This window comes from Aristolochia californica, unplaced genomic scaffold (assembly GCF_029961685.1).
Source record: "Aristolochia californica isolate CCGP_79_NKW_82.1479 unplaced genomic scaffold, dmAriCali1.0.hap1 SCAF_7, whole genome shotgun sequence".
NCBI classification, from domain to species: Eukaryota; Viridiplantae; Streptophyta; class Magnoliopsida; order Piperales; family Aristolochiaceae; genus Aristolochia; species Aristolochia californica.
Genome location: NW_027182268.1, coordinates 34,621,425 through 34,765,603, shown reverse-complemented (window position 1 = coordinate 34,765,603; position 144,179 = coordinate 34,621,425). Strand labels below are relative to the sequence as shown.

Sequence of the window (144,179 nt, the reverse complement as noted above, 5' to 3'; positions counted from 1 at the left end):
CATCATGGAAATGTCTCATCTTGCATCAAAACTCAAGTCACTTAAGTTAGAGCTGTCTGAGGACTTGCTAGTGCACTTGGTTCTGATTTCTCTTCTTGCACACTTTGGCCAATTCAAAGTGAGTTATAACACTCAGAAGGACAAATGGTCCCTAAATGAGCTTATATCTCACTGTGTGCAAGAGGAAGAGAGGCAGCAACGGGATAAGACTGAAAGTGCTCACTTGGCCTCCACCTTTCAGTACAAGAAGAAGAAGAGAGGTAAGGATATTGCGGTAGGTTCTTCTCAGACTAAGAAACCGAAGAAGAAGGCTGAGGAGTTTACCTGCTTCTTCTGCAAGAAGTCGGAACATATGAAGAAGGATTGTCCCAAGTACGCCTCCTGGCGTGTAAAGAAGGATATGCCTCTAACTTTAGTTTGTTCTAAAGTTAATTTAGCTTCTGTACCTAAAGGCACTTGGTGGGTGGATTCTGGTGCTACCACTCACATTAGTATGTCTTTGCAGGGTTGCCTGTGGAGCCGATCGCCAAGTGATGCTGAAAAATTCATCTTTGTGGGCGACGACAATAAAGTTGCAGTAGAAGATATAGGAACTTTCAGATTACAATTAAACACTGGATTTTATTTGGATTTATTTGAGACATTTGTTGCACCGTCTTTTAGGCGGAATTTAATTTCTATGTCCATTTGGACAAATCAGGTTTTTCTTGTTCTTTTGGAAATAATAAAGTTAGTCTCTACCAAAATTCAAATTTTGTTGGTTCCGGTCCCTTAATTGATAATCTATATATGCTTGATGTTGTTAGTTCCTATAGAGAAATATTGCAAATTAGTTCACGTGGTACAAAGCGAAAATTAAGTGAGAATTCTGCCACATTATGGCACAAACGTTTAGGACATATCTCTAAACAGAGAATTCAAAGGCTTGTGTCGGATGGAATTCTTGAACCCCTAGATACTACAAACTTCCAAGTTTGTGTTGAGTGCATCAAGGGGAAACAAACAAATGTTAGAAAATTAGGTGCCGAAAGATCTAAAGATGTCTTAGAACTTATACATACAGATATCTGTGGTCCATTCCCTACAGCTTCATGGAATGGCCAACAATACTTCATTACGTTCATAGACGATTACTCCAGATTCGGTTACCTATATTTAATACATGACAAGTCACAATCCCTGGACGTCTTTAAGTCTTTCAAAGCTGAAGTTGAACTTCAACTTGGAAAGAAAATCAAGGCTGTCAAATCCGACCGTGGTGGTGAATACTACGGATGGTATGATGGATCAGGAGAACAACGTCCAGGACCCTTCACGGTTTTCCTCAAAGAGTGTGGAATTGTTCTACAATACACCATGTCGGGCAAACCCAGCATGAACGGTGTTGCAGAGCGACGAAATCGAACTCTTAAGGATATGGTAAGGAGTATGATCAGTCATTCTTCTTTGCTAGAGTCACTTTGGGGAGAAGCTCTCAAGACCGCAGTATACATCCTTAACAGGGTACCGCACAAAGCAGTTGCCAAAACCCCCTATGAACTTTGGACAGGCAAGAAGCCTAGCATTAGGCACTTTCACATTTGGGGTTGTCCAGCTGAGGCCCGGCCTTATAGGCCACATGAAAGAAAACTGGACTCAAGGACGGTTCGTTGTTATTTCGTTGGTTATGCTGAACGCTCTCAGGGTTATAAGTTTTACGATCCCACATCATGATCCTTCTTTGAAACGGGAAATCTGAGATTCCTTGAGGATATTGAGTTTGGAGGGGAAGAAAACATAAGGAATATTGTCTTAGAAGAAGAATCTGTTATTGATAGTGTCTTCATACCTATTGCTGTTCAAGACAGTGTTCAGGCACTAGAGGACAATGTTCAGCCTCTTATTCCTGACATTGTTCCAGATCAAGACAACAATGAGATTCTTCCTCATGCACCACCTTTAGTACAAACTCAACAACCTCAAGAGGTGCCATTAAGGAGATCCACTAGAGAGAGAAGAAATGCGATTCCAGATGATTATATCATATTTCTCCAAGAACATGAGGATGGCGTCGGATTGACAGAAGATGACCCGATTAACTTATGTCAAGCCTTGCGCAGTTCTAACTCTCAAAAGTGGATTGCTGCCATGAAGGATGAGATAAAGTCTATGAAAGACAATGACGTTTGGGATCTCATCGAGTTGCCTAAAGGTGTGAAGCCCATTGGTTGTAAATGGATATTTAAAACCAAGAGGGATTCAAAAGGCAATGTCGAGAGATATAAGGCCCGTCTAGTCGCTAAAGGCTTTACTCAAAGGGAAGGCATAGACTATAAAGAGATTTTCTCTCCGGTATCTTCGAAAGACTCTTTTAGAACAATAATGACACTAGTGGCTCATTTAGATCTAGAGCTACATCAGATGGATGTCAAAACTGCGTTTCTCAATGGAGACATTGATGAGACAATTTATATAGTACAACTAGAAAACTTTGTATCTGGTGATCCAAAGTCTATGGTTTGTAAATTGAAGAAATCCATCTAAAGTCTCAAACAGGCTTCCCATCAATGGTATCACAAGTTCCATCAAGTCATAACCTCGTATGGTTTTGAGGCGAATGTTGTTGATGATCGTGTATATCATAAGTTCAGTGGGAGTAAATACATCTTCCTGATATTATATGTCGATGATATTCTACTCGCTAGTAACGATATAGGCTTACTGCACGAAACCAAGAAATTTTTGACGAAGACATTCGAGATGAAAGATCTTGGTGATGCCTCTTTTGTATTTGTATACAGATACTTAGAGATCGTTCTCAAGGTATCCTTAGGTTGTCACAAAAGAGCAATATTGATAAGGTGTTGAGTAGATTCGGCATGAAAGATAGTAAACCAGGAGACACACCCGTCGCTAAAGGAGACAAATTTAGTCTCAAACAGTGCCCTAAAAATGATCTTGAAAGAACAGAGATACAGAAAATTCCATATGCATCAGTACTAGGGAGTTTAATGTACGCTCAAGTTTGTACTCGTCCCGACATAACATTTATAGTAGGAATTTTGGGCAGGTATTTGAGTAATCCGGGTATGCAACATTGGAAGGCAGCCAAACACGTGATGCGTTATTTGAGGAGAACAAAAGACTACATGCTTACTTATTGGAGATCAGACAGTTTAGAGATCATTGGGTTCTCTGACTCCGACTTTGCCGGATGCCAAGATAGCAGACACTCCACATCAGGCTACATCTTTATGTTGGGTGAAGGAGCTATCTCATGGAAGTCTGCTAAGTAGACTCTTATAGCTTTTTCAACCATGGCTGCGGAGTTCATTGCTTGTTTTGAGGCATCCAACCACGGAATATGGTTGCAAAACTTTGTCACTGGGCGGCGAGTGGTAGATAGCATTGACAGGCCATTAAAGATTTACTGTGACAATAACTCGGCAGTACTTTATTCCAACAACAACAGGAGCTCGACGAAGTCAATGTTTATTGACATCAAGTTTCTAGTTGTTAAGGAGAGAGTTCAGAATAAGCAGATTTTTATAGAACATATAGGGACGGACTCTATGCTAGCAGACCCATTAACCAAGGGTTTACCGCCTAAGGTCTTTCATGAGCACACTGCTCATATGGGCATTATTTCTGAGGATACCTTGGTTTAGTGGGAGTCATTTTTGTACTATATGTTTGCTTTAAACATTGAGTTATTTGATTTTTTAATAAAATTGATTGCTTATTATTTTATTTATGAACTTGCTTGTGTTTTTCTATGTGCAATGTTCACATTGCATTAAGGACTATGGAAAGATCTCACTAAAGACTAAAGAAGGACCAGTTGGAAATAGGCATGTTTGAGATCACATTGCATGTAATTTCCATGCTACTCATCCATATTTGATCTATGTCATTGAGTGTATGAGTATGGTGATCATCGTGGTTTAGTCACAAATGTAATGTGATGAAAGTCGCGGTGGTTCCATTATTAATATATACGATGGTTCCATTATTAATAGTATACAGATGCGCGCCTCAAGAATTGTGATATAATTGTTTCAGGAATGATATGTAACCTAAGTGGGAGATTGTTAGGAAATTCATATTTCCTATTCTAATTTGGGTAATATATTTATTATGCAATTATATTTTCTATTATTAATGGAAGGGCTGAAATTAAGTGATCTAATTTTGTTAAGCCCATTAAGGAATGGGCCATGGATATGGGTCATGAATATGGGCCACTTGAGTAGATACCATAAGAAATTATGGGAACCCTATATAAAGAGACACAACATGGTTATGGTCCCCAATATACTAAATCACACACAGTTTCCCTTCTCCCCATCCGGAAGAGCGACGAAAGTTCCATTGAGGAATAAGGCGATTTAGTTGAGGAAGACCATATCCGTTCTTATCGTTCGTTATAGAAATTCTGCATCAGAAGGCGAAATTTACGGAATGGATCAAGGTATGTCTGTTTTTTAATCCTAATATACTAGCATGTTGTAAATTCTAGATTAGAATTTACTATTACGGATCTTATAGTTTGACTGTAAAAGAGGTGATATTTTATAGGGTAAGACACAAAGGTTTCACTCTTAACAATTTTGTTAATAAATGAATCGAGCTTTATCGACTTGGGCTCAATCAGTTAAAGTTGACGAGCTTAGAAAAAACCAAGCCGAGATGGTCTCAGCTTGGTGTCACCTTTACTACCATCGACGTATATAATATCTCTTTGTTATCCTTAATATTTTAGTTATTCTACCTTGCTTCAAATTGGATAATTGAGCTCTCGTTATCCTTAATTGCACAAATCTCTTAGAAATTTTCCTTTTTTTGATTGATTTACCTTAAATTTTTTATTACTTTTGTCATCTTTCACATACCTTCATTAGCATCTATGGTATACAAGCATACAAAAAATTCACAAATTATTTTAAATATACCTAATCGGCACCTTTCATTGAAATCAAAATGCTTTAAATCGTAGGACTCAACACTGGATCCTTTCCCACAGTGTCGTGTTACAATATCCATGACTCGGGACCATAACAACTTGGTATCAGATCAGGGTAACATGGGGGATTCATCCAGCAGTGACGAGCTGAGAACCATTTGTCAGAGATATGCAGGAAGACAATGAGTGCAAATGGCAGCATGGGAGACCAAACTTGAACAATAGATGGAACAAATCATGAGCAGGGTTTCAGAGATAGTGGTTGGAATAAATCGGCCCCCTGATCAAACACGCGGAGAATCAGAAAATGAGGTGCGAATCAGAAAGATGCATGCAGTGAATGATGTGTGAATGGCAACATGGGAGACCAGATTTAGCCAGCAGTTGGAACAAATCATAAGCATGGTTTCAGAGATATTGGCTGGAAGAAATCCAGCCCCAGATCAAAGGGGCACAGTAGAAAGGGAGAGCAGTACATTGAAATGTCTAAGAGATTGGCTGAAATCGAGACACATTTTGATAAGGATTCAGAGAGGAAGATCGTCATTCTGGAAGAAGACAGTGCAACCTCTGTCTCTACGAATATTGTAACCCCATGTGTATGAAACAAATGCAGGAAGTTGTGTTGCTTTTCTTGCCAATATTGGTACCGAGTTTGATGCTCCTATTAGTTTCAATGGTCACTCATATCGTTTACCTGCTTGGTCTATCAGCATCCTACCTGCTTGCAAGAATGTGAAACTTCAGTTGTTTGCCCTCATCGCCAAACAACCAACCTTCCATCAGCTTAGTTCAATTGAGCAACTTGGGTACATTACAGGGCTTATGCATAGGAATGATTATGGGATTCGTGGACTTCAGTTTATTATCCAATTTACTATGAAGGACCCAGCCCAACTTGTTTTGAGAATAAGTTTTATGAAATGAGCAGTTCCGAATTCAAGAGCAATGTGAATGCATTGATTGAGATGAAGCTTGAGAAGCACAAGACCTTATGGGTGGAATCCTCATTCTTCTGTCGAGAATTCTATGATGGCACTCTCAAATGTGACTGAAGAGACTCTGAGGTTGCTGCCTGGAGGGATCTTACTCTGCAGGAGTTGATTGTCTTTTTCAATGACTACAGTAAGGTGGAATCACCACACACACAATCTCTTCACATTCATGTGCAACATATTGCCAACCGGGAGACCCAGTGAAGGGTTTCGGATACGGCTAACTCTCCATCTGTGGTGCTACATTGGTGCGCTTACACCGCTTGTGTCGTCCAATGGCCTGACCCCGATGCTGCGGATGCTACTTGGGAAGATGTGGAAACGTTTCAGCAAACATACCCTACCTTTGAGCTTGCGGACAAGTTTTTTCTCCAAAGGGGGAGTAATGTTGTAGACTCAATAGTAGGTTGAGTCATTCAAAGGCGTGACTGAGTCATTGATTTATTTCAATTTACTTTTCAATTTAAGTGCGGCATATTTGTGATTTCATTCTCTTGAACCATTGTAATCGTGAACCCTACTTAGAGGTGAAGGGAATGGGAAAGGACAAGTCTTGATTTACCTAAACCAGGGATTGGAGTTCTCCTCAACGAACTCAAAGGTCCAGTTCTCTCTCCTTCTCTATCGTAGGACTCAAAACTTGATCCTTTCCCACGATGTCGTGTTACAAGATCCATGACTAGGGACCATAACAGTGTCATTGTGTGATGGGTTTGTGGAGCTCGATTTGGGTATGTTAAGGAGTTGGATTTGTCCCAATCATCTCTACCCTAGAATACCTGCCTCTCAATTAATTTTTTATTAAAAATTGAGTAAAATAATAAACTCTCTTGGATTGATTTTCTCGCATTTGTACCTTTTTATATATTTTTCATCATTTCCTATTGGAGCAATAGAAAATACATTTTCTATCCCTTATTAACTTTTTGTAGGATAAGATGAGTTGGAAGATTAAATTTTTTTTATCTCTAAAGCAAACAAAAACACCAAAAAAATTTAGTCACGCCATTTTTTTATTTACACTTTTTTCCTACGTTTTTATACCACACAAACACTTTTATGGTATAAATATGATTAATGGATTGATTTACTTAATCATAAATGGAAGTTGATGCCTTTGGTTATTTTTACCCCTTGAAATGAAAAAATGGCAACAAGCATTGAACTAGGCAGCTTTTAATAGTTCATACATAAAATCGAACGAATTATTAAATGATAGTACACAAGGATTTACATGGTTCGTAATGAATTCCCTATTCAATGGTATTTGATCCATGAGATGACAAACTCTTCAGTCTATTCAATAGCATTGATGATAATTATAAGTTGTATTTATTTTACTATTAGGGCATTGTTAGAGTTATAAGTTTTTATTTTGCTATGAGAGAATTGATTATAGCCTTAAACATGCTCCTTATTGGTGGGATCATGGACTACACATACATAGGATTGAGCTTCACCTATAACTCTCTCATGAGGTTGCTACTAAAGGAAACCGTGTAGACTAAATGCCTTGGAGAAAATGCCAGCCATGAGTTTGCTTTCATTGGTCACGCGTCTTGGTGAAAATGTAAATCATTTGATCCTTTGTGGAAACTATTGAAAAAAAGGATGTAATAAACTTAGTTCTTTGTTTATGTCCTTAATTATGTTAGTAGCCTCAAGGGCATGTATGTAATTGTTTAAAACTCTTAATATAAATATGAAAGAGGGAGGAGGTCACCTTACTTTAACCTTAAGGGAGAGCTCCCCCACAAGTTCTTCTAGGCATCTCTTCCTTCTTCTTCTTCTTTTTCTTCTTTTTTTTCTTCTCTCTCTCTCTCTCTCTCTCTCTCTCTCTCACACACACACACACACACACATTCTCGCACACTTGTAAGCCCAAGTCTTCCTTCTTCTCTTAATTTTTCTATTTTCTTCTCTCAATTAAGTACACTATGGATTAAACCCTAAAATCTAAAATGGTATTGGAATATGTTTCATCTATATTTTATTCATTTTTCAACAAAAAAAGACATTACTTATCAAACCTCATGCATATGCACACATCAATAGATTGGTGTAGTAGAAAGAAAAAATAGGCATTTGTTGGAAATTGCTCATGCTTTGCTCCTCTCTGTGAACGTTCTACATTTTTACTTGTCTTATCTTATTTTTTTGCATGCTATCTTCTTAGTCGCATGCTCACTGGTGTCCTTTTCTATAAATCACCATTCTCATCCTTTCTTTCCACTCAAAAACTTTTTCTACTTTTAGCTAAAGTATTTGGATGAGTGTATTTTGTTCATACTCTTTTATCGGACATAAATAAACTTAATCCAAAGTCTTTAAATGCATCTTTATTGTCTATTCAAGAAAAAAAAAAAGGGTATGTGTATTATAGTCCATCTTTGCATAAGACCTTTTGTTTTCATGTATTTTACCTTGTTTGAGGAGTAACCCTTTTATTCAAAGACACCTTCCCCTCCAAGCTTGAAACTTCTACATGTATGCCCAGACCACCTAAGACATTGCACAAGCCCATTATATAGTCTCCAAATCAGCCATTATAAGCTCCCTCTTAACCATTGGCCTACAATTACTTGCTCAGTCAACTAATTCTGAGGTTAGTAATTATGATTCTCCATTTTCTCCTATTACTTTTGGATATCTTTTTGGCATTTACCTAATAGCTATTTGTAAAGAACCTTGTTCATGTGTTAAACAAAAGGCTTCTACTTCCTATTATATTTGTAATGTTATTTCCACCCACAGACTCTTCCTAGAGTATTAATCTTTTATCGTTGTTACATCTTCTACATCTATTCCTAAGGATTATGTTGAGGCTATGAAATACCCACGTTTGAGAGCAGGCATTGAGAAAGAGATGATTGTTATGTATACTAATAGGACATGGGATTTGACTTCTCTATCACTTGGAAAGAAACATGTGGGTCGTAGATGGGTGTTTATAGTAAAACACAGTCCAAATAGATTTGTTGCCCGACTGAAAGCAAGCTGGTAGCTAAAGTGTATGCCCAAACCTATGGCATTGATTATGAAGACACTTTTCACTAGTTGTTGAACTCAATTCTTTAAGACTATTGATTTATTTTGCTATAAATTCTATTTGGTTTCTTCATCAAATTTAAGTTAAAAATTCATTTATTCAATGGTGACGTTCAAGAAGAAGAAGTTTGTATGCTTCAATTTCTTGGGTTTGTGGTTGAAGGGGAGAAGGTATATAAACTTAAAAAGTTAATTTATGGCCTTAAGCAATCCCTCCGAGCATGATTTGACAAATTCAACAAGGTTGTATGTGGTTTTGGTTTTAAGGGGTGTGAGATGGATCATTATGTATTTGTCAAGTATACTTAAATTGTGTTATTCTTTTGGTTGTTTATGTGGATGATATCATTCTCATTAGGAGTGATCTAAGTGGAATTCACAAGGTAAAGGAAGGGTTGTGTAACGCTTTCAAACTAAGATTATTTTTTTAAAATACTTTCTTGAGTTGCAAATGTTTCAATCTCAACATGGTATTGTTTTATCTTAAAGGTAATTTGTATTTGATTTACTTTAAGAAATTGGAATGCTTGGGTATGGGTCACTTGGTACTCCTATGGGCCCTAATGTGAAATTATATGCATATCAAGAAATGATGTGAATGTTGGTAAGTTTCAAAGGCAAGTTAATAAGTTAATTTACTTGACAGTTTCAAGACCAGATATGTCATCTGTTGTAAGTGCTATAGTTAGTTTGTGCAAAAACCATAGCTTTCCCATTAACAAGAAAAGATACTCAGGTATTAAAAAACAATCCAAGACAATGCCTGCTATAAAAAAATTATGGACACTTTAACATTGAAGGATTTGGAAATGAAGATTGGGTAGGCTCTCAAGAAGTCCACATCAGGTTCTTTGTACAACTATTGGGGAAACTTAGTGACTGGTGTAGTAAGAAAAAAAAGTGAGGTAACAAGATCTAATGTAGAAGTGAAATATAGGGATATGACACAAGCAATTAATGAGATGTTGTGGTAACCAAGCAATTATTATTTAAAAAAATTTATCTTCCAATAAAGGTTCCTATTGTGATAACCAAACAATCATTCACATGACTAAAATAAAGTGTTTTATTAGAAGAGAAATTACATTGAGATTGACTACCATTTTATTTGAGAAAAACTGAGAGTTGGAGTTATTAGTATGCCCTACATTCCCTCAAAGAATCAAATTACATATATCTTGACCAAAGCAATTGCAACAAACACTCTTCAACAATCATGTTCCAAACTTGATATTTGATGTCTTTACACCATCGGCTAGAGGGGGATTGCGGAAAAATATGATATAATAGCCTTAGTTAGTTCTTTGTTTGTGTCAATAATTATATTTGAGTAACCTCAAGGGCATGCATCTAATTTTTTAAACTCTTAATATAAATATCAAAGAGGGAGGAGATCACCCTAATTGAACCCTAAGAGAGGGCTCTACCACAAGTTCTTCTAGATGCCCTCTTCCTTCTTCTCCTTCTTCCTCTTATCACTATCTCTCTCTCTCATCTGTTAGCCTAAGTCGTCCTCTCTTCTCTCTTTTTCTCTCACTTAAACACACCTTGATGGATTAAACCCTAGAATCTAATAGAAATAAATATCAGCTTTAGCTCTTTATTCTAAATCTATTCTCTGATAAAGTACCAATCGATTTCAATATGTCTTGACATCCGACTAATGTAGAGATAACTTAGTAAAAAAGGGTGTAAGAGGGTTGTGGGTCATCACAATTAAACTATGGGGGAAGTAGTCATTCTAGGCACGCCAAGGGGAAGTTTCAACTCAGCCAAGGTCATGCACGCGGAAGAGAAACTGTAGTTTGTTCAGAGAGTTTAGTTTTAGAAGGTAGTTGCTAAAGGTCTTTTAATTGGAGTAAGTAGTTTATTTAGGAGGAGTCTAATTTTGGAAAGTTTCGAGTAGGAAAGTCTTTGTTTGATTATGATTGATTTGTAAGTAGGAAAGTTCTTGTTTGATTATACTTGATTTGTTAAATTACTATTTTATAATTGGAGAAATTTTTGGAGAGGATTAAACATTGAACTCTCTCCTCCCTTGCTCTATTCTCCATTTCTCCTTGTTCTTTAACTTTTTTCTCCTTCTTATCTTCTATCCTCTCTTCTTTATTCTCATCCCCTATTTTCTTTCTTTTGTCTCTACCTTTCATCCTTTTTCTACCCAAGTGATATGGGAAGCATTTCTTTCCTTATAACACAAATCGGGTTCAAAATGTGTGTTTGGCACGCTTGTGAAAAAAATAGATTTATAGCTATAGCCCACACACTTTTATTATCACTGTAAAATTGTTAGATATCTCCTTTATTTAATAGTCATTGAACCACTTTTCTAATACTCATAATATTCCCTTTGATAATTTTGATGATAATAAATACTTAAATTACTAATGATGTATTCACTCTGCCTTACAACTTAAAAAGTCCAAAAGGAAATTTCTAGCAGCACATCAAACTAAACTCATCAGTTTGATTGACCATAGTCCATTTGAATGGCCCATACAAAAAGGGGAACCAAGTACCTAATGCCAGGAAGCACATTGTTCAAATGGCATGCGCACCATCTGACCGAAAAAGAGAGTTATGCTCAAGGAACAAGGTTAGAAAAGTAGAGATGTCTAACCAGGCAACCCCCATTGGATCAGATAAAAGAAAGAAAAACTTTGTTGAAGACCGTTCACCTAATCGATAGAACAACCAACCCGAAAAGAGACAATAAGAGTAAAAATGGCAAAAAGAGTCAACCACATAGCAAGGACGACGCCACTTCAATAGAAGAACTGAAGTCTTGAAGTGCCAAAGCCCAAAGACTCAATCACAACTTACAAAAAGTCAAAGGATTCAACAGCTTTCAAAAGGAGTCGATTGCATTTAAATGTAAAAAACAAAGGAGTCAAGTATAAGAAAAAACAAAAGATTAGAGTCAATCACATGCATGTAAAGCGTTGTCGAGAAAGGAAAAAGGGAGTCGACCACCGTGAAAGGAGTCAATTACATTTACGCTACAAAAGTTGGCAAACAATAAAAACTGTAGACCACTATGTAGTTGACCACATTCTACATAAATTCAAAGATGCTAACCTTCCAAGCCCAAATCCAAGAATTTTAGGGCTCAAAAAATTGTAAATGGCACATCGTTGTATTCAATAGTAAAAATAGGATTTAATGCATATTTTTTAATAATTTGTGGATATTTTCCCCTAGTTTTACTAAATGATAAAAAGTCATTTTCTAGCTATAACTACTACATTTTTGAATGTTTGGGGAACATTCTATTTAACTGAACTTGCCCCAAATGTTAAGTCCTCTTTGTCGTAGTATTTTCCTAGGCCATTAAGCCCTCATTGAGAATTTTTATTTTCTCCAAGGCTCGAAAGAAAGTCAAATTTGAAAGTTTTCTTCAATGAGCTATGTATCTTTCAAATTTTACTTTAGATATTTATGTACCTAAATCTCCTATGCTAAAATCTTTGTAGTCATACTTTGAAATCATATCATATGTGCTAGCAATTAAATTTGAAGGGGGTTTTGTACATAGTATTGATTATTCAGGGAAGAGTTTCAAAAATCCAAGTATTTGCATGCATATAATTTGAAATCAATTATTTATTATTCGTCAAGTATATCAGAACCATAGCTCTTTAAATATGAAATCAAGTTAATGTGTTTAGACAATTACTTGTGGGCCTAATAAAAACCCAAGTGCATTGTCACTTTAAAGTTAATCAAATTCACTTGGTCAAGTTAGTTTAAACTACAAATCTTATACTTTGAGATAATAAAGTTGTTTAGAACTATAATTATGAGCTTAGATTTGACATACCGGAGTGCACAACATTATAATTGGCCTAAGAAGTAATTTGTTGTAAGTGCTATTTAGCAACTCAAATATAGTGAATTAACTCTAAGGTGCAAAACCTTGAAAAAGGATTCCCAATCCAATACAATGTCATGCTATAAACTACTATAAATTGTTGTATATTCATTGCGTGAATATTTGTACGTGAATAGGACTTTACTTTGAAATCATTTTAACACATTGAATTTGACAAATATGAACACAATTAAGAGCTAAAATAAGAGAAACTAAAAACGAATCAAGTTTAATAACAAAGTTGGGACAAATCTATTCATCCCCCCTCCCCCATCTCTAGGTTTGTTCCTCACTGGAGCTAAAAAATACTAACAGAGTAAAGGTACTTTAATAGCCTAGTTCTAGGTTGAATATCAAAGACCCTAACTTAGGAATTAAATTAGCAAAACCACCACTACCTAGGAGAGTGAGGATATGATAGCCTATAAGAGCATCACATTTTTTTATGGGCCTTGACCCTTTTGCTTCTCATATACAATGGACCATATCTCCCACCACAAAAGGAAAATGGCAGACTCATTCCCAAATTATGAATGATTGGGATGACAATGAAATTGCCAAAGGGAATGACAATATTTTAGCTATGGGTCTTCTATTTAATGCAGTAAGTAATAAAGTAGTTGATTTAGTTTCATTCTAAACCATCTAAATTAGGATAAACTAAAATTAGAATACTAATATGAGCATCAATGCTTGATTTTTAACACTATCTTAGATAAAGTGACGAGATTGGGAGTGAGAGTGATGAAGAACCTAACTTAGAGGAATTATTATCCTTGCTAGAAGAGTCAAGGGTTGCACTAGAAAAGAAAACTGGAGAAAGCAAATAATGTAGTGTACAACTCACTAAGTTTGAAGCAAAAATTATTTCCTTAAAAATATGAGATTTCTTAAAAATATAAGTGTTACAGAGAGAAAATAACAAGCTTAATGGAAAATACGTAGAGTTACATAACTATAGAAAATTAAGGAGATCAACAAGCCTACTAGGGTGATATTAAATTATCTTATGTCGTGTACGCCATTCCCACACAAATTGAACTGATCATTAGAGGAATAAGCTTTTATATTATAAATTTTGAAAACCTCCCCCACCAAGGTCCATGGTTCTTCCTTACTTTGGTTGATTTATATTAGCAAATCATAGGGCCATGAAATTTTGAAGAAGAAGAATCGCAATAAAAGTCAGATTTTTCAAAGTACCTTATGATTGCAATTTGGTTGATAGTCTTACATGACTAAAGTTCTTATGATTTTCAAGTCTTTAAGCTTGCACTTCATGCAAGTTTTTATTCACAACAACAATATGCAATGAGTTATTTCTTAAGGTCTTGCTTGGCAATTTGATTGATTATCCTTTGTGCTAAGAGGCATGTGTCTACGATACACTAATAACACCTTTAGTAGTACAATTTTAAGCTACCTATTTTGTTATCATAAAAATAATAAAGTCCAACATACTTTTACCAACAGTGTAACATTCATTTACAAAATCTTCCTTTTGTAATAAAAAAAATCAGCTTTTCAATAAAATCCTTCAAACTCTTGGATTTTTCTTGGAATCCTTAGTTTTTCCAAAGCTCCTAATACATTTTCATTTATGCCTAAAGTGTGGAAGATTGAAGACAGTTTGGAAGTGGCTATCTCTCAGATGAATGTGTAAGTTTTTCTTTTTCACTTTATTCAAAGAGGTTTTCTAGAACCTTAAGTGTAGAAGAGACTTGCTTGCTAAAGCTAGAATCTAGTTCTATGGGATATCTTTGGGAGAGATTGAGTTAGTATAATTGGGTATTACACTCGAGCTAAAGATAACCTAAATTCTCTTTTATAATTTCAGCTAATAGAGTTTATTAGTTAAAAAAATTCGAGTAAGAGTTATTGGGTAATAATTATCATTAGAGAAACATCAAAAATATAAAAATCTTGGCCCCGTGATGTGTGAATTTTTCTTATATTTATCATTTTTTCACAGTTAATACCTCAATTTTAATTTTAATTTTAATTTTTAGCTTACCCCCTTTTGAGAAGTTACATGGGCCAACAATTGGTATCAAAACAACGGCTGAAAGAATTTAAGTAAAATCTTTTATATTCTAACTCAAATTATTCTATGGCATTTGAAGATAAAAGTACTCTCATCTGAATGCAGTTTGTCGATAGGCCACCTATATCTCACAACACTAATTATGCCTATTGGAAAGTTAAAATAAAGTCTTCATTCAATCCATAGATTGAGGCATATGGAATGTTACAAAAAATGGACCTTTTGATCCTCATGATGTGATTGACGGTGAAAATATCCCAAAATCTTTTGGTGAACTTACTAAGAAGACAAGGAGCAATTGAGAACCAAATCTAAGGCAATTAACCTATTGTTTTGCACCTTAGCTCCTAAGGAATTCAGCTCATTCTCCACATGAAAACCAACCCAAAAAATTTGGAACAAATTGAAGGTTACCCATGAGGGAACAATTCAGGTGAAAATTGTAGGACTAGTCTATTGTTAGCCCAATTTGATAAATTCAAAATAAGACCGAGTGAATCAATAGTTGAAATGAATTCTAAATTTATTCCCCTTATTAATGAGTTGAACATCTTAAGAGAGTAGATACCCCTCTATAAAAGATATGATAAACTCTTGAAAGTTCTTGCAAAGTCATGGGATATGAAGAAGATGACAATTAGAGAAAAATGTTGACTTTATGATCATGAGTTTTCAACTCATATATGACATGGAATCAAAAGAAAAAGAAGATGAACAACCAAGGAGACAAAACATCACACATAAAGAAAGAAGAATGGGAAAAAAAACTTCATCAAAACAAGGGAAACAAAGAAAATATTTTAAAAAGACTACTATTTAGTTTGAATGTGAGAAGCCAAAGCATAGAAGAAGCAAATGTTCATCTCTGGAGGAAAAATCTCCATTCACAAGCAAGGATCCAAAGAAGAAGAAGAAGAAGATCTTGATCTTTGTTTGGGATTCAAATGAATGTGAATCCATCCACTTTGTAAAGGAGGACCACGACATTTATCTTATGGCTTTAGAGGCAGATGACTCTATTACATCAAAAAAGATAAGTGATTAAGATTATAAGCATGAATGTGAGGAATTTCTTGAAATTTTTGTTAAGGGCATGAAGAAAAATATAAAGAAATATGTGAAACCTAAAAGCAAGAAAGAGCCAAACTAAAGAGTGAATGAGGTACTTTAAAGGAAGCAAGCGGTGACCATGTGGCCAATGCTTTAAGACAATAAGAATTAACTACAGATTGTCTCGTGTTAGATTAAAATTTGAATAAAAATGTACTAATTTAGAGAAAAAAGTAAAATATGTTTCTATTCACAATATTGCACCTATGAGACCACATAGGATGAACAAGAACAAGCATCTTCGCAAATTTACTCATTTGCATATTGTTAGATGTTATTATTGTACTGAATTAGGTCATTATGTAACTTAAAAGACTTGTGAAGTACCAAATCAAATGAAAATGTTGTGGTAACCCAAAGATCCAAGAGCAAGCTAGTTAAGGTGCCCAAAGAGAATATTGTATATAATGGTTTTCCAGACATATCCAAGTTAAATAGGATCACTAAGGGATGATTGTTATTCTCTTTTGTAGGTTTTTCTTCAAGCTAAAACACCAAAGAACATTTGGATTTTGGATAGGGGGTACTCGAGGTACTTGAATTATGATAAGAATAAATTTTTAGAACTATACCCAAATGATAAAATATTAGTAAGAGGATATTTGTCATTCTTTAGAAGAAAAAAAAGTGAGTAATAATTTCTAAAGGTTAGAAAGTAATTATTTAATTTTGAGAAAGGTGACATATTTTTCACATTTTTTTGGGAGGGAAAGGAGATGAGATTTAATTTTATCCAACTTTTGTTCCACCCAATATTTTCTTATTTAAAAAAAATTATTTTCAAAAACATAATTTACTTCCTAATATTTATAACAATACTCTTTTTTCATTTTATTAATAAAATTCATAATAATAAGAAATATCTCAAATAAACATACAAATGTATGGTTAAAACAAAAGATAAAAAATCAACGATAATTAAGTTAATAATTATAATGCTCTCTCTTGCTCTCAACTTTTGTCCCTAGTCAATTTTGGGCTGAAGTTGACAGTCGTTAGGGATGGCATATAGCCGAGCCAAGCCTGAACCTACCTATGTTCGAGCCAAGTTTGATTTCAATATTTTGAACTCGAACTCGAGCTCGAGCCAAGCCTAGCTTCGAGCCTAAAATTGTAATCAAGCTCGAGCCCAATAATTTCAACCAAGTTTGAGTTCCAACATACATTTAAAATTTTTCAAAAAATACATATCAAATAAATTATATATAAAATTATTGTAACGCAGAAGAAGATGCAAAGCAACAAAAAAACACAATTAGGAATAGTTCAATACACATCACCCCAAATAACCAATGCACCATTGACATGCATGGAATCGAACAAACAGTTAAAAACCACCCCCAAAAAAAATAAAAAATTCATTTTTCTATTACAACTAAAACAAAAATGAGAAAAGAGCAGATCAGTTCAACACCAAGTTATATCTCTTTTGTCATAAAAAAAAAACAACCATCATATTTAGATAGGAAATAAATACTGTGGCAGATAGAAATTAAGCAATCTCTGTATTTGAATAAATGAATTGCACAAACAAAAAGAAAAATTCACAGGAACACACATGTTAAAAGCATCCTTGACATTTCACATCCTAAAATCCAAAAACAAGAACAAAAATTACCATGAGAAAAGAGTTCGAACTATACACAACTTATGCCTCCTTTTCTCGAGCTCAACAGGAGAATTAAACAGATCAATGTCTTTTGGAAGCACCTAAACATAATAACAACTCGAAAATAAGCGTCATATAATCAAAATCCCGAGTTACAAGTACTCCAACAAAACCAATCTAGTTATCATAAAACAATAAAAACAAAATCAAGGCTGGCAAATAAATAAACCGAAAAAAAGAACTGGTATACAGAGCAAACTCCCCCCCGCAAACAAACCAAAAAAAAAAAATCAGCGCACTAAATCTACTCACTTTTAATCTAGTTATCATAAAACAATAAAAACAAAATCAAGGCTGGCAAATAAATAAACCGAAAAAAAGAACTGGTATACAGAGCAAACTCCTCCCGCAAACAAACCAAAAAAAAAAAATCAGCGCACTAAATCTACTCACTTTTTTTGCTGAAAGTCTCTAACACAAAAAACCCTAGCAGCAGTACTTCGGATGAAACCCTAGCACAGAAAAATCAAGTGTTAGGTAGGCGACGAATAAAAAACTAGAAGATTAAGATAAAACAACTTACCTCTTTTCGTCAATTCCATCGACAAGGAAGAACTTCAGATGAAGAAATAGGAGAGGAAGAAGATGAGAGAAGAAGAAATCGCAGATGAAGATATCAAAGAGGAAAAAATCTGCGATTGAGACAGAGACTGAGGAATAAGAAACCAAAACCCCCCATTTTTGCTGAATCGTTGTCTGACGAACGCTGTTTTTGATCTCTAATCACTAATTCATGAGAGAACGAAAGAGTGCTGCTAGAGACGAAATGGAAGAGAGAATAAAATGCTCTCGCGGCACTCTTCTCCCGAGTTCCGACTCCCCCGAATCCCGAGTAGCTTGTTAAGTTAACGAGCCGGTACGTGAGTTTTTGAACCGAACCATGGTTCGTTCGGGCTCAGCTCGTTAACTTAAACGAGCCTTGTCTGGTAATTCGAATCAAACAGAGCCAAAATCGAACCGTTTGCGAACTGGCTCGATTCAATGCCAACCCTAACTATCATCTATTTTATTAACTAAATACCTTCCTTTGTCATCTCTGGTGTGTCTCCTTTTGAGAGAAGATTTTCTACCCCACTAGACTATTCTAAGCTTCGAGGGTTTGGAAGTACTGGAACGGGATAAGTTCTCTCCTTGACCTGCCGTCTGTGTTTTTCTAGGCTATGGTGAGAATCAATACTTTTTTTTCCTTTGTTAGTAGGTGAGGTAATTAATTTTACAAAAGATAGTAAACTCTTGAATCCACATAATGGGATGACTACTCATTGGGTCAACTTGAGACTCAAGCTAAGGAGTATGCAAGTTGGTTCCGTGGGTAATTAAGAATCACCTTGAGTATACATCAAACTCTAGATTATAAGAATTGGGTGGGTGAGGTAAGGACTTGGGATGATTTTAGGGTGGGATTTGAGTCCTAATCCACCTCATAAGAAAACCCTACCTCCAAATTTTTCCAACTGTTTCTCCTAATCTTATCAACCTCTTTTTCCATTTTCGACCTCTCTCCATTGTTCTTTTGACCAGATCCTATAATCTTCGATTAAATCCAATATCATCTTCTTGGATTTGTGTCCTTGGACACCTCATCAGTTCTTCACTAAGAAAAAATAGATCCAATTATTGAATGACCCTCTCACTTATTTGGACTTTACCTTTTCCCTTAGTTCAAGAGGCCTTGCTTCTATACAAACTTATGTTTTAAATATTATTTTTTAAACCCTCAAAGCAGCAGCATCTATGCTTTTCAATTCTTTAATAAGGTATTTATTTTATATTTTTTTAATTTTATAATAGGCAGTATGGACTGTCCAGGTCGGGTCGGGTCTGGAATTGACGACCCGACCTGGAACTTTTGGAACCTGAGTCCGTTCCCAAGTTCTAGTCTGGAGACCATGAACCGGAATAGAGATTCGTCCCTCTCACTGATCCATGCCGCGAAATCTAGACCGTCATATAAAAATCTAATCTCGACCGTTCTATATCTCTTTTTAATTCTTCTTCACCACCTCTAGGGTTTTTGTCTCTTCGGTGCCTGCAGAAGCGAAGAGGGTTCAAGGTGAGCTCCAAACCCCCGCAGTGCTTGTTAGTATCGTTTTTTCTTCACATACATCGGACGACTGTACTTGAGTTGATCGACTACCATTCCATCGTGCTTGAGTTTCGTATCTTCTATGTTTGCCTGACATTGTTGTGTTTGTTTCGCTTTTGCTGTACGTTCGTGTTTCGCTTCCCCGGTGATGTGGTCTATAGAATTTTTTGTTTGGCCCGTCTGATTTATTTGTTATTATGCCTGATATTTAACATAAGTAGTGGTTGAAAGGTGGTTTTATAAATCGTAACTCTAAATGAAGACGTTGAACTCTTGCAAAGAAAGCTAATATGTAGTTTCTTTAGGATTTGAATTTATTCATCTCATGTCTTGAGCTTTATATGTTTGGTGGATCGTTAGCAAGAAAGAATAAAAGAGAAAAAATTGGTTAAATAGAAAATTGGTTTGTCAGCATTTATCATTTCTTTTTGGAGTTATATGTGTCACGTTCCTTTTTTTGTTTATTTTGTTCTTAATCTTCTGTTCGTTTTTAGAATTACAGAATTTTAGCAAAAGGAATGTCTGCTGTTTATAGAGACCCATGTTACCAGTTGTTAAATTCCATATTTAATAGGCTGCTTATCTTAAATGATGCTTTGAAAAAGCGCTGTTGGTAATTCCTTTAGTGCCTGTGGTATGTTGTTACTTACTCTGTATTTTTTACATATAAATGACATTGGAACTGATTGTAGCTTTATATGGTTCTTTGATGAAAACGAGTTTTTTTTCATGTTGTATTGGTATGCATTGGGAACTTGAGAACAGAGAGTTCGTTGCGGTTTTAGTTTATTTGGATCTTTACAAGGGTCATGATTTACTGTGGCAATAGTACATGGGTATGTATGAATTGTTGTGTTTTTTTATTTTTATTTTTACTTTTATTTTTAAATCTAGGAATAGATCTGCTTTTGTCATTTGCAGTCTTTTTATAGTTAGAATTCATTTCATGTGGGTGCAGTTTCAACTTAGCTTTAGTATGTCAGTTGGCCAAAATTTAGATGTAAGAGGTGTAAAGTTTTTGTATGCCCCTTATTGTTTATTATTGCGAGATGTCACTGGATGGAACTTTTTTTGGTACTTGTCTTAGGGTCGTTTAATTTGGGATTTCATTGCATTCTAATTTCATCTTTTGATTATTATTTATTCAGAACTAGAGATAGGAAAATGGGTGAAATTGTGATTCCTGAATTGGTTCTCAAGAAGAGGAAGAGGGCAGAAGAGTGGGCTGCTGCGAAGAAGCAGGAGCTAGTGGCTCAAAAGAAAAAATCAGCAGAGAAAAGGAAACTGATTGTTACCCGGGCCAAGACATATGCGAAGGAGTATGTAGAGCAGGTGACAATTCTTTAACTTGTATCTTTATGGTAGGGTATGTGCTTCCTCCTTGCTTTCCAATGTTTTAATATGTAACATTTTGGAATCCCAGGAAAAGGAGCTTATCCGCTTGAAAAGAGAGGCAAAATTGAAGGGGGGTTTCTATGTCAATCCTGAGGCAAAATTGCTATTCATAATTAGGATAAGAGGGTATGAACACTGTATGTCTGTTTTAAGAGTTTTCTTTCAGTATAGCCTGTCTTGATTTCATGGAAGAATATTTTTTGCCCATAGATTGGGTTGGAAGTAACCATCTGTGGGTAAATTATCTATCTTTTCCTGTGTCCAATATAACGATTTTCCTGACATTTTTTTTTTAAAGTATCAATGCTATGCATCCAAAGACCCGAAAGATTTTGCAGCTGCTGAGACTTCGCCAGGTAGTTTAATGAGCTTGTTGTTGTTGTTAGTTCTTGGATTTCTGTTATATCTGTTTCCCTGGTAATCATTGTGTTATTCTGTCACAGATCTTTAATGGCGTATTCGTGAAGGTGAATAAGGCAACCATGAATATGCTTCAAAGAGTCGAGCCATATGTGACCTATGGGTAAGTGAAAAGGATTGAATTGGATTTGATCTGTTGTTGTGATGCAGTTGCTAGTCATCAGGAGAGTGTTCTCATTCTGTTAATACTTGATTATTACCAGTTACCCAAATCTGAAGAGTGTCCGAGAATTGATTTACAAGAGGGGCTATGGGAAGCTTAACAAACAAAGAATTGCCTTGACAGACAATTCTATTATTGAACAAGTAAGATAATCTAAATTATGCGGGAAATGTATTATCTTGCTATATATAATGCACCCTGTTTGTGGATTACTTGCTGAGCTGTTCTACTTGTTGTAGGGACTGGGGAAGCATGGGATTATCTGTATTGAGGATCTTGTGCATGAGATACTGTCTGTTGGGCCACATTTCAGAGAAGCTAACAACTACCTGTGGCCCTTCCAGCTTAAGGCTCCACTTGGAGGATTGAAGAAAAAGAGGAACCATTATGTTGAAGGTGGAGATGCAGGAAACAGAGAGGACTACATAAATGAACTGATCCGAAGGATGAACTAGGTTTTTGGCTGAATTCAAGTTGCATGTCCTTTGTGGCTTTGCTCTTTTTCGTTAGGCTTAGCAGACGAAGCTTTTTGCAGTTAGACGTTTTGTGCTGTTTTTTAAAACCTAAATCTTACCTGACATTCTGGTTATTAAAGTGAAACAACGCGTTATCTTGTACTAAGGAACTCTATTTCGTTTCATGAATAATTATCATGCTTTCTTTGACTGGTGTTCCGACGTTTAAGGTTCAAGTGTTTGCCATCCGGACTGATTGCTTGTTATCAGTAATAGTCAAGTTAATGCAACTTGAGGGTGTCTGCTTCGGAAAATTCCCCTTTGATGATAGTAGTAAGCGTCAGGCTGATGGCCAAGTTTCTGGTTTCGTAAGTGCTCCGACCTTTTGGTATATTATAGATGTGGGCATTCGAGTACTGTCAACTATATGGTCGGCAATAGATGTGGCCTGTGGGGCTTTACGGTTGGCAATAGATGTGGGGTGATGTGATGAGAGAAGCCACACTGCGTCCGACGCTGTCAAATTTGCCAGGAAATCGTTGGCGTCCCCCCAATTGTTCCACTCCTTGCAAACAGTACTAAGGGGGGTTAGTCAACACTATCTCAACATGAACTTTAATTTTAAATTCATTTGAATTATTTTAAATGAACTTTAATTTTAAATTTGGTGTTAGTGGAAATGAGTTAATGTGCATCGGAAAACTGTTTCCGGTATTAGTGCCCCAAAATGAGAAAAATATAAAAAATAATATAATAATATATTTAATTAAAACATAATTTTTAAACCCGAAATTAGGTAAAACATATATGATTATTATATTAATAAGTAATTTAATGTATAATTAAAATATATTAATTAATTAATTAATTAAATTATATATTATATTATTTAATGATTGTAGTTTATTATACTTTAACTTATAATAATATACTTAATTAAAACATGATACCTAAACCCTAAATTAGATAAAACAAACATGATTATTACATTAATAAGTAATTTAAAGAAGAATTAAAATATATTAATATACTAATTAATTAAATTATATATTATATTTTTTAATGACTGAGAGGGCTACGGCGGCAGAGGTGACCTTGCGATAGAGACGACGCTATGCTGGAGACGCTCCGACCAGGAAAGGGGGCGTTATGAGGGCTGCGATGGAAGCGCTGATGCAATGGAGACGACGCTACGTCAAAGGCGCTGCGACTAGGGGTGGCATCAAACCGAGCCAAGCCCGAACCTGCCTATGTTTGAGCCAAACTTGATTTAAATATTTCGAACTCGAACTCGAACCAAGCCCAGTCTCGAGCCTAAAATTGTTATCGAGCTCAAGCCCAAAAAATTTAACCAAGTTCGAGCCAAGCTTGAGCTTCAACATACGTTTAAAATTTTTAAAAAATATATATCAAATAAATTGTATATAAAATTATACATACATTTTACATAAATTTGGGCATGACCTCTACATAAAATTGGGCATGACCTCTACTTAAAATTGGGCATAATTTGTATATAATACCTATATAAAATTGGGCATGACCTCTACTTAAAATTGGGCATAATTTATATTCTAGGAAAAACTAAAAATATTTTTCCTATGATACATATTTCCAAAGTCCTTTAAATAAAATCATATTACTATTAGTGACTTACTAAAAAATTACAAGAAATATTTTAAAATTTTCTTAGGAAAGTTAAATGGATATCTTATTTCCTATTCAAGGAAAATAAATAAAAATTAATAATTAATATAATATATTACTATACTTATTGATAAATTTTTAATCAAATAAAATGTCAAACACAAAATTGCTATGAAAATTGCCTCATGCTAAAAGTATGACAGCATCAACTGTCAAATACTTATTAAAAAATTTTCCATACGGTTTTTTAGCCCATCTTGGCAAGAAAATCTTACTTAAAAAATTATAAAAAAATTAATAAGAATTTTCAATTAGAAAAATATTTCCAAAACATGAGGCACTAATAGTCCCTAGAAACATATTTCTACTAAAAATGTCTTTTCAACATATTTTAAAAAAAACCACTAATAGTCCCTAGAAATATATTTCTACTAAAATATTTTTTCAATTTCTTCAAGAGTCACGAGAAGGGACAACCAAAGTTTAAGAAAGAGTCTTTTTTTTTGTAACTTAGGTGTCTTTTTTTTTAACTTAGGTCTCGTTTTTGGTTTTCTCCGCTGAGACGACGCCGAGGGAAGGGGTTAGGAGCGTAGGACCTGTCATCGGGGATGACGAAAGCGGTGGTGAAGGAAACAGAGGCGAAAGCAGACGAGGGGAAGAAGAAATTGAAGGAAGAAAATGGAACTAGGCGGAGAAGGTGGCCGGCGAGCAGCTATCGACCACGATAGCAAACGGACGGAGGGGCTTGGCGGTGACGAGGGGAGGAAGAATCCCCCCCCCCCCCTCGCTCTCGCTCTCCCGCTCCTGCTCCCGAGTCACCGACTCCGAGCCCGAATCCCGTGCTACTCGTTAAATTAACGAGCCTTCGAGCCGAACCTTGATTCAGTCGAGCTCGACTCATTAATTTCAATGAGCCGATTCCGGATCTTGAGCTCGGTTCGAGCTCGAGCTCGTGAGATATCGAATCGAACCGGGCCGAACTCGAGCCGACTCGGTACGAAGCCACCCCTAGCTGTGATTGAGTGGCTATGCGATAGGAGCTACTCTGGAGTTGTGAGATGATGTTCAGCGTCGGGAGGGAGAAGGGAGAGGGAGGCCAAGAGGGAGAAGGGAGAAAGAGGCCGAGAGGGAGAGAAAAATGTGAGAGGAAGAAGAGACTGAGAGAGGAAGAAGGAGACTGGGAGAGAAGAGAGCGGGAGAGAAAGAAAAAAAAATTGGCCTCCCGTGACAATGCGTCCCAACGCTTCATCCGGATGATTTTAAAAAGACTATGGAATCCTAAATCCGAAAATTAAACGTTGGTCATCGTCTTCGGATTCATCTAATTCATCAACATGAATCGCGTGCTGGTACACTGACGATGTCAAGAGATGAACTAAGGGGGGGTTAGTGCCGCAAAGTGGATTCTTGAAGATCAAGTCATGTCCAACATGAAGATCATGTCATGTCATGTACATGAAGATCAGGTAAGAATTTGTGTTAGTATTGACGACTTCATGTGCACTGGAAAACAGTTTCTAGTGTTAGTGCCCCAACATGAGAAAAACATAAAAAACAAGAGAATTTCTAAACCTTTACAGTGCACTTAATTACAACATAATCCTTAAACCCCAAATTAGGTAAAACAACCATTATTACTACACGAATAAGTTATTGAATGTATAATTAAATATACTAATATATTTATTAATTAAATTAGATATTTTATTGTACATTAATATGGTAATTACATGAGCCAATGAAATACGTATATGATTAATTACAAATAATAAATAAATAACATTATAAATAAAAAAACGAAAGTAATACATTAAGTTATTAATTTATTAATAACAAATGATATATTTTAACCTAAAAATAAATAATTTAAGAGAAAAAATTGATCTAATCATAACTTTAACACACTCTATATTTGTACATAATATATTTTATGTATTATTAATTAATAATATATTATCACAAAATTTAAAACCATTGGTTTAATTAACTATAACAATCGGATAATTATGCCAAAATAATTTATCAAATATTTATTTTAACAATATTTTAATTATAACTATTAAATCACTATTTTAATATAGTAATTTTAAAATAAAAATAATTATTTATAAATAAAAACAATTATTTTATAAATAAAAATTATAAATTAATAATTTTTATGAAGATAGTTTAATTTTTCCTAACTTAGGAAAAATTAAACATCTTCGTCTTCCTCAGCAGCGAGCCAGCGGGGCGATGGCGACGAGGACGGGCTAGGCAAAGGCAACGACCGGCGGGCAATGCGGACAGAGGCGGCACTCCGACGGTACGCTGAGAGGGAGAAGAGAGGGAGGCCGAGAAGCTCTGCAAATGCTCGACCTCCCGTGCTTTGCAGGAATGAGAGAGGGCTGCGGAAATGAGGGAGGGCTGCGGGAACGGAGATGAGAGAGGGCTGCTGGAACGGAGACGAGAGAGGGCTGCGGGAATGAGAGAGGGTTGCGGGAAAGGAGATGAGAGAGGGAGCAGAGAAAGAGAGAGGGTTGCGGGAATGCAATGGCAGAGAGGGTGTGCGGCAGAGAGAGCCTCGAGAGACAACCCCACGCGAGAGTCATGTAGATGATTTTCAAAATCGGGCGGAAAGCACTTTTCGCCCGTTACTCTTGAGACATGAACTCTTGATTCATGTATATTCATGTACATGACATGAATTTGGGCGCTCCCTAACGACATCAGGACATGACCTGCGTAATACGCATGAAGATCATGTCCTGAGTCATGTGCTCTAATCCCCCCTAAGTAATGCGGCTAAAGTTCATCTCCTGATTCAAGTTGACCAAACCCCCTCCCCTAAGTGGTTGAGACATCTCCTATCTGAGTTTAAATGTGTCAATTTTTGTGCAACACGAGATTGTTTATACCTTTTCATTGATCTATCAACACTTTACAACTTTTGGCTAATGGGTAAGAAACGATTAGTTTGGTTAAGAAACTTATAAATAGACCCCTAGTTATGCTTATATTTTTCAGAGTGGTTTCGTCCACTCTTGTGGGCAATAACTTTCCGCAGCTAACAGACCAGCCTCTTGGGTGTATTGGCTAGCGGCTGTCATGGTATCAGAGCTGGGCACGCCACATCCCGCGTTCGAATCCCATGAGAGGCGGTCAAGAATGGGAGGGGTGGGTGTCAGAGTGGTTCCGTTCACTCTAGTAGGCGGTAGCTTTCCGCACCTAACAGATCAGTCTTTTGGGTGTATTGGCTAGCCTCTGTCATGTTATCAGAACTGAGCACGCCACGTCCTGCCTTCTAATCCTGTGAGAAGCGGTCAAGAATGGGCGGGGTGGGTGTCAGAGTAGTTTAATCCACTCTTGTAGGCGGTAGCTTTCCCCACCTAACAGATTGGTCTTTTGCGTGTATTGGCTAGTCGCTGTCATGGTATCAGACCTGGGCAGGCCATGTCCCGTGTTCGAATCCCGTGAGAGGCAGTCAAGAATGGGCGGGGTGGATGTCAAAGTGGTTCCGTCTACTCTTGTAGGCAATAGTTTTCCGCACGTAATAGATTGGTCGCTTGGGTGTATTGACTAGCCGCTGTCAATATTAACATACTAAACCGTTGAAAAATTATTTAGAACTTAAAATTCTTAGTTTACCTTTTTTGAGAGAAAAAATGGTATATATTCTCAAATTTTTCATCTACTTTCAAATTTCTTTACATTCAATAGTTCCATCAAGCTTCAAAAAACTTGTCTCATGTGTTTAAAGTTTTGGAAGACTTGGATCTCAATTGGAGAAGGGTTATGTCTCCATATGAAAGATTGTGAGCTCCACTTTCTTTTGTATTTTTATATTTTCTTTTTGTAGAGGTTCTCTAGTACCTTATAGCTAGAACAATTGGTATTCTAGAGCCTGGAATCTAGAAAGAAAGTGTCCATTATTGCCAAATTTAGTTATATGACTGAGAATCTCTTGCGGAGAGATCAATTGTGTAATTAGGGATTACACTTGGTTTAAATAGAGCAAAAATCTCTTTGTAATTTCAGCTAATAGAGTAATTAGTGAATTTTTCCAAGCAAAGATTCTTAGACAATGACTATCAAAAGTGAAACTATGATAACAAAAAATCATTGTTTTAAATGGTCGTGTGAATTTTGCTTTAACTTATCATTTATTTTGATTGCACCTTATATGAACATTAGATTTTTAATTTTTAATCTCAATTCATCCCCTATTGAAAAGCCACAATAGTGTAGATAAGATACAAAGAGCAAAGAGCAAACTCACATTTTGTTAAAATTCATCCTTAAATTCTCAAGTTCTTCAAAAATTCAGGTCATGGGATCCTAACAAAGTTCTCAACTTCTTGGTTCCCATGAAGACTCTGCCACTCATAACAGTAGCCATTGTAACCACATGGACTTGCCATCGAGCATTAGAACTTAGTAGCTGGGAAACTACTTCTAAGTTCATGACTACTTATTTTGTTGAATCATCAGTCACCCATGGATGCAATACTATTTTTTTGGTAGTCAACGAATAAACTTTCTCAACTAATCTAAATAGAGTGCTCAAATAAAATCGAGTAATTGAACTCCAATGAGTTCTTGAAACGTGCAAATTTCTTATTAAGATTTGAAGGTAATTAGTCTCTTAGAGATCTAATAATCTGAATGGAGTGCTCAAATAAAATTGAGTAATTGAACTCCAATGAGTTAATGAAACGTGCAAGTTTCTTATTAAGATTTGAAGTTGATTAGTCCCTTCGAGATCTAAAACTAGTAGTCAAATCCAATTGGTTCTCTTTAGACAACTAATCGGTTGCAACTTATGAGAGTGGTTAACTATGAATGAATATGATCAACTCGCTACTTCTCGAGCAATGGGTCTTCAATAAGGATCAACTGCAAGTAGGTTGGACATCAAATTTTTTGATTGAAGTAGATATGATCTTCCATGTTTATTTTTAAAATAGGTAAATAGCATGTTTTTGTAATTAAATTATGGAACCACCCATCAACTCCTCTTAAAAATAAGAAGAAAAAGGAAAGAACAAGAAAAAGTTGTGGGATATTCTAGTTGTCCCTATTTGATTTTGCATGAAAATGTGAGTACCTAAACCAATTCCACGAGATAAGTTAACAAGGTGAATTAAAAGAAGTCTAAAAGATATGATTCTAATAGTGCAAGTGAGGGCAAGGATGTTAGAGGTGGTTTGACTATAATTAATTGGTTGATGGTTTTAAATTGGAAACAATAGGTGTATATTTTTGTGTAGATGGTTCTAATAAGAAACATGATTGATTATATTTACAAAGTTGATGGTTAAAAACCATAGATATTAATAAATATCACTGACAATTGACAAAAAGTCGTCGATTAAGAGTATATTTCCATTAATAATTTATAAAATTAATTTTTATTACGTTGTATTTTTAAATATTTATTACTAAAATTTATTTTTATTAAAATCATACAATAAATTTTTATACTCTTTATTTAAATAATTTAAACTAGATAAAGTTATTAAGTTAAGAATTCTAATAAAAATAATTATTTAAATAATATTGAATAATTCCTATATGAAAATTAGAAAGGACATTTCATCTTATACTTTTTAGTTTTTAAATTATCAAAAATAATTTTTACCACATTATATTTTTAAATATTCATAATTAAAAGTAATTATTATATAAAAATCATTCATAGCATTTTACATATATCTTTAAATAGCATAAAATTATTAACTTAAAAATTCCATCAAAACATTATTAAAATAATGTAAAATTGTTGTTATAATAGGTAAATAAAAGGAAATATTGCCAAATGTTTTTACCCATCGACTTTGTAAACTCAAAGCCAACTGTTACTGACCCCACCAGATGTTTAATATTAATGTCAATGGTTTTTATAAAACTATCGGCTATTGTGTCTAACTTCGACGGTTTATTGAAGATTGTCCTTCAAGCCATCGACATTTTGAACTTTTCTACTCATGTGCAAGCATGTGAAGTGTTTCATGTAATTTATAGGGTTTTCTCCTCTTTTAATTAGGTGTCACCCTCTTACAAGGACATATATCGGCTATATATCACCTTTTTTGCTTAGACATCGCTCTCCTGCAATATCACATGTCCACATTAACACATCCCTTTTGCTTGGGTGACACTTTCTTACAATGCCATGGGTTATATGAGGTTATATGTTATCTCTTCAATCCAATACGTTTACGTTCACTTCACATAAATTACCAACCTACACTGGGGCATGAACGCCTTGCTCTATGTTCTTCATGCCGGCCTCCACTTTATCTTCTTCATAAGATATAACACCGTGATTGAACGGCGAACCAGAGAAGTGGGTCTTCACTAGATGCAAAAGGGACTTCACAGTTCGCCAGAGTTTATACTTCATACAGCCCATTTACTAGGCTTCAGAGAAACTCCCAATTCCCCAACGAGATTGCCTCTAAAGTCTGAACTCCTACGTGATCACAAGTGGCCAGGAAAAGCAAGCTTAAAAATTTTACGGAGGTGAGAAGCTTAATCTAAGATGATTCGTCTACTGTAAAGAAAGAATTAGATGCAAACGATGACGGTGTTCTTGCAAAAGCGAGCCTTTGATTCGAATCTCATGTCAGCTATCTCCATCCTGTTTGTTGGTTGGAAAAGCTCATCACCCACTCACCAACACGACATGATATGTTGGCGCGGGTTTGTCTCGGAAATTATCCGTCAAGAATTTTAAAAAAGTGAACAGGAAATCATTGATTCCCCTTTGTCTCTTTGAGTTTGGTGGTAGTTTTTAAGCCCCATCGACTGTTAACTCCAAGACCGGATTCAGAATTTTTATTTATTATCTCGCCGCCCAGAAAACTGGGAAGGGAGTTTGATGTTGGTCTGTTTTCTCCCACAAAGACTGGACTCTGCAAAATGAAATTCGTGGTTCTTGACCTCGAATATGTTTTACAAGCCGAGTCTAAGAAGCAGATATCTAATTTTATTAGTTTCAAATCGTTACAGAAGTTTCCGGGAACTCCAAGACGTATCCTTCTCAATCTCAATCGTCAACAGCCTCACGTGTACATCGGGGCGGCCCTGAAATTTTCTGAACTAAAAAAGTGAAGAAGCGGCGTCGGAAGCAAGAAACCAATGCAAATGGCGAAAACATCTCCGCTTAAAGTATAGCGGCCTACGTGAGGCCGTTCGCTGTGTGTCTGCTGAGCAAACCGACGGCGGTTTTGGTATTTTGGGCGGTCTCAAAAACTAGGGGCGTCCCGTACAACGCCTGTCGTCTACCTCCAGACGCTCTGTTCATTACGGCAGAGCTTGCAGGTTACAAAAATACCAAATTGAATCCCGGAACAATGACAAGGAAGTAATACGGGATCAAATCCCACATCACCTCACCCTTTACCCCTTTTTCTCTAAACAGAGAATAGGAAAAGGGTGTGTTCTCAAAACTTTTGACAGGAAAAAAGGAAACGCCATCAAGGTTCATATTCTATCATCATGCGCGATGGCCTATTGAGGAGCACCATAGTCTCTGTCGGATGATTAAGAAATGGAAATGATAAGGGAAAATGGTTGCGGGGATTCTAATCCCAACCCTGGATTCCTAACTTTGTAACGGAAGTTTTCCAATTGATTCATAGAAAAAAAACTCTACAACCGAAGACGATAACCAGCTTCGGGACCAGATTCAACAAAGGGATCATCACCCTTAAAGCACCTGATCATTCATAATAGGCTGGGCATCTGGAAAGTTTTCTGGGTTCTTCGTTTCCAAACGAGCAATGGAGTTTATACACGCCTATCCATACCATTAACAGCACTTGCAATCAAACGAATAATATAACACAATACAACAACCAACTGATCATCTACTACAATTACATAAAAAAGCGTTGCTCATTTTCTCAGGGATTAACAACGAGCTTCCGGGAACACACGGTACAGATAAACTTCCTTTTGGTCTTGAAGCAGAGAGGCAAGAAGCAAAACCTCCACTGGCTCTCCACATCCATGGCCTGCACAATTCCTCCGCAGTAAGGGCAGCTCCCCGGTGCTTGCTGCGTCCCCAACACCCTCTCCTCCTCGTCGCACAGAAACACTATACACATCTCAATCACCCTCTTCTCTGCCCCTCTGAAGAAATTGAAGAATCGACGAAGTAAAAGCGGAACAGAATACTTCGAACCAAATTGTTCCTCCACCTGAAGTGGAAATTTATAGCCGGTTATAAAGCAGGGTTCTTAGACAATGGTTTTGCACGTGCGGAGAAGATATAATGCGCCGTGGTGGTGTATTCGCACCCCTGCCACTGCCAGATCTTCAATCCGGGTGCAAGCCGGTCCCACCGAAACTTCGAGTTCGAGGGACGATTTCGTCTTCCTCGTATTAATCTGAAACTGAAAGGTACAGCCACCCTCTTCCATTCTCTTTTACCAAATCTTCCGTTTTCTAAATTATCTACGCAGTCCTCTGTATCTACTATCTTCTACGTTTCTTAATGAGTTGTTCGTAACGTATTATCCGATTTTCTATGTTTCTCTTTTTCTGGGTCGAGAGACCTGGTTTCTGAACTCCGAAGTTACGGGAATTGCTGGTTTTCTTCCAATCGCATCAGACGAGTCGTCGTAAAATGTGCCAGGTGCCAGAATGATGACGAAATGCGAAGCCAGTTCCAACCGGTAAAGAAGAAAGGTAACCCATGTGTGTTCCAGCGCAGGAAAAGTCTCTGAAACATCGGGCGGGGACGAAGGTTGAATTCCGCTCGTTGAAAGAGTTGTGCGATTACTGCATTTATAAAGAAGGGCGGCTTCCCAGGCTTGATGATCTCATTCATAGTCAAGCCCGCCCTATACGAATGATGGATATGAACACTTGATGAGATTAGGAAATCGCATTCTTGGGTTGATGAAACTAGTTGTGAAGACTGAACAATGCCTATTAATGGGATAAGCTTAATTATGTCCAATTTTTTATTTAATCATCAAACTTTAAGTGAATAACTTGGAATTTTGATTTCTTCTTGCAACTAAGATTGGGTAAATTTGAGTCCAACCTCTTTTCCCTCTAATCAAACATGATCTATACACCTGTGAATGTCTCCTATTTGTGAAACAATTGATGGGAAAGGTGGTCCATACACCTCTCTCTTTCCACCCTCCTTCCAATTTCTTGTACCATAAAAAATTTCTACAAGAGAAGTACTTTTTGGATTATAATACAAAGATAAAGAACTCCCCCTCTTTACCAATAAAACAATGGAGCCTTCTTTGAAATTTCTATAAAGAGGACAATTTTAATTATTTTATGTGGGTGAGTATAGGTTGGATTCGAGGCAAGTTTTTGAAAACTCGAACCTACCCCGAAAAACCCATCGAGGAAGAGCCAAAAAGCTGAATAATGATTTGGTTGATAGTTGCATTGAAAAATAGCCTATATGAATCAAGTAATTGTTGTTTTAGAGAACAAGGAAGTTGAGATTTCTCAACAAACAATTTCCAAAAAAAGTATTTCAAAAAATTAAGAGTATGCTTATCTCAGATCCTAACACTTCTCCAACTATTATTACTACTACTGGTATATCTTTTTCATTTCATCTTCCAACACTTCTGCTTGGATTATTAACTCAAGTACCTCTGAACATATTATTTGGAAATATGGTCATTTATCTTCTTTGTCTACGTGTCGCAATGATCACTTTATATCCATTGCTGACGGCTCTAAAACCAAAGTTCAATGAATAAGCTCCACATCACCTTCTTCATCTTTACCTATGTTTAATATTTCATTATGCCACAATTTTTCTTGAGTCTTAAGTTTGTTAATCAAATTGCCAAAAATATTAATTATTTTATCCATCCTATTATGTTTTTCGGGACAACCAGACCAAGCGGGTGATTGGTGGAGGCCATGAAAGGGAAGTCTTTATCTACAATTTTAGCAATGACTACATCACAAGAGGCTCCAGAAAAACACAGTCAATCGGGGCACCCCTCTTTACAAGTTTTGTACTCTTTAATTCCATCTTTAAAAAGTATGTTTCTAGTTTATAGTGTGGATTTTGTATGCTAAACAAACATCATAGGAGTTTTTTTCACTCTAAACTTGAAAATGTTAGTTCTAGTCCTTTTTCATTAGTCCATTCAAATATATGGGACCCTATACAAGTTTTCAGGATTTCTTAGTCCTAGTAGTTTTATATATTTGTAAATGATTGTACTCAAGTAATTTTGTTATATTTAATAAAAGAAATGTATGAACTCTTTTCTATCTTTGAATCATTTTATAATATGGTTCAAACCCAGTTTCCAAAAAAGATTCAAAAGTTTCATTCTGATAATACCAAAGAATATGTCTCCACTCACTTTCAATTTTTTTTAATATACATGACATTATTCATCAAACTTCATGTGCTTATACACCTCAACAAAATTGTGTTCTAGAATGAAAAAACAAACATAAAATGGAAGTTGCTCGTGCTCTCCTTCTCTCCTTACTATTTTATTAATCATATCCCCTTAAGTGTTCTCAATAACAAAATACCTTTCTCGTGTAATTTTCCTACTCATAAGTCTTATCACCTTTTTTGCTAGAATTTTTTATTGTGTGTGCTTTTTTTTCATAATATTTTTCTAGGTAAAACTAAATTGGATCTAAAATCCTTTAAGTGAATCTTCCATGATTACTTCAAAAATAAAAAAAGGTTGTGTGTTATAGTCCTTCCTTGCATAACTTTAAGGATTAGCCTTTCTATTCCAAAGGCTCTTCCCTCATGGTTTTGACTCTATAAAAGGTTTGTCTATGCGAGTTGAGCTATTGGACCAACCACTTACATTGCCTCAAAATAAAAATTACAAGATCCTTTCTCGACACTAGTTGACCAGTCCCCTACTTCATTTGTTGATTTTGAGGTTAATAACTCCAATTCTCCTATTGTTTTGGACCTTCCTTTGATACTCGTCCCATTGTAATGTGTAAAGAACGTTGTTCATATGTTCAAAATAAAGCCTCTAGTTCTCATCCTATTTCCCACTTTGTTTCCACACAAACTTTTCTTGGATTGTTGTTCTTTCCTCATTGCTTTGTCTTTCGTGTCCCGTGAATTATGTTAAGGCTTCAAATCATTCAGGATGGTGGACTGCCATGGAGGAGGAAATAACAACCGGGTATTCAAATAGGACATGGCATTTGACGGCCTTGCCAATCAGAAAAAAAGAAACTCGTGAGTTGTTATCGTGTTGTTATGGTAAAACATAATCCAGATGGTACTATTGCTCGATTGAATGCAAGATTAGTTGCTAAAAACTCGAATAATAGCATTGATTATGAAGAAGTCTTCTCTCTAGATACAAAACTCAACTCTTTAAGGCTTCTTATCTTTATTATTGCAAATTCCAAGTGGTCCCTTTACCACACAGCCTTAATGTTGTTGTATAAGAAAAATCTAGGACAAGGGTTGGTGTATAAGAACTATTCTTTCCTTAATGTTGAAGGATTTATAGATGCAAATTAGGCAGGTTAACCTGATGATAGAAAATTCATTTCTAGTTTTTGTACCATGGTTGGTGGAAATTTAGTGACCTAGTGTAGTAAGAAATAGAGTGTGGTAGCAAGGTCTAGTGTTGAAGCAGAAAATAGTGTTATGGCACAAGCAGTTTGTTAAATATTGTGGTTGCAGTCACTTCTCACTGAGTTCGGCTTTCCAACATAATCTTTATGCAACTTCACTATGACAATCAAACAGTCATTCATATTGCTACAAATCCAATGTTTCATGAGAAAATGAAACATATTGAGATTATTTGTCATTTTATCAAAAAAAAAAAATCTCAAGGTTGAGATTATTAGTATGTATTATATTCACTCAAATAATCAATTCGTAGACATTCTCACAAAAGTTACAGTAAGTCAACTTCAGCATTTGTGCCTCAAGCTCGGTGTTTTCCATGTTTTTGTACCACTAACTAACTTGAGAGCAAATGTTAAAGAGAATGATGTAATATGTCTTTACTTCGTACTTATTAGGTAGATTTAATTATTCAAGATACTCAAATTATAAATAATAAAAAGAAGAGAGCTCAGTCCCCTCCTCTTCTTCTCTCTTTCTCTCTCTTTACTCATTGATCAAGTATTCTTCTCCTTTCTCTCTCTCTTTTCACCTTTTAATATTTCATAATGTAAGGAACCTTTTAATGTACTACTTCACAGCAACTTCCGGTAGAAAACTAAGAACTAGAACTTAACAGTCATTTCTAATTTTATATTCTAGAGCATCATCAGAATAGAGCAATTCCAAGGAATCTATTCAAGTACTCAGTGCATACATATGCAGGTCAGAGTTCTCAATTTTTTACTCTCTATCGCTTTTAAGATACAAAATAGGACTTACATATTTCGTCTGTTATGCTTGTTTCACATTATACAGCAGCTATATCTCTTCCAGAAAATAAGAAAATCCAAGAAAAATGAGCCAAGACTAAAGGCTAAAAACTTAATACCTTCAAATGTCAATTCTTTTACGATATTGGTTAAGAAATTGTTATTTCAAATTATTCCCTTCTCAATTCTCACAAACAAGATTGCTCCAAGCCACCAAAGATCTAGAACTAATTCTCTTACCAATAAATGTGATGCCCTGTCTAGAGACAGTAAGGCATTGGTCCTAGAAGGCACCATATATCTACCCAAAGCTTACATAATCTTTTCTTTTTTTCTTTTTTATCATTACATACAATCGTGCTCCCTTATCCAAATACAAATGCTTCTTAGAGACTAGAAAAAAAATACCTTACATCCAAAACAATTGACAAAAGTACAATGGAGTAACACGTATTTACCAAGAGAAAATGTGGATCACTTTGGGTTGTGTGCCTCGATATCAACATGTCGAATCCCTGGAACTAGTTTCTGGATTTCCTTTTCCAACCTATCGACTTCACTTCCCAAAGCTGTGACCAACTCTTCCCCTGCCAGTCCAGGTAAAGAAACTCTCATTCAAATATACAAACTTTCTCTAGAGAAATCCAAACTATAAAGCTCCCTACATACCGTAAGCTGACATTGCCTTAAGAAGTGCAGCATCATCTTCACACTTAACAGCTTCACGGAACTGCAAGAATCACCTTCCATTTAGTCGTCATCTTGGAAGCTCTCTCGGTGGTACATCTTTTGGGAGATCAATAAGTTTATCTCTCCACAAGAAATACGGGGAACCGATAAAACAAAATCTTCCTTATAATTATATGTTTCCAAAGATATCCCAGAGGTCAATATCTCGTGAGGAAGGCTTTTTTTTTCTCAATTTCATTCCATCAAGCAATATCTTTCTTTTCTTGTTTGCCATTCAAAGACTTCGGAAACATTTCATTAAACAGAAAAGAAGATATAGAGAGCCACTTAAAATAGACAGTGATCTTGGCAAAGAATATAAGAAAAAAAAATGCATTTAAGTAAAACATATCCAGCTGAGAAAACTAAACAGAATAAAGATCCATTGACAAATTCATGTCATGAAAATGTGCTCTTTAATAGCAGAACTTGATAGGTGATTGGCACCTCTCAGTATATGGCCAAAGAGGCACTGATATCATAAAAAATCAAATCACCAAAAACACTAGAGAGCACGACTCAAAAATTATGCAAGTTTTAGAGTTTTTAAAGGGAAAACCTGCTTATTAACCAAAGGTTTTGACAAGCAGCTATAGTACTTTTGTTGTTATATAAAATACGATCCTCCCATAGTGCCATATTGCTTTTCTACATAACATTCAATGTCACTTTGAAAAAAATTGAAACCCTAATCTATTTTGAAAAAAAAAAGCCCCAACTTTTGTCATCTTTTGAATTAATTTGAGACATGAAGGTCAGTGTTGGAAAATTCACTAAAATGAAATACATGTTCAACCAAATGATGATTATGCTTTCACTGCAGATGATAAATATCAAGGAAATACCTGTTTGGCCCATTCTCCACGCCCAGTTCTTTCCAAATAATTTTGCACTACCACAACTCCGTTGAAATCTGTTGGATAGAGTTCATTGGACAGAAATAAATTTAAAATTCAAGATAGATGAAACTAAGCAGGTATAATTAGATCAATCAATATCTGAGTCAAGCTATGTTGTATAACATGCTTCATGAACAAAATCATAAAGCCAATCAATAAGGGATCAGGGTAAATTAAGAAAGAATAAGAGAATCAACTTGTTGAATTGGTTTAACAACCAGCCAACCTCCTTTTATAACCATTTTTATTTTGGTTTTTTGTAACTTCCAATTTCCATTCACAACACACCAAACATATACAAAATGGTTGCTAAAACACTCTGATGTAGAAACATAAGTAGAACTCCTAAAACTAATGTAGTTAAACTCTCTACAAAAAAGACAACTTGGAAACTGATTTAGAATAGGAAAAAACACTAAAAATTAACTTCTGTGTACTACATAACTTGGGTACAAGAAAATTTAGTTTGCCTTGAATAAATTCACTCAATCTCTCTCTCTCTCTCTCTCTCTCTCTCTCTCTCTCTCTCTATCTCTCTAAGAAAAAAAAAAGAAACTTGAGTACTAGAAAACAGTAAAAATAAAACAAAGACTTCTGGTTGAACTATAATTCTTGGAACACCACAATTCTTCTTTGACTCCAATACTCCCTCCTCAAGCTGAAAAATATATAACATGAGACAGCTTCAGAGGAAATAGGTATGAGAGACCATGAAGATGGAGGAGATCGGTATGGCAGAACAGAAACATCTGAAGATAACTATAACAAATGGAGATAAGCAATCCTTCATTCAAATTCCTGCTAATATTGGGTCGTCAATCAGTTTGCAGCCATCACAATGGATGACATTGTTCATGTTCGTAGTAAGGAAGTCTGGATGGTGCAATCTCAGTTCGTCATTTCAACCTTTCAATACAAAAAGCGACCAGTCTGTAAGATTACTCATTTCAGAGAATCTCATGTTCTTGCTAGGATCTACATTCTACAATATACTGATGATGGATTTGGTTGGACTGTGTTTTATGAAGCTTTAAGAGATTTTTATCCAAATGTTACCCAACAGCAAAGATGCAGGGATGAGATCGCTGATATTGGAGACTCAAATCATAACGTTGATCTACTAAGCTGTTGGAAGTGGTGCCAAGACACTGATTCCACTTATGCTACCATTTCTTTATTACCCCAAATCCTTGTAGACAGGAGGAAATTGTTACGAAATTAGTTACTGGCAACTGTGCCATAGAAACTGAAGAAAGATCATGACTTAAGGGTTGGATTGGGAGTAACTAGTCTTTAACTTATCTCCCAAATCTATCTTTCTTAGGGGGTAATAGGTGGCTGATGAATTTAACAAGTCATGAACACTATGCAAATCTTTAATTCATGGAATTCGGACTCTGCAATTCCATGTGATACAATCTCTAAATGGCAAGATAAAACCCAAACAGGACCCTTTAAGGTTTGGGTAAGGATCACAGGTTTACCCATCAAGCTCTAGGCAGAAGATACTTCCCACAATATTTTTAAAAGATTTGGTGTTTTTCATCAAATGGATGAAAATGCCCAGAAAGCCAGACGCATGGACTTTGCTAGAGTACAGATTTATCCACGGAAACATAAGTTGAATGATCTGATGCTGAACATCAAGCTAGGAGATGAGATATTTGCTATATCAATCCACTTGGAAGAAGGGAGTTGCTCTGCGATTGCCAGATGAGGAAAACGAAACCGAGGTAACTTAGTGATTCAGTCGAGAACTATTCAACTCAGTAAGAATCAGGATGAGTCATCCCTTCCCTCTTTGGCTCTGCTTGTGGCAAACAATACTTTGGCATGTGTTCAAAATTCAAAACCTGTTAACGCTGATCCTGCCAGAAATCTCGTAGAGAATCTAAACCCACTTTAAGTCGCCAGCCTGGTTTAGTTGACCAACAAACCACCATAAATGTTTCCACTAATATCTCACCAAACCCAACCACTCTCCTTCCATAACTGCCAAAATCTTTAATCACGCCAAATCTGGAACCAAATCTCAAGACCAATCATTTACTCCTCACACCTAACCTCATTTCTGACCCTGAACCTGAAATTGGAGAAAATTACACCCATACCTGCAGTGTCATTAGAACTCCAGACCAATCCTTTATAATGATGAAACTTGGATGAGATGCTGGAGTTTGCTCCACAATTTCACTCTGTTATGAACAATCAAGAAAAAAATTTGGGAGTTAACATGAAAACATGAGGTAGGAAATGATTATTGTGTCTTGGAATATCCATGGAGTTTGAAATCATAAGAAGTGAGCCTCAGTCCCTGACACTTTAGGAATCCGGAAAGCTCAGGTTATTGTTTTACAAGAAAGCAAGATTCAATCTATGTGTGATCCATCAGTAAACGACCTCGTGCCTATCTCTCAACCTGGTTGGATTGCATGTGATGCTATTGGATCGGGGGTAGTATATTAGTTGCTTGGGACAAAACCCTTTTGAATTTACAAAACAGAAAAATCGAGGAATTCTCATTTATCTACCAAATTTCTGGATAAAGAAGCTGGAGCAAATTGAAATTTTGGAGGTGTTTATGGACCTTGCTCTCATGGGCGTCATGCAGAATTTTGGGATGAGTTGACTTGGGAACGAGGGCGACGAAGGATACTCCCATAGCCCAAAAAGTGATCCCTTTGTGGTAGAAGCTTCGGACCATGGAGGTGATGTCGTCCTAGAGAGTTGGCTAGCATCTACTATAAAATTCTCCATTGTATCCATCTGGGTCAGGGGCACTATCAGTTGACATTCCCAAGACAGCATCTTCGATCTCTTTTATGGAGAAGAGGAGCTGCATGAGAGAGGCAACACATGGGGAGATTTGGATAATTGAAATCATTAAACAATGGGTCGGATGGGGCGCTCTTCAATATGTAATCCTAAATATCCGAGGTTACTTCATTATTGATGCATAATGAAGTAACTCAGTTAGTCCTTCAGGCCGAGGCAACATGGAAGAATTTGGTGTTTTCGTCTATTTCAGCCAATCATAAAAAACAAGCTCGTTGCTTCCACCGAATGTGCTCACAATGGGAGAGAGTTTGGAAGTTATAGAGAAGAGAGGTACGAAGAGTGACTTCAATGGGGGAGAGGGCTTGTTGCTCTTCCGTCTCATCAAGTTGGGAGATCTAGGATTGAAGTGAAGATCTTTCCACTATGGCAGCAATGTGATGGTCAGAGGACTAGGCCTTGAGTTTTAATTTTATAGCGTTGAGTTTTTGGGGAAGCTTCCACCCACCAGCACCAATGGTGCAGTTGGGCCACCAATCGGTGAGGAGGCAATCGAAGTTTTTATCAAGAAGCCAAAAATTCTCAAATCGGAATGGTTTGGCTCCCCATCTACCAGCCTTCGTGTCCAGCTGAATAGGCCAGTGGTAAGAGCCAGCACAGTTGAAAACATAGCCGGTGGCGTTCTCATATAATCTCAACCAATCACCATGTGCAAGGAAGTGGTCGAATTTGGAGAGAATGGGTTGTGAGAGTCCATTGGGCCAAGGAAGGTTTTGCCAGAAATGCTTATCTCGTCAAGCTCGTAGCTTCCAATAAAGTCGGTGAAACCACGCATAGAGGAGGAAATGTGTGGGGCAAGAGGGGATCTCTCACTGCAATAGCGGATGGCATTGAAATCGCTTGCAAACAACCATAGTTGAGTCCACATTTGTGTGAGGGATGAGAATTCATCCCAAAAGGCTTGTCTTTCACGATGTCTTGTAGAGTAGTAGACACCCACAAGGCACCAGACAACCCCAGAGCAGTGATCACGAAAGATAGGTCGATGGAGAATGTACTATGCTTAGTATCAAGTACATCGACCAGGTTTGAGTCGCAAAGAATTAGGATACCCCCCACTACATCCAACGCAATCCAATTGAGGGAGGTGCAGGTCCAAAGATCTTGGGCAATCAAGTCACTCATGGACTGAGCCTTAGTTTCTTGAAGGATGACAATGGTAGATCTACAAGAAGATTTTTGATAATGGCTCTCTTCTGTTAAAACCAACTCCACGTACGTTCCATGAAGAAATGATCATTTCTTTTTTGTTTTGGTTTTGGTGACTCCTTTATCATCGGCATCTCCAGGTAACTTGCCTTAGTAGACAACCCCCATGATCTCGGCCAACTCCATCATTTGACGCTAGCTATCATCGCCATATTTATGCTTTTTAGAATGAAGCTCAACCACGAATCTTCCAAATCTCTTGTCCGGCGGTGGGAAAATCACTTAGCCAAATTAGGCATCAGGGTATTGATTGGAGTAGTTGGATTCCCCATGGAGGAATTGACGCTGGATACCTTTCCCTTTCCTCTGATAGGTCGCAAAAAGGTGAAGGGAGGCAGTTTTTGGGTAGTCCAAGTGGGCAGTTGTTGCTGTTGTGGATGAGTTAAGAGCTTGAGTTCTGGTGGAAATGGTGGATTCAGGATCCGAGTGCAGATCAGGGGGGTGTAAATCAGAAAGTTGGCTCGGGCACAGCGATGAAGGCAGGAGATCTTCCATGCCATAACCGGTAAGGTGAGGGGGACGGTGGCAGGGAGCTCGGACATTGTCTAAGTTAAAAAGGGAAAAGGTTGGGGAAGTGAGAGTGTTTGCAAGATTACGATGAACTCCACGTGTCCAAAAAAATATCTAATGGGTTGAAGTGGGGCTCAAAGCATTGATGGGTGGGAGACGGCCCATGGGACTCTCGATCAGAGTACAGCCAAAAGGCTTGTCTTTCACGATGTCTTGGTCAGACAGGCAGCAGTTCTTGTCTGGTTGACCGTCTGGGGAGATAGGGTTGCCATTAATCTCTGACAAACCATTGAGTTGAGGGTTGGAAAGGTCAATGATAGCAGTGGATAGTGGGTGAGAGGCTTGCAGGATACATGGTAGTTTATTAGAAGTTGGATTGGGGGCTCAATGTTGCTTGGCCAGATGGGTGGTTGTCAACATGGTTAGAAGGGTAGGTGGTGACAGGGGAACGATTGGGGGACGTTGGTCTGAATTTGAATTTGTGTGGGAAGCAAGGAGGGGGGTGGAAGAGTCGTTGATTTCTAACTCAGAGTCATGTGGATCAAGGTGAACTCAGTGGTTGGTTGGCTGGGTTGAGCTGCTCAGTCAGGCTCAAGGTCGTTGTTCCAAAAGGTCAAGATAATCAGGAGAATTAGTTGGCCGTCACGAAATTAATTCTGATCTAGAAGAAGAGTTGCCCACGATGATTTTGAGAAGTTGGTTTCCAATCCAGTGCTGGTTAAGCATAATAAAGATTTTGGCATAGTCCATTCTTGCCATGCTAGAAGTATTCTTGTCTTGCATGGTAACCTTTTCAAAGACATTGGCAATGGCAGCCAATGTTTGTCCATGCCATAGTTCAGCTGAGAGTCCTATGATGCAGATCCATTGTCCGAAGGATGCAGAGCATGGAGTCCAATTTCTTATGCTTTTGATGTTGGATTTGAGGCTTGGTGTAAGGGTTGTGGCTGTTGAAGAATCAACAATTGATGAGAACTAGAGCAACTAGTCATGATGCTGCCAGTAGGAATGAAATGGATAGTTTTGGACTTCTAATCGGTTGGCAAACCATCTAGCAGTGGAAGGGCCATCAACTGATTCACAAGAAATGACAATCAGGGAGGATGAAAGTTGTTCCCGACCTTTAGCTAAAATTTAGGAAGGTAAGGTGATGGTGAGGTAGCTATCAGGTGTATTGGCGGTTTGAGGTCATTGGCATTGGGAATGGTGGGGTACCACAGAAGGGGTGTGGTTTGATGAGTTGGTGGTTGGATTCTAGGTATCAAAGTAGAGAAAGTAGGCATGGTGTCTTTTTTTTTTTTTTTTTTTTTTTGAAAAGGATGTATATATTAACAAAGAAACGGGGAGCAAATCCCTAACAACAACAGATTGAAAGGACGCTCTTGACTTGGCAAGCACATTTGCCACCAAGTTAGCAGATCTCGGAATGTGAGACCAAATACAAGAAAATTGAGAAGCAATTTCAAGGATTTCCCGAAGAGAATCCCAAAGCCGCCACGGGGGGAAGGACGCCTTTTTCGCACCAACCAAGTAGGCATGGTGTTATGCACACAATAACATTATTATTTTAGTTGTTTTCTTTAATTTACTTTATTTTATTTCAGTTGTAGGTCACAGGGGTATTTTTGGAATTATTTATTCATATAGATATTTTTGGAATATTTTATTCATAGGGATATTTTTGTAATATTTTATTAAACCCTAATAGGGGTGAACCCTATTTAAGGGGTAAGAGTAATGAGAAGGACAAGCATTGAGAATTAGGTTAAATCTAGCTTAAACAGGCTTGAGATCACCTTCTTGATCTCGAGGTTAGGGTTTTCCTCAAAAACCCACATATTCTCTCATCTTCCATTGATCTTCGTCTTCCCCATGTCTTCCTACTATCCCTACAGTAATGCATGGCAGATCCAAGATCCTCCCAACGAATCATTGTGTCAGATCCAAGACCGTAACAACTGGTATCAGAGCGGGAATACAATGGGTTATTCTATATCCCAAGAAAGATGGATTGTTATGGTTAAGGAATTGGAAGAAATACGAGCACGGTTAGATGCTTCCATTGAACGTTATGCAAGGGAGGAACACGTTGCTGCAACAAAACAGGTCACACGACCTCAAATCTCCGACCACATATGCGCACAAGAGGTAGCAAAAGCTATCTCGGACAGGGCAACAGGCCAAGGGCCAGAAAAATCAAAATTTTTGTCCCGTTTACCGGCCGAAGCACCTGCGGAAGGTTTGGGGGTGACCTCAAATCCGACACCGGAAACCATGGAAATCGCTGAGAAGGACACAAATCCAATTTCGAAATCAGACCTTCTGCAATCAGATAGCGGCAATTTTAGGAAATCGGAGGGGTATTTCCCAAACCCCTTATCACGGGAAACCAGAATTCCACAGGCGACGCCAATGAAATCGCCCAGCGGAGAAGCCCCTAAGGGGTGCTGTTCACCATCGGAAAAAGCTCAGCGGGCACCCAACCGCAACGCCTTTCCTCCGGGATCCGTCGCTTTGGTAGCCGGCATGGCGCGGAGCAAACGGGAGAAAGGGCGATGGGGAAAATGGGCACCAGACCATATCTCGAACTATGAAATGGCAACTCCTCCAGCGGGGACACCTCGACGTCCTCCTGTTCGCCACCGGAGGAAAAAGAGGCACCATCGGAACCAACCCCGGTGGGATGTGACTTCCGGCCACCACACCACCTCCCACTCGCAATCTACTTCTCGGCAGACCAGAGTAAACTCAAATTCCAATTTGGGGGGGGCGGGCAAGTGTCCCTGCTGGAATGCGTTGGAGAGCTTTGAATGAGATTGATCTTAGGATCAAAGAAGTTTTCACTATTCTGTTAGTGGATACGTTTCATTTCAGTGGGAGTGCAGCATCTTTTCCGTTGCTGAATTTTTTTTGTGAGGGGCTATATTTGCTGTTGATGAGCACAGTCACTGTGCGTGGGGTCATTACGCAATTGACACGGTGAGGCTGTTTAATTTTCCTCTTAATGAGTTCACCCACAGTGTGAATGTCCTGTATATATTTGTGCTTCATGGCATGCTCCTGCATGATACGACGTTCCTTTTGAGAAAACAGCAGCAGCTGCTCTAACTGTTGAAGGGCTAAATTTTTTGGGTCTTGTCATGCGAAACAGAGTTGGGAAATTCCAATGTTTTGGACGTGTTAACTTTGAGAATGCAGAAGTATGCAGTAGTGCTGTCTACAATGGTAAGAATGCATGCTTGTTAAATGATTATGCTATTCGAGCTCCATCTACTGTTGGGTATGCGGAGAAAGACAAATCAGTGCTGCATGTTTCTGCTATTAGAAGTGCCTCAGTTGAGACTGCAGAAATGAGGTGCAGCTCAACCATCTATCTTAGGAATTTCAGTGGACTTCAAGCAGCCACAAGTGTGAACTGTGAATCAGAGATGTCCTTCTTGGGAAAGGAGAGCAGTGCTGCACTTCAACATTCCATTGTTCTTATATTTCAACCTGCTGAGGCACAAGGAACAGGAGCTTGGAACATGCTCCAAGAAGAGGTGTTGGACAATGTAGAGGCTATGTTGGGAATTCACTTGGGGTTTCACTATCCCAGAGGAGTAGTGGCTTTAAAAGCTGGAGACTTCTTGGCGGGCTGTGGACACTCCAAAATAAAGATTAGTGGGAAAGGAGGCCCTGCAGCTATTCCATAGTCTTCAATTGACCCTGTTTTGGCAGCATCATCTTCTGTAATCAGCTTACAAAACTTTGCCTCAAGGGAGGCAGATCCTCTAGATTCACAGATGGTTTCAATGTCCCACATCAAGGGAGGCAGTGCTTACACTTTCATTCCTGATTCAGTAACAGTTGGCGGCACTTTCAGGGCATTTTGTAAAAAGAGCTTCTATGCATTAAAACAAAGAATTCAAGAGGTAATCACTGGGCAGGCAGCTGTGCACCAATGCAGGGCCGCATTAGACTAGTTGGCGGCTCTTTCGGGCTTTTCTGATCTTATTTACATTTGCTTGGGAATTCATCTCCCTAAGTTGGGGAAAATTATGATGCAAACATGTGCTCTCTTCATTCCTTGGTTGATTTGGAATGAAAGAAACTCTAGACATTTTCAGCAGGATTCCTCTTCTTGGAGTTGTTTGACAAATAAAGCTTTCTCTCAAATCATTTTCAGGTTGAAATCATTGGAGATCTTTTCGTATATTTCGAGTGATTTGGTTAGAAGTAATTGGGATCAAATTGCTCTACTTGCGCTATGCAGAATCCTAAATTGATGGAATGGCAGCCTCCTAGTTCATCTATCATAAGACTCAACTTTGATGGATCGTCTTTGGGCAATCCAGGACCTTCAGGTATTGGTGGTGTTTCTAGAGATGCTTCTAACTCTAATTTAGCCTCCTATTCGGAACTAGTTGGTTTTTCTAATTCTACTACTACGGAACTTTTTTGCACTAAGACGATTTTTACATCTTTCAAGAAATATTTCATTCAAGGCAGGATGTCAAAGGCAACTCCAAGAGTGTGATTTCGTGGTGTGAATGCATAAAGGACCCTCAATGGCAGCATTGGAGTTGTTGTTTGTTTTAAATTTAAGACCTAGCTAGTCATTTTGTTTCTTTCTAGAATCATGTTCCTAGATCAGCTAATAGTTTAGTTGATTCACTTGCTAATGAGGAAATCTCGCTCCAATCTCTCATTGTTTTTTTTTTTTTTAAATGATGCTGAATTTTATTATGAGAGCTCAAACGAGCAGATTACAAGAGGGGAAGCCTTCCCAAACAATGAGAGATTGCTGGGATGTTCCGAATTTTGCCCAATCTCTCATTGTTAGAAATCCCTCTTCTTGATGTAGCTCTTTGTCTTTGGGCTTTATATGTTGCACACATTTTAACAAAAAAAAATCTATTATTTTCCGTTATATTGTTACCTTTGGCGTTTCTTCAATATGATATGCCATTGTACCTAGCCGACAAACTAAGAAACTCTCCCATCCACTCCAATAGACTGAAAAACATTGCCTACCATTACTCGCCTATTGAACAAGTATAGAAGATTAGAACAACATCCAACAAAATGACAACTAGTAAAAGGGTGTCCATCTCTATCGAGGGTTTCCCTTCGGGAAAATTGGAATTTGATCGCTCATATGTCTGGCCCCAATAAAGCTCCAAGTATGGCTATCTGGGATCCTCTCCCTTGCGACTACATAAAACTAAATTTTGATGGTAGTGCTACTGGATGTCCTGGACCAGCAGGAGCAGGTGGTGTGATCAGAGGTCACTATGGAGACCCTATTCTTTCTTATGTTGGTCCGGTGGATATTGTCGATTCTAATACTACTGAAGTTAGTGCTCTACTATTCGGCCTCCAAATCTTCAGGAATCATCTCCATGGCAAGTTAATCATTGAAGGCAACTCAAAGATGGTTATTAGTTGGTGTTCCAAAGACAGCCTCCCCCCTTGGCCACTGGCCCATCACTGATAGTATTGTTGACATTGTATCTTCTACACATTGTAATTGGAATCTCATTCCGAGATCAGCCAACTCTTTGGCTGATAAATTTGCAAAATTCGGAACTTCCCAGCAATATCTCATTGTTTGGGAAAGCTTCCCTCCTTTGTAATATGCTTTCTTGAGCTTTAACCTTAATAAAAATCAGCATCATTTAAAAAAAAGGGAGTCCATCTCGATCCATAGATAGCACAACCTCTCTGCCAAGTTCAAAGAAAATAAATATAATAGAGAGCTAAATTAAAAAAAAAAAGTGACGCATCACCTATTTCAGCTTTGAATCTAAAGAATCCAGGCCCAATCACCTCACTTTTGCAATCATATAGTGCATCCACAACCTGTAACATAGCCAGTTTTATTTAAATGAATTTTATACCAACCAACCATGAAAATTACATCAAGAATTATTGTGCAGGAAATCATCTTCACCGGATCAGATTTCAAGAAATCCAATACTCTCTGCATATCATAATCATCAATAGCTCTACCAATCAAAGCATGGCGATTTCTTTGAATGAGAAAAATAGCAACCTGCAACATGAAATTGGGAATTCAGTTATGTTGAACTGACTAATTGAAGAACAATTTGATGGGCCCCATACCTCATGCATCTAAAGTCAAACAGAACTAATGGGAATAGAAGTACCATTCCAAGTAAGTTCCCAACAATAATGGAACCAATAGGATCATATATAGGATTCCCAGTCAACCTGACAGCCACTAGTGATGCCGCTGCAATAGCCAGACCAGTAACTGCAGCACCATCCTGAAAAACAAAGATCAATTATAAGAACATAAGACTTATCCCGAGATTGATAAGCAAATGAAACAAAAACATCATGACCACATGAACCACAATAATCAATTTCCTCAGAGGATTAATGCAACTAAGACAGCCTCCATTGTTCATCCTCAAAGGCACGCTTCAAAAAGAAAATCTTAAAGTTTAAACACTTTTGAGTACAAACCATCTGTTCAATTAAATAAAATATTTAAAATGAAGTAAAATAAAATGAAAACTAAACAAAAAGAAAACAAGGGGAGTAAAGCTATTTCTTTGTAAATATACAGACTTATTTTGAAATAAAAAAATACTGAGAAGAAGAAAGTTGAGAATGAGAGGAGATGAGGAGAAGAAGACAGGAGGGTTTTGGAGAAGAGCATAAACTCTGGATTAGGGGAAAGCTCAAGCCCCTAATCCCTCCTATTCACTTAAGGGAGTTGAGAGGGAAAAGACCTCTCTACTCCTCATACAGATACACCTTATATCTCCATATATACAAGTCCAAAAATCATGAATATTGGACCATAGACACTTATACACTTCCTGAAACTATTTTTTTTTAAATGACTTCCTGAAACTATTAGTACTCTCCTTAATACAATCACACTATGTGAAATAACCAAACTACCCTTCTTCAATGTATACAACAAAAATAAAGACTAGTAATGCCAACATTCAAAAAACAGTAACAAAGCAACTTACTCTCATTTCTTATAGTTGAAGAGACTCCTGAAAATCCTTGAAACAAGAACTAATTATATACTAGAAGATGTGTTTGTTCCTCCAAAATGACTAGCAGAAATTAGATCTTTTCCAAACTAATACGCTCAAGATCATCAAGATGTATAACTTGTATGGGATGATCCACCCACTAACAGCCTCTCTCACTCCCAAACAACTAGCCAGAGTCGTGAAATACAAGTACAGGCCATAGAATTAAGGAAATTCTATCCACCCACACCCTCTCTCACATCTAGGCCTAAAGAAACAAATATGTTAGCACGGTAATAGAAACAGGGCTGGGTTTGGATTCACTCTGCAGCCATGTTGAAGAAACATTTCTTAACATTAAGCCTAATTCACAATTAGATGATAAAATGACTTTCTATTTTTCACTTCCATAGGATTTCATGCCCAGCCTACATGATGCCATGTATATTAAACCACCATAATTTCAACATTTCTGAATGTTGACTAGACACATACATTACACCCCATACCCCTAGAGAGACTTGAACCTAGGATTTCATGCCCAGCCTAATGATGCCATGTATATTAAACCACCATAATTTCAACATTTCTGAATGTTGACTAGACACATACATTACACCCCATACCTCCTAGAGAGACTTGAACCCATGACTTCACACTAGAAGCCTCCTTGTGTGGCTCTTCAGCCAATTGCCAAATGTCCCACGAGGCTAACCTTTCAACTTTTAAGTGATTGATTTGTCAAAAACTGATTGTAAACTGTAACTAAATAAAACAAGTATAGGTGAATTAGTGCAGACTGACAATAAGAGCTCAGGACGTTTACTGGGCCAAAACAAGCCATGACCCCAAGCTTTTGACTCTACATAATTCGGCTTGCACAAAGCTAGCATGAGATAGTTGCAGGTACAATATAGTTGTAGGTTGAGCAGTAAAGGATTATCTTCTTTATTATGCAGCAACCATGGGTCCCAAGGAAGCTAGCAAAGGCTTTTCAGCTAATACAATTGAGGCTTGCAGCTTGGGGTGGCCCAAGTCATTCTATGATCATAGTAAGATGACAGAAACCCCAACATAATTGGCCTAGCATCAGTTACCACAAATAGTGTTTGTCCCATACTACTGCCAGAGGCTTCTACAATGTTTAATTATATCATTTGCAGCAGCTGGCAGAGCAATATGCCTGTGAAAAAATACAATTTATTTATTAACAAAAGATATGGTATTCTATTCCATGTAAGTCTATGAAGAAGCAGATCCTTCAAACAAAGACCAGATTACCCAAATCCTTAGATCACTCAGATGGAAGGGTTAACATCAAACCAAGAATCTGTGAAATTTCCCTCATCCAAGCTTCTTGAGAACTACAGTAGAAATGAAGATACAATTTTGTATACAAAATAAGACTGCTTAGCATTCCTTTCTCACATGAAAATTTAAATCTATTAGATCACATAAGGATTAAAAATAACAGTTAATGACTGCAGAACTACGCAGCAAAGCCCGTTCAATAGCTCCCAGCTTCAGCAGTTGGTAAATTTTTCATATATACCAAATCAAGATAAAAACAAATATCTTACTTAGAACTATCCTGGAAAGGCTTAGAAGTGAAATAAATTTGTTAAATAAATAATAATCTGGCAATAAAAACGAACCTCTGTCATGACTGCAACAGATGTTGGATCATGACCACGCCATACATAATCACTTAGTTTCATGCCTTCTGCAGCTGCCCCCTTTTTTACAGCACTTATAGCTACCAAAAGTGAGGCACCTAAAACAGCAACATAAGGGAAAACACATATAGTTAGCAGTGAATTCAAGATGAGAAAAAAAACAATTCCATGCATAATTTCATACCTTCAAAGACAAATGAACAACCAATGACTAAAGCTGCATACTCTATATTTGCTGGAGGCTATTCTCACAAGGCAAACCATTAAGTAAATATATAATATACACACAGATAATAAGACACCTCAAAAAGATGGCTAATTGCGTAAAGCAACAAAAAAATGATGTAAAAATGCATTAAGACACTTACATGAGTTACAAACAAGTTCTGAACTCCATGAACAATTGTAGCACCCGAACCAAGGCAAAATATTCCAACAGCTGATATCAGGGACCAAACAAATCTCTCCTTCGAATACCCATAACTACAGAAGTGGGACAACAATCAACCCTCTACATGGGAAGAGAGAGTGAAAGAAAGAGTGGGGCAACTTTTTTTTGCTTGACCTTGCCAAATAGACAATTGGGCTGATTGAAGGTACTTGCTGGAATGCCCAAGCAAAACAGTTTGCCTGGTTGTTGGGTTCGAAAGAAAAGATTGAATCATAAAACACAATTAAAGATAAGAACACTCACGGATGTAAGGCATCAGGAGCACGTCTTGAGCTATTCAAGCCATAAGCAAGCAGCGCCTACAATTATAATTAACATAGGTAAGAGGTTTCCCTTGAATAGAGAAGCAAGGTATCATTAGCACATTTCTTTTTGCATCATTTCTTTTCTTTGCATGGCAAGTATTTATATTTTCTTTTTTTTCTCAGACATTTATAAGAAGTAAAACTTAATATTGTCGAACTCCGAGTCCAGTCACTAGTAATTACCTGGTTGGCAAAATCTGCAGCAGAATGTACGACTTCAGCTAACATAACATGGCTAGAAGTCACCAGCCATACACCAAATTTAAGAGAAAACACCAGAAAGTTGCAGACGAGAGCAGTATGAACTGCACGTTGGCTAAGGCAGGGATTAAAAATAGTCAGACGAGAAATGGTATGACACTTACAATCAAACTCTCAAATAGAGCCAAGAATTGGATGTCACAGCAATGAACGCAATAACAACTTCGAAATCAAAGGAAATCTACAAAGGCTTGATCAGTCACCTTGGATCATCTATTTCTTTTTTTTTAACAAAATCAATGGTAGAGCAGTAATCTACATGTCAAACAAAACGATTTAAAAGAATAAAGTTAGTGAACTAAAATCACTACATAAAACTAATAAAAAAAATTAACAAAAAGGGGGAGGCTCACCACGCCGAGAACCAGCATTAGAAGAATCCACCGCATCAATTCCTCTTGTGACGAAACCAACGTATCTTCTCGGAAAAACAATGAACTCCGAACCTGTCAAATAGCATCGATAACCAGAGGATTGCAATAATGGCTCTTTCGGTCTCAAATGACGAAGAAATGGAGAAACCTTGGAGCATGTAAAGTTCGAAATGAGGGTTTCTGTTCGTGGAACGGATTCTCGGAGGAGTGAAAGAAGTCGCACGGTACGCATTAAATGAGAGCTAGGATTACCAATATTCTGCATTGTAATGCGTGTCCATGAAGGTCATTGACGACTCTGGTTCATAAAAATTAGGGTTTCAATGGTGAGAAAAAATTGAGATGGATTACAATGGCTGAGAAGCTCTGAGAAGCTTGAGATACTGAGCTCGAGCAAGCATATTCATTATTCTGTGCTGCGCCTATCCTTTGTCCCTTCTCTCTAATCGCGTAGGAACACAGTACGTCATGTCCTCGCAAATTTGCGTGGCGCGAGTGAGAATTTTGTTGCTTTTCTTCTGTACCCGGTTAGTGCGCACAAAGAATTTACTTTCCTCGGGAATTGACAGAAGAAATTCATCTTATCTATTTTTATATAATCTCCTCACAGTTGAGAGACAAAGGAAGATTCACTTTCCCATAAATTGGCTTAATCTCAAAAAATAAAAATAAAAGTTTTTCTTTTTCAGATTTTTGGATAAAGAATAGAAGATTTAATTCTCATTTCTCCTTTATCGTGACTCTAGTCAATTGGGAAAGTAGTCTATTGAATCTAAAAATAGGTTGAGTTTGTAACTCTAGCTTTTTTTCTTCCATTTTTAAGAAACATCAATTTTGAATCACTTCCTTTTAACCTTCAATAAAATTAAAAAAATAGATCACTTCTTGAACTAAGTCTCATTTAATTTTGCACTAATTGAAATGTCAAATTAATTTTGTATCACTAAAAACACCAAAATATTTAAAAATATAGCTACTAGACAATTATTGTATTTCTATTGCCTTCTTCTTGTTATTCAATTCAGCCAAGTGCCAATTTTGGCCCTCTCACAATGACTTCATTAATCGTCTTATGCTAAAATCGTGGAATCGTGATTCAGCCCAAAATTGCAAATCATCCACTTGAAGCCATCATTCGAGACGCATCGAAATTTTTTTTTCTGTCTTGCGCTCTCTTCTCCCTCGATTTTTTTTCTTCTCCCGCTCTCTTCTTCCTCTCATCTTCCCACTCCCTATCCCTTCTCCCTCTCTTGTCTCCCTTTCTCTTCTCCCTCTCGGCTTCCATCTCTTTTCCATATCGACATCTGTCGCAGAGCCGCCATTGCCGAGCATCCATCGCAGTTGCCTGTTGTCGCTCCATTGTAGAGCATCCAATCGAAGCGTCTCTATTATAAGGGCCTCCAGCGTACCGTCGAAGCGTCGCCTCTGTCACCATTGCTTTTTGGCCCGCCGTTGTTTCCCTGCCATTATTGGGGCAGTGAGGAAGAGGACATTGTTGATTTAATTTTTCCTATGTTAGGAAAAATTAAAGCAGTGTTATTTATTCATTAAATTTATTTTTTAATTACTGGATTATATTAATGATTTAATAGTGGTAATTAAAATATTATTAAATCAAACATTTAATCAATTATTTTGGTTTAATTAACCTAATTTTATTTTGGTTTAATAAAACCTATTTTCCTGTCATTAACCTCCCCTAAGTTGTTGATTTTAATATTAAAGGCATGAACTCGTTGTTATATTCCAAGGCAAAAACGTTTGCTTTTATGCTGTAAATTGTGGACTATTACGAGTAACTCGGTTCATTTTCAAGCATGTTTTTTAATTTTTAATTATATATATATATATATATATATATATTATTAATAATCTATCCTAGGTTATTAATAAAATAATATATTTATTTATTTATTATATTCATTAATTTTATTACTATATTAAATTAGAAATTTAAGACTGGTAATTAAAATATTGTTAAAGAAAGCATTTGATCAATTATTTTGGTTTAATTATCCCATTTTATAATTAATTAACTAATCATTCTTATTTTTTAAATATATATAATTAATTAATATTACATAAAAATCCATCTTCTATTATTTTTTACTTTTTTATTATTTTTATAATTTATTATAGTCACACGTAACTATTATATTATTTTATAATAAATTGTAATCATTAATTAGTATATTAATATATTTTAATACTACATTAAATCACTTATTATTGTAGTAACCATGCTTATTTTGGTTAATTATTTGTTTAGGTATATATTCTATTTAAGTATATTATAAAAAATTACTCATTTTCTTGTTTACATCATATTTTTCATTTTGGGGCACTAACACTCGAATCTATTTTCCAATGCACTTGAACTTTGTTTTCATTTTGGGGCATTAACACCCAAGTTGAAGTTGAAGTTGAATTAAATCATTACCTTGAATTTGAAGTCTACTTTCAACTTCAATGTTGACTAACCCCCCCTTAAGTGTAAAAACTATATCTGATTTTTCAACCATGGGGCAAGCTATCAACTCTACAGAGAGGAAAACCAATTGGTCGATCTAAACTGACGAGGAAATCATGATGTTTGGGGCTACATGTTTTGTGACAAACAAGGATAGAGATTCCTACTATCTACTGTGTTCTCAATAAATTTCTGTTGTCCTAACGAACATTAATAACAAAGATAAGAACAAATTTGAGTAAGATCAAATTGCTCGTACAAAAAATAGTACAGAACAATGCACAAAGATAATGTTGAGAGCATAGTTGTGGGTATCATACCGAAACTGTGAGCTCCTTTTCTTACAACTATTGGTGATCCTTCACTAGAAGGTCTCCCATTTGGGTCCGGCCAAGACTTCTAAGTGTTAGACGGTTCCATAACCGATTGCCTAACTAACCCATTCATTGGGTGGTTTCCCTGAGTGGATAGTGGTTGTCGGTTGTAACTGGTACCAGTTACTACCTCTCCTCCTTGATCGCCTAACAAAATTCTAGAGAGATATCGTATGAATAATTGCTCATCTGGTGTTTCACCTATTGTGCTAGGTGACAAATTGAGTTTGGAACAAGGTCCACAAAATAATTTAGAGAGGGAACAAATTAAAAATATTCCATATGCTTCCGCAGTTGGGAGTTTAATGTATGCTCAAGTTTGCATAAAACCTGATATAGCATATGCAGTGGGAATGTTGGGCAAATATCAAAGTAATCTCGTACTTGTTCACTAATCTAGCTTTCTTTGACCACCACGGCTCTTGCTGCAGTTCATCGTACATGAGCGATTCTTATTTTTGAGACATAAAGTCCACACTCGGTTTCGCCCCTCTTATACGTAGTTGCACATCTCACTAAAAGGTCGATCTTTTAGTGCAAATGGTTTCAATATGGTATCAGAGCGGGTTTGTTCTAGGTTCGAATCCCCACGTTGTCATCTGGGCGTTCCTGTGTTTATGTCAGGGTTCCCGATGTTCATTCGGTGCTCTATGCCTCCCGTGAGGGGGAGTGTTGAGACATAAAGTCCACGTTTGGTTTCGCCCCTCTTATACGTAGTTGCGCCTCTCACTAAAAGGTCATCTTTTAGTGCAAATGGTTTCAATACTTGCTCCAAATAACCCAAATCATGGCGGCATAAAAAACAACACAACAAGTCCCAACAACCACTCGACGCAAAGATATCTTCTTCTCCTGTTCCTTTGTTTCCCTTTGACGGTCTTTTGATGAAGTTTACCCTCTCCGCAGCTGTTGCCATGATCGATGAGGATGGAAACAGAGATTTGCAGAACAACGTTTTATAAAAGAGAAGGGGTAATGTGAAACAGAGAGAACCAAAAAACAATAACAGAGATTCAAAGAATAATTTTTCGACGATGTATTCTTCTCCGTTTAGGAGACAATTTATAATACATTACATACTGATTTTAGGATCAATTTAGATCCTAAAATCAAGGAATAGATTACAAGATCAAGGAAACAATCCGTTTCCTACAATCACGTTAATTAATTTACAACCAGCTCATTACAGGCTTGCAAACACTCCCCCTCAAGTTGGTGCATAGACATCGGTCATGCCCAACTTGTCAATTATACCATGAAATGCCTTCCCTGATACTGCCTTTCGTGAGCATATCAGCCAGCTGACTCTCAGATTGAATGAAGGGGAAGAGTATGACTTTTGCATCGAGGTTTTCCTTGATGAAATGACGATCAACTTCAACATGTTTAGTGTAATCATGTTGAGCCGGATTCTATGCAATGGCGATGGCTGCCTTGGTATCACAGTGGAGATTCATCGGTTTGGAGTATTCAATCCCTAAATCCCTCAGTATATTCTTTATCCATAATAACTCGCATACACCATGAGCCATGCCTCGAAATTCAGCTTCAGCACTTGATCGTGATACTACATTCTGTTTTTTGCTTTTCCAAGTGACCAGATTCCCTTCCACAAAAGTAAAGTAACCCGACGTGGATCTTCTGGTTGTCTGATCACCTGCCCAATCAGAATCTGTATATCCTTCAATACTAGAGATACCATATTTTGAAAATAACAAACCTTTTCTTGGAGCACTCTTTAAGTATCTCAAGATCCAATAGACTGCTTCCATATGTTCTTCCCTTGGTGCATGCATGAACTGACTCACAACACTTACCGCATATGCTACATTGGGTTTTGTCTGTGATAGGTAGATTAATCTTCCAACTAATCGCTAATAACGCCCTTTGTCTGCTGGGATTTGATCTGGAAGAATTTCGAGTTTATGATGCATTTCCATGGGCGTCTCTATTGGTTTACAGTCAAGCATTCCGGTTTCGGCTAGAAGATCCAACACATATTTTCGCTGTAAAAGGAAGACTCCATGTTTTGATCTTGCAACTTCAATTCCCAAAAAATATTTAAGTTGTCCGAGATCTTTCATTTCGAATTTAGTGGCTAAATACTCCTGTAAAACTTGTATTTCACCTGGGTTATCTCCTGTCACGACCATATTATCAACATATACAATTAAAGTTGTTACCTTTCCTTCTTTGTGTTTTATAAACAAAGTATGATCTGAGTTACTTTGTTTATAACCAAACTCCTTCATTGTAGTCGATAATCTCCTAAACCATGCTCTAGGTGATTGTTTCAGCCCATACAATGACTTCTTCAATTTATAGACTTCACCTTGAGACAAATAACCACTTTTTACGCCGGGTGGTAGTTCCATGTAGACTTCTTCTTCTAAGTCTCCGTTGAGGAAGACATTTTTAACGTCAAATTGTTGCAGAGGCCAGTATCGATTTGCTATTATAGATATAAGAATACAAATTGTATTGATCTTAGCTACTGGTGCAAAAATATCCTGATAGTCTATCCCACACCTTTGTGTATATCTCTTTGCAACTAGCTGAGCTTTATATCTGTCAATACTTCCATCCGGTTTGAGTTTCAATGTGAACACCCATTGACATCCAATTGTTTTTACTCCTTTAGGTTGGGGAACAAGTTCCCAAGTGACATTTTTTTGTAGAGCCTCCATCTCTTCGTTCATCGCTTTTTTCCATTTTGGATCAGCTAATGCATCCTGTACATTACTAGGAATAGAAACCTTGGATAATTGATCAATAGTAAATGCATACGATTTAGTCAACCTATGGGAGGACACAGTTATTGATTGAGTGTTTAGTCTTGGCTTCATGATCAGGTTCATACTATTTTTTGGAACTCCCCTATTCAATCTTTGTGGATATCTAGGGGCTATGCTTTCTGTAGGAAGACATGTTTCATTAGACTCATCAAACACAAGATTCGTATTTACCTGAGGAGGAACATTCCGAGTTGATTCTTCAGTTGTTGGTGCAGACGGGAGCAACTTTGGGGGTTCTTCAGGTGAAATTACTGGATCACAGTCTTGTTGCACATCATGACACTTGAAAAATTCATTCACCGCTTCTAACTCAATAAACTCAGCACCTCCGTTAGTTTCATGTGGAACATTCTCTTCATTTGAACTCTCCCCCTGAAGAGATGTCCAAGAAACTCCCCCTGAATAATAAAGTACTAATTCATGGAATGAGACATCTAGAGTCACATGGAGCTTGTTGGTGTGTGGATCATAACACCGATATCCTTTTTGAAATTCAGAGTAGCCAACAAATACACATTGCTTGGCACATGGATCAAGTTTATTTCGCAAGATCTTTGGGATATGAACATAAGCGGTACACCCAAAAATTCGGGGTTCAAGATTCGGAAGATGGGGAATTGAAATCAGGGATTGCAGTTTGTGTAGAGGAGTTTGAAAATCAAGTACTCTAGAAGGTGTTCGATTGATGAGGTAGGCAACAAATGTGATAGCTTCGCCCCAATAAAATCGAGCCATGTTCATGTCAAAGAGAGAGTCACACACTACTTCCAAAAGTTGTCTATTCTTTCTTTCTTCCAATCCATTCTGTTGGGGAGTATAAGTGCAAGAAGTTTGATGACGAATTCCATGAGTGGTCAGAAAATTTTACTAGAGAAGCATTAACAAACTCAGTACTATTGTCAGATTGCAAAACACGAATCTGCTTTTGGTATTGAGTATGTATCATTGTATGGAATTTTTGAAATGTTTGACACACATCACTCTTTTGTATAAGCAGAGATACCCAAGTCATTCTAGTGCATTCATCAATAAATATCACAAAGTAACAAGCTCTAGAAATAGAGAGAACCTTGGCTGGACCCCAAACATTAGAATGAATAACCTCAAAAGGTTCAAAACTTGTATTCAAACTCGGTAAATAAGCAATACGGTGGCTTTTAGCCAATTCACATGTGTCACAATGAAAATGCACATCAGTCAAACCTGAAAAAATTTGAGGTCGTAATTTCTTAAGATAACCAAAGGAAAGGTAGCCTAATCGTCGGTGCCATAACCATATAGTTGTTTGAGCATTATCTTCACTGTTAGCTTGATTTGTCTGACTGATTTTCGATCCCCCGTTATCTGTCAACTCCAAATAGTAGAGCTTGCCCCGTCTAACACCATAACCAAGAATCTTTCGGGTTAGAATGTCCTGAAAGACACAAAATGAGGGCCAAAAAGTTACAGTACAAGCAAAAGTGGAAGTAATTTGGCTAACAGACAAAAGGTTATATTCAAGAGAGGGAACCATAAGGGCAATATCTAATGTCAGATTATTGGATAATATAACAGATCCTTCCCCAGTAATAGGAGAGGTACTACCATTGGCTGTTGAAATAACAAATTGTGGAGAAGGTAGGATAGATTGTAACTGACTGGGATCCCTTGTCATGTGATCGGATGCACCTGTATCAATAATCCAAGGTCTATTCTTAGAATGTACAGAAAATACTAATGCATTATCGAGAATACCTGGATGGACAACATTTGCAACAGGTAGCTCCTGATTATCTTCCATGGATTTCACCATAGCTTTCCCAGTAATCTTTTTACGGGTTTTTTTCGAGAAATCCCACCACTCCAGATAGCCAATAATCTCATAACACTGGTGTTGTGAATGTCCTTTTCTCCGCAGTGAATACACACACGATTGTTACCTTTGCCAGAGGATTGAGGGTTTCGAATGCTTGATGATCTATTTCGGTTTTGGTTGACCAACATCTCCGAGTTCTCTGAGACTGGACGATAGCTCCCCGTTGTCTCTCTCTGTTGATATTCGTGTCTGACATATGCATATGTACTCTCCAAATCAAGTTTGGGGTCTTTTCGTAAAATTTCTCCATGAACTTGATCAAATTCGGAGTCAAGCCCACTGAGAAAAATATGAACCCGAAGCCGAGCCATTGCAAAGTGCAACTGGATTAGCCCTTCGATTGTTCCTTCTTGAGATATAGTTCCATGATCAATCTCCTGGAAAATAGCAACCAGTTAATTGTAGTACGTGGATAACGGTCTACCATTTTGTTTGGTAGAAAAAAGTTTTTGGTTTAACTCAAATATAAAAGTTTTATTTGATCCATCATAGAACGTTTTTTATACTACTTCCCATATCTCCTTGGCAGTGGAGAGGTGAATAAATTGCTGCATGAGCAATGGATTCATGAAGTCAATAAACCAACTTTTGACTCTTTGATTTTCAGTAATCCATGCTCCAAGATTGGCATCGCTAGATGCTGGTTTTTTTGTTTTGCCGGTGAGGTATCTGGCTTTGTTGCGTGCGCCAATTCGCATCTCCATGAGTTGAGACCATAATGAATAATTGATCTCATCGAGGATAATTCCAGTTGGAAATGCAGAATTGTCTTGGTGGACTATAATCTGTGGTGATGGGATAAGTTCGATGGATGCCCCTGTAGTGGTGGCCATCGATCTAAATTTTTTTTTTTTGGTCCGGACTTGTCTAATCCGATCCGGTTCGGTACGATCTGATCTGGTTCAATTTTGGTCCGGTCCAGTGCTGATCCGGTTCGGTTATATTTCGATGCTGGTCCAGTCCGGTTCGGGTTTAGTCATGTTCGGTTCGATTCTATTGACCCGTCAGTTGGTGTCAGTTCGGTTGGTAGAAAAATAAAGGAACAGTAGTTCCTAAGTTTCAAAAAATACCTGTCTTCTTCGGCAGCGGCAACGGAGCTTCGGCTTCCTTTGACAACGACGGTGGTTGGCAGTGACAACGGGGTGGGGGTGCCATCGTCGGCGCTCGTCGACACTCATCGGCGATGTGATTTTGGCTACAGGACCGTCGTCACAGAACTCTATTCTCTTTCGGCAATTGGCTTCCCTCGGCGACAATAACGGGCAAGTGGAACGGTCGTCGGCGATCGTCTTCGGTCTTCAGCAATCGTCATCGGTCATCGGCGAGGTTCCTTTGGCTTCGGGACAGCTGAAATACGGAGTTGCAGAAAAAAAAACTGAGTTCTGCAACTCCGACAGTTTTTTTTTTTTTCGGCTTCCTCCTTCGGCGATTACGGGAGAACTTAGCTTCGACTTTCGGTGACAGAAAAGATAGGATAATTCTCCTGCTCTGATACCATGTGAAACAGAGAGAGCCGAAAAACAATAACAGAGATTCAAAGAATGATTTTTCGACGATGTATTCTTTTTCGTTTAGGAGGCAATTTATAATACATTACATACTGATTTTAGGATCAATTTAGATCCTAAAATCAAGGAATAGATTACAAGATCAAGGAAACAATCCGTTTCCTACTTTCACGTTAATCAATTTACAACCAGCTCATTACAGGCTTGTAACACAAGTAATCTTAATCTGCACGATTCGAAGTTGTGAGGTAGAAGAAGATATTTTATTCTTTGTCCATGGCCTATATCTCGATTGATGTATGGAAGGTATCAACAAAACTTTCCAAGAAAGTAGTGGCGACGATAGAGTGATTGCAACCTCGCTGGCTTTCATCGTCATTGTCACGCGGTTCCAACTTGAAGTCTCCATACTAAATTGCGGATGTCATCGGAAGGGAGAGGAGATTGTTAGGAAAATCTATTATGACGATCGAGGGAGTAAATTTGCTAGAGTTGGTTCAATTCAGGAGGGAGATTTGAAATGACCGGGAAATAGCTTTTCCATGGACGAGGACATGGAGTGTTATCATCAGTGTTATAGCGACACTCCAAAAGACAAAAGGAGAGAAGCCAAAGAAAGGAAGAGAAGGAGAGGTATATATACCTACAAATTGTCCATTGTATTGACACAACAAAGGGAAGGAAATAACATTCCCTTGCACGTCAGAAATTACAAAAAAGTTAATATTTTCTGGCTAAAAATAAAATAATGATATTTTAAATTTTGAAAAGTAAAAGCCCATCTAGTGCATGTCATGTCACGGGCTTTTTACCCGGCTCACTAGGAGAGAAGTAAATACGCCTCCGGCCTAAAGTCGGTAATGACCCGTGGGCTTTGTGGGCAATGTTGAGGAATATTCCAATCACGTTAGCAAGCCCATGCCTGACGCGGTCCCAACACTTCAAGCGTGTACAAGATTCAGGAATCAAAACTCAGGGAGGCGAAAGCTGGCAGCCTGGCACGGTACGTCTCCCTTTACGATCCAATCGCCGACGATCGACCGAACAAGAGACAATGCAAACAAAAGACGTATCAGTCTTAAAGACCGTCATTGTTGTTTCGGCGGTTCAAATAAATTTAGTGCACGAAGGAGAAATCAATAGCTGACTACTGCATCGCTGAATTCCGTACTTTTGCAGACTGCACCGGGGATTTAATTATACGCCTCCAAGAAGAAATCCTGTCATGTTTACTTTTCAGCTGTGATTAAACAATATGTGGTTCCCCTTTTGGCGATCCAGAAATCGGTTCTCCTTGGATCAACTACGGTGCGTTTTACTTTGTTTTAATCTGATTTTCTTTGATAGAAAAAATAAAATTGCCCCTTTTGATGAGGCCGAGCGCCTGTCTTTGTGATGGTTCAAATTCATCTCCCCAAATCATTATACTTGCGTATGTTTGCCTTTCCAGGGTTCTTATATCATCCGTATTTAATTTCCCACCGGAGTGCTTTAAATTATTATTTTTTGGACTTAGCTGAGGACGACGAATAACAAGGATGACATGTATACTTGGAAGTATTCCTAGTGATTCAGGGGCTCGTTTTGTATCAGAAAACCACTCTCAGTGCAAATATCGTGCTTAAGGAATTGTGTCACTTGGCTGTTGCCGTTTGCAGCTATTATAATGTATGTCATACTTTCGTTGCTACTCGGTGGTGCTAACAACTTACGAAGGTCTTGAAGGCAAAAGCTCGTTCTGGTCTCAAAAGACTCATGTGAAGGAAGGTACTGTGAACCTTTATGTGGAAGTCACCTGTTTAAAAAATAAGGGAGATGGCAGCACTAAGCAGGCTTCCTTGTTATAATCCCATGTATGTACTGGATTTGAATATGGGATGCACCTGTTAATTGACTTACAACACTTTCCAGGACTCTATAGTGAGAGAGCGAGCCTTTGTTTCTGCTCCTCAGATGTTGCGTGGGTACAGTTAGCTCATCATTGATTGTCTACTAAGCCGTGCAGGAGATTTTGGAGATAGTTAAACCTCAATATGTTTGCTGTCCGTATATGAGGTTCTTCTCAGTTCCTTGTGTATTAGTAGCTACTTAGAACGATTACTTAGGCCAAGGGGATTCTTTTATGTCCAAGGATGACTAGCTCTTGTTGTGTACTGCATCCTTCTTCAAGTTTGTATTGGTCTGCTCAGCTTCTTTTTTCTAAATCAAACGGTTGTTTTACTGCCTTGATAGAGAAGGTTTAAGTTATTTGTGACCCGTGGCAGAGACTGAAGTTTTCCAGTAGTTGATGTCACTGCACTCATATTGTTGGCAAATCAACTACATTGTTCCAGATTGAGTGAGAGTGACAGTCAGAGTCATGCTCCTTTTGTCTACTGAAACTTCATTAGGCACTCAATGTAAATTTGATACATTGCGGAGATTATGGGGAGGTTACAACACTAGATACTTATGATGACAATAAAAATAAAAATTGTTTACTGACTAGTACTGGTGATTCTTTTCATTATTTAATATTTCTTACAAATTCATGTTGGTAGAATTTGGATGAACCTTAAATTTTCATGCAGTACACTGAGCAAATGTGGTGAGTTGAAAGCTTAGTTGATAACCTCCGGTGCACTCCCAAAAGAAGAAATTCTTGGCTACCGAAGCCCTACCTACCTGAGTTCTTTTTTTTGAAAAGACATAATGTCATGTGGACAAATCCTTATATTGGGTGCTCCCTTCTAATGAGTTGCTGTGCATATCCTTGACTTTGTATTAAGAAAGAACGAACTCGAGTTGTTGGGCCTTGAGAAACCAACTGTTTCTTATTTTGGGAGCACATTTGCTTCTTGAGAAAAGACAGGGCTGCGCCTAGTATGGGAAGAAAGCTAAAATTTTGCACCTAGTCATTAGGGAGAGATAGAGGCTGCATATAGACCTTTGGAAGACAAGAACAGCCTGTTTCTTATCGTTGCAAAAGGACAAGTTAGATAATAATTGAAAGATTTAAGTTGTCTCTGAACCTATATAAAGGGAACAATGGTGAGGAAAAAGACAAAATACTTTTCTTGAGAAGAGAAAAGAGAAAGAAGAAAGATCTCCTTTTAGATAGCCTCTCTTGTTGAAAGAAGTAGGTGAAGGTGTAGGGAGCATTCCATCTACTAATAACCTCTCTGTTTTGTTTTGGTTTCTGCTAATAAAATTACACTTTATTAAAAAAAAAAAACCTCTCTTACAGAGGAGTGAAGGGGGTGAAGGAAGGACCCCTAGCAAAAAACCCCTTGGAGAAAAAGGAAGACAGAAGGAAAAGCTCTTCCAAAGTCTTTGGCGCTCATCTCTTGGCTGCATGGACACCCATTCTTTTGGTATTGAAGTTCATTTGCCCTGGTTGGAGCATTTTCTGGTATCTCCAGCATAGAGGCTACACCTGTTTGGCGGGTTCTACTGCTATTCTTCTCTTCATGTTGATATCCTTTAGTCCATGCATTATCGTCAGAGACAACCTTGTGGACCTGCTATTACTGGAAGATTTTGGGTAGCATATCTAGTGGTTTTCTTCCTCGCTAGGGAGGTTTTACGTATAAAAATCTTTTGCATGGATACTGTTTATTGAGATACAGTATTGTGGTCCTAAGCTATAGTTACTGTGACACAAGGTTATCTGCCAACATAGTATTAGGTCAAGGCCAGATTTGAAAGGGCCAATATATTAATAAGTTATTGGACGATGTAGAACTTGGTTACTCTTCAAGATGGTTTATAGTGTGCCAATGAATATAATTTATGGGCCAAACTTGGTTCTTTGTCAATGGCACATAGTTAGCATGCTGATGAATACTAAGTTAATCCTGATTCTATTTATTTAAGTCTATCCTTGTTTTCCATATTGAGGCGAAAAGGTGTTTGGTTGTTTTTTTGTCATCTCTAAACTTATTTTGGTTGTTTTCTTGAACTTGGTTTTCTTAAATCCTTAGTCAGCTGCCTCTATTTTAACATCCCACAACATCTCATATTTTTTTTTGGAGAACAATGAGAAATGGGACTTTGTTAAGGAAGCTCCAAGAATGGAGAAATTACATCAAAAGAAGATATTGCAAGAAAAGAAATAAATATATAAAGAAGACAAATCAAAATCAAATGGGAAAGGTATTTACAACAACAAGATGTTACCTAGATGCACGCTCCCTAGCTAAAGAATCCACCAAATTACCACAAAGGCAACCCTGAGCCAGCGGGGATTGGGGACTCTTCAGGAATCATGAGGGGGTTATTCTCCTTTCCTTCGCAGGTCCTCTGGGAACCTGTCTCAACAACTGCAGAAGTCCAAGCGGTTCTCCAGGGCCTAGAAATCTATAGCAACTCATTTTTGGAGACTCTTAAAGTGGAGGGTGACTCTTTGTTGGTGATAAGTTGGTGCAAGAAGTTGCGGAAAGCTCCTTGGAGGCATTGGACTGTGTTGGAAGAAATCCTCAGCCTCTCTTCTTAGTTGTAATTGTTTTTGGCTCCATGTATACAGAATTGCCAACTGTCAGGCAGATGAGCTTGCTAATGAGGGGGTTGGCCTGCAATCTCTTGTTATGGACAGGCCTCCTTCCTGATGTGCTTTGTTAGCTTTGGCCTCTGGCCTTAATTAAGTTGTTGCCTTTTCCAACAAAAAAAAATGTTATATGAGATATATTCTTGATTTTGGTAGATTTATTAGCTTGTGGGATTATTATATGCAAAAGTTTATGACCTTAGAGTCAAGTTTCTCACAATATGGTTCTTCACATGTTCTGCCTCTAATATTATAAAAATACAAATATGCAACCTTTGATGGTTTCTTTGTCTGATTACTTTATGGTAGTTTTCTTTTTGGTAGTCAAGGGAATAGATTTGTTGTCTTGGTTGTTGCTTCTTATTCATCTGAACCTTTCTATGCAGATATCTAACTGATTTGCTGCAGCAAGTTACTGTGGTTAATGATGTCAACAAGGTAATGGACTTTCTGTTTTGGACAGTGTCACAAAATGATACAAAATTTTGTCTTCATGTAATATCTAATCTATCTTTTCTCTGAAGGATTCTGTTATCGAGGCTTTGAGATCGATTGCCGAGTTAGTAACATATGGTGACCAGCATGATCCTGCTTTTTTTGAGTAAGATGCCATTCTTAATTATCCAGTAATCCTTTGTTATGTTTGGTCACCTTTGAATACATTCATGGACTTGTGTTTCTGATAGGTTCTTTATGGAGAAGCAGATCCTGGGAGATTTTGTACGTATACTGAAAGTAAGTCGAACTGTGACTGTTGCACTTCAGCTTCTGCAGACAATGAGTATTATGATTCAGAATTTAAGAAGTGATCATGCCATCTGTAAGTCAATTTAAACTAAGCACAGGAGTATTGGTATGAGCTGCTGCTACTTTCTATTGGTTAAAAGTTTCTAGGTTGATTTTGATGATCTGTCCTTTGTTATATCATGCAGATTATATTTTCAGTAATGAGCATATTAATTACCTTATTACATATTCCTTTGACTTCAGAAATGAAGAGCTCCTCTCATACTACATATCTTTTTTAAGGTAATTAAATTTACCAGTACCAAATTTTCTTGGTTATTGTCTTCAACGTAGTGATTTAAAACCTAATAGTTTTTGTTTTCCTTGTTTTCTTATACTCATGTAGACACTTTATTAAGTTGATGTTAAACTTATCAGTCATTATATTGTCAGTTGTTTCATAGAGTTATGTTTTTTGTGTTATCTGAAGGGCTATAAGTGGGAAACTAAACAAGAATACAATCTCTCTGCTGGTGAAGACTCAAAATGTGAGTATTGTTCAGGCCTCCTTGTTTATTTCCTTCTTAGATATAGCATTTAGTTGATTCACCTTCTGCAGAGAAAGGAAAGCAGTTCATATGACTTTTTGAACAATGCATTTAGATTCATTGGTTTGGGAAAGGATTCCCGGATATGTTCCTATCAATATTTAAAATTTTGGCGCCGTTAGCTATTTTGTAGTATCATCTTGAATATTGTGATTTATAATACCAATATTTTAAAATCCTTAGGTTGTTGGGAGCAACATTCTTTGAGTCTGGTGATTGGATATTTTAATGCCTTCATATATATATATTTGAAATGAAGAATAATTCATTAAACAGGGAAAGGGGAGAGAAAAACTCAAACCCCAAAGCCCCCAATTACAAGACAAGATACATGAAAACCAGCCTTGGCCAATTGAACAACATGGTCCCACCTTACATCAAACCCCTAACAGAGATGAAGGATTTCGTAAAAAATAGCAAAGCCGCCATGAAGAGGGGGGGTGGGGGGGGGGGGGGGGGTGGGTGGGTGAGCTGGAGCACCAAAAGGTAGAGGAATTTCTCTCTCTAAAGCATCTGCACGATCAATTGGACCGGAGCAGGCAAATACAACTGCACCACAATGACCTCACAGAACACCACCTATTCCTGCTAAACTGAGGTTACCCAGAGAACTCCCACCAAAATTCATTTTGAAAAAAATTAACTGGAGGAGCATTCTAAGGAACCGACTTAGGAGGAGGGACAGCACAAAAATGAACAAAATCACGCCAATTCCACTGCACAACAACTGCTGTGTGATGGGAAGAGATTATGAGTCCAAGACATAATGGAGTGAACTACCTTCTCTATGAAACCACCAATGAGCTTGCAACACTCCTAAAAGTTCTGCTATTTCTTTCCTTCCATAAATGCCATAGAATTGCTGCTTCTTGGAAAAAGGAACCGAAAGTTGCTAAATAATAATGTCCAGCAATGAAGAAGGGAAGCAGGAAGCAATATCAAACTTTCTGTAAATAGCTCCAGACATGCCTACTAAAAGAGCAATGAAGAAGAACATGAGCTGAAGATTTCAGCCACTCTGCATAATTTGCACAGGGTATCAGGAACCACTGTGCTCGCCGAACCAGCTCATCACAAGTCATTATCTATTTATGACTAGCTGCCCAAATAAAGAACCTCACCTTCGGAATGGTTTTCAACTTCCAGACCATAGAGATACTTGAACCAAAGCAGGTCATAATAGAAGCTGACAAAAAATTATTGAAAGATGCAGAGGAAAAGGTTCCTGAAGAGCCTAGAGTCCAGATTTGAAGATCTGAACCAAAGCCATCAATAAAAACACTCTCTCCTATTCTGCCCCCCTTGGAGCTTTTGATTCGACTTCAGTTGAGCTCCATCCTCTTCTGCATTGATTTAGTAGCAAGCTCCATATTGAATGCAACTCCAAAGTTGTTATGGGCGGGTGTTCTTCAGCTTTAGACACTCCGTGGCATCATTGCAGAATTTTTCATGAAGTCATTGATATTATAAATTCCTTTGATTGTATTTGGACTCATGTCCCAAAATCAGCTAATTCTCTAGTTGATTCTTTGCCCAAGTTAGGAGTCTCCCTTTGATCCCTTGTTACATATGTGTCACACCTCTAGATTGAGCGAGAAATCACTCCTAGGACCTCAGCGTGTGGCTAACTTACTTTGAACGAAAGTAGGCTAGTCAGGTTCTAAAATCAAGAAGAAAGAACTTAGAAAGGAAGAGAAATGAGCTTTGAAAGTAAATGGGACTTCTTTGCAAGAAAATGAAGATGGTTTAACTTGTTTACAATGTCTATTTATTAGCAATTTAAAGATAAACATCCCTTATCCCTTATCTTACATGGACCAATACGGTCTTGCCACCTAAGCAAGAGGATTGCCCCTTTATTCAAAATTTAAACTAGGCATTATCTCACATGCCATAAGATAATATCCAATTCAAATCCATTTGGATCCAGCCAAGTTCAAATTAAAATTTTTGTACGAGTTAGCTAGCCAGCCAGCTGGCACTAGCTGCTCACCTTGCTGCCTATGTGTGCATGCGTGCCTGTGCTGCCCATGTACCTATCCATGCTTGCTGCTTCACTGTGTGCCTCACTCATGGGTCTTGTACGCAAGCCGTGAAGATCATTTGTTCGTGTTTCAAGCATATTTTCCTTACCTGCTTAAATGCAAATGGTTAATAAATTTTCTATTATCATAATATGCATCCTTCATTGGGCAAAATTCAGATCCAGAGTTTCTTGTTCTATCTGGGATAAGAACTACATAGGCATCTCCCACTTTTATTGTGTCTTGTTGACAGCTCGGAACCTGCTTCTGTAAAGCCTATTCAACTAATAGTATTGACTTAATGTGAAAATTGGTTTAAGGTTGAAGATTTGAGCATGTTTATCTGTTTTATTTAGTTTTATTTTTTCACATCTGCAATTCTGCTTCTGCTTGCAGGATGAAATAGTTTCCTTTCCATTGTATGCTGAAGCTATACGATTTGCTTTCCATGATGAGAACATGGTCCGCATTGCTGTGCGTGCTTTGACTCTCAATGTTTACCATGGTATGTGCATTCTCTTTCTTTTGATTATTCTGACCTTTTCCTAATATCTTTTTACATCTATCTGAATTTTATTTTTCAGTTGGAGACGAGTGTGTCAACAGATATGTTACAAGCACACCTTTGGCAGATTACTTTTCAAATTTGGTTGTATATTTCAGGAAGCAGTGCCTTAACTTGGATGGATTGGTCACTAAAGCGAGAAAGTAAGAAAATGGTGTTAGAGTGGGAGTGCTGGGTGAAATTGTTAATATATGTGCTATAACACAGCTTAAACGGTTTTTTTTTTGAAAATGTTTGTAGATATGCTTTGTTGACCTTCTCATGGTCATTTGCCATTGAAACAGGAACACAAGCCCTGTTGACCCAGCTACAATTTATTCTGCTGTAGATGAGATTGAAGATGCTCTGTACTATTTCAGTGATATTATCTCTTCTGGAGTTCCCAATCTTGGAAGGCTGATAACAGATAACTTATTGCAACTTTTAATATTCCCTTTGCTTGTGCCTGCTTTGAAGACAGATTCAAGTGATGTAATGAGTTACCTTTTCTTGAACTTTCACATTTTCAACAATTTGTCTTTTATATGAATGTGAGATAAAGAACATTTTTTGTACCTAACAATTTGAGTTTGCTATTGCAGGAGACACAAATTTTCCCCACTACTTCACTATATTTACTTTGTTGTATATTGCGAATTGTTAAAATAAAGGATTTGGCTAGTTGCATTGCTGCTGCTCTTTTCTGTCCACTAGAGGTCTTCATACTGACTGCAAACTCCAAGCCTAATGGTTTCATATCTGGTAATGGTCTCCCTCATGACAACCAATGGGACCATCATGATACTGCTATGCAAGCAAATAGAGCAAGTTTAAGTATCACCATTCCAAATTCCTCAACATCTCAGATTCACCGGGAAGGTTTCTTTTCAAAACATGATCAATTTGCTGATCATTTTACCTTGAGGTAACTTTTGTAAATACTTCACAGAACAATGGGAGAAATTGTTGAGCATATAGATGTTTTTGTTGACTGATTTGGTTTGTATAACAGCATTTCTTCAGATATTTACAAAGTTTTCCTTCTTGGTATGGTTCTTCAATAAGTTTGATTCTCGACCGGGATTAATCCTTGCTTGCCTCTAATTTTACCATTTAAGTTTGGAGTTTCCTTATGCTAGGATTTATTCCTGCATCCGTCGTGCTATGATGTAATTAGGCTCTCTAGATTTGTATGCTGATAGTTTGATTTTGTCCTTTGGAAGAAACAGTAATATGAGATACTGTCCTGCTTTTTCCCCTGGGAGTTATTTTATTAATGAACCCTGTCTTTTCAATTGTCTTAGAAAAATGAAACTGTCCTGCTTTTTCCATCTGCAAGGAAAACCAGGGAGGCCACATGATTCACCTAAATGATGTCAAAATGACCCAAAGATCTTTAAATTTCACGAGTTCATTTTATAGATATGTAGATCTCGATCAATAATCTCATCAAGTCAACTGGAGGCTCTAATGAAGACTCTTGGTAGGCTGTGTTTGTTGTGTCAAATAACTCATAAAAGGTTGTAGCGTAGGGGACTTTTAAAGTGACATTAGAAAAGTTACTTCTGAATTTGGGCTTCCATAGACACTGGTTTATCAATCCATGACTTTCTGAAGCTAATTGTTTGATTCGTAGAGAAAAGAAGAAAGCATTTGTCAAGAGGCAAAAAAATTTCATCCTCGTTTATGAAGTAAAAAGAAAATGAGATTCCTGTCTCCTTGTGGGAAATGGGCTATCACACTTTCTAATAGATTGTGGCCATCATGGAAGAATGCATATGCAAATTCTTTTGCTTACGCCAAACTCATTTAAGGACTTTCCTCTTGCAAACAAAAGATGCTCCTTACTGTCTCTTCTAGCTTGTAATTTTTTTTTCTTGTTTCCTCTACCCACCTCTACACACCAACTGAAAGTGAAAAGTTGGTGATAGACCCTCGGTAACTCAAGTCTTCAACAAGAGGGGTAAAATAGGAAAATAAGTTGGAGAGAGTATGAAAGGGGCTCAAGAGCCTATTGAGGAAGCTCCTCCTTGCAACACCAGTACTATCCTTTAAGAGACAGTTAGTTACGGGTAGAGAACAGAGGGAATAAGAGATGTAGGGGTTGGAGAGGATGAGGGGAGGACATCTGGGAGGCTCTAGACCCTCGAAATCTAGTGAGGCACTAAAGATTGGAAGATTGTGGGAAGAAGGAGGTCCACTTGAGTTCTGGGTGCTACTAACCAATTGAAATTTTGTTTGGGGTTCCAACATTGTGGTATCAGAGCAGTTCGAGCTTGGGCTTGGTGAAGACAAAAATGGAAAGAAGAGTTGAATCAATGGAGAAGGAGGTTTCGGGTTTGAAGAATGGAGTGGAGTTGAAATTAGATATGTTAGCTATTCGAGAGTTGTTAATAGATGTCAGAGAAGGGAAAATCCCCGATAGGGGAGACTTGGCGAACCATGCAGGAAGAAGCATTGGGGAAGGACATGTGGTCGAAAAATGCAGAAAAAGGGTGAAGGTTAGACTTGCTAATATTCTCAGGAGAGGACCTGTACAGGTGGCTGTATTGCGTCAACCGATATTTCACCTTGAATGGAGTTGAGGAAGACGAAAAGATCCCGACAACGGTGATTTGCTTGGAGGGCAAGGTGTTGAATATGTTCTAGACGATAGAACGATGCACACCAATGGAGAACTGGTTGCAGTTGAGATATACGATTCACCACCTCTTAAAACCGTCATAGATGGGGAGTTTATACGAGGTCCTTGTCGCTCTTTGACAAGAAGGTTCCATGACGGAGTACTGAGAGAAGTTCAAGTTGCTGTTGGCCCCTTTAGTGGAAGCGATTAGCGAGTTATTGATGGGAGCTTTTTTAAATGGGTTGAAGGAAGATGCCCAAGCTGAGTTACACGTGAACCAGCCTAACTAGCTCCTTGGACTCATGGAAACGGCCCACCGAAATGACAAGTGCCACTCAGTGTTGGATCAAGCAATGGAGAGTAAGTGGCATGGGCCCAGGCCCATGTTGCAGGGAGGATCACAGGGATGATCGAAACATCATCGTCCTGGATCACCCCCATCGTGGAATCCAACAGGGTTCCACCCTCTCCAATCTTGACTATGGCGCTGTGGTAGAGAGCAATGCCGGATCCTCCTTCAGTGACGGCGAGGAAACGAGAATATGCTTTTCAAGATGGAAGCTCAAGAAAAGAGGGAACGAGGTCTTTGTTTTCACTGAGACGAGAAATACTCTCCTTTCCATCAATGGCGGCTTCGACAGACGAATGTGATGATCGTCTTGGAAGAAGAAGAGCATGAGCTGCAAGAGACGAACAATGCGGGAACAAAAGAGGAGTAGAATCTCACTCAGCATCTTGTCATGATGTTGATGAATGCCTTGCGCGGAGGAGTAACCACGGGCAACACCCTTAAGCTTCGGGGTTTACTTGGCAAGCTCCGGAGGTGGTGGTCCTAATTGACAATGATGCCTCCCATAACTTTGTCAACTCATCACTAGTCCAAGAGTTGGACCTCTCGGTGGGGCGTAGCAGACCCTTCGGAGTCACCATGGCTGATGGGTATTGTATCCAAGGAGGACTGTGCCTCGACCTTGAGATTGAAATTCAGGGACCAAGAATCTAGCAACATTTTTTTTCTTTTTGCCATGAAGAATGCTAAAGTAATCTTGGGGGTGGCATGGCTTCAACTTCTAGGTGATGTTCGTCTTAATTGGAGGAATCTCTCAATGACATTCGAAGTCAATGGGAGAAGGGTAAAGTTTCAAGGAGGGCCTACTCTAGCTAAGGTAGAGTTATCTCTGAAAGTGGTGACCATAATTCTTGAGTATGAGGGACAAGTTTGCCTATGAGAATATAATGGGATTACGGAGGTGGACGAGGTACTCATAGAGGAGGTTTCCCTAGAGATGGCTGGACTGATCACTAAGTGCACACAAGTGTTTGAAACCCCAAAAGGGCTACCACCAACATGTTCATCTGATCATTCCATACCCTCAAAGGCAGGCAAACAACCTCCAAGTATTTGACCCTATAGATACCATTCTATCAAAATACTGAAATAGAGCAGATTATGAGGGAGATGTTGTCGGCTGGAATTATAAGACCCGATAGTAGCACCTTTTCTAGTCCAGTGCTATTGGTTAAAAGAAAGACAAGGGATGACTTTTTTTGTGTTGATTATAGGGCCCTCAAACAAGATTACAATACCTGACAAATTCCCTATCCCAACCATCGAAGAGCTCTTGGATGAATTGGGGGGTGCCGAGGTGTTTACCAAGTTGGACTTGACATCAATGTATCACCAAATCAGGTGAAGGAAGAGGACACATATAAGACATCTTTCCGAACTCATGATGGGCATTATGAGTTCTTGGTGATACCATTTGACTTCACTAATGCCCCCTCAATGTTTCAAACCTTGATGAATCGGTTTTTCAGCCACACTTGTGTAAGTTCATACTAGTTTTGATGACATTTTGATTTATAGTTTTGATTTTGTCACCCACTTAGTCCATTTGATGTTAGCCCTCCAAATACTAGGAGACAATCACCTAGTTGTTGACCACAAGAAGTGCTCTTTTTGCAAGCAATAGTTAGAATACCTGGGACATTTAATTTCAGACAAGGGTGTCTGGGTTGACCCTTCCAATGTCAAGGGAATGCTTAGGTGGGGAGCTCCCTAGGCTGTGAAAGGCTCCGAGGATTCCTTGGGCTTACTAGTTATTATTGTTGGTTTGTGGAAGGTTATGGTAAGATGTGGAACCCTTCACAAGATTACTCAAGAAAGAAGCCTTCCGATGGGATGAGGAGGCTCAGACAACATTTGACAAATTAAAAAAGGCCATGGCCATACTGCCTGTTTTAGCCATGCCGGATTTCTCTAAACTATTCAAGTTAGAGATCGATGCATTTGGGAAGGGAATTGGTGCAGTATTCATGCAAGAAGGGAGACTTTTAGCTTATTTAAGCCAAGCATTATTAGAGAGAGCTCGATTAAAATCAGTCTATGAAATGGAGCTAATGGCCATCGTCTCCAAAAATGGAGGCACTATCTTACGGGGAGGTGCTTCATTGTCAAAACTAATCAAGAAGTTCACGTTTCCTAATGGACCATTGATGTGTGAAGAGCAGCAAAAGTGGGTGACCAAGCTAATGGGATTCGACTTCGAATACAGTACAAGCCATCCCTAGACATTTCTACTATTCTCTTTTGTGTGTTTCATGGGGTTAAAGGAATTAGAATAAGAGATACAACAAGACGACGACCTTAGAAAGATACAACAGGAGTTGTTGGCAGACAGCTCCAACCATCAGCACAGTAAAGGCTGTTTAATGTTCAAGAACCGCCTAGTGCTGCCCCCTTCTGCAGCATGCATTCCAAAACTACTCAAGGAGTTCTATTCAACCCCTTTGGAGGCCATTTGGGATGCTTTTGCACCTATAAGAAGATTGCCAGTGTGGTACATTGGACCAATCTTAAAGAGACGTGCGAAGATTTGAAGTTTGCCAAATAAACAAATACAATGCCCTAATACCGACAAGGTTGCTCCGACCACTTCCTGTCCTTATCTAGGATTGGGAAGACATATCATTCGATTTCTTAGGTGGGCTCCCCTAGGCTCATGGCTTTGAAATAATTCTTTTGGTTGTCGTTGACAGATTAACTAAGTACTGCCATTTCCTATTCCTCAGCCATCTATACATTGCAAAATAAGTAGCTGACTTGTTTGTCAAGGAAATCATATGGTTACATGGGGTGGGTTCCACAGTCGATTGTGTTCGTTAGGGACTGGGTGTTTATTAGCTATTTCTGGGAAGATTCAAGCACTAGGGCACCAACTCTGGATGAGCTCCACCTATCATCCTCAAACAGACGGACAAACTGAGCAGTGAACCGATGTTTGGCAACCTATCTATGTTGTTTTGAGGGAAAATATCCTAAGACCTGGCCCAAATGGACCCCTTGGGCTGAGTTTTGGTGCAATACGACTTATCACTGAGCAGTGGGGATGACACTATTCAGGGCTCTATACGGAAGGGACCCACCTTCCCTTTTAAGATATTCTGATTCCACATCTCTGGTGGATGAAGTCAATCAGCAGCTACAGGAACAAGATAAAATTCTGCTGGAACTTAATACCAATTTAGACAAAGCCCAGTCAAGAATGAAGACCTATGCTGATGGCAAGTGCTGAGAGGTTCAATTTCAGGACGGTAACTTAGTCTATCTGAAACTGCTGCCCTATCTTCTGAAGTCTTTGGCTTGCAAACTGAGTGAAAAACTCAGTCCTAGATTCTATGGACCCTATAAAATGTTGGAAAAGATTGGAGAAGTAGCCTACCGACTAGACCTACCAGCATACACTAGAATCCACTCAGTCTGCCACGTGAGCCAGCTAAAAAAATCAGTAGGTGACCCACTTTCCTGCTAGCCATTGCCAGCCAGCACGTTTAACAGATGACTCTCTGTTCAACCACTCAAATCGTCAATACTCAACAACTTACTGATAGGGACTTCGAGGTATTGGTCCACTGGAAGGACTTCCGGATTTTGAAGCAACATGGGCAACTTATGATACTATCTAATCCCAATTTCCTTCCTTCCACCTTGAGGATAAGGTGGCACTGAAAGGAGAGAAGGAGAGAGAGCCGGGGGGGGGGGGGGGGGGGGGGGGGGGGGGGGTTAATGATAGACCTGCCGTAACTCAAGTCTACAGCAGGAGGGGTAAAAGACGAAAGAAGTTGGAGAAAGTGTGAAAGGGGTTCAGGAGCCCATTGAGGAAGCTCCACCTGGCAAAACCAGTCCTGTCCTTAAGAGACAGTTAGTTACATGCTGACAACAGAGGGAATAAGAGACGTAAGGGATGGAGAGGATGAGATAATGACATTTGGAAGGCTCTAGACCCTCGAAGTCTAGTGAGGCACTGAAGATTGGAAGATTGGGAAGGAGGAGGTCCAATGGAGTTCTGGGTGTTAGCAGCCGACTGAAATTTTGTTTGGGGTCCCAACAGTTGGGTTGTTTATTTAGATTATATTTAGCTCTGGGTTCCCGATGGTATGCCCCTCATGCTGTGTGAATTGATAATAGGCTGTTTCATACGAGGCATCTTACTATAGTACTTACCCACATCCTATATATGTTATTTTCATAACTTTCTCTGGTTTCTTCTTATTAATCAGAAAGGATGCGTTTATTTATTCTTCTCATTAATCAGACAGGATGCATTTAGTTATTCTTCTCATTAATCAGAAAGGATGTGTTTAGTTAACTTTGGTATGAACTTCTACTTGTGCTCTGCAATCATTTAGTTGCTAAGTGTTAAATGAGCATATTTTACTTGTTTTTATGATTTTTAACTTTCATTATGTTCCATTCCTGGGGGTAAGTACTTGATCACTGCAATTGTGTCTCATGTTTCTGTACTTGAATTCTCTTTCTTCAGTTGGGTATTAGTCCTTTTGTTCCATAGTAATACTATCCTGGAACAAATTTTATGGTTCTAACAGCATGATATTTTTGTAGGGATGTTTTGCTATCATATATTGTTAGTGGAGATTGCATACAAGTTTCAGGTTCTTTGAGTATGCTGGCCACATTGTTGCAAACCAAAGGTCAATAATTTACCAAAATATTGCATTTTGTTAGTGGAATTCTCTTGCCGCTTGTTGTCTTTATTTATGAGTGCTTTGGAACTTGTAGAACTGGATGAATCAATGCTGGATGCACTTGGAATTCTTCCCCAAAGAAAACAACATAAAAAGCTCTTGCTGGTTGGTGTCACTAGCTGTTTTAAATGCAATTTTAGCTGATCTGTATGTATGTATATTTTAGATTCTTGGTAGTTTAGAGCAGCTGAAGTGTTTATTTCTTGTTTGTTGCTGAACTTGGGAGTGTAGAGGATTGTGGATTGATCACTTGCCTCAGTTGCCCACATTGTGTGGTTACTTAATGTGAGATCTTCACTCCTTTTTCTTTTTTGTGACGAGAAAAGAGGATTCATTTGAAACGAGGCTCCTGGCACCCGCAGGAGCCTCATCTCCAGTGGGAGAGGAGTGCCAATAACCGAGATCTTCACTTCAAAGCTAACTGGTGGGCATCTTGGGTGATGTGTGTTTGGCCAATATTGAAGAAGAAAATTCTGTTAAGAAACGATCATAGATATTAGTATATCATGAATTATCTTATCCTTGAATCTTTGAGATTCATCATCTGCATTATTAAACTGAGAGATGTTCTTCTCTTTTTGTGTGTACAGCAAGCTTTGGTGGGAGAGGGCTCAGGTGAAGAACAGCTCTTTTCATCGGAAAACAGTTTGATGAAGGATGGTATCAGTGGTGAACTTGATGGATACCTGCAAAAGCTCAAAGTAATCTCCATTTACTCTTTATCTGTCTCTCTCTCTCTCTCAGCATGTGTCTATGGTTGAGCTAAGGTGCTGCTACTGATTTTAGCTATTGAATTAATATTGCGGCTTGATGATTCAGTTGTACACTTTACACTGGAAATTTATTACACATGGAAAATATTTCCTTCTTCTTTGAGTAGCTGCTTCAGTCAGCTTCCATGGAGGACCTCAAACCATCTTAAGCACATATAATGTATCCAATTTCCAAATGATCCATGGACGTACTGTGGTTTATGTATTTTGTTATGGGATTCATTATCTGGAAGATAAGGTTACTGGTCTAACCATCTTATTTCGTATTTCCATTTTCAGGATCAGTATGGGTTATCAAAATTGTGTGAGGAACTTGGAATAAGTCCTCAAGTTCATAGATATCAGGTCTCTTTTTTCCTGACATATTGTTGAATCTTGTTTTAGTAATTGGAAGATGTAAGCTGTAATATGGTTGTGGAATCTTCCATTGTAGGTGCTTGATGCATTGGTCAGTCTCTTTCGTAGGTCTGACATAGCTGCAGAGACATTACTGGATGGCGCTTGGCTGTTACGCCAACTTCTTCCGTACAGTGAAGGAGAATTCAACAATCGTCATCTTAAATTACTCAAAGTAAGTATAGCTATGAGCTGATATGTTTGTATGAATGGTGAATTTCTTTCACCTTGTTTGATTCATAAGCAGTATTTTTGGGGAGAAACATGACGGTGCTAAGCGTCTTGATGACAGGATTCATATGTAAAATGCTCATCTGCACTCTTGAGAGAAACCAGAGGAATCTGGTGTGATTTCTTAATCACAGGCCTTACTGATGAATGGAAGAAGTGCAAAAAAGGTATTTCTCTGGAACTTGCCTACTTTTTTGCCAAAGTTTGATTTGACAGTTTTTCTGGTGTAAATCGCCTTAATGTGTTATATGTAGCATTTGAGGCATCTTCACCTAAAAATGATTCAAAGAGCATACTGTTGCAGTCAGGAGCTAGTCAAGTGGCAGGTAAGGACAGTACTTTGTATGCACTCTGATTCTTTGCGAAACCTTCAATGAACTAGACTTTGACATGCTTGGTCATTAAGATTACTTTTCAAACTTTTCCAGGTGAATCATCATTTGCTGCTGGGGAAAGAATGTACGAGATTGTGAAGGTTAACATCAGCTAGGCTCTCAAAAAAAAAAAAAAATCAGCTACTGGTGTTTATTCTTTGTTAACTACTTGGAAATAGATTGCTTGGTCTTACTTTGACTTGATCAAACTAAAATAACCCCTTAGCTAGCTAGAAATGCTTTAAGAAAATAAACTTTGCCATTCTCCAAAGAAATCCTAGTATTTTACTCAGATCAAATATTTCTTCATTGTATTTAAATGATAAACATTCGAGAGAAAAATTACTATGCTACATAGTTGCTTGTCAATTTTGGTTGATTCTTAGTAGTTCTTTTTTCTTGCTTGTTATTGATGAACATGCTTTCATTCCAAAATCTGCAAATTCGGCAGCTGATGTGCATGCCAGGACTGGAGCAAACCTACAATCTCTTGTTGTTAGGAATTTGCTCTTATAACTTTTGTATTTTTCTTGTTTTTATATAAATATTCACCTTTATAAAAAAAAAATTGATGAACATGCTTTAATTTAGAGTGAGAAAAAATTAGAGTATGCCATCTGAACTTAGTAGTTCATATTGTTGAATTTATGGAAAAGATAAAAACTTCATTGACTTATTGTAATCAGAGTACATGAGCCCCTATTCATAATAAAGGAAAGTAACAGAGTCCAATTACAATTAAACTACCCTTGTCCCAATTATACCCAAACTCTAACACTTAAAGATAAGTCCTAGCATAGTTAAATAACACAACATAAATAGAAGACTAACATAACAAAAACTCCTTTAAACTGAAACTCTTCTGCGAGACCTCTTTCCATAATAATTGTGGCTCTGTAAGACTTCTTATTGTGAGGGTCATATGAGACTCTTCCATCTTTGCTCTTCAACACATACTTTGCAACACTTTTCACAGATCTTCTTGGGAGTGCAAAGAGATATAGAATGTTTTGTGGGAAATCAATTGCTGTCATATGGTTCCTTTTTTGACAAATCGAATAAAGACGATTTTAGGCTAAGCTACAATGTGTGGGGTGAGGTGCTTAAATGTTACCAGTGGTATCTTTATGATTGTTAAAAAGGTGGTATATGAGATACATATTGCAACATTTTAGGAGGTGAGAAAAGTTGAGATGTATGTAATTTGTATGAATTTGAAACTTTTATGCATGTTAAATAGGTTAAATTTGTGTATTGAAGCTTGGGATGCACGTGATTGGTGTGCATGTATTGCAAAGTCTATAGAGTTTGTATCATGATTTGCAATTGTCCTGTACAAAAAAGCTCTGCAGTAGAAAGAAGTCCGCACTGTCATATTCTTACTGTTGTCCATGTTCAGGTGTTTGTACTCTGTCATCAACTTCAGGTGTTTGCTAGTGGAGAAACTTTGCCTGACCAGCCACCTATAACTCCTTCAACAGATTGCCCCGTGACTTCTCGAGCAAAACGTGCTGGTTTAGAAGGTTCAGTTCCTAAACCTGGCACAGAAGTAATTATAGGTATCCTTGTCTGAGGAAATGAGTTTGCTTTTATGTTTTTCTAAAGACTTAGCGATAGTTATTTTTACTTAGATGAATGTAACGTGTTGCTTATGCTTGCAGCTGATGCAATACGTTGTAGAATTGCATTTGAAAGAGGAAAGGAGCGTCATTTTTGCTTTTTGGCAACTTCATGGGGAACTTCTGGTTGGGTCTTTCTGGTTGAAGAGTTACCCCTGAAGCAGTTACATGGGGTGGTTCGTGTTGCTGCACCACTGGCTGGGTCAAATGTATGTACCTCACATGTTTGGTTTTGTTAGCTCTAGAGGTCTATTAGTTACAGGGGCACATAGCTCCTCTAAAATTTCTCTACCTTATCTTTTGATTATGGTCATGCTGTTTGCATTGCTGATAACGTTGTTCAGGAGGACAGGAAGTCTCAATGAGTTCTTTCTCATATCTGTCTATTAAAGGCAAGAGTTTGCAGCAAACTTATCTTAATTGTTAACTTATTTCTTCTCTTATTCAAAGTCAATAGCTCAATTCCTTAGTTTCCTGGTACAAAGTGGGTCCTGTTTTTATTTGACCAGCTGTTATAATCTTGGACTCTAAGATATGGTGATTCGAAATTTGTTGGTGACATTTGTGTTTTATTTAAATGATAGTCCCAGTAAAGTATGATTATTTTGGAGGATCATTTAAATCGGTTAACTGTTTATGTTATTTTTTTTTTTTTTCCATCTTTGATTTAGAACTGTGGTGGCAAATGGCTCACCAGCTCAAGCAACTTGTCAAAAATTTTACAGACCAAATGAATTGTAAGCTCTGATAAATTCTCCTTAAAAAGACGCCTATTAAATCAATGAAAGTAAGAGAGATGCATTTGTTTTCAAATTTCAGAATCTAGTAATTTGCTACATTTTGTGTTGTTTCTAGGTAAATGTTTTACAGCTGGCAGCTTATTACAGTTCTAACTTGCTGGATGTGCTTTTTGACAGCCTAGAGTAGATGATAAGCATTCAAAGTGGTTACATTTACGTATACGCCCATCGTCTCTACCCTTCTTGGAACCCACAAAGTCAGACTCCAGAAAGTTGAAGACAAAGAGTCTGATTGATGGGAGGTGGACCCTTGCTTTCAAAGATAAGCAATCATGCAAAGAAGCTGAATCTATGGTTCTTGAAGAACTACAACTACAAAGCATGGAGGTGGAGAGGAGACTCAAGCACTTGCTTGACCTTGATGGACCTGATCCCCATCAGCGACACGAAGCAATGGACGAGTGAAGTGAAAACCAGGCCATTGCCATGGAATTAGACTCCTGTTGTCGTCGAGAATAATGTTCCATGCTTCTCAAAGAGCTTCTGGATCATCCATGTTGATGATGCTGTCAGAATCATACACACAAGCTTAAACTACCAGGAAAGCCATAGAATGTGGTTGCACCAGGGATGCTGGTAGAAATTTGGAAAGTATGCAACTCCCATTTGTATATAATATGTTCCATAGAAAAGCCCTGCCGAGATTTCAGTTTACAACCCAAAAAATGTATAGAGGCCATTCTTTGTATACTAGAGTAGAAAGCACTGGTTTTACCATCCTAGTTTTGTTAGCTTGATCTTTTCATTCTTTTAACAAAGCCCTATCATGAGGGATCCCTTCTAACCTCATCTTGGATCTCATCTGGCTTGCCTGGTTCCTTTTCTCCTTTCTTTTTTTCCTGGGAGTTTGAAGTTGAGTTATCATATATGTGAAGAGGTGAATAATATTGCTTCAGAAACCATTTGTAACTCTGTGATTAATTCAATGTAGAGCAAAAGGTTTTGATTGTATTCAGCAGTTGTCTGTTACTTTTGGTCAAACAGATGGAAGAGACCTACCTCTTTATGTGCCTTTCTCTAATCCCTATACCCACCATTCTCTACACAAAAGTAGATGATATTGGTTGCTGCCTCTGCCATTCAGTAAAGGAAAAATCATCCTGATGCAATCAAAGTGCAACATTCCTCATGATTGCTTTGCTTTATACATTTCAAAACTGTCCCACCCACTAGGAAACCAGACATTAATAAGAAAACATTTTATCTTCTTCTGCAATATTCTGCTACTGAATGGTGGGTTTTATTATTTCGATTGGTGAAAAGTGCAAAACCAACCACCCATACTAGCCCTCTAGTCTTTTGATTTAAATTATCTAGGCTTGGGGTTATAGCCTTAAAGCTATCATCCACTTGAATGAAATGGTGCTAAATTAATTCTGGTTTTTATCATTTCTTAAGCTGAAGTCCATTCAATAAAGACGAAGACAATTTCGGTAAAGTAGGTCGTAATTAGCATGATTATTTTCTGTAGTTTACGAAAATGAGTATATTGAACATGTTAAACTGTTCTTCACACTACTCGTAGTGTTGCTTCAAAATCTTTAGAGAAGCCCACAATTGTCACTTGCTTCATAACCATGAACACCGTTAGACAGTTTCTATAATTGACCTATCATCGGGTGGTTTCCCTGGATAGTGGTGATAGTCGTAAGTCCTCTTTTGATGGAAAATAGAAGTTTAAGCAGAAGGCCTGGACGTTTCCATCAAGCCTCTGAAATAGACAAACCATTCCGATAATCTTTGAAACAGACACCTCTTAATCATCAGTCATAATCAGCAAGAGCACATAAGCTATAATTTTCTCATGAATGCTTCAAAACTAAACACAGATAAGGAGAGGAGACCCACATCACCCGTTGGAGGCAATGATTTCACATGTTATGTTTGGTTTTTATTGGGTTTTCAAGTCAAAGCAATGATGCCGAGCATCAAAGAGAGTAAAAAGAGGATTGGATCGTAGTGGAAGGCTTTGTGTGCTTGGACTTTGGACGGGTTACAGCCACGATGGCTACTCCTTTCTTTGCTATAATTAAAACATCGATTTCCATTGATTGCTCGAAAAATAATTGCAGAGGAGCTTAAAAATATATATATAATCCTGCAGAAGCCTCTCGTGAGTGAGTTCCACGTCCTTCGTCGTCTACGCCTCTGTTTCCCGTATGTGGGTCAAGTAGCTTTCTCTCGTTATCTTCTCCTTTGGTCCCCAATTTGCTTTTTTAACAGATTACAGAGATACGTTTCAATACAGAAGGACGATTCCATGCAATCGATTACGGAGAAAGTGAAAGTATTAAAGACCCAGTAAGCTCAAATTTGAATGAGGACGAGCTATGGACCAAACTGCAGAGACGGGAACGTCCTGTCACTGCTTGGAGCCTCTTTTAAGGGAAGCTTTTCTAGCGTGCATGTAAAGCATATAGAAACAAAGATTGCCCCGTTTATGAAAAGATTTTCGAACTAGGGAGAAAGAGAAACTGCTGAGATAACAGCCAGTTTATCTCATGTTCCTCATGTTCCTTTAAGAAGTATTTGGGGTTCTGGAATATGGATTGCTCCTTCAAATTGCTGGAATATTATATAACTCACATCGCATTATAAAGAGAGAGAAAGAGAAAGAAAAAGGGCTGTTTCATATAACAAATATCCAATCCCCCACCCCCCACCCTTTACAGTTTACAGTTTACAGTTTTACAGAGGACCAGAGCCCAGGAAAGCACTCTGACATTGGGTATGAAGATAGACGTTAAGGGCATCATGGTCCTTCCCCTCACCTAATTTACATTACCACTTGGATTCCGTTAGGGAGACTCGACCCCAATAATCCAAACCCAGAAACGTTCTCTTCTTTCCCTCCAAAACAGAGCCTGAGTATACCCCTCTTCCCGCCATTTTTGACCGACAGACAGCTCGTTTGAAAAACTTCTTTCAGCCACTTCTCAAAAAAGCTGTCTAGAAAGTACGCTGATGCGTTCACCAGCTCCTCCAGAACCCACTCATCGATTGCAAACTCATTGCCGCAAGCTTCTGCTGCAGCTGCTTCGATTTTGGCCCGGAAGATGTCCCGAATTTGGTCCATCTGAGTCCGATTTCGGTTCAGAAGGAAACGGTTTTTGATCGATTCCGCAAACTCGTGTGAGGCCGTGTGAGTTGCAGGAGCTTCCTGGGTCAGATCGCTGTCGGATTCGTCGCCTTCTGCTGACACATTCAGGTCGAGCGTGTTGAAGCTCGATTGCCTGGAGACTGAAAGGTCTCGCTCGTCGCCTGTTTTTGGGTACTTGGACTTGTTCGTCGACGAATCCCAATCCGCTTTTCGCTTGCTGGGCGTACCCACGTCGTTTCTTGTTTCTTTTAAAAACAACTTCATTTGAATTACCGAACCGGGACTGTCGTCTTTCTCACCTGGCTTCGACGAACTTCTCGCACTGATAATTACTATCGTCTGGCACAAACTAAGTTGTCTGCCTGATGGGTCCTCGAGATTTCCTTCTTCGTAGCCACGGGCGAGTAGCTGTATGAAATCGGTCTCTGCGTAATCCAGCTCTTCTATGAGAATGACACAGTTCAAGTCCTTTGTCAAAGCATCCATGAGAGTTCTCTCACATGACTGGCCTGTTGATCTCTTGGAGTTGATCTGTACAAGCCTATCCTTGGATCCTAAAAAAGACTCGGCAATTGTCAATGCCAATCTTCTCTTTCCGATCCAGTCGTCACCCTGGATCAGCAACCAACTCCCCCTTCCAGTATTTACTTTCTGATCGAACAAAGCTTGTATGATCGAAGGAATGGAATCTGATTGCCAAGGGAGGTTTGCCAGCAATGCGTGGCCCAATTCTTCTTGAACCATTTTCCCTCGCATCTGATCCACCGAAGTTCTTGAGTCCGAAAAGTGAGAATTACCGAGTGCCAGCGTTATCTTGACCTCTTTGTTTTCACTTCTTTTCAGAGAATCCAAACTTAGATATGACTGATGATTAGTGCTTGTCAACTGAGACAAAGAGTTGTATTTCACGCTTGGTTTTGATACGGATTCGACAAGCGAGGGAGAGTTCGAGTTGAACTGCGAGGTGGAAGACCACCAAGGGTAGGATTGTGCATAAGAGCACTGATTCAAACTGCTACCATTTTGTCGCGTATGATGGTGAAGGTTTTGGCACAGCCTGTTCCATTTTCGCCTTAGATCAAGCAAAACATCCTGTAATAAGCAGCTTTAATATGTAAGATTTCTCCTCTGGAAATAATTAATCTACAAAGATCAAATTTACTTGAAGAAATTAACGTGATACAAATACTCACGTCGTGGTGGTTGTCTGGTCCAAGCTGCTGCATCCAGTAAGGCAAACTGTTTGAACCTCTCTGGATCTCTTTCTCATCACCAGAGGTGATCAAAGAAGAAGATCGCTGTACTTGAGGCGATTTAAAAATCCCTGAGGCTTCCTTCTCATAATTTGAAATGCATTCGCCGCAGCAAATAAGCTTCTCTTGTTCTTCCTTTTCACCTTCCAACAGTTGCGAAATGTTCTGAGAGAGTGTCATTCGTGAATCCAAACCACTGCAGCATGAAGGAGACGAAGAAAAACTGAGCGCTTCTGAGTCTGGAATAGTACAAAGAAATTACACGACTGCACTGCATCTCTCCAATTTAAGAAATTATAACAAGAAAAAAGAAGAATGGTCCGTGAGAGAGATACAGTCACCAACATGGAAATTTTACTTTAAAAAAAAAAAATCTGTGAAACAGGAAGGGAATAAAAAGAAGAAACGACCCAGATTTCAAAGTCATCTCTATTTTTTAAGCTCCATGTTTTTTCGATATGGAATATGGATAAAAGGTGGCTCTAATATCCAGAAGTCATGAGCTAAAGAAAGAAGAAGAAAATGATAGTGAGTTGTTCTACATCCTTGACTTTATAGAGTGGTCCTGGCTACGGCTAGATGAAAACCTCAAAACACAAAACAGACAGAAAATTCAAAGAAGAAAATCAAGATATGGTAAAGTTAAATCTTGTATCATAACAGGTTTGAAAATTAAATGAGAAAGTGAAGATTTACCTTGAAGCATGGAGGCTTAAACCAAGGCCTCCTGAAGGAACAGCAACTGGTTGAAGAGCCCACTGCAATTCCAACGATGGTGTCTTCATCTGACATCTCATGTACGTCTGGTAGTTTGCGATTCCGATTAACCACACCTTACTGCTGAAGTTGCTAAAATCAAAAATTAATCTCCCAATCTCTGCAATCATGTGATCAGCTGGGTTGTAGTTTTCGCAATGGACATCTTCAACAACCCATTTAAGATCTCCAGCGCAGATGATAGCTCCTCCCAGTGAGACAACTGTTCCCACCTTTCTTCTCAAATCCGCCACCTTCATCTCTACATCATCTCTCTTCATGAACCTCATGGAAAGAGAAGAGATGTTGAATTTAATGAAATGAGCGGATTTCAGCTCTTCAGGAACGTCTCCCCTCTCCACCTTCTCCATCAGCTGCGAGACCAAACTTCCTGTGGTAGATAAGCAGTCACCAACGATAACGGTATTTCTTTTCTTCTTTCTCAACAAAACCTCTAACACCAACTTCAAGTCCTCTTTGGTCTCACCAGTTGAATCTATGAAATGGGTGGTTGAGTTTTGGTTTTTTTGCGTCGGGAAAAAAAGTGGGTATTGCCAGAAAGTGCTTGGAGTGATGAGTTCTCTGTGAGTTTCAACACAGGAGGAAGACAAAACCCCGGTTGAGGGGTAAAAGAGAGAAGAAGCTGAAGAATCTTCAAGGTTGTTTTTGACACAGGTACTGGAGAATCCAGCTTCTCTCATCACTCGACTAACGCTGGGATCATCTAAAATGGAAATTATAAGCTGTTCTAGCTCTACCTTGATGGCCAGAAGAGGCTGTTGTTGCTGCTGTTCGATGCAGCCTCTTCTTTGATGAGCTTGGGCTCTCTTCAAAGCGGCAATGAGAGCATTAGAGAGAGAAGGCTGGCTGTGAAGGAGAGGACCCGGTGTAGTGGGAAGCCTGTTGAGGGCTACGTTGAAGCAAAGCTCCAAAGCTCTGCATTGAAGAGGATGAGAAGTCGAGTGTGGGTGGGATTTGAGACAGGCCCTTCTCAAGAGACTAACCCTAGAACTCAGCAAGGTGGCAGCCACATGAAGGGGAGTGACTTGTGCATGGCCCCTCCTCCTCGCAAGGCCCAGAGAGTGCTTCAGGACTGAAGCAGCCTCCGATGTGAGGGTCTGCTGCACTGTAAAGGCTCCTGCACGCATAACTTGGCCCAAGCACCACCCCCACCACCCCTTTGAAGTTCTCCTTCTGCACTATTAGCTGATCTTCCTCCTCCTTTTTGCCTTATATAGCAGTTATTGCACTTGTATTTTCTGGGGAAACCTCTTACAGCTACTTCTTCTGTCTCTTATGTATTCGAAGGGGGGAGAACTGCAAGAGGGGAGAAACTGAGAGCTTAAGGAGTGTTTTAAAGACCCAGTGCGCGTTCTTTCTCCGCTTCTCTTTTTATTTTTTTAGCCATTGCTGCTGCTAGTTTGCCTTTTATTTCCACTTCATGGGGACAAGATTTTCTAAATTATTATAATCCTACCTCCATTATTTCCTGCACTTCAGGCTTTAGTAGCTTTTCTGGAAGTATAGTAGGTTTCAGCCTGCAGTAATTATAAAAATGCACAGAGCATTAATTTCTGGACGTAAATTATCCTAAGAACGTAAAGCTGCCAAGTACTTTTTCAAACACTACTTTCAGCCGATGCCTTTTACTTGCAAACCATCCTCTGTTAAAGTATGAGTATAATCCTAAGCTCGGTAGCTTCCTCCACCACAACAACTGTTGATCCGAGCCGCCAGATTTGTGGGACACAGCTTCAATCCCCCTTATTGATCATCTCATATCCACCACTTCCACTAAATTTAGCATTATGAGAAGTAATTATGTGACCTGCTTCATTCAATCACAGCTTCAATCCACCAGTTCTGCCTACTCCTGTGAACAGATTTCCCCATAAAGGATCCATCGTCTGGCTCCCTTTTGAAATTTCAATCAAATCCCTGAGGCCTCCTTTTCCTACCAGTTCTGAACAGAGTAAATGCCAGCAGAAGAATTTCGAGGGGGAAAGAAAACAAAAACAAAAACAAAAGGGAGAGATGAGAGAGGAGATAAATGACAAAAAATGTGGGAAGGTGAACCAAGGACATTATCGCTACTTATGTTTGCATGTTATACTTGTCTTTTTCCTTTTGTTGTTCTTGAAGAGAAGAAGCCTCGGTGCCAATCCGCGTAGAGAGACAATATTTTATTCTTCCAAGTACCCAAAAAGCAATCTCCTGTCTGCTATATCCTACTTAGCTTTATCTTCCCTTGCATTATGAGATCTAATCCTATAAATTCCAATATACCTCATCTGGCTTCCAGCCATGTCTGCCGATCTGTTGTCATTTGAACACTGGAAGGTGGAAAGGTGGAAAGGTGGAACACTCATTATTTTTTGTTCTTCTGGGATTTCTGGTCCTCCGTGATGCATCATGCATGCAAGAGATATTTCCAACAATCCCTCAAAGTGAATAAAATGGAACTTTTTATCTATTAAAACCTCAACTTGGACGTCTACTAATGACAAAAAGGCGTATATTTGTATCAATGTGTTGTGTCCTATCAACTCCTGTGCCTTCTAGGGATCACAAGTGGCCTCTCCCAGAAAAAAAAAAAAAAACAAGAAGAAGAAGAAGAAGAAGAAAGAAAGGAGATTGGGATCACGGAAAAAGAAATAAAAAAAGTACCAAGAATAACAGGATGATAAACATTTAAGACGCTAATGTAGGTTTGGTGGGTTCTCCTTCATTCATTCATTCCAAAACCATCAAACAAGTCATCCATTGAGCAGTAAAAGTTGTCTTTTAGGTTTTCTTAATCCTTCTGGTGTTAATTACGAGTCATGAGCAACATGACGTCCATATAATTGAGGCCAACGGTTCCATGATTCCTTTCTGAGCTTCTATTTGAAGGACGGAGTCTTTGCTTTCTTCCTAGGGTCCTTTTATTCTCCGACCCTTTAAAAGACTTGCAATAGGGAAATGCAAATTCCTGCTATGATCGATAAAGTTCTGGACGGAAAAGATGGTGATTGCATCACATAAAGAACTGGATGGCTCTAGGGTTTTAGGTTTTATCGTCTCTTATAGGCATTGACCCTATTTCAAGTTAAGACAACCGAATGAAATCTGTCATTGTTAGTGCAGCTATACCATCTTTCAATTCTGACGTGATGAATATACATTTATAAATGTTTCAAAAGGACCATTCAAGGGAGCGTTTCAGCATAAAAGATGAACCGTTTCAGGCTTCAGTATTCCCTTGTTTCTTTTAATGCTGTCCGAGGGAATGACATAAATCAGATGAAATGATGTCAAGTAAACTGAGTTAGCCTATTTACTTAGAAATATGGGATTCGAAATTGGATTTTCTGCTGCAGTCCGGGAACTGTAAGAGTTGGGTATGGAAAATTCGATTCTACTTGCCAGCCAGGGTAAAGCCATTACCGAAAGCGAAAGAGGGGATTTATAGTCTTAACAAAGCACATTCAACACTAGAGGCCTGAGCTCATTTGCAACTAAAAGAGATTGAACTGGGCATAAATCCATCAACATCTCCTTTTAGCAAAATAAATCTCAATCTATCTGCTGTAGCATCTACTGATCAGACATAATATTTTAATGTTTGATCTCTGTGTGTTTGGAATGCTTTAAAACTTTCTACCTACTCTTCCTTTGAATCTAACATTATGCCTTTTTGTCATTAACATCTATCTCCCTGTAATTACAAGCTTTAGATGAGTAGAATATGATGCCTATGCTAAAGGTTAAAAGTTTAAAAAAATGGTGCTCGATTGCACCATTTTGATCTTTTCATCTCAAAGGCAGGAAGACGAAGCGAGTTGCCCCAACTCACAAGAAAGGTATAGCTTTGGTCTTTGTCGATATATGCAATGGATTAGTGTGGAATGAATGTACCCTTTAGGGTTACAACTTTTTGGCAAGTTCTTCGAGTTTGAAATACTGTCCCCCTCTCTTTCAAACAAAGACGATGAGATGATGACAGAGGTTTGAGTGAAACATCTCCAAAGACAAAAGGAGTCACTGGCTTCTCTGTCTTCTTCTTCTTCTTTGTTATTTAATTCAAATTGATAACTGTTCCGCTGAGAGGCTTTTGAAGCAATATTCGAATTATCTGTAACTTGTTAAAGCAGATTGGAGTTATCTCGTAATGGAGTTTTAGCTTCTACGTATTTACAGCATGTAACTCTCCATCACTGTTTGATGATATTACGTAAACCAGATAATCTCTACAGTAGTTGCATGGGAGAAGAGGGAAGCCCGGAAGCTACGTAAGTTTTACATGAAAAGTTTCCAGTTCTTCTTGACAGGAAAACGTATATCTCCATGGCAAACCAAGATCTTCTATGAATTATGCATTGTGAGCAAATTTTAGCGATTCATGAAACTTGACGAATGATCAGAAAAGTGCTCCGCAATCATCAAACTTCAAGCATCTGTAGAAAAGCATGAGATCGCATCTAAAGAGAAGAAAAAGGAAGAAGATTGCAGAAAGTTATCTTCTGGGTCTTCGACAAGAGGCCATAACCAGCGGCTCCGGTCGCCAATGGACGACGACAAGGGATTTCGTTCAGATCCAGACGCGTGTATTTGTGGGGTCACGGGAGTAGAATTCAAACCTCCAGAGGCTTTTAGTTGCAGAGATTGTTTGGGCTCCCATCCACCATGATCGGCTTCCTTTTCGGTTTCGGATGAAGTCTTATGGATAAGTCGAGACGGCTGTTTCTGGTTTTTGGCAGCGGTGAAAATGGAGAAGCGGAGACCCCAATAAATTCCAAATTGATTAATAACGATACGTAGAGACAAACCTATGGCGACAAAATTTTTCAAAAGCTTACTTTTCTCTCCCTTCTGCGATTGCCAAACTTCGCGTTCATACCCACCCCTGTCTCTTTCTCTTTCATTCATTAACCAGTCCGGTCGGCTCTGCTCGCCGGAACCGGACATCCGAAATTCCCATCCATTTGTAGTTTTTTGTTCTTAGCCTGACATGAGAGAATTTCGATTCGTTTATGCTTTTCAATTTCATTAGACTGATTGACTCGACTCGACTTCACGAGCCAATGAAGACAAATATATATATATATATATGTAAAAAGGGAATAACAAAAGATAGAAGATTTCTCAAAAATCAGAGTAGCTCTGCCACATCTGGTTTCTTTACATTATTATCTCTCACCATACACAGCACCTTTTTCTGCTTATTTGGCTGGTTTGAAATTCCATTAAAGATATCTAAAATTTGTCATGAAATTGGTTTCTCATAAAGGTATGAGGCAGAGCTGATGAACTGAAGAGAGGACTATGGTTTCTCCCAGAATAGTGAAAGCAAGACGGCCCCATGACCACCAGGTACGTTCATACAAGAAACACAGAAACAGAATAGAAGCGAATGGGAAAAGAACTCGGGTGCGAGGGAGTGAGTGGGGGGCCCGAGTATGACAGGAAAAAATCTTGGCAAACCACGCGAACGATTTGGGCATTCGCTTTTTTTAAGCCTCCTAAAAACGCCTTTAACTTTTCTCTAAGTTTCCGTGATTTTCAACTTTATCTTTTTTTTACAGAGGAGAGAAGGAGCTTTTTGTCGCTGAATTCTAAGGACATGGTAGGCTGACCAGAGAAGGGCCCCAAGATGAGAGCAGAAGGGAAGAAAAGAGAAAAGCAGAATGGAAAAATTAGGAGGAGAAAAAGAAAAGAAAAGAAAAGCTAAAGAAAGAAAATGAAAAAAGGAGTCGTCTTTCTTTCTCTGCATGCAAAACGATGACTCTGGTCATCATTGCCGTCACTCGTTTTTCTCTGATCCCTAAAAAAAAAACCTTTTGTACTTTGAAGAATATTTCACCTCCAACGTACCCAAGATCTGACACATTTCTATTACTCCCCCCTATTATTATATTTCATAATTACAGCATAATCTTTCCCTCTGTTCTCAAAACTTCACACCTCTTGTCGTTTCAGGCTTTCTGCTTTCATTTTAAGAGCATCTAAGTCACTCCTTTATTCTGATAAAAGAACTGTTGTGAAACTTTTTCTTCAGCAATAAGACTGATCGCCACATCATGAATGAGCAGAAAAAGAAAAAAAAAGTGTTGGTGATGAATGGTTTTTAAGATTGTTTGTCGATACAAGATTGTATGGGAGTGTTTTTTGTTTCATGAAATAGGGTAAATTTTTTGTTAGCCTGAAGAGGATTTATTCTTCGTTCCGATTCCTTCCTTGTGACAGTTAAAAAGCAAAGGCTAAGGAAAGATTCTTCTGCTTGTGTGTGAACAATGACTAAAGTGAACTGATAATGGAGGAAGCAAGGGGGGTTCAAAGGACCTGAATATTTTGCAGAGGGGTAGCAGAGCTGCCTTTTTAGAGGGTTGCCATCTGAGAAAAGGGCAGGGAGACCCTTGTCCTAGGTTGGCTATGGAATAGACTCACTCAGAATAAAAACCAAACACATTGTGTGCTAAACAAAAGCAAAAACCACCCCCTTCTCTCACCAAATCAAGAGGGCTGCGCAGGTAATAATACTGCAATCACTATTGCAGTATTGCTCCTCCTTCAGGACTTTGAAATGAAAAAGAACTTACTAGCCTCTGAAGTTGAGAGAATATGATATCTTCTGGTCTGAGTTTCAAATCGTCAGATATCTTACCAGACAGGGATTCAAGAGTCAAGACTCGGGTAAATTTGGCAAATGCTTAGCCATTAAAATGAGTTTATGCAGTTCTGCCGGTTGCTGAAGACCAACCCCGGCACTTTTCCTTTTTTTTTTTTTTTTTTTTTCAAATCGAGATAGTAGTGAAAATAGTGAAGCAATGGCATTAGAATATAATATCTGATAGATCAACCAAGATATCCTCCTGAGCTTAACTTTTCAGATAGAATATAGGGGGCAACCAGCCACCCGCCACCACTCACCTCTTATTTCTATAGGGAAGATGTGATGAATCTTTGCACCCAGGAAAGAAAAATAATAAACATCCACATACGATGGATCCATGAATCTTTGTTCATGTAAATTACGAATAAATATTTCATGGGGAGTCGAAAACCATATCAAAAAAGCAATCTTCGTATCACTCATATGTGTCTGTGTCTGCTCAACAAGGGCTCTCTGCACAAAATCGTGTTTGAAAGAACAAGCCACAAGAGGAATGAATGATGGGATGTGCTCACACCTGAGGCATCTCCCCTTGAGAATCGCAAGCATTCCCCACCACACAGGACAAGAGGAGAACCAAACCAAGGATTTATTAAACAGTTTTGATCACCTCAAGTTAGGCAGAAGCGTACAGAGAGGGTAGGAAAAGGCCAACAGGAAAAAACCCAAAACCCTAAAATTCCTTACTCTCTCGCAGAGAATAGAGATCAATGGGACCCGTTGGGAGAGCGCATGCCCATCAAGCTGACACACCTCACTCTCGGGCTCGCCTTTTCAAGCTCCCAACACGGATTCTCTTTGTCTGTACAAAGCCCGTCACTTGGTTCAAGGAACGCCACTTTTTCTTCCCCTCCTTTTTTCCCCTTTAATGGGTCCTGAGACCAAGAGAATATGGGGTTAGATTTTTTAATCTTTCTGCATGGGAATTGAGCAAGACGATTGGATCAGAAAATCTCACCTCTCACAGCCATCATTGCAATGGGGAGACGAGAGCTGTAGGAATGTCTGAGCCTGAGGCATGAAATGAAACCATTTTCTCTATCATCTTTCCGTTCTACCCCTTCTCTTGGGATTGGATTTTCCTTCTTTTCTGTATGAATGTGAAATGAAGGGGCAATCAGTTGACGACACAGATGAGTTTCGACGATCTCTCTCATCATTTTGTCGAGACATGAGAGTTTGAATTCTCCTCCTTTGGATCCTCATAATAATATCAGGGTTGGCGTATAATTTCTAACTTGATCTGATCGTGGTTTTATGGTGTAGTCTATATAACAGCATTATCATTAACAGTTCATCACTTTTGCTCCTAGCAAAGACATCAACTACACTTTGTTATTGTCATAGTGGTTCTTGCCCATTCTTAACTGCCTTTCACGGGATTCGAACGCGGGACTTGGCATGCCCAACTCTGATACCATGATAGTGACTAGCCAATACACCCAACAAACCAATCTGTTAGGTGTGGAAAGCTACCGCCTACAAGAGTCGACGGAACCACTCTCACAATTATCACAAGCTAGAAGTAAGGTGACCAGGTTTGGTTGCACCAGGTCAATCAGTTCTGAACTGGTTGATCAATGAGGCCTTCTGACCCATTTTTGGCTCTTATAGCATTTTGATTAAGCTATAATATTTAATTGAAGTTCATTATGTCTAGGTATGATCACACTAGTTTTGTTTTTGAAGAAAAAAAAAAGTAACTTAGCATTGCATGCTTACTTTTGTTATATAGGTCCCACAATGTATACAATTAAGGTTTAGGGTAAAGAGGTGAATAGGTTTATAAACACTTGCTCCAATTTTATCTTATTTATTCTAAATTTTGTTGCTCAATGCGAAATAGACAAGGAACACACCAATTTTTATAGTGGTTTATAATCCTATTTTTTTTTATTGTTAATCCACTCCCAAGGTGTTTATAACTTAAAAGTTAATTCACTTTGTATGGTTACCAAAAGACATCTATGACAGATTTTAGTAAAGGTTAAATTACAATGTTACACAAATAGAAGCATACGTCACTCAATTGATTATAACAACCAATTTACATAGTCCACCCTTTACAAAACAATGTTCTTGGTACTCTAGCCTAGACCGTATTTAGGATTTTGAATAGCTAATTAGCCACGTTGACCTATATCGACAAAGGGCTTTTCAATAGCAAATTAGGCGCTCTTGCATAAACCCTCAAGGAGATTTCAACAACCTAGATCCTTACAAGGCTTATTAGAAGTTAACTTAGGCTCTCCAGCTTAGACCCACAAGGGTCCATAAGCTGCCAACTAAGCACACGAGCTTAGACCCACAAAGGGTTTATCAATAGCCAACTAGGCACATCAGTTTAAACCCACAAAATAGCTTATAGGCAGCCAACTAGGCGCACCAACTTAAACCACAAAGGGCTTATAAATAGCTAGTTATGCTCACTAGCTTAGACCCCACAAGGGTTTATCAACAACTAATTCTCAACCTCAATAATTTTTCATAATAAATTGAAATGAAGAGAGGTCTTGCCTACACAAGATTTGACCGAATGCTTGCAAAGGTTACTTGCTTATAATTTGGTTTAAATGCAATGTTTATCAAGTAAGCTAATCTCACAATACAATCACATATGAAAATACATTCCTCTTAAATGCCCTTCCACCTCTCAAGAGCTCAGTTTGACTCCCAAGGTATATTTGATTTGCAAGTAAGAAGCTCTATTTTGGGAAAACCCATATCAAATATGAAATTGCAGCCCTTGAAAAATATTTGGGCAAAGTGATGTTAATTCAACCTCAATGCACTATATTGCACACATGTACTATTTTATAGTACTAGAATGAATGATCGATACATAACGATTTTAAACAAAATAGCCTGATGTACTTGAATCATGCAAAGATCAATTCAAGGAGCAAGCACAATAGGAAGTCTAAGAACAATATGGTTTACTATAGATATGCAATTGATTTCAATGCATTAATTCAACAACAAAAACAATATAGACGTCCGAATGAATTTAAAATTACTATACAAGAATTATTTTATTAAAAATGTTTTCCAGGTATTTGAGTTTTCAAAGTAAATATTTCAATAATATAGAATTCTAGAGTTAGTGAGGTGACCACATTTCTAATATAATTTCTAAAATAATAAAATATAGTGCTAAATTAAATAATTGGAGATATAAAATATTAGCATAAGTTTTATATAGTAAAATAAATTTAAATTGTAAATTATTTATTATATTATATTCATCTAAATAAGTATGTCAATTCAAATGAAGTCAAATAAACTTTTAAACTCAAGATTAGACTAATATATTTAAATAGATTCACTCAATAGTTTCAATAATTAAAATATATTTGACATAATTTAAATTATTATATTACTATAAAACAACAATACATTTTATTAATAAAAAATATTATATTTATTATATCACTAATATTATTAAATAATTTAACAATATATTATTTAAAATTGAAACTCAATAGAAAAATATTACTACTTAAACAACATAATAATTTATTATAAATCGATTTTAAAATATTTTAAAAATAATTTCGTAATTATTAAATTACATTATGTTAAATGGGTGTTCAAATTAAATTTAAAGATACATTTAAATAAAATCCATTATTAACTTAATTAAATAAAATATATTTAAAATTATTTTTAAATATACATTTATTATTAAAATAGACTAATTGTTATTTACTAATAAAATAATCATTATAGTTATTATGTTAATATTTAGCTTATTTCTAAATATTTTATAATAATAACAATATAGGTACTATCTTATGAAAATGATAATATAGGTGTTTGTGTTTATTACTCTTTTTGCTTGAGCCCACATTTGCTGCTTTCAGGCATGAATGACATGATTTTCATGTACATGACTGACATGATCTTCATGTTGGACATGAACTTGAACTTCAAAAATCCATTTGGGGGACTAACCCCCCCTAAAGCCAGAGTTTGTTGGTTTCAAAATAGTGAGTTGAGTTTGGAGAGCGATGCAAGCCAGTGAGTAGCATGTTAGCCTACCTAAGGGGTGTTTCAATCAGCCAAAAAAGAGAGTCATTCATCACTTCCGACACCAGCCCAATCTCTCTATTGCTTTACATCACAAAATGAAGGGCGAGAAGATATTTAATTAAGGTGGATTGAATATTTTTTTTTAGTTTCCTCTCAAGATGGATGTTAGGCACACTCTTATATTTTTAGTAAGTAGGTCTATATGCATTGCTTTGAAGTGATTTTTAACAAAAAAAATTGAAGAAAGTAACTTGAGGAATTAAGGCATGAATAAAAACATAACAACTCTCATACTTCAAATGGGAGGTGGACAATGCAACTTTTCATACTTCCTTGTAAAAATGAGACACTTTTAGACCAATAGATGGATTAAATGTGACCAGGTTTGACTCAAGAGGGAGATAAAAAAAATTCCTCAATGGACATGATAATTGAAGAAACTTAAAAAATCTCCAATAAGAAAGTTTTGAGATTGAACATAATAATGAAAAATTTCTAAAAATAGACTTCTTATATAAGATAATTACTTTTAAACACTACTTAACCAATTTAGAAAGAAAACATTTCAAGAGCTCAATTATGGAGTAATGAAGATTTAGGACACTAATATTTGGAATTTAGAACGAGAAAAATAGATTTTCTAATTCAAAATTTTCAGACTTCGTAAAAAAGAAACTAAACTCATATAGAGAAAGACTTCTCTTAAGAAAACTAATGTAATGTGAGATCAAAGAAAAACATTTAATGAAAAAAAGATACACAAGTTGGAATTTTTTTTACTAGAGTTTGAAAACAAAGAGGAAACTTAAGCCCTGTTAATGCGTGAGCCGGGTAAGTGAAAGTGTAAGTAATTACATTCTCACTTGCCCAAATGCGTTAGTGCACGATACTGGAGGTGAGTTCAACTGGATGAACCAATTCATTCACTTGAACTCGCTCCTGAGTAAATAGAGTGGATCAGGATTCCCACTGAAATCCCAGTTCATCAACTTTCCCTCGCATCGATGCTCTCTACTGCCCAAATGCCCCGCAACTCGATCGCACTCTCTGCCTTTTCTCTCCCATCTCAGTCTTGAAGATCTCTCTGCGTCTCCCTCTCAAACATCTCTCTACCCTCTCTCTTGCATCTCCCTCTCGGCCCTCTTTGCCCTCTCTGCCGGTTGCGAAACCTTGTCTCGGTGGTCACTCTCAAGAAAACTATATTAATTTATACTATATTAAAATTTATCTTATGTTATTAATCAAGTACTATATTTATTTATTTATTATATTTATTACTATATTAAATTAGTGATTAAAAGTGATAATTAAAATATTCTTAAAGTAAGCATTTGATCATGTATTTTTTAATTATTTAAACTAATAAATTTTAATTTTATGAAAATATATTATTAATTTATACTATGTAAAAATCTAACTTATGTTATTCATAAAATTCTACATTTATTTATTTATTATATTAATTATTTTATTACTATATTAAATTAGTGATTTAAGAGTGATAATTAAAATATTTTTAAAGTAAGCATTTGATCAAGTATTTTTGTTTAATTATTTTATTTTTATAATTAATTAAAATAATAATTTTTTAATTATGTGGAAATATATTATTAATTTATACTACTATTATTTTTATGTTATTAATAAAATAATTTATTTATTATATTCACTACTATTATTTTTATTTAATTTTTTATCAAAAAATTATAATTAATTAGTACAAGAATTAATTTTTACACTTAATTATTGTATTAATTTAGACTAAATACAGGATATCTTAATTTATTAATGAATTATATTTTTTAATTAATTATTATATTAATATAATTTAATATTACATTAAGTTACTTATTAGGGTAGTAACCATGTTTGTTTAGGTTTATTATTTGTTTAGGTATATGATCTATTTAGGTATAATATAAAAAGTAACTCATTCTCTTGTTTACACTATTTTTTATTTTGAGCACTAACACAGAAAAGTAATTTCTAGTGCACTTTACATCTACCACACTAACACTAACAAGTGATTCACTTCTATTTCACTTACATTAGGTAATTTACTTCCACTTTCACTTAGAATATGTAAGTGCACTAACCCTCCCTTAACTAACATTAGCAACTCAAAAAGTGAAGAAAAAATTCAGCTTAAATTTGGATTTTCGTATGCAACAGGATACCAACATGACCTTCATTTCTTCTAATGTGGATATCTCTTTCTAGAAAGATCAGACCGAGAAACAATTTATTGAGATAGAAAGTAGACTCATATAGCTTTATTTTGAGTTAGAATTTTTTATATAAATTCTCAATCATATTGGTACAAACCGTTTTAAAAGTTGAGGTTTTCTATTGCTACATGAAACTTTTCTGTTGTGTGACTTTTGTTATTTTAGATGTGGATTTCTCTTTCTAAAAAACTCTGATTATAACAACTATTTTTTTCTGAAAACTAGACTCGAAGATATTTCGAATGTTATATATTTTTCTATATTAAAATTATGGTAAGAGTGATAAATCCAATGAAAAATAGGAATTAGAAAAGTATATAAAAGGAAAAACGAGACTCTTCTTTCTTTTTTTTCTTTTTCTTGTTATTTTTCTTCTACCTCCCTTTCTTCTCCGTCTTCTTCTCCTTTTCCATATAAGATCTTTGACATTATGACAACATATGGATTTATAGGCTCAACACATAAACACAAGATATCTCAATAGAAAGAGAGAAGAGAGGAATTCAAATTCTTGGGAGAGAGGAGAGAAGAAACCAAGGGAGAGAAAGAAGAAGAAAAGAAAGAGAGCTGTAAGGATGAATTTGAGCCAAATAGAAGAGACTCGAATACTCTACCCCATGCCTTGAGGCTATATTTATGGTTATAGGAAGGTGTTTCCAATAACTACAATGCCCACAGGGTTACATGTTTCAAAAGAAAAAAAAACATAAAAGGACATAGACCAGCTTGCATAATTACAATTTTATGTCATCTCTATGAAAATTCTCCTTATTTACCAGTCATACCACCTCTATACACGTGAGTGTCTTTTAACAACCTCAACGCACTATGCTGAACAAGAGATGGTTTCAGAATATGAGAATGAATGTTCAACAAAGACCATGCAAGTACACATTGATTTAAAAATAAACAAACTATTATAATTGAATCATGCAAAGATCAATTCAAAGAGCAAGCACAAGAGAAAATCTAGGATTAATATGGTTTATTGCATATATACAAAGTATAATATACTAATTTAGCAACGAAAACACTATAATACAATCTTAGATTTAAAAATGAAGGCTTAGTTTACTTATCTATGTCAGATAAAATTAGTGAATTGGTTTCCTTCACTCCAATCGGCTTCCAAGGATGATTTCAAAGATGATTGGCTGGTTGTTATGATTTTTCTTTCTTTCCTCTGGTTCACAAATCTTCAAAATGAGCTTTGGGAAATGGTAAAATTTGAGAAAACCGACCATGACCTTCCCACGAACAAAGTGGTAGTCTATGGCAATATGCTTACTTCGAAGGTGGAATACCAGATTTTTTGCAAGAGAAATGGCCATTTTATTATTACATAATAAGAGAGGAAGATGAATTAAGAAGATGAGTTAAATAGGGGCATCAAAGTCACTGTAGATGGTCATAGCCAAGTAATTTCGATAGTAGTGTAGGCCAAGGCACAATATTCGGCCTTTGTGCTAGAGCAAGACACAAATTGGTTGTTTCTCGGCAAACCATGAGAGCAAGACACAAGAGATGTGTAAATGGGGAATAACAAGTCATACTTGCACGATGTAAAATGCCAAGAATATAATGTTGTTGGTGGGTGAGGACATAACTAGAATGTCAATCAATACCTGCTGATATTCAATCTTTGCCCGATAGTTTGATGTTGCAAAGAAGCAATTGATGAAGCACAACTAGCCAAACCTTTGTCACTTGGCACTAATTCAATGTTAGATACGACATCAAGGTTTTTGGGAGGTAAGAACGCACTCCCATAAAAAGATGGGGTTTCAATTTTATGTTAATATTACTCCACTGCAAGTCGCAAAATCGCCTTAAATGCCTGTGCGCATCCAAAACTGGAAGCAATTTAAGCTTCTTCGCGTGCACAGCCTACAATAACAGATTCACCCTTGGCAAATCATAATCATCTAGACAAATCCGTGGATCTCGACATCCTTCACTCAGTTCAGGGAGCTGAGATCATTCACCCATCGAGCATTCTATCTGATTGAGAAGCTTGAATTCGGAAATGTGTTTCACTTTTTGCCAGAACCAATGTAAGTACTACACAGTGGCATCAGCCCTGCTTCCGTCCAAAGATCCGATCAGGAGGCTTTCTACTCTTTCCATTGTCATCACGGGGGATGATTCTAAGAGGGTGAGCCTCAGTGTTAAATACCCACTCATCCAAGGAGATGACAGAGGGTGGCGAGAAAAGAAGATACAAATACTTGAGAGTCTCTGCGAGGAAGAAACTTTGCATCGTATCATCTTTGTCCCCGTTATTGACCTGAATCACCAAAAGCACAAAGTAAGCACAAGGTCTGAAAACATACTACACTCAAAAAAGACGGACTTTTCAAATTTCTTACATCCTTCAGTCCAACATAACCAGATTCTGTTCGGGAGTTCTTCTCAAATGCTTGAAATATGTTCCAACCCCATTCTTGATAAGTTTTGTTTCCAGTGAAACGCCACAGGTACATTAGTGATTCCACAGTCTCTGGCCTAAGTATGTTCCACGATGTACCCACATTCATATCCTACACTCAAAGGAGTATTATGTCAAGATAGGGACACGAATACAAACCAACAGTGAGAAGTGTATGTTACATACTGACCTGGCCCATATGGAAAAAATAGTTCTCTCCAGCTAATTTTGTTGGAGTTGACTGATAGAAGTTATAACAAGTCCATGCAAGCTGCAAGAGAAAATCCAACCTTTCATGAGTGAATGTACTATGCTCAATCCTCGTTGTATCAACTTTTTTTTTTTTTGTTATTATTCTGTTTAAAAAATATCATCTTTTGCTGTTGTTAAGTTAAAAGGTAATTCATTTCAGGTTAAGAAACATTGAATACCTCTGTTGCAAGCGAGAAAATTTTAGCCTGTTTATCAGGTTCATAACCAAAGGATCCCAAAGACAACATTCCAGGAACAAAGCATGCTAACTCATCCATCTGCGAAAAACACTTGCCAAATTAAGAAGCATAGCAATTGGGTAACAACACTGCATGAAATGAGAGAAGAAATTACCTTGTCATTCAAAGAATCACCAGTTTTTTCACAAATATATGTAAATGATGAGGGTTTGGATTTCCGAACCAAGCTCTGGAGACCCTCCATGGATGTCTCCCACATTTCTCTGCAAACGATTGACCAAACATGCTATCAATATTGTTAAAAAATAGTCCCACATGGATTAGTGAGTATAAAGATCTTGAGTTTATTAGTTGGGAAAAAGGTTTCCTAAGTTGACTAGTCATTTTGGGATAGGGCCTTGGACCCAATTTAACATGGTATCAGAGCAGGTACTCATATGTGGGCCTACACCTAAAAACTATCTACTTGTAGAGCCACAAGAGAGGGTTTACACCTAAAACTATCCACTTGTAGAGCCACAAAAGATGGTCTACACGTGAGAGGGAGTGTTAAGGAATAGTCCCACATGGATTAGTGAGTACAAAGATCTTGAGTTTATTAGTTGGGAAAGAGGTTTCCTAAGTTGACTAGTCATTTTGGGATAGGGCCTTTGACCCAATTTAACAAATATAACCATGATAAGGCACAACACAAATAGTATTTTGACTATGATGTTACAGCTGGCCAAGTTGACCTGCAACTTGTCGTGGACTCGGTTTTGGGATTGGGCGGATCAGGTGAGGGGGGTAAATCCACCGAGTTGACCCACAACTTGGCTGGGTCAACTCGGATTTGGGTTTTGTCGGATTGGAGTCCTACTCAGAATTTCAGGGTCTCAAATCAGGTCATAGTTCTGAATCACAGCACGCTGGATACATAGCCTACCATATACATGTTTCAGAAACAAGATAAAAGGATGAGACTATGCTGGAAAACACTCAATATGAAACTACAAATGCTTTTATCCATGATGAGTAATGATATGGCCTCAAAATTTTACATGTACATTAGAATAATGAGATCACTTTGCCATGAGGATCAGAGTTTCCTATAGAACTTTTATGCTAGTGAATGAAGCCTCCAAAAGTTTACTAGCCCTATCTGTGGGATAAGTATATCATTATCACCCTAAATTCCTCGCCCAAAATCTGGATTTCAGAACTGTTTATTTGTGCCAGACATAAACTGTTGGTGCTCACAAGCTTTCTTAGAGGTATGTCATTGGGTGGAGGTACTGTCCACTTTGGGAGAAAACAAACCAGTTAAATCCTTACACCGGTGATTTTATAAAGGTCATCGCAAGAATTAACCCAAAAATGGCCTATGATAGTGCTTTGAACCTCAGTGAAAAAGCATGTGATTAAGGATTTTGAAACTTCCAGAGATACCCAAAGGTGAAATTTTGTACAAATAGGAGTGCTAGTAACAACCAACAGGAAAGACAATCTCGAGGGCACTTGATCTTAAAGTCCAGGCAGCATGAGAGCTTAGCTTAGAGCCATTTTTGAGAAAATAGTTTATAGCCTTTTTTTCTTTGATTTACAGCCATTACAGGCACTAAAAATCTGTTTATATGTATGGAAAGGACTATGATTTGATGCCCTCAAATGAGAAGCAATGATCTCCATTGATCACCAAGACAGGACTCGTACCATGGTACTAGCAAATGGTTAAAGAGAGTGGAGGGTGTTAAGTACCTAGCCAATACTACCCAAAAGACCGATTTGGTAGGTAGCGGAAAGCCAAACACTTAACCCCAGGACCACAACAATACTCCCACCGTTATGAGCCGACGTCCACGACGACCTCACTCTAGCAACGAAACCCACTTATGTCGCTCTAACCACGTCTGATTCTAGGTCGCCCCCTCCGGGATTCTAACTCGCAACAACGGTATAGCTCTGATACCAAATGTTAAGTACTTAGCCAATACTACCCAAAAGACCGATCTGGTAGGTAGCGGAAAGCCAAACACTTAACCCCAGGATCACAACAGATGGTTTCATGGAATTAACTTTAACATAGTGAGTCACAACTCTATTGATTATAATGATTTTACTTTATTTTTTTGAATGTTGATGACACATGCACACTACAACCCATCATAGATGGTGACACTTGCACCCAAGACCTTACTCTTGAAAACTTGTTGAAACCAGTTACGCTAAAACCTCGAGGCTATAGTGAGACCAATTGCACTTAAAGATCGACCTGATAGTGAGAGGCGTAACAGGACCCGCCCAAGTTCAATATCTCAACACTCCGCACGGGGACAACTTGTGTGCATTCGGGTCCCAACATACAAGGGACAAATTTGCGGGGGGGGGGGGGGGGGGGGAATTCGAACTCTTGACCAACCTGCTCTGATACCATGTTGAAACCAGTTGCGCTAAAACCTCGAGGCTTTAGTGAGAGGCGCAACATGACCGGCCCGGTCGATATCTCAACACTTCCCCGCACGGGGACAACCCATGTAAATTCGGGGGGGGGGGGATTCGAACTCGTGACGGACCTGCTTTGATACCATGTTGAAACTAGTTACGCTAGAACCTCAAGGCTATAGTGAGAAGCGCAACAGGACCGACACGTATCTCAACAAAACTCCTGATGTAATTCAGGTTTATCGAAAGAACCAAAAGATGCCACTAACTGAATATGATTTTGAAAGAACTTTTTGCAACTGATCATTATCTCCATTCAATTTCAGAGAAATAAAGACACAAAAAAGAGCATAAAATAAACATTTGCAGTGCACACAGTTAAAATTTATAAAACGTAAACACATAATAAATTATAATGTGTCTCTGCTTCCATCAATCTAAGTATCTATCTCACTACATATCTATCAATATTTGTCTACATATTTAGAACTATATATCTACATGTGCACACAGAAACACTTATAAACAAAGGATAATCAAAGCTTCAAACCTGTAATGCTTCACAGCTTCTGTTTTATTTCCTTGTATCCAAACTTTCAGTAAATATTCATAAAAGCTGCATTAAGACCAGAAAAAATAAATGTTGAAGCCATGCAATTAGAATAATAATGCAGATAGATATGATAAAAAAACTGATGATAGTACCTATCACCCATAGCACCGAATGTGACAGTTGAGTATGAGCTTCCCCCAGTGTGAGGATTAATGTAAATAGGAAGCAAACCATCATTTGGAAAGATTTTGTGGATCTGTTGGATAACATTCTCCACCTGGAAAATTATAAATAGGTTACACACTTTATACAACCAAAGTTTTATCCAAGTGACAATTCATAAATGCAAAAAGAAAAGAGCTATTCCATCATGATTAACATGACCAGTGAGCAAAACTGCAGTTCTCAAAGTGCCAGAAGTGCCTACATAGGATTTAGGGTTCCCCATGTCAGGTCCTCATACAACTTCCACTGATATTAAGTTATTGATCTCCAGATGGAACAGCAGTGCAGTTCCTGAAGACTTTCCTCATGCAGAATGCTCACACACAGGCTTTCAATATATTCAATTGTGCCAAATAATCCTAGAATTGGAAAGAAATAAGAAACTAAAGGACTCAACCAACCTCATAACTTAAAAATTCCTTGATCCACATATGCATTAATTATAGAACAATAAACAGTTTACAATAAAATAAAAAAATATCTTTTACCCACTGCAGTTACAAAGTAATTGCTATTATTTCTGCTACTCAACAACTTTTTAGGCAGTTAAAAAACTATAAAAATTAACTTAAAAGAATAAAAAGCTCATAACAGTTCTTTCCTCAATTAAACTAGAGAGTCGCAGAAAGATACAGAAACAATACAGAGAGCACAGGGGCTTAAGAAACTGGGAAAGAAAGGTCCATATGTAACTCAAATGAGTACAAACACAAAGTGCTGCATTGATAGAGAACTCAATACAACCTCAAAAAAAAAGATACACTATTAAGAAAATGTACAAAATGTGAAACCAATACAAAAGATTCAACTTTAGCAGTCAAACACATACGATCTAAGGTGTAGATACCCACTATCTACACCATAGAATCTTCAAGAAAATAAAACGGAAAAAGGAATCAAAGAAGATAGATATACCTTCTGCTGATACTTTGGGTCTCCTGTCCTTTGAGATAGAGCAATAAACTCTAGCTGTTCAGTGCCAGAATCTGCAAGGATACTCTCCCCCTGGGATAATAACATGAAATAAATGAGCTATCCAACAAAATCTATTCAAGTAGGTCTTACAAGGACAAAGACAACCTTTCAAACAGAAAAAAGTTAACCAAGTGTGTTCTAAAAATAAATAAATAAATAAAGTTTAAATGTGCTAATTCAACAAAAGCTCACATAGGTTGAAATCCCATCTCATCTCATAAGTAGGGGTGGCTTCGAACCGAGCCGGCTCGGTTCGATTCAGTATACCTACAGCTTGTTTGAGTTAACGAGCCGAGCTCGACCGAATCAAGGTTCGGCTCGAAAGCTCGTTAACAAGCAAGTTGCCGGATCAGGAGCGGGGGGGGGGGGGGGGGGGGGGGATGCCGAGCCCCTCCCGTCCGCCGCTCTGGCTGCCTCTGTCGCCGTTGACAGCTCCTCGCCGGCCACTACAATTTATTTGACATGTATTATTTGAAAAGTTTTAAATGAATGTTGAAACTCGAGCTCGGCTCGAACTCGTTTAAAATTATTGGGCTCGAGCTCGAGTTCGAAATATTTAAATCAGGCTCGGCTCAAACATAGGCAGGTTCGGGCTCGGCTCGGCTCGATGCCACCCCTACTTATAAGTACCATCTAGCAGGGCAGTTCAAAACAAAATTTTGCAAGCCATATTGCTAATTATCAGGAATGTACACCAGTATTCCAGTTAGCTGTATACGACAATGAGTCCAAAATCCACTACTGCTAGTACCACACGTTTTCTTAAAGATTATAACTAGAAAAAAATGAATATTCTGTCTGCAATGAACAGATAAGTTGTCTATTTATGAATTTTCAATAGGACCACACATGAAGTTGATGTGATGTGGATCAGTGATTAATGAGAAACAAAAACAGTTAAGTAAAACTGGAATTTATTACTGCCAGTTTGGTGGGTCGACAGAAAGGCTATCCTAGTCAATGTTGTAAACTCAGGTCCTGCAGATGATATAGTTACCTCTTGTTATCAAATAGCTCATGTATGCCAATGCAAACAGGATGACTGCATCATTGAATAATGAATGTCTATAACATACAGATTTGATATGACCCCCATCACAAATACCCAATGACGTAAAGGATTTACGAAAAAATAAGCATGAATAAGATTCCATAAAAAAATTACCCCTGTCCATCCAGGATTATGAGGATTCCCAGAGGCCAAGTTGATCCTGTTATAGGGAATCCCAGAAGGGGTATCCCAGGCAGGAAGCAACCTATCTGCAATATCTTTAGCCTTTTCGAGAAATATTTTGTCCCCAGAAAGATCGTAGGCACTAAGAAGTCCACCAACAACTCTGAAATGAACAGAGACAAAAATAGGTAAGTTGAAGCAACTGGAATAACTAAAACACTTCACCACACATCTTTCCAAGTGGAAAGAAGACAAACAAGATAAACAGACAATAAAGTTAAACCTTATAACGCAACCTTATGGTTGTCTCAAAGACACTAGTGTCGACATTTATGTTGAAATTCAACGAGTTAGCAACCCAACTGCAAAAACACAAAAGTAGTTGTTAAGAACCAGTTATCTGTGATTGATTGAATTACAATTTAGCACACTATGAGTAAGAATATTGAAGAAAATAGTAATAAAGACCACAGAAGTGAGTAAATTTCATAATTTTGTGTGTGTTTGCACACTTCTGAGAGGAGGTAATCCAAGAAAAATATGAAGCAAATGTGTGTGCATATCTCTGAAAAGAACCAAAAGTTTCAAACTGACTCTCTGGCCTTCTTAAACTGCTCGTCCAGACCCATAATGTACAAAGTATCAAGTGAGTCAACAATCGTTGCTCCAAGTCCACCAAAGTTGTCAACGCCTTTCTTGCTTATTGGCTGGCACAAGAAAAAGGGATGTTAATTAGTGGAGACAAATTTATAACAAGAGAAATAGAACATCAAGAATAACTGAACAAACCATGGGAAAGGTAAAGGTCAGAAGAACAGTAAATTGAAGTGCGTCAGAGACAGTCCCTGGTATAAAATGACACAACAAAACATATTTTGACCTGTGTGGATGTCAAAAAAATCAGGCTCCGAATCCCAAAACAAGAAAACCATTCACACAAACCAATGATGAAATACAAGTGTACCAAATTCTGTTGTTTTGGAATCAACTAAATTTTAGCATGGAGCAACTCAACACAAATACAGTCTCAACCTTAACATATTGAGGTGGATTTTCAAATAATTTTAAAACTCTCAGATGTTAATATGACAGTACTTTTCTTATTCAACAATTCAATTAAAGCCATAATGCTGAATACAACAGAAAGTAGTACTTTACAAATCTTGTTTCAATAATCAATAAGAAATAAAAGAAAAGGACCATGTTAAAGCCCAAATACTTTGGTAAATAACACGCAGAAGTAACCGTGAGTATGATTTGGGTCTTTGGCTCAATGGTCATGTGCAGGGGTTTCTAGCATGAGGTCAGGTCACTGGTTCAAGTCTCACCAGTGGTAAGGGGGTGTGTGCGTAGGTAATCAACATTCAAAAGAAAGAAAAAAAAAGTGACAACATTCCCAAAAAAAAAGAAAAAAGTAACAGTAAGTAAATAAATAAGCCATAGCTTTTTCTTCCTAACTTCCAATGCTGCCAAAAGGAACTCAAGTAAATGTACAAACGACAATGATAAGAATGTTCAAAGCAGATTTTGACAGAAAGTCTTTTCCTCCATTTTCAGAAGTCATACATTTAAGGTTTTGTGTCTGTCTTATTCTATTCTCTAGAAATTAGATAAGTTCCATCATTTAGCAACTTACTACTACCGTGTGTCAATAAGAAAAGGGGAAATGTGAAAGCATTCAAATAGGACTATAGGGCTCAAGGCCGTTGAGTGCATAAAAGGTCAATGACATGAAAACTCATGTAAAAATTTCCGTGCATCAAATGTACAAACCTGAAGTTCATCATTGCCCCATGCATACTTCTCATATGAGGTCCATGCATGAAGCATTGCCTCTTTTACTTTCTCTCTTCGTTGTTTGTCAACGAGATCATCGTCAGTATCATCAATCTTCTGGTTATATTTCTTAGTCTTCAGCTTGCTAGTTTCATCACTTAGGGAATTCTTCATGTCCCGCAGCTACAAGAATTTATATAACTTAATTACTAGAGATGACCATATCACTTACATAAACAGCAAGAAAAGATGTCCCAGTAATAGCGAAAAAACACAGGAAAACAAGTTGGTCTTGATGCCTGCATCTCATGCAGGTGGATCTCATGCAGGCAGATGTAACTAAATTAGAATCCTTACCTGTTCCTGTAGTCTTGTCAGTTCTTCATTTAGTTTAGAAATCTCTATCTGAAAATTTGAAAGACAGAAGAAACATTAGTTTCCATTTTGGTAAAAACATACTGACAACAGAAGAAGTGAATAAAGAAAAGGACGTATAATAACCAAATAAATCTATATCCAATAGGAACTATGCAGCACGTCTCAATAGCAGGAAGAACCCGATAGTCTACAGATCCAGAAGCCCATGTTTGTAAAACATGCGCAGCACAGAGATTCCAAAATGCAATTCGAAACTTTCAAACTTATTATTTTGTGGGTTGACTAGCCTGAGAAACAAAAAGTAAATATCCTCTAACAGAAAGTAGTTAATTTTTATGCCTATACTTAATTTCCTCACACTTACAGAGCAAAACACACTACCGCCACTGCTCCTCAACCCCAAACAACGCAATTTGTTTCTTTAAACTATTTAATTCTCCTCAGGATCATAAAAAAACATCAACATTATCAACGTCAGGGTCAGCGTGGTAAGCGGACGCCCATAAGATCAGGTTCATTTAAATTCCTCAATCCCGAAGTAGATGAGGGGATGGTTAAGCCAGATTTAATCATCAATCTAAACAACCTGAATTAAAAAGACTGCTACTTACCAATATAACATTCCTAGAAATTCAAAATTCAGACAAGATCCAGATAATATCAAACACCTCTCTGTAACTAGATGTAAAGATGAATAGTTTCAAGGTCAACTTGGCCAAAATTTCCTCGTTCTTCGTTCAGATGAAAAGCCGTTAAAGACCATAACCGATGGCGACAAAAAGGTACAAAATTAACTGACCTCGTGTTCTCTGGTGACAGTCTGCCGATCCCAAACAACAAGCGACACGGAAACAAAGACGATGAAGAGCAAGGCTAGACGCTTGGGACGTTTCAGATAATAGGAAAAGGAAAGATATCTCCACCGCGAAGAAGATCGACTTCGGGCCATGGATTTCTGTTTTCAAACGGGAGATCTTTCAAATCCAGGGAATCCTCGTCCCCGTTTCCTTTGCGATCTAAGGAAAATTGGAGACGTAAAGGGAAGCGAAGCCCAGACCGCTCATCCGTTTGATGAAACTCCTCTGAAAGAGTCGCTTCAAAGGAACTTCAATGAGCAAGAGCTCGCGGCCAGGAAAACCGGGACATTGGGAGCAGCCGTGGCGTGAACGAAGGTCGTTGAAGCGAAGAGGCTTGGGTAATTCCCCTTCGCGCGAATGTGCGAGTAAGATATCTGCGCGCAGTTATTGCCTGGGTAATGGGACCTACTCTACACACCGGCCTTTCCTTCTTGTAAATTTCAAGACTTTTCCACAAGAAGACGGACTTCCTCGGCTTTCTCTGAACCAACCCAAGATCTTTCCTTTGACGACAGCCGCGTTGAAAGGCTTAAAATTATTTGTTAATGGTAGGGTTATTTTGAATTTCGTATTAGTAATTAAGATTAACATAAAATAATAATTTAGCATTGTGGTGCACTTAGATATGAATTATTTGTTCTCAATCTAATTGACTCGGCCAAGGGGAAATAGTAAATTCTCTAACAACAAAGATGGACTACAACATACTCACATAATTTTATTTTAAATATTTTTTTTTCATGTACCTTACAAGAACAAGTTCAAATTTATCCACTTTGGGCGTAAAAATACGAAAAACAAATTATGAAATGAACCAACAAATTGAGGTCTTGATACTCCATAGTGTTTCCGCTTTCCAGTTATAAAGAAGCACTGTCAAAGTTAGTAGGCCACTGTCAAATTGCTTTCAAGTTATAGTTCAAGCCTCTGGGACTAACCCCAAATAGTACACAGAAAAAACCTAATTTTTGTTGGAGAAACTCATAATTGTAGGTAAACATAATAGAAAATTTTCTTCCAACAAGCAAACATCACCCTTATCCATGGTAACAATGACTTAAGGTAACAATGACCACACCCACAATGGCCAAAGGGTGACATTGCTCTCCACATCCATGCACAAAGTTACACTTTTTGCTCTTGTAGGACAAGTACAAATGGTGGTAATCATTTTATAGGGAGTAAATTTTTTGGTTACACCAATAAAAGTTTATAAATCATGATCTTCCATGTACCTACTAAAATAAATGTCAATATTTACTTCTGAACAATTAATATGTTGTCCCCTATCATAGAAATTCTCTGTATCATCAGTTTTTCATAATATAGGAGAAATTTATCTACAAATACTTTGTCCCATTTGTATTGATTATAGTTCCATGAAGAATAATTTGATTCTTAAGGACATTTATGTTATGGAGCTTTAGGATATGAAATGTTTCAAAACCATGTTTTAACCGAATGCATATAAATGTTTACAATGGTCCCTTTGAATAGCTTAAATCATGTTTAAAAGTTAAGATAATACACTAGTATATGGCATGATTGATCAACCTACATGGGCTCGATCAATCAACCTAAAGCATGATCAGTTCGTTGGTTCAAGTTGATCGATCATACAAATTGTTGTTAGGAAATTGCTATAAAGTGTGATCGATCATTCTTTGTTGTATGATTGACCATAAAGAATTTTGTAAAACATGATCAATGAAACGAATTGGGTTGATCTATCATTGAGTTTTTTGAAAGATTAAAAACTCATTGATTGATGTCCTAATTGATCGATAGGCTTAGGGAACACAAAAATATAGTCGTTATACATGGTTGATCAATCAACATTTTTTGCAACTTTTTGAATTCAATAAAAAAAAGGGCTAGTTTGGCCAGAAAACTTATAAATAGGCCCTCAAACTCGTAAAGGACTAAGAGTTGAACTTACGTTGGCATACCAAACCCCAGGAAAATTATCTTTGGACTTAACATTCTTATTTTTACTTTTTTAAAGAGAGAAACTCCATATTTGCCTAAACCCTCCCTTTTCTCTTCATGTTCTTTGGATTCAAGATTCCATTAAGCTCCACTACATCTTCTGTCATGCATAAAGATTTGGAGGCTTGGATCTCCCTAGGATGAGGGTTTTTTTTTCAAAAAGAAAGTTGTAAGTTTGTTTTTATTCATTTTAGACTTTCTTTTATAGAGGTTCTCTGATACCTTAAAGCTCGAATAATCAACTTTCTAGAGCCTAAAATCTAAAATGGGAGTGCCAACTACAACATAAATTTAGTTTGTATTAAATCTCTTTGGGAAAGATCAATTTGTTTAAAGAGAACCTGAAATCTCTTGGTAATTTTCAGCCAATACAGTATATTAATGGAATTTTTCCCAAGCAAGGGTTCTTGGCAGTGACTACCATTAGGAGAACATCGACAATAATAAATCATTATCTCCTTGTGGTGTAGTTAGTTAATTATTTACCATATTTTATTTTAGCACACTGTGCATTATATTTTAATTTAAAATCTCAATTCAACCCCCTCTAGAGAAGCCACATGGGCCAATTGCAAGCACCTTTATGACACAATTATCATCCATGAAATTCACCAGTACCCAAAGTGTATGTGAGGACATAACTAGACTCAAGTCCGAGATTGATATATTTGAATTTTTTTTATTGAACCTTAATTTGAATTATCTCTTATCCTAATATGGACCATTCAAAATTTCTTATAACACAAAAAAATGGTGAATCAATGAATTTTTGGCCATGTGTGTGCAAGTAGAAGGGATGTTAATTCAAGAACAAGGAGAAATTGCACATATCTTGACATACGGAAAGAAGAATAAGCAAACCATTTAACAAAAGGGAAAGTGGAGTTTTCTTCCACTTTTATTATACTAAGGTTGTCTGATGTTTTTTTTTTGTTGTAAAAAAGAAGGGATACATCAATAAGGTTTGACCAAGCGGAAAGCATGGCTTGATAAGAAAGATACCCTCATCTCTTTGGTGTGTTTCCAATCTAATATGATTGAAATATGCCATAGCACATTGTGGGTTGATTATGGTTCTACAATCCATATTGTAAATACCATGTAGGGTTTCTTAAACAAAAGAGAAACAATGGATAGTGAACGAAACATCTATTCAAGAAACATGATGCATTCACATGTGAAACCATTGAAACCTAACAAATTCATACTATGTACAGGTGATGTTCTTTTTTAGAACAAACATTTTATATTTCATGTTAAGTTGTGAAGCCTAATTAATGTCATACGTTGAGTCGGTATGCAGATCGACCTTTGCGGTAAGGTCACCGTAGGGGTTGGAAGAGGGGTGGGAAACCCCCCTCTATCAGGGGTGGGAAACCCCCCTCTATCAGGGGTGTGGGGGCGGAACCCCCGCCCAATCCACGATATATTAACTGCTGCTTCATTAAGGACAGTTTGGAAATTTTACTCTTGTATCGCGATTGTCCTAATTTTCTCTTTATAATTTAGGGGCGCCGCTATTAGGGTTTTATCATCACCGATAAGGAATTGGAATTGCAGCCCGAGAAAGGTTAGAGAAAATACCTATAAGTGTGTGCGATTCCTCTTGTAAATTATTTCATCTTTATAGTGGATTACTGCAGCGACGGAAGATAAGACGTAGTCTCACCTTAAGGCGAACCTGTATAAATCTTGTGTTTGATTTCGTGCTTGTTTTTCCTTTCTTTCGCAATTATTATTATTACTCGTTAGTTTGGAATTACGGTGTCTAATTCCTAACATTTCAAACTTTTCCAAAAACTTAATTTTTGTATCAAGGCTTGTACCTATGAGTTTTTTAATTAATTTTTTTGGTAATTTTTTATTTTATTAAAAAAACACATTTGTTATTGGCAATGGTATAATGGATGATGGTTTCTTCAAATTCATGTAAATAATTCTATTCCTTGTACTTTGATGGTTGTGCATGGTACATTAGTATTAAACGCTATGTTATTAGTACAAAAATTCTGTATGTTATGGCATGGAAGATTGGGTCACATTTTATTTAAATAATCAAAATATTAGTAAATGATGAAATACTTCATTCTCTTGATTTTACTAATTTTTATTCATGCATAAACCACATTAAAGGTAAAACAGGGCAACAAGAAACATAAAAGCTATATGAGTTCTGACATTTTAGAAATAATATACATTGATGTTTTTTTTATATGAACGTTAATGGATAGAAATACTCCATCTCTTTTATTGATGATTATTCACTATATATGTATTTTTAGTTGCTTCATAACAACAACAAACCGTTTGATTTTTTAAAATTATATAAAATAGACCTAAATAAATAATTTGAAAAACAAGTTAAAATTGTGGAATCAAATAGAGGTAGAGAATATTATAAAAGTTAGAAAGGAAATTAACAACGAACCATTTGTTGCACTCAGTGCGCCGAAGGTGATCATGATCATTGATCCACATAGTATTTTTTTCTTCTTCTAAAAGGAAGTTTTAGCAATCCTAACACAATAAAGTTATGCTACTTAAATGTAAGCATGAGATCAAAACATTTGAGGAGAAGTTGTACATTCCCAGAGTTTTCTGCTTGATAAGAGTATGACACAAAATGGGTATTCCTTGAACAGTTATTTTCTCCATTAATCCCAAAGTTTCAACACGTTATCATCCATGATCCAACACTCATTAAACAACCACATCAAGGAAACTAGAACTTTCCCAATAGCCCTTTAAATCCACACGACAAAAGACAACTAATCTCTTGCATTTCCTAGATTCTAATTGGTTTGGAGTTGGTAGGAAATCATTAAATGAAACTCGAGCTTATGTTTTCCTAAAAAGTTAATAATGCTTATGTAAATAAATCAATAAACCAGAAAGAGAGAGTTGCAAGTAGCCATTTTTCATCCCTTTATGCCGGTAGTTTTGGACGTTTTCAACGTCTTCTAACTCCTCATTGAACAATAGTTTCAAAAGCAAAAGTGGTGCATTCCTCTAATGGTAATTGTAAACGGTGTTATAAACAATTCATTAGTCTCGCTTTGAATCGACATGTAACAAAACTGTTGATTCTGATGGAGTCATAACAACCTCGTCGGTGTATGCATGGAAACCACTCTTTCCACCTTCAAAAAGTTTAACGTAAATGTGGATTATGTAGGCAATTCGTTGCAACAAACAACTCAACAAGTTATATTTACATACCAAAGTGAATCTTAGGAAGAAATATTTGTCAAACCTTTTTTTTAAAAATAAAAAAAAGGTAGGTGTGTGTGTGCCTAGCTCAGTTGGTTAGAGTGTTATATCAAAATGTCAAGGTAGTAGGTTCAAAACCTATTTGGATCAAAGGTATGTATTTTCATTTTGTTCTATTTTCTTTAATCCCACATTGTTTTTCAACAATTTCGAAAGAGATTTAAACTTTTAAAATGGGAAAATAAAAATACTTACTTAACAAAACACTAAAACCCGAACTGTTGGATGGGAAAAACTTCAGTAAATGGCATAAACAGATGGAATACTGATCGACAACTCTAGAGTTATCCTATGTAGTTGTAATGTCCCACTAGTTGGTAGCCCAGAGGACCATGAACCAGCAAGATCAGGTGTTAAACACAAAAATGTGAAAGATGATTATCTGTGTCATGGTCTGATCCTTAGTGCACTCATGAAGTACAAGCAAGAAACAAACTTTGAACAAATGTTTTTCATAGGAGAATATTTCACCTACATGATGGCAGATGGGAAATCGGTAATCGATCAAACACATGAAATTCAAAATATTATTGCTAAGATTATCACTAAGGTTATACATATTGATGATAGAATAGTAGCATCTGCCTTCATAGAAAAACCTCCTCAGACTTCAAGATCCAAATGAAACATAAAAGAGAATTTCCCACATTAGACAAAGTGTTGGTGTCGATTATGATAGAAGAAAAACATAAAATCAACACTGAGAAAAACTTGGGTAATGGATCTGAAGTTAGTGGAATAGAAAATTTGATAGAATCAAAGAAGACTAACTTCATAAAAAAAAAAGGAAGCCTAAGAAATTTCTTGGTAAGCCTAAATAGAAAATTCAAAAGGAATAGAACAAGGGGGCAAGTTTTATCTATGGAAAATCGGGTCAATTTGTTAAATAGTGCAGACACAAGAAAAATAAAGGGCAAGGTGATAATACGACTCCTCAAGCGAACATGATAATCAAAACTAGCTTGACTGGAACCGATGACAGGTTAGTAACAACTAACTTGGAAATAAATCTGGCATTTAATCCAATCGTTTGGTGGATTGACATAGGAGCAATTGTTTATATTTGTTTTGATATTTCCTTCTTTTCTTCCTACCGGAAGTCAAAGGGAGAACTATGACAACAAACAATTCAAGTGTTGCTTAAGTGATAGGTGAAGGAGAAATATAGTTGAAGTTCACATCTAGGAACACTCACTATTCACAATGTGAAGTACGTGTCAGACATATGAAAGAATCTAGTTAGCAGTTTCCTTCAGAGATAGTTAGGCTACAAATTAGTATTTGAATCGAACAAGGTTGTAATTACAAAGGGTGGTCTTTTATAGGGAAGGGTTGTGTTTTTTATGGTTTATTCAAATTAAATGTAATTTTCCCCAAAATATCAATGAGAATAAAGCTTCATCTTATGTCATGCTAGTTGACTCTTTTGACTTATGCCATAGTAGACTTGGACATATAAATATGAATACTCTAAAAAGAATGACGATGTTAGATGCGATACCTAAAAATAACACAGAATTAAAAAATAAGTGTAAGATATGTGTCCAATCAAAACAACCTAGAAAGCCATTTAAGTCAACGAGTAAAAGCTTTGACCTTCTAAAACTTATATATAGTGACGTCTATGAGATGAGCGGTATTTTGACCAGAGGATGAAAAATATATTTTATTCCCTTTATAGATGATATGTTAAAATACTGTTATGTATATCTAAGGATGAAGGGTTATAAAATTTTAAATTTTATAAATAAGAAGTAGAAAATCAAACCTAGAAAATAATAAAAGACATGTCAGATAGAAGAGGAGAATATAGTTCTATAAAATTTGAAAATGTTTGTAATGAACATGGTATCATACATGAGACCACGACTCTTTATTCTCCTCAGTCCAATAGAATAGTTGAAAGGACAAATAGAACATTCTTAGACATGATTAATTCTATGTTGTTTAGTTCTGGTATTCTCAACAATATGTAGGGAGAAGCTATACTTTCAGCGTGTAAAATACTTAATCATATTCCTTACAAAGACACCACATGAGTTATAGTGGCGTAGAAAACCTAGTTTTAAATATTTTAAAGTATTGAGTTGTCTTGCTAACTTTAACAAGATGAAGCAAAGTTCTAAGACTTACGATGCAGTTTTCTTTGGATAAGCAGAAAACAGCAATGCATATGGGTTTTTAGTAGTACATTCAGATTTACCTAAAATTTCAATAAACACTATTAAAAAATCCAATGATGCTATATTTTTTAAAAATGTGTTTCATATGAAAGAAAAGAGAAAATTAGAAGTAGGAGAGACTTCTAGATACCATAATGAGGATATTCAAATAGTGTCACAAACTGAACTTAGGTGGAGTAGGAGACCTAGGATAGAAAAGAACCTAGGAAATGATTTTTACACTTTCCTCATAAAGAATGATCCATTGACTTTTGCCGAAACAATGAAATCTAGTGACGCATCCATGTGGGAGGAAACAGTTAAAATTGAAATGGATTCAATTCTTTCACACCATACATGATAATTAACAAACTTACCTCCCGGGTTTGAACCAATTGGATGCAAATGGATCTTCAAAATGAAACGTAAACTTGATAGGTCCATAGAAAAATACAAAGCTAAATTAGTTGCTAAAGGTTTTAGTCAGAGAGAAGGGATCGATTCTTTCAATACTTACTCACCAATCACTAGGATAACTGCAATTCAAGTGCATATTACATTGGTTGCATCATATAACCTCGAAATATATCAGATGGATGTTAAAGCAATTTTTTTTCAATGGCGAATTAAAGGAATAAATATATATAGAACAACCAAAGAGCTTTGTAGCTCCTAGTGAAGAGAATAAGGTGTGTAAGCTAGTCAAATCTTTATATGGTCTAGAATAAGCTCTTACATAGTGGCATAAAAAATTTGACAACCTATCATATGGTTTCAAAATATGTGATTTTGATAAATGTGTATATTTGAAAATATACGATAGTTTTTTCATTATCTTATGTCTTGATGTTGATGATATCTTGATATTTGGAAATGAAAATATCAAAATATTAGACATGAAAAAATAACTTAATGATAATTTTGATATAAAAGACTTAGGGTTAGCGAATGTGATATTAGGGATCAGAATAATTAAAAATAAACATGGAATTGCTTTGAGTCAATCTCATTATGTGGGAAAAGTTCTAAAACTGTTCGGATATGAGAATTGTATACTAGTTAGCACACCATATGATTATAGCATAAAATTAAAGAAGAGTGATGGGGAAAATTATTAGAAGTCTCATGTATTTATCAAACTGTACCAAACTAGATATTTCCTACGCAGTAGGAAGATTGAGTAGGCATACGAGTATCCTCGATAAAACTCATTGGGATACCATTAAAAGACTTCTTAAATATTTGAAAGGTACTATTAATTATAAAATACACTATTATGGTTTTCTCACTCTACTAGAAGGGTACAATGATGCTAGCTGGATTTCTAATTCTAATAACATTAAAGCCACAATTGGTTTGTATTTACACTTTGTGGCGGGGTTGTCATTTGAAAATCTTCCAAGCAGACTTTGATTACTGGATCTTCTATAGAGGCTAAGTGGGTAACCTTAGAGTTGGCTGGTGGAGAAGTTGAATAGCTTCGGGGACTATTATCAAACATTCCCATGACAAATAAGGCAATTCCAACTATCTTAATTAATTGTGAAATTAGGAGACTATTATGAAAATTAAAAGTAAAATTCATTATTCAAGGTCGTCTAGGTATATTGAGCTTCAATATAAAATCTTGAGGAAACTCATATCCACTAAAGTTATAACCTTGAGTTCTATTAAATCATTGAAAAACTTGGCAGATCACCTAACCACGGGCTTGTTGAGAGGACACGTACAATATGTTTTGAGGGGAATGGAATTAAAGTCTATTACTTGAGTCACCATCAGTGGCAACCCATCTGACTGAAAATTCCAAGATGAAGGTTCAATGGGAAAAACAAGTTAAACGAGTGATTAAGAGCACCAAATTAAGTGAATTTTATTCACATCCCATCTCTATGAAGTAAGTGTTCAACTGTACTGGATATGAGGTTCGTGTATTATTTTAGTAATATCTAGGCTATTATAACAGGGTATAGAGATGTACTATACTCTTGAAGATATCGCCGATGTGTAGGGTTCGAAACTCGAACCCAAAAAAAACCATCCTTGTAACCTCGTCCCCGCCCTATCCTAATAAACCCAACCCGTCCCCACCCAATCCCTGTAAATTCGACCTGTCTCAACCCTATTTTATATCTTTGTCTCATATGTGGTCAGATTTGGGTCGAGTTTAGGAAAAACCGTCAACCCGAAACCTAGCGGGTTTTTTTCCCCGCTATGTCCTCAACCAACGAGGTGTAATTATAAACCCAAATCGGGGTTTTTTGGGTTGGGCTCCCCATAAAACCCAACCCAATGTGAGTGTGATTGTGGGCCATAGTCTAACAAAGAATTTAGGCTTATTCTTTAAGAGGCACTCACAATACAAGATACTTGTGCATGGTTGTAACACATTACCCCGATGGATCTCATATGCAAGATTAACACTTAGTTGTTTGGTATTCTCAAAGCCTATACATAAAGTCCAAGTTCAAGATTTATTCACTTAAGATTGGTGTGGGTGTTAAAATTCTAGCTAAATGCAAGTTCAAGTCCAAAAGACACTTGTCATCGAAAGCTATAGTGTACTCATTGCTCGAACCTTGTCTAATCTAATCATATCTTAGTTTTCAATAGTTTTTTTTGAAAAAAAAAGGCTTGTGCGGTTCAAAACCTGGTTGGACCAAAGGCATGCATTTTCATTTGGTTCTATTTCCTTTAGTCTCTTCTTGGGTTAAATACAAATGCCCTCATTTCCTCCTTGAGTTTGTGTAAGACACACACGTGCATGCGAGGCTCACATGCTCGCGCATGCGCATGGTCTTGCATGTGTGGAGTCTCTCGATCATATTCACACATATGTTCAGGTGGGCCCAATGTGGGGCCAAAACATGATGAGTTTGTTACATATTTGGACAATCAAATCAAGAAGTGATTTTTATTATGGTCTTATAAAGTTCGTGAGCCCGTTTAACACTGTGCACGTCTATGAAAGCAAAAAGGTTCATTGTATCTTGTCAGTATCTTATGCATTATAAGAGGCAAAAACAATGAATACACCCTTCCGACCTGAAAGAGGTATTATTTAATTATTATTATTATTATTATTATTATTTATCTAATTGATAAAGCCGATCGATAAAAGGTATGCATTGGAACCACATTTAATTTAGGTTTATTTAAGTTTTGTGAGAATGCATTTGTTTTCCAACAACATTACACAGCCATCCACACGGTTGGTTACATGGCTTCTATTAAACTCACATTTTAAGCAACTCTTGGAACGAGTACGAGGGGCTTCTCCTTCGCCAGAGTCAGCCCAATTTTCTCTGCCGTGTCAAGCTCTTCAAGAGTCAGTCCAGGCGGAAGTGACCAATCGAGAGAGTGGATTAAAGAGGCAATATTGAGTGTGACAAGCACGGAAGCCAATGGCAACCCAGGGCAAATTCTCCTTCCCGCACCGAAAGGAGTGAACTCAAAGTCATTCCCTTTGAAATCCAAACCTGAGTCAAGAAACCTCTCTGGCATGAACTTCAGAGGATCTTTCCATATTTCTGGATCTCTCCCAATTGCCCAAAGATTCACCATCACTCTGCAACCCTTCGGTATCACATAATTCATTACCTTGCAATTTTCAAGTGCTCGGCGAGGTACTAAAAGTGGGACAGGAGGGTGCAACCTCAGTGACTCTTTTATACAGGCATGTAGGTAGCGGAGGTGAACAAGGTGCCTCTCTTTGACAATATTCTCTCCCTTGATTCTTTCTCCGACTACCCTTTGCAGTTCATCTCTAACTCTAGCCATAACTTCTGGGTTTCTGATGATCTCTGAGAACGTCCACTCTGTTGTCCGAGTTGTTGTATCAGTACCGGCAACGAACATGTCCTGCAGAAATGCAGACAATAGGCACACAAAGGTATAAAATTTTGTGACTATCAATGAGAATTGGCTAATCTTTTTGAAGGTTCAACTAACCGTGAAAAACGCTTTAAGCTGGAGATCACTGAACCCAGCGTCGAGCAGGATGCTCAAGAAATCGGACTTGGGACTGGAACTTTTCTCGAGCTTCTTCTCCTGAATAAGGGTCTCCCAAATTTGATTCATTCTATGATAATGTTTCGTAGCTTCCCGATTCAAACCTTGGATATCAAGAGCACCGAGAAGTGGATAGATATCAGAGAGATTAGGAACAACGGCCATTTCCATGAGTCTAGAGATGAGGCTCTTCAGCCCCAACACCTGGTCCGTTTCTGCCCAAGTAAAGATATCTCGAGAGAAAATAGAGCCGCTGAGCACATTCAGGGCGGTCTCAAAAACCAATTCACCAATTTCTACCTCTTTCCCTTCTCTGTCCAAAGCAGACAGAACTAATTGAGACACCTTCTCTTCCCTCAAACTGGTTTGCAAGCCTAATGTCTTCGAAGAGAACAGCTCCGTCTTGCAAAATGTTCGGAAGGACTTCCAAATCTCATCACATGAGTCTGCCCAGCCGAGAGAGTACTCAAGGTAGTCTTTCACCCGGAAAGTATGAGGCACGAAGCGGGCAGAGAGGACTCGATCGTGGGTCTTGAGGACTTGTGCGGCCATGGACGGAGACGAGGCCACGACCAAGAGCTCGGTTCCTAAGCGGAGGGAGAGGATGGGGCCATAGGTGTGCGCCAATTTGGCTAGGTCGACGTGGGGTCCTTTCCTGCTCAGGTGCAAGAGGTTGCCTACCAGTGGCCAGGGCCTGGGACCGGGAGGGAGAGCACCTTGGCTCTTGGATAGGGCCAGATAGCAAAAACGCAGTAGGACGGCGAGGAGCAGAAAAAGCGCAGCAGACTCGAGATTCAGCTCACCCATTCCCGACGCTGCGCTGCACTAATTTACAGGAGATTATGATTGGCTGAGCTCGCCCGGAGCAGCTTAATCCGGCGGCCTCAACAGCATCCTCTGCTCGCCCAGCAATTGAGATCCCGGAGTCCACGGAACGGCGAGTCCATCTTCGGAAGGGGCAACTGGGAGTAGGATTTAAAGCAAAAAAAAAATAAAAAAATCAGGCACGTCTTCGGAGAGGGACCAGAAAGTTGCGCCGACGGAAACTGGATTTGGGATTTTCGTGTCTTTTTGTGAAATTGGTACAAGATTTATCCCAAAATAAAGAAACATATATTTCAAATAATAAATTCAACATATTTATATTCACAAACGATTATTCCTTAACCTTTTTAACTTTTAATTAATCATTAAATCTGAATCAAAGTATCTAAAAATTGATTTATTTTAATTTTATATTTATTTATTATCCCATACACATGTGGAATTTTATTATAGAGATTAAAATATTAAAATAATAATTTTACCATATCTGAATTATTAATACATCTCAAAAATACGGTACTCTTACATATTATACTAGGGTGAGTACTTCTTTGAATATCCACATCATCTTTAACATCACCACCACTAGAAAAACATACATATAAAAAAGAAGTAGAATTACATTCTGATCACTCCCAGCTTTCACGTTAACAAAATTTCTTATTGACACACGTAAGACAAATTAAAAAGGAGGTTCTTTTAGTTTAAACACAACAAGAAGGTAAAGAGAGGAAATCGAGCCGGAAGAAATGAAACAGTAGCAAAGAAATGGAAAGCCAGAATATGCCATCCTCCTTAGCCCATTACCAAAGAAAGGAAACTAAACAAAAAAGAGAAAACCTCTCCCTAGATTAATAAAGAATGAAAAACAACGAACCCTCCGGGAAAAAAAATCAAAAAGCAGATAAACTCCGACAAAACTGCCACGGAAACCAATTCAAACAAGCCTTACAGCAACAATTAAAAAAAAAAACTAAAATCATCCGAAGCTGTTCAAGAAAGTCCGGCCTCCCCTAAACTTTGCCTCTTCCAACAAGAGCCGAAAAACCGAATCACTTCCCTCTCTCCCTGCAACAAATTATTAACTAAATCCACCAAAATCACTTCAAAAGATATCGCCAAAGGTAGTCGGTGCTAGAGACAGTGAGAGGAAGAGAGAGCACCGGATAACAGTTACAAAGGCGAGAGAGCAGAAATTTTTTTTCCACAAATATTTTGTTTGACAACCCTCCCGACAACCAGACATAATTAATAGAGGGAAAGTGAATTCAGAACTCGACCCCTCAGAATTCACATTCCCTCGCGTTATGCCTAAAATGGCGTAAAATATATTACATTTGTAATTTTTTTTCCCTCCCTACTTACAGAGGGCACTAACGGATTTTAACACATTTTACCCAGCATAATAAAATACAATTCACTTACAGATGATGGCACTACCAGAGCCAAAAGCCAATTACATTGTGTATAGACAGGATTTGTAAGAAATAGAATCCTTACCAACTCGGTCCAACCTCCAAAATTCAAGGACCATAAAAGGATAAAAGGATAGAAGGATAAAAAAAAAAAAATCTGCCAGTGATCCACTGTTACATGTATATATAATATAAAAGAAGGATGGTTCTTCCCAACAAAAGGGGGACTGACATCCTCTATATTGGCCACAAATCAGGGCAGACGTCATGAAGTTGGCTGTGATTGCTCGTGACCATTTACATTAGATTGCATGGAAACACCTACTAGTTCGGAGCTTTGTTGTGCATCACGAACGTCCACAACCTCATTCTGCAAAGAACATTAAAGGTTATTGGCAGTTTGAAAATTGTTTTCACTTTCCTTTATTTTGCTTCTGAATCCTCTTCGAAAAAAAAAAAAAAAAAAAAAACAAGGACAATATCCCATTCAAGCCCAGTCATCATGTGAGAACCACAAGAAAAGATGATTATCTGAGTATTGAGCAGCTTTCAAGAGATTTCAGGTAGTGCAACGTTTTACATTTCAAATTACAAATACAACATAGCTTACCACCTCAGTTGGGTTGATCGGAGGATTTGGTGCTGCCGGTAAGGGTGTATTCTTTGAGAGGTCCCGCAATGTCCCCTGCAAATCTTGAAAGCATTAATAGGCAAACAGGAAGATATTTGAACCCATACACATTGTGAGATACATGATAAAGGCTTGAATACTTAAAAGCCCTAAGACATTTTCATCATGTTGGTTTTTTGCGTTAAGAAAAAGCTCGTTCCAGAGCTCAACAGCCATATGTTCCATACAACAAAAAAAGTCCAAAGGTAATTTACAACATACCAAGTACATCTCAATTTCAAAAATAGCAGTGTAAGTTGAAATAAGCTGTGTAGAAAAAAAAAGACAATAACATCAGTAAACACCAAAAGAAGAAATTCCATCTCACTTTATTAGCCCACATAAGTCCACAGGCATTGCACAAAGTTCTTGGTCCCGCTGGTCCACGACGCATCATTGGAGTAGACTTTTCACTTGTTCCACAGTGACGGCAAGATCTGTTCAATCATTACTTTAGAAATGAAACCAACCAAAATCATTAAAGCATAGCCTTGCAAAAACCAACCATTGATGAAAAAGAGAGTATAGTATAACTACTGATTTGAGATGCAAGTAGTTAATTAAAGAATGACAAAGAATAACACAAAAAAAGAGAAATAATAAGGTTTAGAAAAATAAGATCAGAGCACTTCTGCAGAGTTGCCAGAAAAGAGGTAATAAATAAGGTGCGTATGCATGTGTTTGTGTAAGAGACAGAAAGAAAAGAAAAGGTCAAGTATTAATAAGCAATGGCAAGTTATGAACAAGATTTGATTCACAAAAAAACTGAAATCTCTTAGTAAAATACACAATCCACTTCATAGACCTTCCAAAGGCACCTATAGTTACTCTCGTTATCAGCTGATCCTTTTTCTCCTTCTGAGAACAATGTGTTGAAAACCTGTGGCTTAAATCAAACGCATCACACCAATAGACACCAGAGACTGGATAGTGCCATTAAGTAAGGCATTTGACCCACAGCACGTGCATGTTTCTGAGATTTAACCCAGAAAATCAGGAACATAGCAAGTATGAGGAGTGGAGAAATGGTTAGGTAAAGAAATAGCCTGGAAAGCAACACAAACATACTCTCCAAGCAAATGAAGAATATGCTCCAAATTTTTTGTCTCAGAAGTGGATACAGCTGAAGCAACATAAATTATCATCATTACACTTCATTTGACTAAACACAGCACCAAATGCTTATTAGACTCATTATATGAAAGGATAAACAAACTTAGTTGCATACCTACAGAAAAGAACAAGACTACAAAACTTAACAAAGCTTACACAGACTCTTGTGGTGTCTGAGGTGTCTGGGCACCATTATCCTCAGAACCCCAACGCATGGGATTATTTTCCCAGCTTGATGCCGATGATGCTGGTTCTTCTGAAGACTGTGATTTAGCTGATGTAAACTGACCCTTGTGTCGTTGCATCCTACAATAAACATGAAACAGATAAGAGGAAAAAAAAAGACACTTTTTGTGTTGGAGGGGTAGTTTGAATAGGGAGAGCAAGAGGGGTTTCACATACAGGTACAGGAAACCCAAAAATCCAATCTTAGATATCAAGTGCCATATTGGCAAGATCTCAGACAAAATTAGGAGCCTCTTCCCTCCCCTATTTTTCCATCACAGAGAGAGCAGGGGCAGATGCCCTCCCCAGTTTTTCCAATTCAGAAAAATGTGAGTGAAGGCCCCTCCTCCTTTGTTTCTAATGGGATTTCCCCTCCCTGGAAAGAAAAGGGGAGAGGCAGGGTCCCCTTCCCATCAATCTCCCATCAAAAACAAAAAGGGGGAGGGGCCTCAGCCCTCCCCTTTCTGGCGGGAAAAAAAAAAATGAGGCCAGTGGTCCCTCCCCCTGTATCATTGCCAGAAATGGAGACAAAGCGGAGCGATCCCTCCCCACCTGTCAATCTCCCTTTAATGGCTAGAATAGAAAATTTCAGGCAGTAAATTTAGGTAACTGCCTGAAATTGCATTTTGAGGACAGAATAAGGGATCTGCCCAAATCAGACCCATTGATCTTGTCCTGGGATTCTTAAAACCTGAGATGCAAGATATCTTGGCAATATGTATAATCATGTTCTCCATATTCAAAAGAGCTCATGTGATTATCTCATCACAGCTTCAAAAAAACATTTAATCAGTAAATTAGTGGAGATACGCATGAAATGGAAATAACTCAATTATACTTTCCCCACCCTCCATTTATGGAACATAGAATATGGAGGTTAAATGCACGAACTGAGAACAGATCCCACAATTTCCTAGTTTACCTTTGATCTCAAGTATACCATAGATCCAAGAACAATTCCATTCGTCAAATAGGATGACTTTATAACGTTTACTCACATGGAAAATTTACAAGTTATGCATCAAGTAGGCTTTTCTTCAACTATCATAGACATATACGAGGCCCTCGGATTGAGAAACAAGACAAGGTAATTTATATAAAACAGACCTAGAAACGATCATGCATAATCTCTGTCACTGACTCTCATGCTGAGACCAAAAAGAGAGCAGAATCTGTAAACATGCTGAGAGACTACTAATGACCGAGCTTAGAAGCTCCCAATAGGCAGGCTAGGTTTTTTATACATGCCATATTCCATTTCAGATGTTCAACCTAAACACATCCATGTGCACTGTTCTGCACGTGTGCAGCAAGCTATGGTGAGGGAGATAATACAGAATAAAAAAACCAACAGGAACTCAGATGCGTCTGATATGGAGCCAACCACCTCTTCTCTACAGTCAAACTAGTATATGAAAGATCCAAACAAATTCTAACATCCAGAAGTGGAAAAGCAAAAAGACAAGGAAATAAAGGGAGAATTTGTGCACTCATACCTAAGGGCTACCTCTTTACGAACATTGTAGCGGATTTTCTTATCAAAGTTCCTCTCTTTTCGCTTCTCACGGAATCTGAGCAATGATGCAACTCTCTGAGGCATGGTCATGCGTTGTGGCACATCTGCTAATTCTACCTGGTTGAATGCTTCAGTGATTAGGAGGTTACCTTAAAAAAGTTACAACAACAAATATAACAAGCAGCTTTCAGATTCACAACCAACAAACACTGGAAATTCATGATACCCTATTATTTTGTTGCATTGGAACAGGTGTGCTAGGAGGTACTTCTCGTCCACCTAGTAGCAAAAGCACTGCTTGAACCTGCCCGAGAAAATTGGAACTTGGTCAAATCACTGAATTAGGTTCTCAAAACAGCACAATACAGTTTTGTTAGAATGAAATTACAGGACAAAGAGCAGCTGCCATGGCATTTTGTCTAATGGGGAGAAGTTTCAAAATAAGAGGGCCAAATAGGACAGGACCCCTTCCAAAACGGATAGAAACTCAGCATTGGTAGGGTCAGCAAAAGCCAAATGGTGAAGAGTAGGACAGACAGATCGGGACCTTAATGTCCTCTCTCTCTCTCTCTCTCTCTCTCTCTCTCTCTCCTCTCTCTCTCTTACAGTTGGAAATATTCCATTAAAGAAGAAGATGGTACGATAGAGCTTGCAAAGAAGGAAAAAACAAAACAAAAGCTAACTTATAAAAGGAAAACGTAGCTAACAACTAACATAAAATGAAGAAAAGCACAACTGTTGGTTGGGGACAACTGGAAGAGAGTCATTGACAACAAGATGCAGATCAACTTCTTGAGCAAGAAGAACAGCCAACTAATTGGCTTCCTTAGAAATATGCTCCCACAAAACACAAAGCTGAGAAAGAATCTCAACAATCTCATAAAAAAGGGTCCCAAGCATAGACATCCTCCAATCTATAGACAGCATAAGTTGCCACCATTTTCCAACCATCTTTAACCAGAGAGCTCCAGAAATGATGGAATTCGTGCAATATACTGGCTTTGAGCAATGTATGATGGATAAGTTTCTCAATCACTCTAGCAACCTGATGTGAGTGAGCTAGAAAGATGCAAAGTTTCTCTCCTTCCAAAGGCCTCAAAGCACAACAAAAACAGATTGATGCGGGATGTGCATGGTGTGTGCTGCTGCCGTGAGGGAGAGGAGAGAAAATAGAAGGAGAGAGGAAGAAGAGGAGGAAGAGAGAAAGAGGGAGGGAAGAAGGGAGCCAAGAGCAGGAGGGAAGAGAGAAGAAAGAGTTGGGAGAGGAAAATTTCAACTTCTATCAATAATAATGAATTTCCAAATATCATGCGTTAAATAGAGACCCAAATCCTGTGGGACATTTCAAAATTACCAAAATACCCCTGATGTCAAAAATGCCCCTAAAGACCAAAATGCCGCTGAACATATAAATAAAATAACAACTAATCTGTCCTAAATGCCTCACTCCCCAACCACAACGTGGTGGGTATTGTAGTAGTCTGGTGTCTTCGAGTATAAACTCGTGCAATCGACGGTACACAAGGGGTGTCCTCACCACAGATAGCCGCCAAATCAGGCAGCCAAAAATTTTCATTGTCTTCTCAATGGGCTGTTGTAACATATGAAGACATGATGCTGGAAGTGACTGCAAATGCCAAATTATCTCCATAGAGCACCCAAATTTCACAACTAAAAGAGCAACACGGGAAGAGATGACTATTGATTCATCTTCGCTATTTGAGAGTATATATTAATGGTTCTCAATCTAGTGACTACATGTCAGGAGGCCTATGGTGAATCTTACCTTTTGACACACCATATAGGTGACTTTTATAGATGAAGGAATTTATCTAAGACAGGAAGCAATGTGCCTTAACTAGAGCAAGGAGCTACATCAGGCAGGATATAAGAGCTCCATTCCCAGAACTCAGGTGGTCAGCCCCAGCTCCACTATCACAGAAGCCGTCCAACAAATGGAGTCAGCACACCTCAAGGGTGTTCTCCTCTCAAAGCCCATGACAAGGGAAACCGCTCCAAATAGGATTACTAGAAGACATGGCATACAAGGCATGCATCGAAATTTCATCACCAATAGCAATGCAGCGACTAATGGGATAGGGCTCAACCAGAGAGGAATCACACAACCAAGTCAACAAAAGCTAGTTAAAAAGCATCACAAGCATGATGCAAAATACCAAGGAAAAAGTACAGGACCAGCTTAATACTAGCCCAAATACCAGTGCACAGGCCAAAGGTTGAGAACACAGAAACCAAGTAGAACCAATGTTGCCATATTTTGGGATGAGAAAATTCCTGAACATAGAAGTTCATGAGAACCATACCATTGAACCATTAAACAAGAAATGCCCATTCATGCATTTAATGAACTTACTATTCAGAACTTTATGGTGTTACAAATGTACAGTTTCTTCTGGTTCATGAAATTGAATCTAAAAACTTGCTTGCTTCCCTGCCAAAGGAAGCTTTTTAAGCAGTTAGCAAAGCTTGTTGGGCAAAGAAGAACAAGAAAAAATAGTTTCAAACCCTCTATGAATAGACTTGACATATGTGGCTATGCCTGCTGTAGAGAAAAGGTTTCCATTCCAGCTGTGAGGCTCTTATTGATTCTCGAGATTTGGGGACAAAATAGCAGTGAAAAGAGAAGAAAAGAAGACCTAGGAGAAGAGCAGCCTAGCTGCCTTGGAGAGAGTGCCAGAAAAGCATGTCCTCCCTCTTTTTAATCAGGGTTTAAGTGATATTTTATAAAAGGACAAAAAATACCCCTCAATACTCAAACATGTCTCCTAAAATACATGTCTAAAATGAATGAAAATTGAACCATAGATAAAATAAGATATTGTCTATCGAACAGCTATACTATAAGAGAAAAATGTATTGTGAGAAATGACAAAAATACTCCAGGATTGGTATTTTAACACTCCTCCTCAAGCTGGAAAGTAGATATCGAACAACCCCAACTTGTAACTGATGGATACATATTCACGTCTTCCCGAAGGCTTGGTAAATCTATCTCTCAACTGATCTGAAGATTTTACACAAAGAGTTATCACTTCCCCTGCATAACCGTATCTCTAATGAAGTGGCAATCAACTTCTATATGTTTTGTTCTATCATGGAATACAAGGTTGTTGGTACAAAAATGTTTGTCTGGTTGTCACAATTCATAACCATAGGGTCAGGTAACATAAAACCAAATTCAAAAAGAACAATACTCGGCCTTTGCACTAGATCTAGCCACAATTATTTGTTTCTTACTTTCCAGCTTACCAGGTTGCCTCCAACAAAACAACAATAGCTTGACTTAGAACGTCTATCCATTTTACACCAACATAATCGACATCAGAATAACCAAGTACATTAACTTTCCCATTCTGAGTATACAAGAGACTTTTTCAAGGTGCACCTTCAAGTACTTTAAAATCCTTAGAGCAGCTTCTAAATGGACTTTTTGAGGATTTTCCATTAACAGACTCACAACTCCCACAACAAATGAGATATCCGACCCGGTAACTGTAGCATAGATCAATTTACCTACTAACTGTCGATATTGAGTTTTATCCTTGTGTAGGATCCTGGGTGTCATGCAGATTATGATTAACTTCCATGGGGGTGTTTAAGGGTTTAACACCTAATAAACCACACTCTTGTAACATATCTAATATATATTTTCTCTAAGAAAGAATAATACCTCGCTCACTACGAGCAACTTAAATACCAAGAACTTGAGAGAGCCTAGATCCTTTGTCTGGAAATGTGTGGATAAATATTGTTTAACTTCTATAATACCATTAAGATCATTACTAGATAACACAATGTCATCTACATAGATAACCAAAACCACCATACCAGTCTTCCTTTTAAGTGGGAACATGGAATGATCACAATGGCTCCTATAGAACCCAAACCGTAGTACCATAACACTAAACTTTTCAAACGATGCCAATGGACTTTGTATAAGTTCATAAATAACCTTCTGCATCTTACACACCTTTTTTGTCTGCCCTTGAGCAACATACCTAGGAGGATAAGAGCAGCTACTTCAGAGAGAGCTCCACCAGACTCATTCTTATTTACTATCACACCTTCAGCTCAAATAACCCTATTAACTGCTTGCTCAAGGGTGGTCACATCCTCATTGGCCAGTAGCTAGACTCGAATAGCATCATACTCAGGCCCCAAACCATCCAAAAATCGAGCTAATTGAATCTGATTTTCTTTTTTACGAACATTTTTAACATTCGTAGTCAAAGGATGGAATGAACTAATCTCTTGTAGAATTGCTCTCGTCTCAAAGAAATAATCTGTCGCTGATCTGCCTCCACGCTTCATATTAAAATATTTTACATATAATTCATAGATCTTTAACAAATTACTTTCTTGAGATAAAATAAAAGTCAATGTTGTCCACATTGCCTTAGCAATACTGCAACTCAAAATCCAATGACTAAATCTGGACTCCATACTATTGATCAACTAGGTCATTACTAAATTATCTTTTGTCACCCAATCTTCAATAATAGGCTCAAGGGATCTATTATATATTTGGTCATTCTTCTAACCCTCAAATACATCAAAACTGATCTAGACCAATTCACATAATTCGATCCATTCAACCAGATCGTAGTGATCGGATTTAATAGTCCTCAAGACAAGAACTTGTGTGCTGGATTCAGCCATTAAATATCATAAAACACCACAATTCAGTACTCTGGAGTGTTAATCAACCAAAGAGAAACATTTTCCCCAAATTTATATGCTTGCACAATCAAGTGGGCCCCACACCGAAGTCGATTAGGGCAATTCAACATCCAATTCATTCAATTTCTAGGCACTAGTGATCAACGTCAGCAATTAAGATCATAAATCGATGAAAGAATGACCTAATTGCAAGAAATCAGGATGACACAAGCCATATGAATAATGAAGCAAACATTAAAGTAAATGAAATAGGCAGATTTGAGGAATTTCTTGAAATTGGGATCATCAAACACCTCTAAACCCCAATAATCAATCAAATAGAAGCAGTAGTCATTAGTTAGGAGGTTAAGACAGGCAAAAAAAGGGAAAAATTGAAATTTTTACCATACCAGTCCAAAAATCTAGGAAAATCCTTCAAGGAGATTGCTGGAAATGGAGAGAAGGTCCACAAACTTGAAAGAAATCAGCTCAAGATATGCATTAATGCTCTTATACCATGTAAAATATGAGATTTTGGGAGAAAATATAAGTGAAAAGAGAAGAAAAGAAGACCTGGGAGAAGAGCAGCCTTGCTGCCTTGGAGAGAATGCCAGAAAAGTATGTCCTCCCTCTTTTTAATCAGGGTTTAAGTGATATTTTACAAAAAGACAAAAAATGCCCCTCAATAATCAAAATTACATATCTTCTAAAATACATGACTAAATTGAATGAAAATTGAACCATAGATAAAATAAGACATTGTCTATCTAACAGCCATACCATAAGAGAAAAATATGATGTGGCAAATAACCAAAATACCCCTGGAATGGTATTTTAACACTCTGTACCTCAAAGAAATGGCCAAAGAAGATGGAAAGCCTCAGTAGTACTTGGTACCACATAAGGGAGCTAAACTCTTTTAGTCTGCCACTCAAAGAAAAATAGTATTAATAACAAAAAGCAATGGATTGGGCCATTTGGCTCAATGACTACAAGGGCAGGTTTTATAATATGAGGTCTTGGGTTCAAGTGTCACCAGGGAATGGGGTTCATCACCAACATCAGGGCCTTGTCCTTGTGATGTTGCTCTTTTCTCCTCATTTGAACTTTATCATTTGGAACTAACCTTGCCAATTCTGACATTCCTTTGCTTATTGTGGTTTCCTCAACGGGTAAAAATAAAGTATGCAATACCAACGTAATACGGATTTTGTATCAACCATCTACAACAAGCTCACTTATTTTCTCATTTAGAATGCTTAAGCGGAGAAATAGGCCTACAAATGAAAGGCCTATATCACAAAAAATAACATCTAGTGGCCCCATTCAATTCATCAGTCCAGGTCCAAATGTATAGTCCAGAAATGGAGAAAAATAGGCCAAATGTGAATACATTGCCTGAGTATAATTGTTTAATATACTCTTCAACTTCAACATAATAAAAATGTTTAGTGGGTAGATCCTTTTATTCGTGATATAATTTTCAAGTATACTCTAAAAATTTCAAGGTAGTAAAAATGTCTAGTTCCTAGCCAACATTTTTTTATTATCGTCAAACACCCCATGAGATTAGAACCTAATATCTCACATAACAACCAGTCTCCACCCCTCACCTCCAAAATAATTAATTAATTAATTAATTATTATTATTATTAACAACAAATAAATAAATAACCCATGTTGTCATTGAACAGATGCTCTATCAAGAAGTTTCCATTCAACATTGAATTCTATTATTAGGAGTTTTACCTATAAAAAATTATATCTGTACCCAAGAAAAAAGACTAAACATCTTCATTGTTGAAACAAACTCATGTACCTGAATCCATTCCAGATTTTGTCTTGACTACTTAGACAGACCAAGACACACCCACTAAAATCTAAATGAGGTCAAAAGGATGTGATCCATTGTATTTTAATATGACGAGGACCTGGATCCTGGGATTCCAACCAAGATCTAGCTAAGTTTTAGAACCCATGAGTACTCCACCTAACTAAACTTTTTTCATTTTGATAGATGAACATTAATTAAAGAGAGGGGGAAAAGATGTAATAAAGTCCACCAAAAACAAGCTGACAAGAAAACCCCATGCATTAAAAAAAAACAAGAGAGAAGATGCCAAATTTACAAAAAACTAAGAAAAGCCCCATGGGGAAATAAAATCATTTCTGTGCCCACTTATAACAACCTGGGAATCATCTTCAACTTCTACAAGATTCATGACTGAATTTTTAAAAGGCTTCAAATCACAATGCAAGGAACTCAGGTAGTTGAAGTCCATAACACCCTAAGGAACAAGCAAGAGAGAAGGATCACCACACCATGAGAGCAGAAAACTCCCCCACAAACTGAGGGCCCAAAAGAATACCCATTGAGCTTCCATCCAAGTTTAACTAGATAGATCTAGTAAGAAGGGCCTCAATGGGACGGGTGGTGCCTGGGAATAATGTAAGCTAACAATCTGACACCAATACTCTTATCAAAGGTCTCATGAAATAACTGATGTCTTGTTGTGACACCAAGTCTCCTATCAAAGGTCTCATGAAATAACTGATGTCTTTCAAGAAGGTAACCGAAAAAATATATCTGAAGAAGCACAACCTCAATAAACCTACCTAAATATGAAGATTTAGCCGTGAATTCCTATTGCTCCCCCCTTTTCAGATGCAGTAAGGAATCACAGCCAAGGAGACTTGCCATAAGGTCTTGCCAAGGATGGGGAGCATTTAAGCCTCAAGAGATAAAATCAGAACAGATGGCGGGAAATAAAATATTTTAAGGCCAAATTTCTAAAAAGCATCACACAGTTGAAAAGAGACACTGCAAAATAAGATGACAACTGTTCTGTGACATATTTATTTCTGATCTTGACTCTCCTGCTTTTGGTGTACATCCTTAACAAGACTACTCCAATTAATGCAACAATTTCTTCTTGGAAGCTCCATAGAACACTTTTAGACTGCCAGTCAATGGCCCTTCGTCAAGCCACTCTCATGTGCTGTGATTCTACTAAAAGGAAGTTCATGAGTATGTAATATTACTTGAAAAAGAGACCAAACACGTAGAAATACATTCAGAAACTCCCTGGGGTTCTCAAATGTGGAACGTTGTTTACAATACATCACTTCTCTTCAGTAGGCACATTCCAAGGGCCAGTGACTCTTTAGTGAAGATAATAAATGTAACCAATGACAATATATTGAAAGACATAAAAGAAATTCATGAACCAAAGGAAAGATTGTGATTCAATGCAGCGCATAATAGTGCACTTTAAAATGCTTCTTAACATGATTTCATATGAGGTCAAAGAGCCATGCAAATATCTCAATCTATTTAACCATATGCCTACAAGATGCCAAGGCCAGAGCAACGAAGCTCTTGGGTTACCCTGCCATTTTGTATACAACAGACCAGAACATGTCATGACTTTCTCATATTCATGGCTCTCCAAGGTGTAACTTAATACTTTCCCAAGTTGATAGAAGGGTGTTTAGTCCTTGCTCAATAGCTAGCAGATCAAACCCATGAAGCATGTGAAACTTTTCAGGCAATGTATGCCCACAAAGTTTACAGAAGATGCAAATAATGTGAATTATGTAAACTTTGAGTCACATAGAAACTAAAAACGATTAGTCAGAGATATTAGCTCACAGGCCTTTCAATTTCCTCCAACTTCAGCATCCCATGAAGTTTCATAGTTCATCTTCCACACATTGCTCAGTGCTACAATGCATAAAAGGAATCAGAAACAATGTCAAAAGACATCAGAGGAAAAGTAAGCCTTCTCTACTATAAGATAATGCAAGAGCATCCGAGATGGCATCACAAAATCAAACATCAGTGTAATCCCAACTGCTAGGCAAGAAATGGGGGAATATGTAAGGTAAGAAAAAGTTTCATGCCCCTACCATCATTAGAGCTCATTCCAGTTCATTAGCTCACTGTATTCTTGTCATTTGGTTTGCCCCAGTGTCTACAGCTGCCCTTTGTATCGACTAGCACCAAGTTGTTTTATATGCAGCTTAAATATCTCTTCAAACTGATTCAATTAGAAACTTTAGTAAATGTCATGAATCGTCCTTTCCTAAACGGCTAAACTGAGGTCAACTACACTGAAAGTGTAAAACGACTCTTTTCTTTTATAGGCTGAAAGGTGCTCCACCATGGTAAGAAGTGAATTACCAGAAGCAACCCTTTTCAGTGTCAACATGAGGCAAAGAACTAAATTTTCCTTCAGCACCTTATTCATGGAAGTATAAGAAGACACGCTTCCAAGCATCTGCAGCAAAGGCTAATCCTCAAACTCATGGATTCTGAGATTGTGCCAACAAAAACCTTCCGCATAATCGGTTAAACATGAAAAACACTAGATGCCAGCTAAAGGCGAAAAAACGAGTTTCAACTTTTACTAGAAAGTAAATTAGGGGGCAAATGGGCACCTTCTCAGGGGCAACGGAATCAAACACATAAACCTCGCCCTGGAACGAAAGGGTGAGCTGATTCCCCTGGTTCCGCGTTTGGTCGGAGAGACTGGCAGGGTCGGAAGCAGAGGGGTCTCCATCGATGGCCTCCTGCCCACCCCCATCATCCTGATCTTCCTCCATCACATGGTCAGTGTCTTGCATATAATGAACCTGAATTGGTTGCGCATCCACCACGTGTATTAGCGGAACCTGAACGGGTACCTGGACTGGAACGGCCATATGTTGTGACTCCCCTCCATGCATTTCATCGATCTGGCCTGGAAGACTCATGGCGGCCGCTGCCAGGAGATGGACATGCTGGACATTAACATGCTCAGGAAGCTGTTGAATTCGGTAATTGACAGTTGGATTTTGACGAATCCCGTGAAGTGTCTGGACCTTCACATCAACAGTTTGGCCGTCTCCCATGCTTATATACTTCCTCAGTTAGTTCTCGCACTACCCTTCCCTCTTGCTCACCACATTACGGTTAAATGAGAAATCTATACAGCAACAGAACCTCAAGTTCAGCAATTGAATGAGACTAGTATGGTTCAGACAGCCAAAAAGCTGGACAGATAAGTGAGAGAATTAAGAAAGTATTCAAGATTACTGGAAAGTTGGATTATTCCACCACACACAAACTCGAAAAAATTAAGACGGAAAAACAAAGACTTGGATCTACTCGAAACAAAAGAATCGAACGATCGCTTGTTTCTCAGAACGATGTCTTCGGAAGTGAAGAAAATCGCTGGACCGATCCAAACCGCAGGATCAAAAGGAATCAGGAATACAGATACAAATCAAACCGCTGGGTTTTTTCGCGGGAGCAGATCAAGAAGATCAAAGCCAGAGATCTAGACAGGGGCAAAAAACGAAAGAAACTGGAAAACCTAACGTCCAATCCAGATGGTGAGATGCAGAAACGTTAGAGAAGGATAGATCACTGCGCATTGAACGGATCAGATTGAATTTTAGGGTTTAAAAGGGTTTTGGTCGGCGACGATGAAGATCCAAGAGTGGGTGGGAAGGGAAAAAACGCATTTCCTTTTTTTTTTTTTTGTGTGTGTAGGAAATAGATGGAGGAGATAGTATGTCCGTATCAAAGTTAAATACCCCGACTACTTTCTCTAACTACAAAAATACCCCTCCTACTTGAGCGCTCTTTTAGACTTGTCTTTTATAATTATTGATCACTCTCTAATAGTAATTAAAAGAAAAAAAAGCATATTTTAGAGTTACATATTTCTTTTATTAAGCTTATTTACTAATTCTTTTTATTTATTATAATCAACATATTACATATTGATTAATCTATAAATGCTTTTTATATAATGATCAGTCACTATTTCATAATCGAATATACCAATAAACCAAATATTATAAAGGCAATGAAATATATTAATAAATACTTTAATAATCTATTAATGTAATTAATGTTTCTTAAGTTAAATTTAGAAATCAAATAAAAATTACATGGGGAGAGAGGATGGAAGATGAATAAGGAAGAAGGTAGAACAAATGAGGGAAGATTCGATGATTTCATACTGGATCTACAAGCCACTGACCTGACGACGTCAAACTACAATGATACAATGCCAAGTTGATCAAAAAACTCGTCTTGCCAATGGTAAAACAGGGTTGGGAGGGATGAAATGGAAACAGGCATGCAAGAAGGGAAAAGTTGTCGAAAGTCTGCTAGTCTGTTTACAAAAATGAGTTGGGAAGATGGGGAATCCAATGGACAAGGAATAAAGTGAAAAACATGGACTTTAGGTTGGTTATTACACTGTGTAAGTGATAGTGAATTCACATTTCACTAGGGAAAGTGGCCCCAAAAGCATTAGTACGTTGTGTAAATGGGGTGTGAAAATGAATTACACATTCAAGTGAAAAAATGAGTGAAGGTGAATTCACTTTTACTTGTTGTTTCACTAGATGGTTTTACTCTTTTGGATCTTTCTCTCTACTCTCCTCTTACCTGCTCTCCGTTCTCCTCTGCCCACGCTTTCCGTCCATTCGCCCGTCATCGGTCACCTCTCATTTTCCTACCAACAAGTATGATTTCTCCATCTAGTGCTTTGATTTCTCCTTTGATTTTCACTTTCTCTTTGACAATGAGGGATTCACATCAGTAGTATCGCATCTATAGATTCGACATCGAGGTTTTTATCAATGTAAGCTAGTAAACAATCCAACCATTTTTTACAAGTTAGAAGAGTTAATTGACGATCATCGTATCGCCTACCTAGGATGGCAGCCATGATTTCAATGGAGGATCTCTTTCTGGCTGCTACCTCTCCTCATATTCAATCTGGTTTCTAATCCTACTTGTTGGAAGTGATCACTGCTGCTAATTTGTCTTAGTTTCTTTTTCTGGCTGCTACCTCTCCTCATGTTCAATCTGGTCTCTAATCCTACTTGTTGGAAGTGATCATTGCTGCTAATTTGTCTTAGTTTCTCTTTCTGGCTGCTACCTCTCCTCATGTTTAATCTGGTCTCTAATCCTACTTGTTGGAAGTGATCAATGCTGCTAATTTGTCTTAGTTTCTCTTTCTCCTACTTAGTTATCTTTAGTCTCATATGCAACCCCTTTTTCCTATCTTTCTTGACAATATTTCCACTTATGCATAATTAAAAGTAAACCCTTGTTTTTCCTTAAAAATTATTGCTTTTATTATATAGGATTTCCTTGCATTTAGCAAGTTCATTGGTACTATTTTGCTAGCTTGAATAGGGATATACCGTCATCAAGGGTACAAATCATGGAAGGATTATGTAGATTGTAAGTTTACATCTTTCTATACATCTAAGTTCTCTTAGTGTAACAGTGGAAGAGAATTCTTTGAGTAAATGTTTATGTCAATGACATCCAATTATCTATAAACTGCTTATCTCTTTGAAATTATATTGCAAAGATTTTGTAATTTTTCATTGAAAAATATTATGATTATGCAGGGAAGGGAGCTTTGCCCACTGGTACCTGAGAAATTGGTTTTCTTCTTCTTGATTGCCCCTTTGAATATAAGAAAGGCAAATACCAAAGAAATGAAGAGTTGGTTAAAGAAGAAGATTAGTGATAACTTCAATGATTTCATTCCAATGTTATTTTCTTGGTAATAACTAAGTGTTTTTGGGTAGTTGAATCCCGGTAACTTTATTATTTTTATGTCTATTTTCAATATTTTATCTTATATAATGTAACTTTTTCTCTAATTTATATCATAGAGTTGTTCTCTTTTGCCCCATTAGCAACCTTGAATTATCACCAGACCAAATGAACCATGGAGGGGATTTAAGATAACCACATCAAATGCTTATGAGGGGGGAAGCCTGAAAAGCCTTTCTGGTGGCCGATGTTGGGAGTGTCAGAGTGGTTCCGTCCACTCTTGTAGGCAGTAGTTTTCCGCACCTAACAAATCGGACTTTTGGGTGTATTGGCTAGCCCCTATCATGGTATCAGAGTTGGGCACGCCACATCCTGCATTCGAATCCTGTGAGAGGCTATCAAGAATGGGCGGGGTGGGTGTCAGAGTGGTTCCGTCCACTCTTGTAGGCAGTAGTTTTTGGCACCTAACAGATCGGTCTTTTGGGTGTATTGGCTAGCGGCTATCAGGGAGTGGTGGTGGGGTGGGGGAGCCCTCTACCTCCCTTTTACGTGTAAGTCACGTATACTAAGTGCACTTGGTCTTGTTATCAAGTGAAACAATTTTTATTTTTTTTGTCAATACTTCAAGTCACACGAGGAACATAATGTCATCTTGTTTTGTCAATATACATATCTCATCCAGTTTGTAGGTGCAATGTGAGCTCTCTTAATTCTATTTTACTTTCATTTTATTTCATCGTGTTGTGCTGGATTCTTGATGTTAGTTTATATCTTTCTACAAAAAGTGTTGTTATGGATCAAATCTATTGTGGAAGAATGTGGAGATCATATAGCAAAGTTCCGAGTTAATTAAGCTATGAGCTTATACAGAGAGGGGCTACAGATAATTATGTTGGGAGAAATGATACTCTCCCACTTTGTGTGAATCTGTTGAGAAGTACTTTAATAAAGAAAAATCACATACACACAAAGAGCCAAGAATTTTTTACGTGGAAAACCCTTCAAAGCAAAGGGGAAAAACCACGAAACCTAGTCCAGTTAAAACTTCCACTATCAATAATTATGTGTACACAAATGTTCTCTCTAGATAACACTAGAGGCATACAATAAATAATAATCTAAAAAAAAACCATTTTCTTGGCAACCAAAACAATGTGATATAAGAGATTTCACCTAAGAAGATGTAGTATTACTCATGGCTATAAACACCATAAATACTATTCTAATTATGATCTTCACCGTTCAGAGTGTATAGGCCTCAGTTTAAACGTGTCTGCAAAATTTCAGCTCGATTGGACCACAGATGACCCCTATTAAAGCGTTTGATGAAAACTGTATGGACTACTCTGTTTGACTACCCCTTTTCTTTTTTTCTTCTTCTTCACCTTCTCTCACACATTTTCTTCTTTATATATTGACAGCAGGTAGGTTTTAGTAAACCTAAAATCAGTTGCGCCTAAATCATCACTCCATGTGGGGTTAATGGATCCACATGGTCATCCTCCATATAGGAGGGAACCCACACAACAAATCTCCCCCTTCCCGACTACGTGGAGGGATTCACCATACCTGCTTTTGCTCTACATACTTCAAGTTTTTTGCATAGTTAGTGGTTTTGTCATCATAACAACTTCATATCCAATGCATTACGAATCCAGTGATACCTCACATAAATATGTTTGGATCTTAAATGAAAGGTTGAGTTCGTACTGAGATGGATGACACTCTTGACTGTCACAATAGAGAGTATACTTATCTTGTTTCTAACCTAGTTCTTCTAAGAACTTCTTCATCCATATCAACTCTTTGCTTGCTTCAGTTATGGCAATATACTCAATGTCTGTGGTAGACAAAGCAACACATTTTTGTAGTTTGGATTGCCAGGACACTGCTCCCCCTGAATAAGTAATCAAGAACCCTAAAGTGGATTTTCTGGAATCAATGTCACTAGCCATATCTGCATCTGTAAACCCTTCAAGTATATGTTTACCATTTCCAAAGCACAAGCATACCTTGGAAGTACATCTGAGGTATCTCAAAATCCACTAAACTGCATTCCAGTGCTCTTTTCTTGGAATTGAGAGAAAGTGACTGACTACTCCAACTGGCATGAGCTATATCTGGCCTCATGCATACCATTGCATATCATAGGCTACCTACTACTGAGGCATATGAGACTCTTGCCATATCTTCCTTCTCTCTATTTGTAGAAGGACTTTGCTTCGTGCTCAACTTAAAATGAGTAGCAAGAGAAGAGCTAACTGTCTTCGCTTTATTCATATTGAATCTGTTGAGTACTTTTTCAATATATCGCTCATGTGACACACACAATTTCTTCTCTTTTCTATCTCGATAAATTCGGATACCAAAAATTTGCCTTGCTGGCCCCAAGTCCTTCATAGCAAATGACTGTTTTAATTGCTTCTTCAGATTTTTAATTCTTGAAAAATTTCTGCCAACAATCAACATGTCATCAACATAAAGCAGTAATATTATGTGATCATCATCACAAATTTTTTGCACAAATATACAATGGTCAGAGGTGGTCTTCTTGTAGCCTTGCTCTTCCATAACTGACTCAAATTTCTTATACCATTGTTTAGGCACCTGCTTTAGGCCATATAAACTTTTCTTTAGACAACACACACAATCTTCTTTTCCTTTCACCCTAAAACCCTTTGGTTGCTCCATATAAATCTCTTTCTCTAAACCACCATGTAGGAAGGCAGTTTTCACATCCATCTGTTCAATTTCTAAGTCTAGGCTAGCTGCTAAACCCAGAACCACACGGATGGAGAACATCTTCACAACTGGAGAGAAGATCTCATCAAAGTCGATACTTTTTCGTTGACTAGACCCTTAGCAACCGATCTAGCTTTGTATCTTGGTCGGGAAGTGGGTTCATCTTGCTTCAATCTATAAACCCACTTGTTCTTCAAAGCTCTTTTACCTTTGGGCAACTCTAGCTGTTCAAAAGTGTGATTTTCATGCAATGACTGCATCTCATCTTGCATGGTATCAACCCATTCTGCCTTATGTTCATCTTCCATGGCTTCTGCATAAGACTTGGGCTCTCCCCTGTTAGTCATTAACAGAGCATCTGCATCACTTGGACTCTGTTGGTCATCTTGAGTATCATGTTCAACCTGCGCTGGCAAATCGGTCAATGGCACTGGCTCCAAGTCAATTGAACCATCATTGCACCGTATCACTACTTTATTTGTCTTCTCAATATCTTGTATGGTTTGATCTTCAATAAACATAACGTTGCGGTGTCTCTCTAGTTTCTTATCAACTAGATCATATAATTTGTACCCAAACTCATCCAGGCCATAGCCTAGAAAGATACATTGTCGAGTCTTCACATCGAGCTTAGACCTCTCATCCTTTGGAATATGCACAAATGTTTTACAACCCATGACACGTAAGTGATCATAGGTAACATTCTTACCAGTCCAAACTCTGTTTGGTACATCAAACTGAAGTGGAACACATGGTGTCATATTAAGAACATGTACAACTTTATTCAAAGCTTCACCCCAAAAAAATCCAGGCAATTGTGCCTGTGAAAGCAAACATCTCACTCTCAATCAATGTTCTATTCATCCTTTCAGTTAAGCCATTCAACTGAGTCTTCGGAGTTGTCTTTTGATGCTGAATACTTTGCTGTCTGCAATAATCATCAAATCGCGTGAATACTCTCCCTCGTTATCAGTTCGGATGCACT

At 37.6% G+C, this 144,179-nt stretch overlaps 8 protein-coding genes across 14 annotated transcripts; 2 read left to right on the top strand and 6 right to left on the bottom strand.

The window, feature by feature from the left end:
- Nucleotides 1–19,678: 19,678 nt before the first annotated feature.
- LOC137936673 (large ribosomal subunit protein uL30w-like) lies at nt 19,679–22,408 on the top strand. Of its 2 annotated transcripts, none has more exons than XM_068781491.1 (7): nt 19,679–19,732; nt 20,914–21,097; nt 21,189–21,286; nt 21,459–21,516; nt 21,604–21,683; nt 21,784–21,886; nt 21,983–22,408. In XM_068781491.1, exons 2-7 carry the CDS (start codon nt 20,930–20,932, stop codon nt 22,196–22,198), a joined length of 723 nt encoding a protein of 240 aa, XP_068637592.1. In that variant the 5' UTR covers nt 19,679–19,732; nt 20,914–20,929; the 3' UTR covers nt 22,199–22,408. The 2 variants fall into 2 exon arrangements, with proteins under 2 accessions (XP_068637592.1, XP_068637593.1); XM_068781492.1 differs by lacking the exon at nt 19,679–19,732 and adding an exon at nt 20,583–20,601.
- A 9,108-nt stretch (nt 22,409–31,516) lies between these two features.
- Nucleotides 31,517–32,011, bottom strand: LOC137937875 (uncharacterized). The gene has a single exon (XM_068783059.1). The coding sequence runs from the start codon at nt 31,936–31,938 to the stop codon at nt 31,735–31,737; it is 204 nt and encodes a 67-aa protein (XP_068639160.1). The 5' UTR covers nt 31,939–32,011; the 3' UTR covers nt 31,517–31,734.
- A 4,339-nt stretch (nt 32,012–36,350) lies between these two features.
- LOC137936752 (metal tolerance protein C4-like) lies at nt 36,351–52,930 on the bottom strand. 2 transcript variants are annotated; one of them, XM_068781617.1, is made up of 14 exons: nt 52,601–52,693; nt 52,432–52,524; nt 52,282–52,333; nt 52,001–52,133; nt 51,756–51,811; nt 51,430–51,544; nt 51,246–51,303; nt 51,041–51,159; nt 48,537–48,656; nt 48,320–48,421; nt 48,156–48,228; nt 37,780–37,847; nt 36,875–36,935; nt 36,351–36,792 (listed from the first exon to the last, which is right to left on the bottom strand). In XM_068781617.1, exons 1-14 carry the CDS (start codon nt 52,608–52,610, stop codon nt 36,680–36,682), a joined length of 1,173 nt encoding a protein of 390 aa, XP_068637718.1. In that variant the 5' UTR covers nt 52,611–52,693; the 3' UTR covers nt 36,351–36,679. The 2 variants fall into 2 exon arrangements, with proteins under 2 accessions (XP_068637718.1, XP_068637717.1); XM_068781616.1 differs by having other exon boundaries at nt 52,432–52,930.
- A 9,525-nt stretch (nt 52,931–62,455) lies between these two features.
- LOC137936712 (protein TRANSPARENT TESTA 9-like) lies at nt 62,456–82,694 on the top strand. 4 transcript variants are annotated; one of them, XM_068781553.1, is made up of 22 exons: nt 62,456–62,762; nt 66,366–66,417; nt 66,504–66,580; nt 66,666–66,799; nt 66,912–67,008; nt 67,196–67,253; nt 69,734–69,842; nt 69,922–70,045; nt 70,187–70,373; nt 70,484–70,806; nt 77,408–77,496; nt 77,585–77,655; nt 78,141–78,251; nt 78,603–78,668; nt 78,757–78,894; nt 79,012–79,117; nt 79,205–79,276; nt 79,379–79,425; nt 80,724–80,883; nt 80,986–81,152; nt 81,615–81,680; nt 81,861–81,945. In XM_068781553.1, the coding sequence occupies exons 1-21, from the start codon at nt 62,710–62,712 to the stop codon at nt 81,675–81,677; spliced, it is 2,304 nt and encodes a 767-aa protein (XP_068637654.1). In that variant the 5' UTR covers nt 62,456–62,709; the 3' UTR covers nt 81,678–81,680; nt 81,861–81,945. The 4 variants fall into 4 exon arrangements, with proteins under 4 accessions (XP_068637654.1, XP_068637653.1, XP_068637652.1 ...); XM_068781552.1 differs by lacking the exon at nt 81,615–81,680 and having other exon boundaries at nt 80,724–80,847; nt 81,861–82,694; XM_068781551.1 differs by lacking the exon at nt 81,615–81,680 and having other exon boundaries at nt 81,861–82,694.
- Nucleotides 82,695–84,410: 1,716 nt separating this feature from the next.
- Nucleotides 84,411–88,227, bottom strand: LOC137936455 (protein SMAX1-LIKE 4-like). Its single transcript, XM_068781140.1, has 3 exons — nt 86,793–88,227; nt 86,037–86,292; nt 84,411–85,935 (listed from the first exon to the last, which is right to left on the bottom strand). The coding sequence occupies exons 1-3, from the start codon at nt 87,998–88,000 to the stop codon at nt 84,520–84,522; spliced, it is 2,880 nt and encodes a 959-aa protein (XP_068637241.1). The 5' UTR covers nt 88,001–88,227; the 3' UTR covers nt 84,411–84,519.
- Nucleotides 88,228–101,300: 13,073 nt separating this feature from the next.
- Nucleotides 101,301–111,345, bottom strand: LOC137936671 (mannosyl-oligosaccharide 1,2-alpha-mannosidase MNS1-like). The gene is made up of 14 exons (XM_068781489.1): nt 110,946–111,345; nt 110,126–110,173; nt 109,766–109,951; nt 108,587–108,699; nt 108,289–108,354; nt 107,984–108,155; nt 106,759–106,848; nt 105,771–105,895; nt 105,616–105,681; nt 102,799–102,907; nt 102,624–102,722; nt 102,383–102,463; nt 102,134–102,304; nt 101,301–102,051 (listed from the first exon to the last, which is right to left on the bottom strand). The coding sequence occupies exons 1-14, from the start codon at nt 111,093–111,095 to the stop codon at nt 101,839–101,841; spliced, it is 1,689 nt and encodes a 562-aa protein (XP_068637590.1). The 5' UTR covers nt 111,096–111,345; the 3' UTR covers nt 101,301–101,838.
- A 10,219-nt stretch (nt 111,346–121,564) lies between these two features.
- Nucleotides 121,565–123,419, bottom strand: LOC137936967 ((S)-N-methylcoclaurine 3'-hydroxylase isozyme 1-like). Its single transcript, XM_068781952.1, has 2 exons — nt 122,376–123,419; nt 121,565–122,285 (listed from the first exon to the last, which is right to left on the bottom strand). The coding sequence occupies exons 1-2, from the start codon at nt 123,240–123,242 to the stop codon at nt 121,668–121,670; spliced, it is 1,485 nt and encodes a 494-aa protein (XP_068638053.1). The 5' UTR covers nt 123,243–123,419; the 3' UTR covers nt 121,565–121,667.
- Nucleotides 123,420–124,546: 1,127 nt separating this feature from the next.
- LOC137936545 (GATA transcription factor 28-like) lies at nt 124,547–138,217 on the bottom strand. Of its 2 annotated transcripts, none has more exons than XM_068781290.1 (7): nt 137,320–138,217; nt 128,426–128,503; nt 128,180–128,316; nt 126,615–126,764; nt 125,674–125,782; nt 125,289–125,360; nt 124,547–125,045 (listed from the first exon to the last, which is right to left on the bottom strand). In XM_068781290.1, exons 1-7 carry the CDS (start codon nt 137,770–137,772, stop codon nt 124,941–124,943), a joined length of 1,104 nt encoding a protein of 367 aa, XP_068637391.1. In that variant the 5' UTR covers nt 137,773–138,217; the 3' UTR covers nt 124,547–124,940. The 2 variants fall into 2 exon arrangements, with proteins under 2 accessions (XP_068637391.1, XP_068637390.1); XM_068781289.1 differs by having other exon boundaries at nt 124,550–125,045; nt 125,286–125,360.
- Between the last annotated feature and the right edge of the window lie 5,962 nt (nt 138,218–144,179).

Excerpts from the sequence above, each read along its gene's own strand:
- LOC137936752 (XM_068781616.1), bottom strand. The coding sequence starts at position 52,717 with ATGCAGAATATTGGTAATCCTAGCTCTCATTTAATGCGTACCGTGCGA. Across the intron at positions 51,812-52,000 it reads CTGCAGATTTTGCCAACCAG|GCGCTGCTTGCTTATGGCTT; the intron begins GTAATTACTAGT and ends TTATAATTGTAG. Across the intron at positions 36,793-36,874 it reads TAAGGCAATGTCAGCTTACG|GGGAAGAGTTGGTCACAGCT; the intron begins GTATGTAGGGAG and ends CTGGACTGGCAG.
- LOC137936545 (XM_068781289.1), bottom strand. The coding sequence starts at position 137,772 with ATGGGAGACGGCCAAACTGTTGATGTGAAGGTCCAGACACTTCACGGG. Across the intron at positions 128,317-128,425 it reads CAATGCAACAAAATAATAGG|GTAGAATTAGCAGATGTGCC; the intron begins GTATCATGAATT and ends GCATTCAACCAG. Across the intron at positions 125,046-125,285 it reads CGATCAACCCAACTGAGGTG|AATGAGGTTGTGGACGTTCG; the intron begins GTAAGCTATGTT and ends TGTTCTTTGCAG.
- LOC137936967 (XM_068781952.1), bottom strand. The coding sequence starts at position 123,242 with ATGGGTGAGCTGAATCTCGAGTCTGCTGCGCTTTTTCTGCTCCTCGCC. Across the intron at positions 122,286-122,375 it reads AGCTTAAAGCGTTTTTCACG|GACATGTTCGTTGCCGGTAC; the intron begins GTTAGTTGAACC and ends GCATTTCTGCAG.
- LOC137936673 (XM_068781491.1), top strand. The coding sequence starts at position 20,930 with ATGGGTGAAATTGTGATTCCTGAATTGGTTCTCAAGAAGAGGAAGAGG. Across the intron at positions 21,517-21,603 it reads AGCTGCTGAGACTTCGCCAG|ATCTTTAATGGCGTATTCGT; the intron begins GTAGTTTAATGA and ends ATTCTGTCACAG. Across the intron at positions 21,887-21,982 it reads ACAATTCTATTATTGAACAA|GGACTGGGGAAGCATGGGAT; the intron begins GTAAGATAATCT and ends TACTTGTTGTAG.
- LOC137936712 (XM_068781551.1), top strand. The coding sequence starts at position 62,710 with ATGTGGTTCCCCTTTTGGCGATCCAGAAATCGGTTCTCCTTGGATCAA. Across the intron at positions 66,418-66,503 it reads TGGTTAATGATGTCAACAAG|GATTCTGTTATCGAGGCTTT; the intron begins GTAATGGACTTT and ends TTTTCTCTGAAG. Across the intron at positions 80,884-80,985 it reads TGGCACAGAAGTAATTATAG|CTGATGCAATACGTTGTAGA; the intron begins GTATCCTTGTCT and ends TTATGCTTGCAG.
- LOC137937875 (XM_068783059.1), bottom strand. The coding sequence starts at position 31,938 with ATGTGTATAGTGTTTCTGTGCGACGAGGAGGAGAGGGTGTTGGGGACG.
- LOC137936455 (XM_068781140.1), bottom strand. The coding sequence starts at position 88,000 with ATGCGTGCAGGAGCCTTTACAGTGCAGCAGACCCTCACATCGGAGGCT. Across the intron at positions 86,293-86,792 it reads TTAAGCCTCCATGCTTCAAG|TGGTTTGGATTCACGAATGA; the intron begins GTAAATCTTCAC and ends TTCATGCTGCAG. Across the intron at positions 85,936-86,036 it reads GACCAGACAACCACCACGAC|GATGTTTTGCTTGATCTAAG; the intron begins GTGAGTATTTGT and ends TGCTTATTACAG.
- LOC137936671 (XM_068781489.1), bottom strand. The coding sequence starts at position 111,095 with ATGGCCCGAAGTCGATCTTCTTCGCGGTGGAGATATCTTTCCTTTTCC. Across the intron at positions 110,174-110,945 it reads CTGTCACCAGAGAACACGAG|ATAGAGATTTCTAAACTAAA; the intron begins GTCAGTTAATTT and ends TCAAATTTTCAG. Across the intron at positions 108,156-108,288 it reads GTCTTTGAGACAACCATAAG|AGTTGTTGGTGGACTTCTTA; the intron begins GTTGCGTTATAA and ends TGTTCATTTCAG.